We start from the raw sequence: 144,179 nt of genomic DNA, 5'->3' as shown, positions 1-144,179 counted from the left end.
AGCCTGGTGGGTTACAGTACATGGAGGTCACAAAGAGTCAGGCACGCATGAACATGTATAACACCGGGATATCTTTTCAATATTCTAAAATGATCAGTATTGGAAAAACCTAAAAAAGAGTGAATATATGTATATGTATAACTGATTCACTTTGCTGTACAGGAGAAACTAACACAACACTGAAAATCAACTAATTCCAATAAAAATTTAATAAATTATACTTTTCATTGATAGTGTGTGGAAATACAGTTGATTTTTGTATATTGATCTCGCATCCTGAAACCTTGCTAAACTGCGTTATTAATTCCACTAGCAACTTTGGCTGCAAATTCCTTGAGATTTTCTTCATAGAAAATCGTTTCATTTCCTTTTGCTTTAATGTATTGTCTAGGCCTTCCATTATGATGTTAAATGGAGTGGTAAGAATAGATATCTTTACCTTGTTTACAGTTTTAGGGAGAAGTCTACCACAGCAATACATAATTCTGGCTTTATGTTTTTTGTAGAAGTCCTTTATACTTTCCTGATAGGTCAGATGGTAAAGCATCTGCCTGCAATGCGGGAAACCTGGGTTCAGTCTCTGGTTCAGGATGACCCCCTGGAGAAGGAAATGGCAACCCATTCCAGTACTCTTGCATGGAAAATTCCATGGATGGAGGAGCCTGGTAGTCTACAGTCCACGAGGGTGCAAAGAGTTGGACACGACTGAATGACTTCACTTTTATCAGAATAGGAAAGTTTCCTTAAACTGCTTTCTTGAAAGAGGTATTTTAAAATTATGAATGGATGAATTTTGTCAAATGCTTCTTATGCATCTTTGATAATATCATAAGTACAGCGTTTTTAATCTATTGGCATAGAGAATTACATTGATTTTCAAATGTTGAATAAGTCTCACATTCCCAAGATGATAAGCCCTGCTAGGCCATGATATATGATATATTATTATAGTTTTTATATATTGCTAAATTCACTTTGCTAAAGTTTGGTTACAACTTTCTGTGACTATGTTCATGAAAGATACTGGTCTATGGTTTTCTTTCTTGTAATATCTATGTTTAGTTTCCCTATTAGAGTAATTCTAAACTCATGAACCCACTCCAGTGTTCTTGCTTGGAAAATCCCATGGACGGAGGAGCCTGGTGGGCTGTCGTCTATGGGGTCGCACAGAGTCGGACACAACTGAAGCGACTTAGCAGCAGCAGCAGCAGCAGCAGCAAACTCATGAAATCAGTTGGAAAGAGTCCTTTCCTCTCTTAAATTTCCTGGAAGTTTTGTGTAGAATTGGTATTATTTCTTCCTTAAATGTTCAGTATAATTCACAAGTGAAACCATCTGGGCTTGGAATTTTCTTTGAAGTTTTGATTTGTATTTCTCTAATAATTAGTGAGGTTGAGCATCTTTTCATGTGCTTCTTGGCTATATGTATGTCTTCTTTGGATAAATATGCATTTAGATCTTCTGTCCAGTTTTTGATTGTGTTGTTTGTTTTCTTGATATTGAACTGTATGAACTGTTTATGCATACTGGAGATTAATCCATTGTCATTTGCAAATATTTTCTCCCATTCTGAGGGTTATCTTTTTTTATGGTTTCATTTGCTGTGCAAAAGCTTTTAAGTGTAATTATATCTCATTTGTTTATTTTTATTATTATTTCCATTATTCAAGGAGGTGGATCAAAAAAGGTCTTGAGATTTATGTCAAAGAGTGTTCAGCCTATGTTTTCCTCTAAGAGTTCTCTAGTGTCTGGCCTTGTATTTAGGTCTTTAATCTATTTTGACTTTGAGTGTTCTAATTTCATTATTTTGCACGTAGCTGTCCAGTTTTTCCAGCTCCACTTATTGAAGAGACTATATTTTCTCCATTTTATATGCTTGCCTCCTTTGTCATAAATTAGTTGTTCATAGGTCTGTCAGTTTATCTCTGGACATTCAATCTGTTCCATTGAATTCTATTTCTCTTTTGCACCAGTACCATACTGTTTTTCTAACTGTAGCTTTCTAGTATAGTCTGAAGCCAGAGCACCTAATACATCCAACTCCAGTGTTTTTCCTCAAGATTGCTTTGGATATTTGGTATCTTTTGTGTTTTCACATGAATTGTAAAGTTTTTTGCTTCTATTGTGTGAAAAATGCTACTGGTAATCATATAGGGATGACACTGAATCTGTAAATTGCTTTGGATAGTATGATCATTTTGACAATATTGATTCTTCCAATTCATGAATACGATATATCATTCCATCTATTTGTGTCTACTTCAGTTTCTTTCACCAGCATCTTATAGTTTTTGGAGCACAGATCTTTTGTCTCCCTAGGGAGGTTCATTCCTAGGTATTTTGCTTTTTTGATGCAATGGTAAATGGGATTATTTTCTTAATCTCTCTGCTCTTTCATTGCTAGTGTATAGGAATGCAAGAGATTTCCGTGTATTAATTTAGGATCCTGCAACTTTACCAAGTTTTTTTGACATGATCTAGTATTCTGGTAGCATCTTTGGGATATTCTATGTATAGTATCATGTCATCTGCAAACTGTGAGAGTCATACTTCTTTTCCAATTTGGATGCCTTTTATTTCTTTTCTTCTCTAATTGCATGATTAGGACTTCCAAAACTATGTTGAATAATAGTGATGAGAATGCAAATCCTTGTCTTGTTCTTGATATTAAAGAAATGCTTTCAGGTTTTCACCACTGAGAATAATCTTTACTGTGGGTTTATTGCATATGGCCTTTATTAAGTTGAAGTTCCCTTTATGGCCACTTTCAAGAAAGTTTTTATCATAAGTGGGTGTTGAATTTTGTCAAAACCTTTTCCTACATCTATTGAGATGATCCTATGGGTTTTACTCATCAATTTCTTAATATAATGTAACATATTGATCGATTTCCATATACTGAAGAATCTTTCATCACTGGGATAAATCCCACTAGATCACAGTGTATGATCCTTTTAATGTATTGTTGGATTCTATTTGCTAGCATTTTGTTGAGGATTTTTGCATCTATGTTTATCAGAGATATTAGCTTATAAATTTTTGTGATATCATCATCTGGTTTTGGTATCAGGGTGATGGTGGCCTCATAGAATGAACTTGTGATGCTTATTCATCTGAAATTTAAATTTCAGAAATATATAGGTTTTAACTCTTCTCTAAATGTTTCATAGAATTTGCCTGTGAAACCATCAAGTCCTGGACTTTTGTTTGTTGGAAGTTTATTAATCACAGGTTCAATTTCAGCATTGGCTATTTGTCTATTCATGTTTAAATTGAAGAAAGTGAGGAAAACCACTAGACCATTCAGGTATGACCTAAATCAAATCCCTTATGACTATAAAGTGGAAGTGAGAAATAGATTTAAGGGACTAGATAAGATACACAGAGTGCCTGATGAACGATGGACAGAGGTTCGTGACATTGTATAGAAGACAGGAATCAAGACGATCCTGAAGAAAAAGAAATGCAAAAAAGCAAAATGGCTGTCTGAGGAGGCCTTACAGATAGCTGTGAAAAGAAGAGAAGCAAAAAGCAAAGGAGAAAAGGAAAGATATTCCCATCTGAATGCAGAGTTCCAAAGAATAGCAAGGAGAGATAATAAAGCCTTCCTCAGCAATCAATGCAAAGATATAGAGGAAAACAATAGAATGGGAAAGACTAGAGATCTCTTCAAGAAAATTAGAGATACTAAGGGAACATTTCATGCAAAGATGGGCTCAATAAAGGACAGAAATTGTATGAACTTAACAGAAGCAGAAGATATTAAGAAGAGGTGACAAGAATACACAGAAGAACTGAACAAAAAAGATCTTCATGATCCAGATAATCATGATAGGGTGATCACTCAAACTCACCTAGAGCCAGACATCCTGGAATGCGAAGTCAAGTGGGCTTTAGGAAGCATCACTATGAACAAAGCTAGTGGAGGTGATGGAATTCCAGTTGAGCTATTTCAAATCCTGAAAGATGATGCTGTGAAAGTGCTGCACTCGATATGCCAGCAAATTTGGAAAACTCAGCAGTGGCCACAGGACTGGAAAAGGTCAATTTTCATTCCAATTCCAAAGAAAGGCAATGCCAAAGAATGCTCAACTACTGCACAATTGCACTCATCTCACACGCTAGTAAACTAAAGCTCAAAATTCTCCAAGCCAGGCTTCAGCGATACGTGAACCATGAACTTCCAGATATTCAAGATGGTTTTAGAAAAGGCAGAGGAACCAGAGATCAAATTGCCAACATCTGCTGGATCATTGAAAAAGCAAGAGAGTTCCAGAAAAACATCTATTTCTGCTTTATTGACTATGCCAAAGACTTTGACTGTGTGGATCATAATAAACTGTGGAAAATTCTTCAAGAGATGGGAATACCAGACAACCTGACCTGACTCTTGAGAAACCTGTATGTAGGTCAGGAAGCAACAGTTAGAACTGGACATGGAACAACAGACTGGTTACAAATAGGAAAAGGAGTATGTCAAGGCTGTATATTGTCACCCTGCTTCTTTAACTTATATGCAGAGTACATCATGAGAAACGCTGGGCTGGAAGAAACACAAGCTGGAATCAAGATTGCCGGGAGAAATATCAGTAACCTCAGATATGCGGATGATGCCATCTTTATGGCAGAAAGTGAAGAAGAACTAAAGAGCCTCTTGATGAAAGTGAAAGAGGAGAGTAAAAATGTTGGCTTAAAGCTCAATATTCAGAAAACGAAGATCATGGCATCTGGTCCCATCACTTCATGGGAAATAGATGGGGAAACAGTGGAAACAGTGGCTGACTTTATTTTTCTGCACTCCACAATCACTGCAGATGGTGATTGCAGCCATGAAATCAAAAGAGGCTTATTCCTTGGAAGGAAAGTTATGACCCACGTAGACAGCATATTAAAAAGCAGAGACATTACTTTGCCAACAAAGGTCCGTCTAGTCAAGGCTATGATTTTTCCAGTAGTCATGTATGGATGTGAGAGTTGGACTATAAAGAGAACTGAGCTCAGAAGAATTGATGCTTTTGAACTGTGGTGTTGGAGAGGACTCTTGAGATTCCCTTGGACTGCAAGGAGATCCAACCAGTCCATCCTGAAGGAGGTCAGTCCTGAGTGTTCATTGGATAGACCGATGTTGAAGCTGAAACTCCAATACTTTGACCACCTGATGCTAAGAGCTGACTCATTTGAAAAGACACTGATGCTGGGAAAGATTGAAGGCAGGAGGAGAAGAGGACGGCAGAGGATGAGATGGTTGGATAGCATCACTGACTCAATGGACATGGGTTTGGGTAGACCCCGGCAGTTGGTGATGGACAGGAAGGCCAGGTGTGCTGTAGTTCATGGGATCACAAAGAGTCAGACACGGCTGGGCAAATGAACTGAACTGAACTGAGTTGTTCATGTTTTCTCTTTATTCCTGTTTCAGTCTTATAATGTCTTGTCTTTCTAAGAATTTGTCCATTTCTTCCATGTTGTCCATTTTTTCGGCATATATTGCTTCTAGTAGTCTTTTATGATTCTTTGTATTCCTATGGTTTCCATTGTAACTTCTCCTTTTTCATTTCTGATTTTATTGATTTCAGTCCTCTCCATTTTTTTCTTGATGAGTCTGACTAAAGGTTTATCAATTTTATTTATCTTCTCAAAGGACCAGCTTTTAGTTTCATTGATCTTTGCTATTGTTTTTCTTATCTCTATTTCACTTGCTTCTGTTCTGATCTTTATTATTACTTTCCTTCTGCTAACTTTGAGTTTTATTCATGCTTCTTTGTCTAGTTGCTTTAGGTATAAGATTATCTTGTTTATTTGAGTTTTTTCTTATTTCCTGATGTAAGATTATATTGCCATAAGCTTCCCTCTTAGAACTGTATTTACTTCATTTTAAAGGTTTTGGATCATTGTGTTTTCATTGTTGTTTGCCTCCAGGTGTTTTTTGATTCTTGTTTGATTTCTTCAATGATCCATTGGATATTTTGTTACATATAGTTTAGCCTTTATGTATGTGCACTTAATTTTTTTTTTAATTGGAAGATAATCGCTTTACACTGTTGTGTTTGTTTCTGCCATAGAACTGTATGAATTAAGTATAAGTATATATGTATGCTCTCCTTTTTGAACCTCCCTCCCACCCCCACCCCCCACCCACCTCTCTAGGTCAACACAGAGCACTGGGATGAGCTCCCTGTGTAATACAGCCACTTACCACTAGCTATCTATTTCACACATGGTAGTGTGTATATGTCAATACTATTCTCTCAATTTGTCCAACCCTCTCCTTCTTCCACTGTGTCCACAAGTCAGTTTTCTACACCTGTGCCTCTATTTATCCTCTGCAAATAGGTTCTTCAGTAACATTTTTGTAGATTCCATACATACGTGTTAATATATAATATTTGATTTTCTCTTTCTGGCTTACTTCACTCTGTATGACATGCTTTAGGTTCATCCACCTCACTAAACTTGATTCAAATTCATTCCTTTCCATGGCTGAGTTATATCCATTCTATGCATGTATCATAACTTCTTTATCCATTCATGTGTTGGTGGACATCTAGATTGCTTTCATGTCCTGGCTATTGTAAATTGTGCAGCAATGAACATTGGGGTACATGTCTCTTTTTGAATTATGATTTTCTCAGGGCATATGCCCAGTCGTGGGATTGCTGGGTCATATGGTAGTTTTATCCTTAGATTTTAAAGGAATCTTTATACTGTTTTCCATAATGGGTTTATCAATTTACATCCCCAACAGTGAAAGAGGGTTCCCTTTTCTTCATATTGTCTCTAGAATTTATTGTTTGTAGGTTTTTTGATGATGGCCATTTGACTTATATGAGGTGATACCTCATTATAGTTTTAATTTGCATTTCTCTAACAAAGAACAATGTTGAGCATCTTTTCAAGTGTTTATTTGCCATCTGTATGTCTTCTTTGGAGAAATGTCTGTTTAGATCCTCTCCCAATTGTTTGATTGGGTTGTTTTTCTGCTATTGTGCTGCATGAGCTGCTTGTATATTTTGGAGATTAATCCTTTGTCAATTGCTCCATTTGTAATTATTTTCTTCCATCCTGAGGAATGTCTTTTCATCTTGTTCATAGTTTTCTTTCCTGTTAAAAGCTTTTAAGTTTAGTTTTGTCCCATTTTAAATTTTGTTTTTATTACTATTACTCTATGAAGTGGGTCAAAGAGGATCTTGCTACAAGGATCCCCTTCACAGTTCACTGCCTTGTCAGAGAGAAGGGGCTTATGTAACTCAATGAAGCTATGAGCCATGTCATGTTGGGTCACCCAATATGGATGGGTCATAGCAGAGAGTTCTGACAAAATGTGATCTACTGCAGGAGGGAATGGCAAACCACCCTAGTATACTTGCCATGAAATCCTCATGAACTACATAAAAGGAGAAAAATATATGGCACTGAAAAATGAATCCCCCAGGTCTGAAGCTGTCCAGTATGCTACTGGGGAAGAGCAGAGGACAGCTACTAATATCCCCAGAAGGAGTGAAGCAGCTGGGCTAAAGCAGAAATGACACTCAGTTGTGGATGTGTCTGGTAATGAAAGTAAAATCCAGTGCTTCAACAAACAGTATTACATAGGAACCTGGAATGTTAGGTCCATGAATGAAGGTAAATTGGAACTGGTCAAGCAGAAAATGGTAGAATAAACACCAGCATCTAAGGAATCAGTGAACTAAAATGATGGGAATGGGTGAATTTAATTCAGATGACCATTATATCTACTCTTGTGGGCAAGAATTCCATGGAAGAAATGTAGTAGCCCTCATAATCAACAAAAGAGTCTGAAATGCAGCACTTGAATGCAACCTCAAAAAGGACAGAATCATTTTAGTTCATTTCCAAGGCAAGTCATTCAACATCACAGTAATTCAAGTCTATGCCCCTACCACAGATGCTGAGGAAGCTGAAGTTGATCAGTTTTATGAAGGCCTAGAAAACCTTCTAGAACTAACATCAAAAAAAAAAAAAAGATGTTATATTCATCATTGGGGATTGGAATGCAAAAGTAGGAAGTCAAGAGATACCTGGAGTAATCGACAAGTTTGGCCTTGGAGAACAAAATGAAGCATGGCAAAGGCTAATTGACATCTGCCAAGAGAATGCACTGGTATTAGCAAATATCCTTTTTCAATAACACAAGAGATGACTTTACACATGTACTTCACCAAATGATCAATACCAAGATCAAATTGATTACATTCTTTGTAGCCAAAGATGGAGAAGCTGTATACAGTCAGCCAGAACAAGACCTGGAGCTGATTGTGGCTCAGATCATCAGCGTCTCATAGCAAAATTCAGGCTTAAACTGAAGACGGTTGGGAAAACCACTAAGCCAGCCAGGTACAACTTAGATCAAATCCCATATGAACATGCAGTGGAGATAATGAGTAGATTCAAGGGATTAGACCTAGTTAACTGTGTGCCTGAAAAACTATGGATGGAGGTCCATAATATTGTACAGGATGCAGCAAACAAAACCATCTCAATGTAAAAGAAAAGCAAGAAGGCAAAGTGGTTATCTGAGGAGGCTTTATAAATAGCTGAAGAAAGAAGAGACATGAAAAGCAAGGGAGAAAGGGAAAGATAGATCCAACTAAAAGCAGAGTTCCAAAAAAGAGCACAGAGAGAGAAGAAGGCCTTCTTCAATGAATAGAGCATAAAACTGGAAGAAAACAATAGAAGGGGAAAGACTAGAGATCTCTTCAGAAAAATTGGAGATGTCAAGGGAACATTTCACACAAAAATGGGCATGATAAAGTACAGCAACAGTAGAGACCTAGTAGATGCTAAAGAGATCAAGAAGAGATGGAAAGAATATACAGAAGAACAGTACAAAAAAGATCTTAATGAACCAGATTACTATGATGGTGTGGTCAGTCATCCAGAGCCAGACATTCTGGAGAGCCAAGTCAAGTGGGCCTTAGGAAGCACTGCTGTTAATAAAGTTAGTGGATGCAATGAAATTCCAGTAGAACTATTCAAAACCCTAAAGGATGATGCCATGAAGGTGCTACATTCAATATGTCAACAAATCTGGAGACCCAGCAGTGACCACAGGACTGGAAAAGGTCAATCTTCATCCCAATTCCCAAGAAGGGTAGTGTTAAAGAATGTGCTAACCATCAGACAATTGCACTCATCTCCCATGCTAGTAATGACATGCTTAAAATCTTGCATGCTAGGCTTCAGCATTATGCAAACCAAGCATGTCCAGATGTCCAAGCTGGGTTTAGAAAAGGAAGAGAAACTAGAGATTAAATTGCCAACATTTGCTGGATCATAGAGAAAGCTAGGGAATTCCAGGAAAACACCTACTTCTGTTTCATAGACTACACTAAAGCCTTTGACTGTGTGGATCATAACAAACTGTGGAAAACTCTTAAAGAGATGGGAATACCAGGCCATCTTACCTGTCTCCTGAGAAACCTGTATGTGGGTCAAGAAGCAAGAGTTAGAACCCTGTAAGAAACAACTGATTGGTTCATGATTGAGAAAGGAGTGCGACAGGGATTTCTGCTGTTACCCTGTTTGTTTTAACTATATGCTGAGTACTTCATGAGAAATGCTGGCTGGCTGAAGCACAAGCTGGAATCAAGATAGGCAGGAGGAACATCAACAACCTCAGATATGCAGATGATACCACTCTAATGGCAGAAAGTGAAGAGGAACTAAAGAGCCTCTTGATGAGGGTGAAGGAGGAGAGTGAAAGAGCCAGCTTAAAACTAAATATTAAAAAAAAAAAACTAAGATAATGGCATCCAGTCCCATTACTCATGCACATAGAAGAGGAAAAGGTGAAAGTAGTGACAGATTTCCTCCTCTTGGGCTCTAAAATCACTGTGGATGGTGACTGCAGCCATGAAATCAGAAGATGTTTGCTTCTTGGCAGGAAATCTATGACAAACCTAAACAGTGTGTTGAAAATCAGAAACATTACTCTGCTGACAAAGGTCCGTATAGTCAAAGTTATGGTCTTCCCAGTGGTCACGTATGGTTGTGTGAACTAGACCATAAAGAAGGCACAACACTGAAGAATTGATTCCTACAAACTTTGGTGCTGGAGAAGACTCCTGAGAGTCCCTTGGACAGCAAGGAGATCAAACCAGTCAAATCTCAAGGAAGATCAACCCTGAATATTCACTGGAAGGACTGTTGCTGATGCTGAAGCTGAAGCTCCAGTATTTTGGTCAGCTGATGTGAACAGACGACTCATTGGAAAAGTCCCTGATGCTGGGAAAGATTGAGGGAAGAAGGAGAAGAGGGTGTTAGAGAATGAGGTGGCTGGATGGCGTCACTAATGTAATGGGCGTGAACTTGGGCAAACTTTGGGAGATAGTGAGGGATAGGGAGGCCTGGCATGCTGCAGTCCATGGGGTGGCAAAGAGTCGGACATGACTGGGCAACTGAACAACACAATAATGAGTGATGTTGAGCATCTTTTCATTGTTTATTTGCCATCTGTATGTCTTTGGAGAAATGTCTGTTTAGATCCTCTGCCAATTTTTTGATTGGGTTGTTTGTTTTCCCGATGTTGCACTGTGTGAGATTAATCCTTTGTCAATCACTCCATTTGCAATTATTTTCTTCCATTCTGAGGATTGTCATTTCATCCTGTTCATAGTTTTCTTTCCTGTTCAAAGTTTTTAAGTTTATTTAGGTCCCATTTTTAAAATTTTTGTTTTATTACTCTTACTCTATAAGGTGGATCAAAGAGAATCTTGTTACAATTCATGTCAGAGTGTTCTGCCTATGTCTTCCTCTATGAGTTTTATGATTTCTTGTCTTACATTTAAGTCTTTGATCCATTTTGAGCTTATTTTTGTTTGTTTTGTTCAGAAGTGTTCTAATTTCATTCCTTTACCTGTAGTTGTCCAGTTTTCCTACACCACTTATTGAGGCTCTCTTTTCTCCATTGTATATTCTTGCCTCTGTCAAAGATAAGGTACCCAGAGGTGTGTGGGTATACTTCTGGGCTTTCTGTCTCATTCCATTGATCTATACTTCTGCTTTTGTGCTAGTACCATACTATATTGATGACTGTAGCTTTTAGTACAGTCTGCCATCAAGAAGGTTGATTCTATTTTTTCTCTCATGATTGCTTTGGCTATCTGGGGTCTTTCATGTTTCCATAAAAATTGTAAAATATTTTATTTCAGTTCTGTGAAAACACGATGACCTAAAACCTATGGGATATAGCAAAAGCAGTTCTAAAATGGAAGTTTATAGCAATATAATCCTACCTCACGAAATAAGGAAAACATCAAATAAACTACCTAACTTTACAACTAAAGCAACTAGGAAAAGAAGAACTAAGCCCTCCCCATACACTTAGTAGAAGGAAAGAAATCATAAACATCAGAGCATAAATAAATGAAAAAAAATAAATAAAGTAGTAGGAAAGATAAATAAAATGAAAAGCTGGTTCTTTGAGAAGGTAATTAAAAGCCATTAGCTAGACTCATGAAGGAAATAAGGGAGAAGACTTAAATTAATAAAATTAGAAATGAAAAGGGAAAATTTACTATAGAACAATGGAAAAATACATAGGACCATAAGAGACTACTATAAGAATCCATATGCCTCTAAAATGGACAACTTGGAAGAAATGGATAAATTCTTAGATAAGTACAACATTCCAATAATGAGTGATGTAGAAATAGGAATCTGGAGCAGACCAATCACAAACACAGAAAATGAAACTGAGATTAAAAAATATTCCAACAAACAGAAGCCCAGGGCCATATGGTTTCACAGGTGAATTCTATCAAACATTTAAAGAAGAGCTAACACCTATCTTTCTCAAACTCTTCCAATAAATTTCAAACTCATTGTACCAGGCCACCGTCACCCTGATACCAAAATCAGATGACAATATCACAGAAAAAGAAAATTATATGCCAATATCACTGATGAATATAGATACAAAAATTTTAAACAAAATACTAGCAAACATAATCAAACACAACATTAAAAGACTCATACACTCTGATCAAGTGGGATTTATCCCAGGAAATCATGGATTTTTCAATATATGCAAATCAATAACTGTGATACACCATATTAACAAAGTGAAAGATAAAAACCATGTTATCATCTCAAAAGATGCAGAAAAAACTTTTGACAAAATTCAACACCTATTTATGATAAAAAGTGTAGAAAATGGGCATAGACGGAACCCATCTCACACAATAAAGTTCATATACAACAAACCCATAGCAAACATTATTCTTCTTGGTGAAAAATGGAAAGTATTTTCTCTAAAATCAGAAACAAGACAAAAGTGCCCACTCTTGCCACTATTATTCAACATAGTTTTGGAATTCTTTGCCATGACAGTCAGAGAAGGAAAAGAACGAAAGGAATTCAGATTGGACAAGAAGTAAAGATTCTCACTGTTTGTAGGTAACATGTTGAAAACCTTAAAAATGCCACCAGAAAATTACTAGGGCTAATCAATGAATTTAGTAAAGTCACGGGATACAAAATTAATACACAAAAATCCCTTGCATTCCCTGAAACTAACAACAAAAAAATCTTTTAGAGAAATTAAGGAAGCAATCCCATTCACAATTGAAACAAAAAGAATAAAATTTCTAGGAATAAACCTACCTAAAAGGACTCAAGACCTGTAAGCAGAAAACTGTTAAGGTCTTTGTGAAACAAAACAAAGGCAACACCAACGCATGGAGAGATATATCGTTTTTGAATGAGAATCAATACTGTGAAAATGACTATACTACCCAAAACAATCTACAGATTCAAAGCAGTCCCTATCAAATTACCAATGGGATTTTTCACAGAACTGAAACAAATAATTTCCCAATTTGTATGCTTGTGCTTTTAAACTTTTCCCCCTGTAATTGATTTACAATGTTATACCATTGTCATCAGAAAAACTGCTTGATATGGTTTCAATTTTCCTACATTTACTGAGTCTTTCTTTGTGGACTAAGATGTGATCTATCCTGATAAATGGAGAATATTCCATGTGCACTTGAGAATAAAGTGTATTCTGTTTCTTTTTTTAATTTGAGATAATATAAATTTATTACTTGTTTACTTAGACTGTTATTTATTTATTTTAAAAAATTGATTTATTTATTTTAATTGGAGGCTAATTACTTTACAATATTGTGGTTTGATGGAATGTCCAATTGGTGTTATTATTAGTCACTATGCCAGTCTGACTCTTTGTGACCCCATGAACAGTAGCATGCCAGGCTTTTCTGTCCTTCACTATCTCCTGTAGTTTGCTCCTTTTGCCTTCAATTTTTCCAGCATCAGAGCTTTTCCAATGAATCAGCTCTTCTCATCAGGTGGCCAAAGTAATGGAGCTTCAGCTTCGGTATCAATCCATTCAATAAACTGTCAGAGTTGATTTCCCTCAGGATTGACCATTTTGATTTCCTTGCAGTCCAAGGGACTCTCACCAGAATCAGAAGCATCAATTCTTCAGCACTCAGACTTCTTTATGGACCAACTGTCACATCTGTACATGACAAATGGAAAAATCATAGCTTTGACTACACTGACCTTTGTCATCAAAGTGATGTCTCTATTTTTTTTTTTATTACAGTGACAAAGCTTTCCTTCCAAGGAACAAGTGTGTTCTAACTTCATGGCTGCAATCACTGTCTGCAGTGATTTTGGAGCCAAAGAAAATAAAACTTGTCACTATTTCCACATTTTGACCTTCTAGTTTCCATGAACTGATGGAACCAGATGCCAAGATCTTACTTTTTTGAGTGTTGAGTTTCAAGCCAGTCTTTTCACTCTCCTCTTTCACCCTCATCAGTAGGTCCTTTAGTTTCTCTTCACTTTCTGCCATTAGAGTGGTATCATCTGCTTATCAGCTTGTTGATATTTCTCCCAGCAATCTTGATTCCAGCTTGTGCTTCATCCAGCCTGGCATTTTGCATGATGTGCTCTGCATATAAGTTAAATAAGCAGGGTGATAATATACAGCCTGGTTGTACTCCTTTCCCAATTTGGAACCAGTTAGTTGTTCCATATACGGTTCTAACTGTTGCTTCCTGACCTGCAAACAAATTTCTCAGGAGGCAAGTAAGATGGTCTGGCATTCCCATCACTTTAAGAGTTTTCCAGTTTGTTGTGACACAAAATGTCAAAATCTTTAGCATAGTCAATGAAGCAGAGTAGATTGCTTTGCCTATGATCCAGTGGATGTTGACAATTTGATTTCTGGTTCCTCTGCCTTTTCGAAATCCAGCCCGAATATCTGGAAGTTCTCGGTTCATGTATTGTTGAAGCCTGGCTTGGAGAATTTTGAGCATTACTTTGCTAGCATGTGAGATGAGTGCAATTGTGTGGTAGTTTGAACATTCCTTAGCATTGCCTTTCTTTGGGATTGGCATGAAAAGTGACCTTTCCCAGTGGTGTGGTCATTGCTGAGTTTCCCATATTTGCTGGCATATTGAGTGCAGCACTTTAATAGCATTATCTTTCAGAATTTGAAATAACTCAGCTGCAATTCCATCACCTCCAATAGCTTTGTTCTTAGTAATGCTTCCTAAGTCCCACTTGACTTCACACTCCAGGATGTCTGGCTCTAGGTGAGTGACCACACTACCATGGTTATCTGGGTCATTAAGATCGTTTTTTCTTTCTTTCTTTTTTTTTTTTTGTAGTTCTTCTATGTATTCTTGCCACTTCTTCTTAACGTCTTCTGTTATGTCCTCACCATTTCTATTTTTTATCACGCCCATCCTTACGTGAAATATTCCCTTGATATCTCTAATTCTTTTGAAGACATCTATAGTCTTTCCCATTCTATTTTCCCCTCTATTTCTTTGCATTGTTCATTTAAGATGGCTTTCTTATCTCTTCTTGCTATTCTCTGAAACTCTGCATTCAGTTGGGTATATCTTTTCTTTTCTTCCTTGCCTTTTGCTTCTCTTCTTTCCTCAGCTATTTGTGAAGCCTCCTTAGACAACTACTTTGCTTTCTTTTTTTAAAAATAAATTTATTTATTTTAGTTGGGGGTTAATTACTTTACAATATTGTAGTGGTTTTTGCCATACATTGACATGAATCAGCCATGGGTTTGCATGTGTTCCCCATCCTGAACCCCCCTCCCACCTCCCTCCCCATCCCATCCCTCTGGGTCATCCCATTGTCCCAGCCCTGAGCATTTGTCTCATGCATTGAACCTGGAATGGTGTTCTTGCATTTCTTTTTCTTTGGAATGGTTTTGATCACTGCCTCTTGTACAATGTTATGTCCCTCTGTCCATATTTCTTCTGGCCGTCGGTCAACCAGATCTAATCCTTCGGATCTATTCATCACCTCTACTGTATAATGAATTTGATATGGGTCATACCTGAACAGCCTAGTGGTTTTTCTTACTTTCTTCAATTTAAGCCTGAATTTTGTGATAAGTCACACATAATCTGGGCCACAGTCAGTTCCAGTTCTTGTTTTTACTGACTGTATAGATTTTCTGCATCTTTGCCTGCAAGGAACATAATCAATCTGATTTTGGTATTGACTGTGTAGTGATGTCCATGTGTAACGTCATCTCTTGGGTTGTTGGAAAGGGATGTTTTCTGTGACCAGTGTGTTCCTTTATTTTGTCCTGCTTCATTTTGTACTCCAAGGCCGAAATTGCCTGTTTCTCTGGGTATCTCTTGACTTCTTACTTTTTCATCCCTATCCCCAATGATAAAAAGCACATCTTTTTTTGGTGTTAGTCATAGAAGATATTGTAAGTCTTTATTGAACCAGTCAAGTTCAGCTTCTTCAGCCTCAGTGGTTGGAGCATAGACTTGGATTAATGTGATGTTGAATGGTTTGTGTTGGAAACTAACTGAGATCATTCTGTTGTTTCTGAGATTGCACCCAAGTACTGCCTTTCAGGCTCTTTTGTTGACAGTGAGGGCTACTCCAGTTCTTCTAAGGAATTCTTGCCTATAGTACTAGATATGATGGTCATCTAAATTAAATTCTCCCATTTTTGTCCATTTCAGTTCACTGATCCCTAAGATGTCGATGTTCACTCTTGCCATCTCCTGCTTGACCACATCCAATTTCCTTTGATTCATGGACTTAACATTCCAGATTGCTATGCAATACTGTTCTTTACAGCATCAGACTTTCACCACCAGACACATCCACAGCTGAGCATTATTTCTACTTTGTCCCATCCACTTCATTATTTCGCGAGCTACTTGTGACTGCCTTCTGCTTGTCTCCAGTAGCATATTCGACACCTTCCAAACTAGGGGTCTCATCTTCTGGCATCATATGTTTTTGGGTTTTCTTACTGTCCATGTGGGTTCTCCAGGCAAAAATACTGTAGCAGGTTACCATTTCCTTCTTTAGGGGATCACATTTTGTCAGAACTCTTCACTATGACCTGTTCATCTTGGGCGGCCCTGAATGGCATGTCTCATAGCTTCAATGAGTTATGCAAGCCCCTTCACCACAACAAGGTTGTGATCCATGGAGGTGGAATGTCAATAAATATTAAGTAATTATATCTGATTAATGTGTCATTTAAGGCTCGTGTTTCTTTATTGATTTTTCTGTCTGGATGATCTGTCTATTGGTTTCTGTGGGGTGTTAAAGTCACCATTATTATTGTTGATTTCCCCTTTTATGGCTGTTGGCTTTTTTCTTATATATTGAGGTTTATATACATTTACAATTTTTATATCTTATTGTATTGGTCCCTTGATCATTATGTAGCGTCCTTCCTTATCTCTTGTAACAGTCTTTATTTTAAAGTAACTTTTGTCTCATATGAGTATTGCTACTCCAGCTTTCTCCTTATTTTCTTTTTTTTTAATTTTTTAATTTTTTTATTTTATTTTATTTTTTTTCTCCTTATTTTCATTTGCATGGAATACCTTTTTCCATCCCCTTTCTTTCAGTCTATATGTGTCCCTAGATCTGAATTGGGTCTATTGTAGACAGCATATATACAGCTCTTGTTTCTGTGTCTTTTTGCCTGTCTATGTCTTTTGGTTGAAGCATTTAATCTATTTAAATTTTAGGTAATTTTCAGTGTATGTTGATTATATATTATTATTTAATATATATTGATAATTATCTTAAATGTAAATGGATTTAATGCTTCAACCAAAAATATATGCTCTTATTGCCACTTTGTTACTTGTTTTGAATTTGTGTTTGTAGGTCTTTTATCTCCCATTCTTCTTTGTTATCTTCTCATGTGATTTGATCAGTATCTTTGGTTTTGTGTTTAGATTGCTTTTTCTTTTTCTTTTGTGTATCTGTTGTGGTTTTTTTTTTTTTTTTTGGTTTGCTGGTCCCATGAATTTTTTATATAGCAGTCTATATGTGTACAAGGTTGTTTTACATTGCTGATCACTTTCTTGCCTAGAAAAGTTCCTTTAGCTTTTGTTTTAGAGCTTGTTTGATTGTCCTGAATTCTCTTAGCTATTGTTTGTCTGTAAAGGTTTTAATTTCTCCCTCAAATCTGAGTGAGAGCCTTGCTGGGTAGAATATCCTTGGTTGTAGATTCTTCCCTTTCATCACTTTAAACATATCATGCTACTGACTTCTGGCCCAAAGACTTCCTTCTGAAAAATCAGCTGACAATCTTATAGAGAGTATTTTGTATGTTATTTATTGTTTTTCTCTTGTTTTAATTTTTTCTTTGTCTTTACTTTTGTCAGTTTTTTTACTATGTGTTTCTGCATGTTCTTCCTTGAGTTTATTCTGTATGGGGTTCTTTGTGCTTCCTGGATTTAAGTGTTTCCTTTCTCATATTAAGGTACTTTTCAACTATAATATCTTCACATACTTTCTCAGGCCCTTTCTCTTTCTCGTCTCCTTCTGGGACTTCTATAATGTGAATGTTTGTGCATTTAGTATTGTCCCAGATGTCTCTGAAGTTGTCCTCAATTTTTTTCATTCTTTTTTGTTTATTCTGTCCTGTGGCAGTGATTTTCACTACTCTGTCTTACAGCTCACTTATTTGTTCCTCTGCCCAAGTTTTTCTGCTATCAATTTCTTCCAGTGTATTTTTCACTTCAGTCATTATATTGTTCATCTGTATTTGTTTGTTCTTTAAATCTTCTAGCTCCTTATTAAACATTTCTTGTATCTTCTAAATCTATTCCTCTGTACTTTTTAGGAATGTTTCTAATTATGAATTAAATTTCTTGAAGAGATACATGGCTATTTATATTATCTATTTCTTTTTGTATTGGCAATGATAGCTTGTGTCGTGCAAGGGATTAATGTGTTTCACCTAAGTTTTCAAATTTTTGAGTGCAAAGGTTTAATAATATTCCATTATCATATTTTTAATTTCTCTTGAGTCTACATTGTTGTCTCCTATTTCATTCCTGATGTTGTAATTATTGTAAACCTTTTACTTTTTCTCTTTGACTATTTTTTTTTGCTGTGTTTTATTTTTATTTATTTTTTTTTGTGTTACATTTTCCTGATGGCTTTTATTTATTTATTTATTTATTTTTAATTTATTTATTTTAGTTGGGGGCTAATTACTTTACAATATTGCCATATGACCCAGCAATCCCACTGCTGGGCATATACACCGAGGAAACCAGAATTGAAAGAGACGCGTGTACCCCAATGTTCATCGCATCACTGTTTACAATAGCCAGGACATGGAAGCAACCTAGATGTCCATCAGCAGACGAATGGATAAGGAAGCTGTGGTACATATACACGATGGAATATTACTCAGCCATTAAAAAAAATACACTTGAATCGGTTCTACTGAGATGGATGAAACTGGAGCCCATTATACAGAGTGAAGTAAGCCAGAAAGAAAAACAACAATACAGTATACTAATGCATATATATGGAATTTGAAAGATGGTAACGATAACCCTATATGCGAGACAGAATAAGAGACACAGATGCATAGAACAATTTTATGGACTCTGAGGGAGAAGGTGAGGGTGGGACGTTCTGGGAGAATAGCATTGAAACATGTATATTATCATATGTGAAACAGAACACCATTCCATGTTCGATGCATGAGACAAGGGCTCAGGGCCGGGGCAATGGGATGACCCAGAGGGATGGGATGGGGAGGGAGGTGGGTGGGGGGTCCAGGAAGGGGAACACATGTAAACCCATGGCTGATTCATGTCAATGTATGGCAAAAGCTGTGTTTTATTTTTAACCGCTTTATTGAGGTATAATTGATATACAAAGACCTGCATATATTTACTGTATGCAATTTGATACGTTTGGACATATGCAAACACTTGTGATGTCATCACTACAATCAAGGTAATAGACATATCCAAGACTTCTGAAGTGTTCTTGTGTTCTTTTTTCTCTTTTTGCTTTTTGAAGTAGGAAGACTTAACCTGAGATCTATCTTTTTAACAAATTTTGAAGTGCACACTACCATACTGTTAACTATAGGTACTATGTTATACAGCAGATCTCTAAAATTTATCCATCCTGCATAACCAATTTTTTTATACCCTTTGAAAAATTATCACCCATTTTCCCTAACCCTTAGCCCCTGGCAATCCATATCATAATCTCTGCCTCTATGAACTTTACTGTTTTAGAAACCTCATGTAAGTGAGGTTTGTCACTTATATGTCCTTCAGTGTTTGTCCTTCTATGACTGGCTTATTTCACTTAGCATAATGTCCTCAGAGTTCATCCATATTGTTTCAAATGGCAGAATTTCCTCTTTTTTAAGTGGAATAATGTTCCATTGTATGTATGTATCACATTTTGTTTATCCATTCACCTGTGATGCTTGGGTTGTCTTTCTATCCTGACTATTGTAAATAACATTGCAATGAATATGGGAATACAGATATCACTTTGAGGTTCTGATTTCAATTCTTTTGGATACATTCCCAGATGTGGCATTGGATCATATGGTTGTCCCAGCTTTAATTTTCTGAGGACATCCATACTCATGATACAGATATCTTTTTGTAATAGATTTTTAGCTTGATTCCATTTTGGTTAGACAACATTTGTCATATGACTTCAATACTCTTAAATTTGTTAAACTTGGTTTCATGACAGAGAACATGGTTCATTTGGGGTAAATATGTCATGTACACTTGAAAATAATTTGTATTTTTCTCTCGTTGGGTAGCATGCTCTATAAACGTCAGATTAAGTTGGTGAATAGTGATTTTATAAAAAATTTATTTATTTATTTTAAAAATTTTTATTGGAAGATGTTTGCTTTACAGTGTTGTGCTGGTTTCTGCCATACATCAACATGAGTCAGTCACAGGTATACATATGTCTCTTCCTTTTCAAAACTCCCTCCCATCTCTCACTCCATTCCCCCTCCCCCAGGTTGTCACAGAGCACTGGATTGAGCTCCCTTTGTCACACAGCAAATACCGACTGGCTATCTATTTTACATATGGTAAAGCATGTTTCAGTGCTACTCTCTCAATTTGTCTCACCCTCTCCCTCCCACACTATATGCACAAGTCTGTTTTCTATGTCTGGGTTTCCACTGCTGCCCTGCAAATAGTTTCATCAATACCATTTTTCTAGATTCCACACACATGTGTTAATATACAATATTTGTCTTTCTCTTTCTGACTTACTTCACTCTGTACTATAGGATCTAGGATCATCCACCTCATTAGGACTGACTCAAGTGCCCTCCTTTTTAAAGCTGAGTAACATTCTACTGTATATAGGTACCACAATTTCTGTATCCATTCATCTGTCAATGGACATCTAGGTTGTTTCCATGTCCTAACTATTGTAAAAAGTTCTGTAATGAACATTGGGGGTACATGTGTCTGTTTCAATTATGGTATTCTCAGGGTATATGACCAGTAGTGGGACTGCTGGATCTCCAAAATATAAAAGCAGCTCATGTAGCTCAATACCAGAATAACAAACAACCCAATCAAAAAGCGGGTAGAAGATCTAAACAGACATTTCCCCAAAGAAGACATACAGATGGCAAGCAAACACATAAAAAGATATTCAACATCACTTATTATTAGAGACATGCAAATCAGAACTATAATCAGTGTCATCTCACACCAGTCAGAATGGACATCATCAAAAAGTATACAAACAATAAATGCTGGAGAGGATATTGAGAAAAGGGAGCCATTTTGCACTGTTGGTGGGAATTGATACAACTACTATGGAGAACATTATAGAGATTCCTTTAAAAATTAGAAATGGAACTACCACATTTATTTATTTTTAATTAGAGGATAATTATTTTACAACTATTGTGATGGTCTCTGCCATATATCAACATGATTCAGCCATAGGTATACATATGTCCCTTCCCTCTAGAACCACCTCCCAACTCACTTCTCATACCACCCCTTTAGGTTGTCACAGAGAATTGGCTTTGGTTTTCCTATGTCATACAGCACACTCCCACTGGTTATCTATTTTATATATGGTAATGTATATGTTTCAATGATATTCTCTCAAGTCATCCTAACCTCTCTTTCCCCACTGTGTCCAAAAGTCTGTTCTTTATGTCTGTGTCTCATTTTTTGGCCTGCAAGTAGCATCATCAGTACTATCTTCCTAGATTCAATATAACTGCATTAATGTACAATATTTGTCTTTCTCTTTCCGACTTACTTGACTCTGTATAGTAAGGTCTAAGTTCATCCACCTCATTAGAACTGGCTCAAATGCATTATTCTTTATAGCTGAGTAATATTCCATTGTGTATATCTACCAAAACTTCCTTACCCATTCATCTGTCAGTGGGCGTCTAGGTTGTTTCCATGTTCTAGCTATTGTAAGTAGCGCTGCAGTTAACACTGGGCTACATATGTCTTTTTTGATTATGGTTTTCTCAGGGTATATACTCAGTAGCAGGATTGCAGGGTCATATGGTAGTTTTATTCCTAGTTTTTAAAGGAATTTCCATACTATTCTCCATAGTGGCTGTATCAATTTGCATTTCTTCCAACAGTACAAGAGGGATTCCTTTTCTCCACAACCTCTCCAGCATTCACTATTTGTAGACATTTTGATGATGGTCATTCTGACCTGTGAGATCGTACCTAATTGTAGTTTAGATTTGCATTTCTCTAATAATGAGTGAAGTTGATAGTATCTTTTCATGTGCTTATTAGCCATCTGTGTGTCTTCTTTGGAGAAATGTCTGTTTAGGTCTTCTGCCCACATTTTGATTGGGTTGTTTGTTTTTCTGGTATTGAGCTGCATGAGCAGCTTGTATATTTTGGAGGTTAATTCTTTGTCAGTTATTTCATTTGCTATTATTTTTTCCCATTCTGAGGGTAGTCTTTTCATCTTGCTTAGTTTCCTTTGTTGTGCAAAAGTTTTAAGTTTAATTAGGTCCCATGCTTCCCAGGTGGCACTAGTGGTAAAGAACCTGCCTGCCAATGCAGGAGATGCAAGAGTCGCTGGTTCGATCACTGGGTCAAGAAGATACCCTGGAGGAGGGCATGAAAACCCACGAGAGTATTCTTGCCTGGAGAATCCCATGGACTGAGGAGCCTGATGGTCTACAGTCCATAAGGTCACAAAGAGTCAGACATGACTGAAGCGACTTAGCACAGCAAGTTCCATTTGTTTATTTTTGTTTTTATTTCCATTACTCTAGGTGGTGGGTCATAGAGGATCTTGCTGTGATTTATGTCATTCAGTGTTCTGTCTGTGTTTTCCTGTCAGAGTTTTATAGTTTCTGATCTCTTAGGTCTTTAATCCATATTGAATTTATTTTTGTGTATGGTGTTAGGAAGCATTCTAATTTCACTCTTTTACATATGGCAGGTGGTTTCCCCAGCATCACTTGTTGAAGAGACTGTCTTTTCTCCATTGTATATTTTTGCCATTGTCAAAAATAAGGTGTCCATAGGTGTGTGGACTTATCTCTGAGTTTTCTATCTCATTCCATTGGTCTATATGTCTGTTTTTGTGGTGGTATCATACTGTATTGATGATGTAGCTTTTAGTATAGTGTGACATCAGGAAGGATGATTCCTCCAGCTCCATTCTTCTTTCTCAAGATTGTTTTGGCTACTCAGAGGCGTTTGTGTTTCCATACAAATTGTGAGATTTTCTTGTTCCAGGTCTATGGAAAATACCTTTGGTTGTTTCCTAAGGATTGCACTGAATCTATAAACTGCTCTGGGTTCAGTACAGTCCAGTTGCTCAGTCAGGTCCAACTCTTTGTGACCCCATAGACTGCAGCACACCAGGCTTCCCTGTCCATCACCGACTCCCAGAGCCTGCTCAAACTCATGCCCATCTAGTCGGTGATGCCATCCAACCATCTCATCCACTGTCATCCCCTTTTCCTCATGCCTTCAATCTTTCCCAGCATCAGGGTATTTTCCAGTGACCCAGCTCTTCACATCAGATGGCCAAAGTATTGGAGTTTCAGTTTCAGTATCAGTTCTTGCAATGAATATTCAGGACTGATTTCCTTTAGGATGGACTGGTTGGATCTCCTTGCAGTCCAAGGGACTCTCAAGAGTCTTCTCCAACACCACAGTTCAAAAGCATAAATTCTTTGGTGCTCAGCTTTCTTTATAGTCCAATTCACACATCCATACATGACTACTGGAAAAACCATAACTTTGACTAGACAGACCTTTGTCGGCAAAATAATGTCTCTGCTTTTTAATATGCTGTCTAGATTTGTCATAACTTTTCTTCCAAGGAACAAGCATCTTTTAATTTTGTGGCTGCAGTCACCATCTGCAGTGATTTTGGAGCCCAAGAAAATAAAGTCTCTTACTGTTTCCATCATTTCCTCATGTATTTGCCATGAAGTGATGGGAACGGATGCCATGATCTTCGTTTTTTGAATGTTGAGTTTTAAGCCAACTTTTTCACCTCCTCTTCACTTTCATCAAGATTTTTAGTGCTTATTTGCTTTCTGCCATAAGGGTGGTGTCATCTGAATATCTGAGGTTATTGATATTTCCCTCAACAATCTCGATTCTAGCTTGTGTTTCATCCAGCTGGGCATTTCTCATGATGTACTCTGAATATAAGTTAAATAAGCACGGTGACAATATACAGACTTGATGTGCTCCTTTCCCAATTTGAAGCCAGTCCATTGTTCCATGTCCAGTTCTAACTGTTGCTTCCTGACCTGCATACAGGTTTTTCAAGGGACAGGTCAGATGGTCTGGTATTCCCATCTCTTTATGAATTTTCCAGTTTGTTGTGATCCACACAGTCAAAGGCTTTGGTGTAGTCAATAAAGCATAATTAGATATTTTTCTGGAACTCTCTTGCTTTCTCGATGATCCAGCAGATGTTGGCAGTTTGATCTCTGTTTCCTTTTTCTTTTCTATATCCAGCTTGAGAAGTTCAAGTTTCACGTACTGTTGAAACCTGGCTTGGAGAATTTTGAGCATTACGTTGCTAGCATGTGAGATGAGTGCAATTGTGCAGTAGTTTGAACAATCTTTGGCATTGCCTTTCCTTGGGATTGGAATGAAAACTGATCTTTTCTAGTCCTGAGGCCACTGCTGAGTTTTCCAAATTTGCTGACATATTGAGTGCAGCCCTTTCAATGCATCATCTTTTAGGATTTCAAGTAGCTCAGATGGAATTCCATCACCTCCACTAGATTTGTTCATAGTGATGCTTCCTAAGGCATCATTTTGGTAACATGGTCATTTTCACAGTATTGATTTTTTCAATCCAAGGACATGGCATATCTCTCCATCTGTTTGCATCATTTTGGTTTCTTTCATCAGTGTCTGATAGTTTTCTGCACACAGGTCTTTTGTCTCCTAAGGTAAATTTATTCCTAATTATTTTATTCTTTTGGTTGCAATGGTGATTTCCTTAATGTCTCTTTTTGATTTTTCATTGTTAGTGTATAGGGATACAAGATATTTCTATGTATTACTTTTATATACTGTAACTTTACTATATTCATTGGTTAGCTCTAGTGATCTTCTGGAGGCATATTTAGGGTGTTCTATGTAGAGGACTTTTTGTTTTCAAATCTGGATTTCTTTTATTTCTTTATCTCCTCTAATTGCTATGTCTTTTTGTTGTTTTTCAATTGTTGAGTTGTGTCCCACTTCCCAATCCCATGAACTGAAGCACGTAGGGCTTCACTGTCCTTCACTGCCTCCTGGAGTTTGCTCAAACTTATATCCATTGAGTTAGTGATGCTATCTAACGATCTCATCTTCTGCTACCCTCTTATCCTATTGCTTTCAGTCTTCCCCAGCATCAGGGTCTTTTCCATTGATTGGTTCTTCATGTCAGGTGGCCAAAGTATTGGAGGTTCAGCTTCAGCAACAGTACTTCTAATGAATATCCAGGGTTGATTTCTTTTAAGATTGACTGGTTTGATCTCCTTTCAGTCCTAAGAACTCTCAAGAGTCTTCTCCAGCATCAAATTCGAAGACATCAATTCTTTGGCACTCAGCTTTCTTTTTGGTCCAATTCACATCCACACATGACTACTGGAAAACCCATAGCTTTGACTAGACAGACCTTTGTCAGCAAAGTGATGCCTTTGCTTTTTAATGCACTGTCTAGATTTGTCATAGCTTTCCCTCCAAGGAGCAAGTGTCTTTTTATTTCATGGCTACAGTCACTGACAATCTGCAGTGATTTGGGATCCCAAGAAATAAAATCTGTCACTGTTTCCATTTTTTCCCTATCTATTTGCCACGAAGTGATGGGGCCAGGTGCCCTGATCTTAGTTTTTTTGAGTGATGATTTTCAAGCCAGCTTTTCCACTCTCCTCTTTCACCTTCATTAGGAGGCTCTTTAATTCCTCTTCACCTTCTCTCATTCAAGTGGTATCATCTGCACATCTAAAATTGTTGGTATTTCTCCCAGCAATCTTAAATCCAGCTTGTGATTCATTTATCCTGGCATTTCACATGATGTAGTCTGCATATACATTAAATAAATAGGATGGCTGTGGCTAGGACCTCCTAGAGTAGGTTGAATAATAGTGGTGAGAGTGGGCATCCTCGTGTTATTCCTGACTTTAGAGGAAATGCTTTCAGATTTTGACCATTCACGATAATGTTATGCATTTGTTTCATACGGCCATTTCCTTTTTGGTTGTTTGATTGTTTTTTTTTTATTTCATTTTTTATTGAAGGATAATTGCTTTACAGAATTTTGCTGTTTTCAACATGAATCAAACATAGGTATACATATATCCCCTCCCTTTTGAAACTACCTTCCATCTCCCTCCCCATCCCACCCCTCTAGGTTGATACAGAGTCTCTGTTTGAGTTTCCTGAGACATACGTCAAATTCCCATTGGCTATCTGTTTTATATATGGTAATGTAAGTTTCCATGTTACTTTTTTCATGCACCTCACCCTCTCCTCCCCTCTATCCATGTCCATAAATTTATGTCTCTTTCTCCATTGTTGCCCTGTAAATAAATTCTTCAGTACCATTTTTCTGGATTCTGTATGTGTTAGAATACGGTATTTAGCTTTCTCTTTCTGATATACTTCACTCTGTTTAATAGCTTCTAGGTTCATCCACCTCATTAGAACTGACTCAAATGCATTCCTTTTAACGACTGAGTAATATTCCATTGTGTATACATACCACAAATTCTTAATCCATTCGTCTCGCAATGGACATCTAGGTTGCTTCCATGTTCTAGCTATTGTAAATAGTGCTGCAATGAACAATGAGATACATGTGTCTCTTTCAATTTTGGTTTCCTCAGGGTATATGCCTAGGAGTGGGTCATAAGGTGGTTTTATTCTTAGTTTTTAAAGGAATCTCCATACCATCTTCCCTAGTGGGCTGTATCAATTTACATTCCCACTAACAGTGCAAGAGCGTTGTGTTTTCTCCACACCGTTTCCAGCATTTATTGTTTGTAGAATTTTTGATGAGGGCCATTCTGACTGGTGTGAGGTGATATCTCATTGTAGTTTTGATTTGAATTTCTCTAATAATGAGTGATGTTGAGCATCTTTTCATGTGTTTGTTAGCCATCTGTATATCTTCTTTGGAAAAATATCTGTTTAGGTCTTTTTCCCACTTTTTGATTGGGTTCTTTGTTTTTCTGGTATTGAGTTGTATGAGCTGCTTGAATATTTTGCAGATTAATCTTTTGTCAGTTGTTTCATTTGCTATTATTTTCTCTCATTCTGAGGGTTGTCTTTTCATCTTGCTTGTAGTTTTCTTTGCTGTGCAAAAGCTTTTAAGCTTAATCATGTCCCACTTGTTTACTTTTGTTTTTATTTCCATTACTCTAGGAGGTGGGTCATAGAGGATCTTGCTTTGATTTGTGTCATTGAGTGTTCTGCCTATGTTTTCCTCTAAGAGTTTTATAGTTTCTGGTCTTACATTTAGGTCTTTACTCCATTTTGAGTTTACCTTTGTGCATGGTGTGAGGAAGTGTTCTATTTTAATTCTTTTACGTGTAGCTTTCCAGTTTTCCCAGCACCATTTATTGAAGAGGCTCTCTTTGCCCTATTGTATATTCTTGCCTCCTTTGTCAAAAATAAAATACCCATAGGAGCATGGGTTTATTTCTGGGCTTTCTATCCTGTTCCGTTGGTCTATATTTCTGTTTTGTGCCAGTACCATACTGTCTTGATAACTGTAGTTTTGTAGTATGATCTGAAGTCATGAAGGTTGATTCCTCCAGCTCCATTCTTCTTTCTCAAGATTGCTTTGTCTATTCAAGGTCTTTTGTGTTTACATGTGAATTGTGAAATTTTTTTTTCTAGTTTTGTGAAAAATGCCATTGGTAATTTGATAAGGATCACACTAAATCTGTAGACTGCATTTGGTAGTATAATCGTTTTCACAATATTGATTCTTCCTACCCAGGAACATGGAATATCTTTCCACCCATTTATGTCATCTTTGCTTTCTTTCATTAGTGTCTTTTAATTTTCTGTGTACAGTTCTTTTGTCTCCTTAGGTAAGTTTATTCCTAGATATTTAATTCTTTTTGTGGCGATGGTGAACGGGATTGATTCCTTATTTTCTCTTTCTGAATTTTCATTGATAGTGTATAGAAGTGCAAGTGATTCCTGTGTATTGCTTTTGTATCCTGCAACTTTGCTAAGTTCACTGATTAGCTCTAGTAATTTTCTGATACTATCTTTAGGGTTTTCTATATACAGTATCATGTCATCTGCAAACAGTGAGAGCTTTACTTCTTTTCTGATCTCGATTCCTTTTATTTCTTTTTCTTTTCTGATTGTTGTAGCTAAGACTTCCAGAACTATGAATAATAGGGGTGAATGTGGACACTCTTGTCTTGTTCCTGATCTTAGGGGGAATGTTTTCAGCTTTTCACCATTGAGAATCATGTTTGCTGTAGGCTTATCATATATGGCCTTTACTATGTTGAGGTATGCTCCTTCTATGCCCATTTTTTGAAGAGTTTTAATCACTGATTGACATAGACACAAAAATCCTCAACAAAATTTTAGCAAACAGAATCCAGCAACATCATGAACAAATGGGCTTTATCCCACGGATTCAAGGATTCTTCAATATTGCAAGTCAATCAATTTGATACACTGCATTAACAAATAGAAAGATAAAAACCATATGATTATCTCAATAGATGCAGAGAAAGCATTTGACAAAAGTCAAAATCCATTTATGATAAAAACCATCCAGAAAGCAGACATAGAAGGAAAATACCTCAACATAATAAAAGTCATATATGATAAACCCACAGCAAACATTATCCTCAATGGTGAAAAATAGAAATCATTTCCCCTAAAGTCAGGAGCAAGACAAGGGTGCCCACTCTCACCACGACTATTCATCATAGTTTTGGAAATTTTAGCCACAGCAATCAGAAGAAAAAGAAATCAAAGGAATCCAGATTGGAAAAGAAGAAGTAAAGCTCTCACTGTTTGCAGATGACCTGATCCTCTACATAGAAAACCCTAAAGACACCATCAGAAAATTGCTAATCAATGACTATAGTAAAGTTGCAGGGTATAAAAGTAACACACAGAAAACCCTTACATTTCTATACACTATCAATGAGAAAACAGAAAGAGAAATTAAGGAAACAATTCCATTCACCATTGCAACGAAAAGAATAAAATACTTAGGAATAAATCTACCTAAAGAAACAAAAGACCTATATATAGAAAACTATAAAACACTGATGAAAGAAATCAAAGATGATACAAATAGATGGAGAAATATACCATGATCATGGATCGGAAGAATCAATATAGTGAAAATGAGTATACTACCCAAGATGGTCTATAGATTCAATGCAATCTCTATCAAGCTACCAATGGTATTTTTCACAGAAATGGAACAAATATGGAAAACTCAGTAGTGTCTACAGGACTAGAAAAGGTCAGTTTTCATTACAATCCCAAAGAAAGGCAATGCCAAAGAATGCTCAAACTACCGCACAATTGCACTCATCTCACGCTAGTAAAGTAATGCTCAAAATTCTCCAAGCCAGGCTTCAGCAATATGTGAACCGTGAACTTCCAGATGTTCAAGCTGGTTTTAAAAAGGGCAGAGAAACCAGACATCAAATTGCCAACATCCATTGGATCATCAAAAAAAGGCAAGAGAGTACCAGAAAAACATCTATTTCTGCTTTATTGACTATGCCAAAGCCTTTGACTATGTGGATCACAATAAACTGTGGAAAATTCTGAAGAGACGGGTATTCCAGACCACCTGACCTGCCTCTTGAGAAACCTGTATGCAGGTCAGGAAGCAAGAGTTAGGACTGGACATGGAACAACAGACTGGTTCCAAATAGGAAAAGGAGTATGTCAAGACTGTATATTGTCACCCTGCTTATCTAACCTCTATGCAGAGTACATCATGAGAAACGTTGGGCTGGAAGAAACACAAGCTGGAATCAAGATTGCCGGGAGAAATATCAATAACCTCAGATATGCAGATGACACCACCCTTATGACAGAAAGTGAAGAGGAACTAAAGAGCCTCTTGATGAAAGTGAAAGAGGAGAGTGAAAAAGTTGGCTTAAAGCTCAGCATTCAGAAAACTAAGATCATGGCATCTGGTCCCATCACTTCATGGCAGATAGATAGGGAAAGAGTGGAAACAATGGCTGACTTTAGTTTTCTGGGCTCCAAACTCACTGCAGATGGTAATTGCAGCCATGAAATTAAAAGACACTTACTCCTTGGAAGGAAAATTTATGACCAACATAGACAGCATATTGAAAAGCAGAGACATTACTTTGTCAACAAAGGTCCGTCTAGTCAAGGCTATGATTTTTCCAGTGGTCATGTATGGATGTGAGAGTTGGACTATAAAGAAAGCTGAGTGCTGAAGAATTGAGGCTTTTGAACTGTGATGTTGGAGAAGACTCTTGAGAGTCCCTTGGACTGCAAAGAGATCCAACCAGTCCGTCCTAAAGGAGATCAGTCCTGGGTGTTCGTTGGAAGGACTGATGTTGAAGCTGAAACTCCAATACTTTGGCCACCTGATGCGAAGAGCTGACTCATTTGAAAAGACCCTGATGCTGGGAAGGATTGAGGGCAGGAGGAGAAGGGGACGACAGAGGATGAGATGGCTGGATGGCATCACTGACTCGATGGACATGGGTTTGGGTGGACTCAGGGCGTTGGTGATGGACAGGGAGGCCTGGCGTGCTGTGGTTCATAGTGTCGGAAAGAGTCGGACACGACTGAGTCATTGAACTGAAGTGAACTGAACTGATGTGTTTGGTACGTCTTTGGGCAACCTGTTATATTGTGAAATGTTGTGTTCCTGTTTTGTTGGAAGATTGGAGTGGAATGTCCTGCACTGGAACTTTCTGGTTCTTGAGTGGATCTCAGTCTCAGTGTAGGTATGGAGGCTTTTGGATGGGCTCTCCTCTATTAATGTTACCTGGTGTCATGAGTTCTCTGATCATCCAATGTCCTGAAGTTGAGTCTCCTTCCTCTGGGTTTCAGTCACAATTTCTTACAGTAGCATCAAAAGTCAGGCCATACAACACAGAAGACAAATCCCCTAGGTTTATGGTGAAGCAATAATGGTATTCTCCACAGCCAGGAATACCCAAAGAGATTCACAGTGTTATATAGAAAACAGAAGAGAGATAAAGGAGAAAGAGGAGACAAGGAGAAAAGGGAGAGTAAAAAGAGAAGAGAGCAATCAAGTTAATAATCAAATCCCTAAGTGAAAATGGATATTTAAAACCAAAAATTAAAAAACTAAAATAAAAATTAAACTCCCAAAAGTACAATAAAAAAACAAAATATTGAACATAGAAAGTAAAAAATATGCAATTTATTTAGAAAATAAGGTGTTCTTTTCAAAGGAGAGGAAAAAGTAGGCTATAAAAATAGAGACAGTTCTATGAAGACCTACAAGACCTTTGAGAACTAACACCCAAAAAATATGTCCTTTTCATCATAGGGGACTGGAATGAAAAAGCTGGAAGTCAGAGGATGAGATAGTTGGATAGCATCACCGACTCGATGGACTTAAGTTTGAGCAAGCTCTGGGAGTTGGTGATGGACTGGGAAGCCTGGCATGCTGCAGTCCCTGGAGTCACAAAGAGTTGGACACAACTGAGTGACTGAACTGAACTGAACTAAATAATAGAAAAGTAATAAAAACCTTATTAGAACAGTATGAGGGGAAAAAAATAAAAAAAGTTGGGAGAAGAAAGGAAAAAAAGATTAAAAATCAGAATAAAAGTTTTTGCAACTCTAAAAAATAATAAAATGAAAATTAAAACTAATAATAAAATTTTAAAATATTATAGGAGGTGGGAAGTATATACACAGTGGTATTGAGTGGAATATTCATGTGATTCCTCCATTTTCCTGCTCCTGTCAAGTTGCCCACTGAGAAAGTCCTCCAATATATCTAGGAAGGTCTTTGGAACTGTTGTGATCAGAGTGGGTGGTTTCAGTTCAGTCTCAGATCTTCTGTTGTTCTGGCTTGTACTTGCTCTCAAATTCTACAGTTTTCCCTAAAGTGCACAGTCTCAGTTTAACTGCAGAATTTCAATCTCCTGCACCTGCCACTTCTAAGGCGGTTCATCCTTCTTTGCTTTCATCACACTTCTGCTTTGGTTTTTTTTGGGGGGGGGGCTGCCTCTGCTTGCAAATCTTTCTTCAGTATCTGATCTCTGCCCTGACATGAGGGGGCAAAAGTGGGCACTTATTCAGGCTCACTTGCTCAACTGTGCTGTGGAGAGGGAAGGACACTGCAAACATCACTGGTGTGTGTGTCAGGATTACTCGCTGCAGCTAGACCACACAGGGATCACCACAGCCCAAGGTGGGCATGCACCTCCCATAAGAGCTCGTCCCAGTTTCTGGGACTCTTGACAGAGCCAAGCCACTCGGGCTCCCAGCTGAGCTGTAAGGGCACAGTCCCAGGAGGGTCACATGCTTCCCCAGGGGAGCTGGTATCAGGCTGTGACACTCCTGGCAGATCCAAATGTCCAGGATCTCAGGAAGACATAAGTAGTAACTGGAAGCCTCACAGCTTGATGGCAGATATGGGGGGTCAAGTTTGTAGAGGCCCCTTGCCTTCCACCTTTGGCAGTTGTGCACCTGCTTCTCTGCCTCTGGAGCCATAGACAGCAACAGGCTCACCCGGCTTTGGTATTTGCTAGGGTGCGGTCCTTTGTTCTGTGAGCACACCAGGAGTTAATGTGCAGTGTTAGAGATTTCCTGAGGAAGTGATCTTTTTTTTCTCGTGGTCCCAGGGTTTCCCCTTTCCTGCCTGTGATGTGTCACACTAGCCCCCTCAGATAGTCTTCAAGGCTTTCAACCCCAGCCCTTTCCCTGAGGACTGACCCATGCAGCCAGCACCTCCATAGCCATCCCTATATGTTCCACTTATATGTGGTATCTAGAAACATGGAACTCATTTTAAAAGAGTACATTGATGGTTACCAGGAGATAGAGGTGGAAGAAATAGGGAAATATTTTTCAAAGAGTACAAACTTTCAGGTATAAGATGAATGAATTTCAAGTTACTAATGTACATGTTGACTATAGTTGACAATATTGTACTGTACACTTGAAAGTTACTATGAGAATAGATCTTAAATGTACTTAGCATAACAAAAACATGGTAATTATACTCATGATGGATGAGTTAACTATATTGTAGTTAACATTTTATAATATATACATGTATCAAATCATTACATTGTACACCTTAAACTTACACAATATTACATATCAGTTATATTTCAATAAACCTGGAAAAAATTGATGATATTAATATCAACAAATTACAGACTTCATCTTGTTTCCCCATAGAAGGAATAAAAAGTAATAAAAAAATTGGCTAACACCACCTTATAAGAACTCTGAAAACAGCAAAATGTTTACAGCAATCAAGCAGATGGCCAATCAAGAAAAAGCCACAATTAAAATCATAGGAAATTTTGTAGCACTTTTGTTTGCCCTTGCCTACTCCCTCATCTTCACAGCAAAGTTTTCATCTGGAGGAGGTGGTAGCCCAGTTCCCAGTTTTTCACCTCAACATAGGGGGAGCATAGCAGATCCAATTTGAAATATTTTACCCTGGCTAAGTGATGTGTAAGTGACAGTTTTGTTTGCCTACCTGAAATGTCAGGCAAGGGAAAGAGTAGTATTATTCAAATCTCAGGCAGCCAGAGCAGCACAGACTTCTTGCAAGCAATCAGCCTTCCATGTCCACAGATTCTACATCCACAAATTAACCAGTCATAAATTGAAAATATTAACAAAAATTCCAAAAACCAAAGCTTGAAGTTGTCACATTAGGCAAATATTTGCATAACCTTTACATTATATCTATAACTATTTACAGAGTATTTACATTGTATTAGCTATTACAGTAATCTAGAGATGATTTAAAGTATGGAAAACAATTGCATACATTATATGCAAATAATATGCTATTTTATGTAAGGAATTTGAGCATCCACAGGTTTTGCTATCTATCGGTGTCCTGAAACCAAATCCTCACAGAGATTGAAGGTGGAATTTACTGCATAAAGCCTAAGATACTTAGATACTTGGGGCAAGAGTTGATGAGTTGTACTATTATGTTATATACAAAAAGGAATCCACCCAATTCCTCCATGAAATCGTAGAGAGCTGGCTTGAGCTTACATATAATATTTTAACCTATTGGAGGTTGTTTGAAGAATTGTTTTCTCTTCTGCCTTAGATTTTAGGCAAGGTGAACTAGTGGTTATTGCTGAGGAAAGCTGCAGAGATCACCTCAGACATTACGGGTGTAGACATAAAATAGATCATCAAAGGCCCCAACGTAAATTTGGTGTAAGTCTTCAGCAAATTATAGGAATATAAAAGTGCCTGTGTATAATGGAAAATGGCAAAAACCACAAACAAAGAGGACAAAGCAGAATGCATGTTCCAAGAAGACTTTAGAGGACTTTAGCTTTTCCCTCAGGCTGATTACAAAACTCAGAACCAAGGATGAGTCAATTAATGAAGAACTTCCTTAACCCCCTGCCAGTATACAAACACTAGGGGAGATGGCTATGGCTTTAAAAGTCCAATTTTCAGCAGTGATGACAACAAAACCTACAAAAAATCTTTTTATAAAATTAACAGTAAAACACACTCATTTAAAGGAAGAAACTAAAGTGAAGCAACCACAACTAAAGAAACACAGGATTATGACTTATTAGACAAACTTAAATTTTATACTAAAAACTACCTTGATAGCTCAAATAGATAAAACACAAAGAGCTAAAGGAAATTTAAAAAACTCTATACAAACAAAAAAAGAATATCAATGAAGAGATAGATAAAAATGAGGCAAAAAAATAAATGTTGGAGCTAAGACTGTAATAACTAAATTTAGAATTTTGCTAGAGAGGTTAAATAGAATTGAACACGCAAAATAAAGAATCAATAAACTCATTAATAATACAAACATTTGTAGTTATTTGATTTAGAGGACAGAAAAGAAAAAGTGACCAGAGTCTGAGATATTTGTGCAAACAATTAGGGAGACTAATATGTGTATTATAGGACTCTGAGAAAAAGGTGAAGAGAAAGAGGAAGGCCAATTATTTGAGGAAATAATAACAAAAATTCTCAAATTTGAGAAAAGGCATGAATCTAGAACCCCAAGAAACTTAACAAACTCTAAGTAAAATAAACACAAAGTAACACAGACAAGAGATTATCATCAACCTTTCAAAAACAAGAGGGAGAGGAGGACTTTCAAGATGGCAGAGGAGTAAGATGAGGAAATCACTCTCCTCTCCACAAATCATCTGTATTTGAAACAGTTTCTACAGAACACTTTCTGAATGCTGGCAGGAGAACCCAGACTGCCAAAAAGGCAAATCAATCTCCTCCAAATGAGGTAGGACAAAAGATATAAGAAAATAAAGAGACAAAGGATTTCAGGACAGGGATTTGTGCCTCGAGATATAAGAAAATAAAGAGACAAAGGATTTCAGGACAGGGATTTGTGCCTCGGGGAGGGAGCCGTGAAGGAGGAAAAGTTTCTTCACACTCGGAAACCCCCTCTCAGGTGTGGACTGGAGGAGCTTCGGAACCTCCGAGGGGAATGCAGCAACACGTGCTCAGGAGGTGAAATGGAGGGATCATTGCCAATCAACACTTCCCAGCCGAGATACTGTTTCCTTGCAGCCTGCAGCAGTGAGTAGGGGCTGGGTGCTGATGCTCAGGCTTTGGAGATGAGACCTCAGGGAGAGGACCAGGGTTAGCTGACATGAAAATACTCTGTGAGCAACACTGCTGAGGGAGTTCAGAGAAAAGCATGGGCCCACCAGAGAGGCAAGAGACCACTGCCACTCGGACCTTCAAACTCTGTGCTCCTCTAGGACCCTGCATTTGCCAGTGCCATAAGTGGAATGAGCTGCAGCTGTGGACTGTAACTCCCAAGGTAGATACACCCAAGCCAGCACTAGTGCCAGAGATGGGACTACCGGTGACTGCAATTAGTGATCCCAGAAAGGGGGAACGTGGGCCACTTGGTTGCCGCCATGGCGGGCATCAGTACCAGAGCTGGGGGACAGGAGGACACTGCAGTCCCAAGCTCTGGAGTCACAGCTGTCACCAAGTTATGAGTGGGCACATGTCACTACCCACATCTTCTTGGGAGCTTGTGCAGTTTAGCTCTGCCCAGGGACCCATGACCTGGGGAAGCACACCACCCAACTCAGACTGTAGCAACTTCCTGCAGGACTTAGCTAGTGTGGGCACTCCTCACACACCCCAAATGTGTCTGCCATACCCCTTCATCTCCATAGCCTAACTAAGCAAGTGAGCCCTAATAAGCTACTACTTTCACCTCCTCTTGTCTAGACTGGAGGGCACCCTACAGACAGAGGTGGGATAAAACCAAAGTTGAGCACCAGGGGCTGTGTGACCAAAGAAGTGGAAAGGAATTGACTCCTGCAGCAGTGGATACAGTGGATTAAATCCTGGAAATTAGCCTGAGACCGTGCACTATGGGGCAACTGTGGACTTTGAAAGAAAGTGCAAGCTGGAATAAGGCCAGATATGAGTTTCACCTTCCCCATAGTGTCCACTGCAGCTCCAGAGACCTTCCTAGAAATATTGGAGGACTTCACGAGTAATCAGAGTGGCTGATGCTGTGTGGCAAGGACAATGGAGGACACGGGAGGACATTTCTTCTTACTACCAAATTTTTATACATATATAGTCATTTTTCTTTTATGTATTGTTGTATTGTTATTTTTTATTATTCCTTTGCTTTTTATTTTTTACTTACTTTTTCATTTTTTTAAAGATTTTATTTTTCAATAAACATTTTATTCTACTTTTTCTTGTTTTTACAGTACTCTTTAGTTAAATTTCATTTTTCCATATTTTTGATTGTGTATTTTTGCTAGAAGAAGGGCTATGACCAACCTAGACAGCGTATTAGAAACAGAGGTGTTACTTTGCAACAAAGGTACATCTAGTCAAAGCTATGGGTTTTCCAGTAGTCATCTATGGATGAGAGAGTTGGACTACAAAGAAAGCTGAGTGCCAAAGAATTGATGCTTTTGAACTGTGGTGTTGGAGAAGACTCTTGAGAATCCCTTGGACTGCAAGGAGATCAAACCAGTCAATCCTAAAGGAAATCAGCCCTGAATATTCATTGCAAGGACTGATGTTGAAACTGCAGTACTTTGGTCACTTGATGCAAAGAGCTGACTCATTGGAAAAGACCCTGATGCTGGGAAAGATTGAAAGCAGGAGGAGAAGGGGACGACAGAGGATAAGGTGATTGGATGGCATCACTGACTCAATGGACATGAGTTTGAGCAAGCTCTGGGAGTTGGTGAAGGACAGGGAAGCCTGGCGTACTGCAGTCAATGGGGTCGCAAAGAGTCAGACACGACTGAGCAACTGAACTCTCTAGTCTAGTTTTTAGTATTCATTTTCTCATATGGGTTTATTTATCGGCTTGATTCCTCTCTTCGTTTATGCTTCCTATTTTTATTCATTTTTTTTCCTCTTTTTTCTCTTTTCTCTTTGTGAGCGTGTGAGTTTCTTTGGATGTTCTTATCTGTGGAATGTTTGTTTCCAACATTTGTCTTGAGGTCTGTCCATTCTTTCATTGTTTGTGTGTTTATTTGACTTCCTTTTTTATTCTTTCCTCTATCTCTTTTTTTCTTTTTCTCTTCTGTGCTGTGTAGCTTGAGGAGTCTTGGTGCTACAGTTCAGCACTAAGTGCTACAAGTGCTGAACTTCTGAGGTGGGAGACACAAGATCAGAACATTGGACCACCAGAGAACTGTAGACCCAATGGAACATTAATTGGCAAGAACTCTCCCAAAGGCCACCATCTCAACATTGACTAGAGTCCACCCAAAGGGCAGCAATCTCCAGTGCCAGACATGTCACATCAAATCGTCAGCAAAACAAGAACACAAACCTGACAATTAGCAGACAGCAAAGCCATACCAAGCCCACAGATGCCCCAAAACATACTACTGGATTTGACACTGACCTTCAGAAAGACAAGACTCAACTCCACCAACCAGAACACAGGCACCAGTTCCCCCAACCAGGAAACCTTCACAAGGCACTGGTCCATCCCCACACACTAGGGGGCTGAATTAACAAATAAGAGGAACTATGACCTTGCAACCTACAGGAAGGAGACCATCAATTATAGCAAATGAAACTAAATGAAAACACAGAAACATGTAGCAGATTAAGGAGTATGATAAAAATGCACAAGACCAAAGAAATGAAGTGGAAGTAGACAATTTATCTGAAAAAGAATTCAGAATAATGACAGTAAATTTTATTCAAAATCTTGAAAATAAAATGCAGGCACAGAAAAGTAGAATGGAGGTATGGATTGATAAGATACAAGAAATGTTTAACAAGGAACTAGAAGAAAGAAAAAATAGACAATCAGCAATGAACAGCACAATAACAGATTAAAAAATACACTAGAGGGAACCAATAGCAGAATAACTGAGGCAGAAGAACAGATAAGTGAGCTGGAAGATAACTGAAGCAGATAGCAACAAAGAAAAAAGAATGAAAAAACTGATGACAGTCTCAGAGACCTCTGAGAGAATATTGAGCACACCAACATTCAAATTATAGAGGTCCCAGAAGAGGAAGAAAAAAAGAAAAGGTATGAGAAAATATTTGAGGTGATTATAGTCAAAAAAGTCCTTAACATGGGAAAGGAAATAGCCTCCCAAGACTAGGAAGCCCAGAGATTCTTATACACAAAAAACCCAGATAGAAGCACAACAAGACACCTAATAATCAAACTAATGAAAATTAAACAAAAAATATTAAAAACAGCAAGGGAAAATGAACAAATAAGGTATAAGGGGATCCTCATAAGGCCACAGCTGGCCTTTCAACAGCAACTTTACAGGCCAGAATGGAGTGGCAGGATATACTTAAAGTATATTAAAGGAAAAAACCTACAACCAAGATTACTCAGCAAGGATATCATTCAGATTTGATGGAGTAATCAGAAGCTTTACAAATAAACAAAAGGTAAGAGAATTCAACACCACCAAACGAGATTTACAACAAATGCTAAAGGTATTTCTCTAGATAAGAAGCACAAGAGGAAACGAAAAGACCTAAGGAAACAAAGCGAAAACAATAAAGTAAATGTTAATAGGATCATGCATGCATGCTAAGTCACATCAGTGTCCACCAGGCATAGGATCATACATATCAATAATTACCTTAAATGTAAATAGACTAAATACTCCAACCAAAAGACACAGCCTGGCTGAATAGATACAAAAACAAGATCACTCTTTATGCTGTCTACAAGAGAATCAATTCACACCTAGGGACACATACAGACTGAAAGTGAAGGGATGCAAAAAAGTATTCTAAGCAAAAGGAATTCAAAAGAAAGTGGGAGTAGTAATACTCATGTCAGATAAAATAGATTTTAAAGCAAAGGCCATTACAAGATACAAGGAAGGACATTACATAATGATCAAAGGATCAATTCAAGAAGAAGATGTAACAATTATAAATACATACACAGCAAATCCAGAAAAATAAACGACTCAATCAAAAAGTGGGCCAAAGAACTAAACAGACATTTCTTCAAAGAAGACATACAGGTGGCTAACAAACACATGGAAAGATGCTCAACATCACTCATTATCAGAGAAATGCAAATCAAAACCACAATGAGGTAACATTTCAGGCCTGTCAGAATGGCTGCTATCCAAAAAACTACAAGCAATAAATGCTGGAGAGGGTGTGGAGAAAAGGGAACACTCTTACACTGTCGGTGGGAATACAAACTAGTACAGCCTCTATGGAGAATAGTGTAGAGATTCCTCATAAAACTGGAAATAGAGCTGCCATATGACCCAGCAATCCCACTGCTGGGGATACTCACTGAGGAAACCAGAATTGAAAGAGACACATGTATCCCAATGTTCATTGCAGCACTGTTTATAATAGCCAGGACATGGAAGCAACCTAGATGTCCATCAGCAGATGAATGGATAAGGAAGCTGTGGTACATATACACAATGGAATATTACTCAGCCATTAAAAAGAATACATTTGAATCAGTTCTAATGACGTGGATGGAACTGGAGCCTATTATACAGAGTGAAGTAAGTCAGAAAGAAAAACACCAATACAGTATACTAACACATATATATGGAATTTAGAAAGTTGGTAAAGATAACCCTGTATGCGAGACAGCAAAAGAGACACAGATGTAGAGAACAGTCTCTTGGACTCTATGGGAGAGGGCGAGGGCGGGATGATATGGGAGAATGGCACTGAAGCATGTAAATTATCATATGTGAAACAGATCGCCAGTCCAGGTTCGATGCATGATACAGGGTGCTCAGGGCTGGTGCACCAGGATGACCCAGAGGGATGGGATAGGGAGGGAGGTGGGAGGGGGGTTCTGAAAGGGGAACACATGTACATCCATGGTGGACTCATGTCAATGTATGGCAAAACGAATATAATATTGTAAAGTAAAAAAATAAATAAAATTTAAAAATTAAATTAAAATAAATAAAAAAATACATACATACATACGCAGCAAATAGGAGTGCCTCCGTATATAAGGTGGTCTTCCCAGGTGACACTAGTGAAGTGAAGTGAAGTCGCTCAGTCGTGTCCGACTCTTTGCGACCCCATGGACTGTAGCCCACCAGGCTCCTTCTTCCATGGGATTCTCCAGGCAAGAATACTGGAGTGGGTTGCCATTTCCTTCTCCAGGAGATCTTCCCGACCCAGGGATTGAACCTGGGTCTCCCGCATTGGAGGCAGACGCTTTAACCTCTGAGCCACCAGGGAAGCCCCAGGTGGCGTTAGTGGTAAAAAAAAAAAAAAAAAAAATCCTGCTGCCAATGCAGGAGACGTAGAGACATGGGTTGGATCCCTGGGTTGGGAAGATAACATGGAAGAGGGCATGGCAACCTACTCCAGTATTCTTGCCTGGAGAATCCCCATGGACAGAGGAGCCTGGTGGGCTACAGTCCATAGGGTCACAAAGAGTCAGACATGACTGTACCGATTGAGCATGCACACACGCACAATATATAAGATAAATGCTAACAGCTTTAAAAAGGGGAAGTCAACAGTAACACAACACCCCATTCACACCATTGCACAGATTCTTTGCATTATTCACTTAGGAAGGCTTTCTTATCTCTCCTTCCTATAATTTGGAACTCTGCTTTCAGATGGGTATATCTTTTCTTTTCTCCTTTGCCGTTAGTGTCTCTTGTTTTCTCAACTATTTGTAAAGCCTCCTCAGACCACCATTTTGCCTTTTTGCATTTCTTCTTCTTGGGGATGATTTTGATCACCGCCTCTTGTACAACGTTATAAACCTCCATCCATAGTTCTTCAGGCACTCTATCTATCAGATCTAATCCCTTGAATCTATTTGTCACTTCCACTGTATAATTGTCAGGGATTTGATTTAGGTCATACCTGAATGGTCTAGTGGTTTTCCCTACTTTCTTCAACTTAAGTCTGAATTTTGCAATAAGCAGTTCGTGATCTGAGCCACAGTCAGGTCCTCGTCTTGTTTTTGCTGACTATATAGAGCTTCTCCATCTTTAGCTGCAAAGAATATAATCAATATGATTTCAGTATTGACCATATGGTGATGTCCGTGTGTAGAGTCATCTCTTGTGTTGTTAGAAGAGGGTATTTGCTATGACCAGTGCATTCTCTTGGCAAAACTCTGTTAGCTTTGCCCTGCTTCATTTTGTATTCCAAGGTCAAACTTGCCTATTACTCCAGGTATCTCTTGACTTCCTACTTTTGCATTCCAGTCCTCTATGATGAAAAGGGCATCTTTCTTGGTGTTAGTTCTAGAAGGTTTGTAGTTCATCATAGAACTGTTCAATGTTGGCTTCTTTGACATTAGTGGTTGAAGCATAGACTTGGGTTGCTGTGATATTGCATGGTTTGCCTTGGAAATAAACGGAGATAATTCTGTAATTTTTGAGACTGCATTCAAGTACTGCATTTTGGACTCTTTTGTTGACTATGAGGGCTACTCCATTTCTTGTAAGGGATTCTTGCCCACAGTAGTAGATATAATGGCCATCTGAATTAAAATCACCCATTCTGGTCCATTTTAGTTCACTGATTCCTAAAATGTCGATGTTCAATCTTGCCATCTCCTGTTTGACCACTTACAATTTGCCTTGATTCATGGACCTGACATTCCAGGTTCCTATGCAATATTATTCTTTACAGCACTGGACTTTACTTCCATCACCAGTCATATCCAACACTCGGTTTTGTTTTCGCTTTGGCTCAGCCTCTTCATTCCATCTGGAGCTATTTCTCCACTGTTCTCCAGTACCTTATTGGGAACCTATCAACCTGAGGAGCTCATCTTTCACTGTCATATCCTTTTGCCTTTTCATACTGTTCATGGGTTCTCTAAGCAAGAATATGGAAGTGGTTTGCCATTCCCTTTTCCAGTGGACCACTTTTTATCAGAACTCTCCACCATGATCTGTCCATCTTGGGTGGCTCTACATGCCATAGCCCTTAGTTTCATTGAGTTAGACAAGGCTGTGATCCAAGCGATCAATTTGGCTAGTTTTCTGTAATTGTGGTTTTCAATCTGTCTACCCTCTGATGGATAAGTATAAGAGGCTTCTTGAAGCTTCCTGATGGGAGGGACTGGCTGTGGGGGAATCTAGGTCTTGCTCTGGTGGGCTGGGCTGTGTTCTCCCTCCCTGTTGTTAGCCTGAGTCAAACTATGGTAGGGGTAATGACTGTAATGGAAACCTGCTTCAAGGGGACTTATGCTAGGACTGTTGTATTCAGTGCCACTGATCCCTCTCCAGGCCATTGTCTACTCATACCTCTGCTGGAGACTCCTGGACACTGACAGGCAAGTCTGGCTCAGTATCTGGTGGGGTCACTGCTCCTTTCTCCTGGGTTCTGGTGCACACAAGGTTTTGTTTGTGCCCTTCAAGAGTCTGTTTCCCTAGTCCTGTGCAAGTTCTGTTATCCAGTTCCACTGGCCCTCAAATTCCCTTGGGGTTCTCAGTCCCTTTGCTGGATCCCCAGGTTGGGAAATCTTTTGTGGGCCTTAGAACTTTTGCAACAGTACGTGAACTTCTTTGATATAATTGTTCTCCAGTTTGTGGGTTGTCTGCTTGGTGTCTCTATGGTGGGGCTCACATACCATGTCTCCCAGGTCTGCTACAGCCAGAGCCCCTGTCCCTGCAGCAGGCCACAGCTGACCCATGCCTCTGCAGGAGACAGTCAAACACCCAAAAGCAGGTCTGGCTCAGTCTCTTGCAGGGTCTCTGCATCCTGATGCACACAGGGTTTTTTTCAGCCCTCCAAGTGTCTCCTCTGGTGGGTATGGGGTTATATTCTAAATGCGATTTCCCCCCTTCTGTCTTGTTGGGGCTTCTCCTTTGCCCTTGGACATGGGATATCGTTTTTTGGTGGGGTCCAGCATTCTCCTGTCAATGGTTGCTCAGCAGTTAGTTGCAATTTTGGAGTTTTCACAGGAGAAGATGAGCGCACGGCTTCTACTCCACCATTTAAATCTATGCAACCTTGAATTAATTAAAGTGGTATCACCTGCATATCTGAGGTTGTTATTTCTCCCAACAATCTTGATTGCAGCTTGTGAGTCACCCAGCCCAATATTTTGTATGATGTACTCTGCATATAAGTTAAATAAGCAGGGTGACATCATACAAACTTGACATACTCCTTTCCCAGTTTTGAATCAGTCTGTTGTTCCACGTACAGTTCTAACTATTGCTTCTTGTCCTGCATATAGGTTTCTCAAGAGACAGGTAAGGTGGTCTGATATTCCCATCTCTTTGAGAATTTTCCACAGTTTGTTGTGATCCACACAATCAAAGGCTTTAGTGTAGTCAATGAAGCAGAAGTCGATGTTTTGGGGGAATTCCTTTGCTTTTTCTATGATCCAGCAGATGCTGGCTATTGAGTGAAGCACTTTCACAGGATCATCTTTTAGGATTTGAAATAGCTCAGCTGGAATTCCATCACTTCCACCAGCTTTGTTTGTGGTAACGCTTCCTAAGGCCCACTTGACTTCACACTCTAGGATGTCTGGCTCTAACTGAGTAACCCCAACATCGTGGTTATCTGGGTCATTAAGATCTTTTTTGTACAGTTCTTCTGTGTATTCTTGCCACCTCTTCTTAATATCTTCTGCTTCTGTTAGGTCCTTGCCATTTTTGCCCCCTATTTTCTCCATCTTTGCATGAAATATTCCCTTGGTATCTCTAATTTTCTTAAAGAGATTGTTTGTCTTTTCCATTCTATCATTTTCCTCTATTTCTTTGCATCATTCATTTAAGAAGGTTTTCTTATCTCTCCTTGTTACTCTCTGGAACTCTGCATTCATTTGGGTATATCTTTCCCTTTCTCCTTTTCCGTTCACTTCTCCTCTTTTCTCATCTATTTGTAAGGCCTCCTCAGATACTCACTATGCTTTCTTATATCTCTTTTTCTTGGGGATGGTTTGGTCACTGTCTCCTGTACAATGTTATGAACCTACATCCCTAGTTCTTCAGGAATTCTGTCTATCAGATCTAATCCCTTGAATCTATTTGTCATTTCCACTGTATAACCATACAGGCTTTGATTTAGGTCATACCTGAATGGCCTAGTGGTTTCCCTACTTTCTTCAATTTGAACCTGAATTTTGCAATACGGAGCTGATGATCTGAGCCACAGTCATTTCCAGGTCTTGTTTTTTGTTCACTGTATAGAGCTTCTCCATATTCAGCTGCAAAGAATATAATCAATCTGATTTTGTTGTTGACTATCTGGTGATGTTCCAGTGTAGAGTCATCTTTTGTGTTGCTGGAAAAAGTTATTTGCTACGACTACTGTTCAGTTCTGTCGCTCAGTTGTGTCCGACTCTGCAACTCCATGGACTGCAGCATGTCAGGCTTCCCGGCCCATCACCAACTCTCAGCTTGCTCAAACTCATGTGCATTGAGTCGATGATGCCATCCAACCACCTTATCCTCTCTTATCCCCTTCTCCTCCTGCCTTCAATCTTTCCCAGCATCAGGGTCTTTTCCAATGAGTCAACTCTTGGCATCAGGTGGCCAAACTACTGGAGTTTCAGCTTCAAAATCAGTCCTTGCAATGAATAATCAGGACTGGTTTCATTTAGGATTGACTGGATTGATCTCCTTGCAGTCCAAGGGATTCTCAGGAGTCTTTTCCAACCCATGGTGGATTCATGTCAAAGTATGGCAAAACAAATACAATATTGCAAAGTTAAAAAATAGATAAATAAACTAATTTTAAAAAAGCATCAATTATTTGGTGCTCAGGTATCTTTATAGTCCAACTCTCAAATCCATACATGACTACTGGAAAAATCATAGCTCTGACTAGATGGACTTTTGTCATCAAAGTAACGTCTCTGCTTTTTAATATGCTGTCTAGGTTTGTTATAGCTTTTCTTACAAGGAGCAAGCGTCTTTTAATCATGGCTGTAGTCACCACCTGCAGTGGTTTTGGAGCCCAAGAAAATTCAATCTGTCAGTGTTTCCACTGTTTGCCCATATATTTGCCATGAAGTGATGGGACTGGAACCCATGATCTTAGTTTTTTGAATGTTGAGTTTTAAGCCATCTTTTTCACTCTCCTCTTTCACAATCATCAAGAGGCTCTTTACTTCCTCTTTGCTTTCTGCCATAAGGGTGGTGTCATTTGCGTATCTGAGGTTATTGATATTTCTTCTGGCAATCCTGATTCCAGCTTGTGCTTCATCCAACCTGGCATTTGGTATGATGTACTCTTCATGTAAGTTAAATAAGCAGGGTGACAATATACAGCCTTGACGTAATCCCTTTCCTATTTGGAACCAGTTTGTTGTTCCATGTACAGTTACTGTTGCTTCTTGACATGCATACAGATTTCTCAAGAGGCAGATAAGGTGGTCTGGTATTCCCATCTCTTGAAGAATTTTCCACAGTTTGTTGTGATCCATAGAGTCAAAGGCTTTGATGTAGTCAATACAGCAGAAGCAGATGTTTTTCTGGAACTCTCTTGCTTTTTCGATGATCCAATGGATGTTGGCAATTTGATCTCTGGTTTCTCTGCCTTTTCTAAATCCAGCTTGAACATTTGGAAGTTCTCAGTTCACGCACTGTTAAAGCTTCATTTGGAGAATTTTGAGCATTACTTTGCTAGCATGTGAGATGAGGGCAAATGTGTGGTAGTTGTTTTTTTTTTTTTTTTTTTAGTTTATTTATCTATTTTTTAACTTTATAATATTGTATTTGTTTTGCCATACATTGACATGAATCCACCATGGGTGTACATGTGTTCCCCTTCCAGAACCCCTCTCCCACCTTCCTCCCCATCCCATCCCTCCGGGTCATCCCGGTGCACTAGCCCCAAGCACCCTGTATCATGCGTCGAACCTGGATTGGCAGTTTTAACATTCTTTGGCACTGCCTTTCTTTGGGATTGAAATGAAAACTGACCTTTTCCAGTCCTGTGGCCACTGCTGAGTTTTCCAAATTTGCTGGCCTATTGAGACCAGCATTTTAATATCATCATTTTTTAGGATTATCTAAAAAATAAAAGATAATCATTAGTGTGTTCTCTGGCAAAGGTCTGTTAGCCTTTGCCTTTCTTCCTTTTGTACTCCAAGGCCAAACTTGCCTGTTACTCCAAGTATCTCTTGACTTCCTACTTTTGCATTCCAGCTCCTATGATGAAAAAGACTTTTTGTGTGTGTGTGTGTGTTAGTTCTTGCAGGTCTTTATCTTCTTCGACATTAGTGGTTGGGGAATAGATTCGGATTACTGTGATACTCAGTGTTTGCCATGAAAACGAACTGAGATCATCCTGTCATTTTTGAGACTGCAACCAAATATTGCATTCTGGACTCTTTTGTTGACTATGAGGGCTACTCCAATCCTTCTAAGGGATTCTAGCCCACAGTAGTGGATATAATGGTCATATGAATTATATTCGCCCCTTCCCATTCACTGGTGTTCATGTTCAGTGTTTACTCTTGTGATCTGTTTGATTACAACCAATTTACCTTGATTCATGAACCTAAAACTCCAGGTTCCTATGCAATATATTTTTTTAAAGCATTGGATTTTACTTTTACCACCAGACACATCCACAGCTAGCTGTCATTTCCACTTTGGCTCAGCCTCTTCATTCTTTCTGTAGCTATTTCTTTGCTCTTCCCCAGTAGAATATTGGACACCTAGCAGCCTGTAGGGCGAGGGAAGGCTCATCTTTTAGCGTCATATCTTTTTACCTTTTCATACTGCTCATGGGGTTCTCAAGGCAAGAATACTGAAGTGGTTTGCCATTCCCTTTTCTAGTGGACCACCTTTTGTCAAGCCCTAACTAGCAGAGACATGCCCTTCAGCTGCTCTGCATAGCTGCTGGATGTCATGCCCTGGTTTTCCCACTGTTGGCCCTTGTTGATCATGTAAACCTTCACTAGCCATCTTGTATAGGTCAACATGCGGCCCAGTCAGGCAAAGGCACTGCTGGAGTGACTGAGAACGGGGTCCAGGAGAGGCTGGAACTGATTTTCAAAGACGCCCATGAGTGGAGGGCACCCCGGCCTCTCTGCTGCCACTGGCTGCCCTTGGGCTGATTCCACCACTGCTAAACTCTGGCCCTAGCCTATCCTCTCCTCCAGCTCTGGCTCCACACTAGGAACTTGGGGAGCTGGTCACTATTCTGCTCCTGCCTCCATCTTTGCTGTGATCTCTGCAAAGCTGCTTCCCAGCCATTAAAGCCTCTTCAGGCTCCAGCAACCACGTTATCTTTCTGTAGCACACTGTCTAGGTGTTGTATCTAATTTGCTTACAAATTTTTAAAATTCCAGTCCCATTGCTGTTGCTCCTTTTATAGCCCCCCAGAACAAGGCCAGCCCTATTAGTAAACAGAGCAAGCACCAGATAAGGAATATGATCAGAGTCTCCAAAAACTTCTCTTACTTTTATAACTCAAGCAACTTCACAAGTTCCCTAAATATCACAGTGCCTGACATTCCATTTGGTGGTGTTTCCAAAGCATTTCATAGCTCTGGTGACAACTCTTGTGATTTGATTAAAAAGTAGCTCAAAATGTTTTCCTTTACTAAAACATCTCTCTCTCTCTGTTCAGTCTAAAACAGTGCACAAAATTCTATCAGTATCTAATTTGAGTGAAAGCAGTAAAGATCTATGTTATAGCACAAGTTTTACTTTGAAAAAAAAATCCTTTAACTGACTTTTTAAATTCCGTTGGTACTGAGGATGGGAAAGAGGATTTCAGTGCAATATAAATCAGCAAACATGTACAATGTGCCCTTTATGTGCAAAGTAATATTAATATGTTAGGTAGTGGGCACAGACAGATGAAAAAACATGGACTCTAAAGAAGAAAGTGAAAGTGTTAGTTACTCAGTTATGTCTGACTCTTGTGACCCCATGGACTGCAGCCTGCCAGGCTCCCCTGTCCATGGAATTATCCAGGCAAGAATACTGGAGTGGGTAGCCATTCTCTTCCTCCAGGGGATCTTCCCAACTGAAGGATCAAACCCAAACCTGGGTCTCCTGCATTGCAGGCAGATTTTTTTACCATCTATGCCATCAGGGAAGACCATACAAGTGAAATAAAGATGAGGGCACTGTGTACAATATGAAATATTGGAAGGTTAAAAAATAAAGATTAAAATGAAGACAAATAAGTACCCAAAAAATAAAAAAAAAATCCCTTACTTCTCGTTTTGTTCAAAAGAAGTTGGATCACAAAAGGCAATTCTGACCCAGTCATATCTGATATACTTTTCATTGACCATATTTATATTTCTTTTTTCCCATTCCTTCCCTTGTTTACTTTTGAGGCAAGGTTAGATTCCTTTTCCTTATGACAAACAAACAAACAAACAAAAACCCCAGAAGTTTAACCTTAATATAAAAATTTGAGATAATATTAGTCATGTCATAACATCTTATGCCTTTGCACACAGAAAGAGGATTCCTCAGTTAATAATACTCGGAGAGAATGGGTTAAAACAGGAAATTGAATCAGACAACTGCTTTTAAGTATCCTGCAAACAGTAATCTTCCTTAATCTGGGCCAGGGATACCACATTAAAGACCTCTGCATGAGGGAATACATGCAACAGTTGAGTCACAAGTCACCTCAGAAAAATGTAGAACCAAGTGACTGGCAACCACACCAAAGCAAAAATATGCCAAGTTTAACTTTTATCAAAAGCAATTTGAAATCTGATTGGCTAAGTTAAATATGGTGCATCAGTGCTGCTAAGAACTGGACATGGAACAACAGACTGGTTCCAAATAGGAAAAGGAGTATGTCAAGGCTGTATATTGTCACCCTGCTTATTTAACTTATATGCAGAGTACATCATGAGAAATGCTGGGCTGGATGAAGCACAAGCTGGAATCAAGAGTTCAGGATAAATATTAATAACCTCAAATATGCAGATGACACCACCCTTATGGCAGAAAGTGAAGAAGAACTAAAGAGCCTCTTGATGAAAGTGAAAGAGGAAAGTGAAAAAGTTGGCTTAAAGCTCAACATTCAGAAAACTAAGATCATGGCATCTGGTCCCATCACTTCATGGCAGATAGATGGGGAAACAGTGGAAACAGTGGCTGACTTTATTTTGCGGGGCTCCAAAATCACTGCAGATGGTGACCGCAGCTGTGAAATTGAAAAACACTTACTCCTTGGAAGGAAAGTTATGACCAACCTTGATAGCATATTAAAAAGCAAAGACATTACTTTGTCAACAAAGGTCCTTCTATTCAAGGCTATGGTTTTTCCAGTAGGCATGTATGGATGTGAGAGTAGGAGTATATAAAGAAAGCTGAGCATCTAAGAATTGATGCTTTTGAACTGTGGTGTTGTAGAAGACTCTTGAGAGTCCCTTGGACTGCAAGGAGATCCAACGAGTCCATGCTAAAGATTAGTCCTGAGTGTTCATTGGAAGGACTGATGTTGAAGCTGAAACTCCAATAATTTGGCCACCTGATTGGAAGAACTGACTCATTTGAAAATACTCTGATGCTGGCAAAGATTGAAGGCGGGAGGAGAAGGGGATGACATTGGATGAGATGGTTGGATGTTATCACCTACTCAATGGACAGGAGTTTGAGTAAACTCTGGGCATTGGTGATGGACAGAGGGAGGCCTGGCGTGCTGCAGTCCATGGAGTCTCAAAGAGTCAGGCACAACTGAGTGATTGAACTGAACTGAGCTGATGCTGCTAAGTTGTCAAGTTGAATCATGGGTAGCCTGATACAAAAATAGGAAATGTTTATTGTTATTTTTTGCTAAGGTCAAGTTAGTGTTTTTTAAAAGTCAAACTATCCAAGCAAAACAGAAACTTTACCACATGTCTCTAAATCATGACCTTGGCCAGAGATAGTAGGGTTGGCTCTAAGTTTAGAGTTTCCAAATAGTAAAATGTAGTTTTTAATCAGCAGTAATTATAGCACAAATGATAGGGATAATCAAGATAAAGACATGATACCCTGTGCTCAATCAGTTTAGAGTCCAGTTGGGAAGAACTCAAACATACACAGACACTGAAGAGGAAAAGTTAAAATTTTATATAACCTCCTGCTCGTTCTGCCTCTGTAACTCAGCTTGCTCCTTGCAAACTCTGTATTACATAGGTCACATAGTCTCAGAAAGTGGGGACTTACAATACTAGGAACTGGAGCTTATCTCACTCACCCTTGTCCTGCTCTTTGCAACTGCCCAGCTGCTGCAAACCTGCTTAATCATGTCTGTCTGTGTAAAGGTCAGGCATCCCCCTCCCCATCTTGAATGCTGTTCCCATGCACGTGAAACTCCTTAGTTTAAACCAGCCTATTAACAGCTGGTGTTGCCCATTATAGTCTGTCTATAAAAACTCCGTAACTCCTTTGGGGTTCAGAGCTTAAAGCGTTAACTCCTCTGGGCCGCCAACATAATAAACCTGAGTTCTCCAACTCTCCAAATGTGGTGCCTGGTTTCTCAATTACTGGTTTCTGCAACATTTCTGGAAGTCCCGGCAAGATTCCAACAATTCTGGCCCCTTGAGCCACTGTACTGGTGGCTCAGCCGGGCTGGAGCAAAGGAATCCCAAGACAAATGAGGAGGTGCACCACCTGACGGTATTCTGGGTTCTCTTTCGGACTGGTGTTTCAACTCTCCAGACTGCCGAGACCCAACTGGACTCACTGGAGGGACGGACCAACTCACCAGGAATGGCCACAGGATCAGGTAAGGCCCCGGGGCCAGTCCCTAGTCATGTCCTGCCCCAACGGGTAGAAGAGGAGACTGATCACCTCCTTGGAACTCCCAATATAGGAGCACCTCAATACATAAGGCAAATGTTAACAACTATTAAAGGGGAAATCAACAGTAATACAATAATAATGGGAGCCTTTAATACCCCACTCAAACAAATGAACAGATCATATAGAGAGAAAATTAATAAGGAAACACAAGCTTTAATGATACATTGGGCCAGTTTGACCTAATTGATATCTGCAGAGAATTTCATCCAAAAACAAAGGGTTTCACCTTTTCTCATGAGCACACAGAACATTCTCCAGAATATATAATGTTTTATATTACAAATCAAGCCTGGGTAAATTTTAAAAAATTGAAATAATTTCAAGCAACTTTTCTGATCACAATGCTGTAAGATTACAGATCAACTACAGGAAAAAAATCCTATAAAAAACACAAATACACGAAGGGTTAAACGACATGCTTCTGAATAACAAACAGATCACTGAAGAAGTCAAAAAGGAAATCAAAGTATGCCTGGAAACAAATTACAATGAAAACACAGCAACCCAAAGCCTATGGTATGCAGTAAAAGCAATCCTAAAGAGGCTAGTTCATACCAATACAAGCCTACCTTAAGAAACTAAAAGAAATCAAATAAACAACCTAATCTTACATCTAAAGCAACAAGAAGAACAGAAAAATCCCCAAAGATGGTAGAAGGACAGAAATTATAAAGATCAGAGCAGAAATAAATGAAATAGAAATGAAGGAGACTGTAGCAAAGATCAGGAAAACTAAAAGCTAGTTCTTTAGAAGATAAACAAAATTGAGAAACTGTTAGCCAGATTCAAGAAAAGAAAAAGAGAAGAATCTTATCAATAAAGTTAGAAATAAAAAGGAGAAGTAACAACAGACAACACAGAAATACAAAATATCATAAGAGACTACTATGAGAAGCTATATGCCAATAAAATGGACAACTTGGAATAAATGGACAAATTCTTAGAAAAACGTAACCTTACAAAATGGAACCAGGAAGAAATAGAAGATATGAACCAACCAATCACAAGCATGGAAATTGAAACTGTAATAAGAAATCTTCCAACAGACAAAAGGCCAGGACCAGAAGGCTACCAAAAATTTACAGAAGAACTAAAACCTATCCTGCTCAAGCTCTTCAAGAAAATTGCAGAGGAAGGACAGCTCCCAAACTCATCCTACGAGGCCACCATCACCCTGATACCAAAATCAGACACAGATGCCACAAAAAAATAAAATTACAAGCCAAATATCACTGACAAACATAGATGCAAAAATGTTCAACAAAATTCTAGCAAACAAAATGCAACAACACATTAGAAGGGTAATATATCATGATCAAGTGGGCTTTATCCGAGGGATTCAAGGATGCTTCAACATATGCAAATTAATCAATGTGATACAGCACATCAAAAAATTGAAAGATAAAAACCATGTGATGATTTCAATAGATTCAGAGAAAATCTTTGGCAAAATTCAACATACATTTATGATAAAAACTTTCCAGAAAGCAGACATTGAAGGAACATACTTCAACATAATAAAGGCCATATATAACAAATGCACAGCAAATATTATCTTCAATGGTGAAAACCTGAAAGCATTCCCTCTAAGATCAGAAACAAGGCAAGGGTGCCCAATATCACCACTATTATTCAAAATAGTTTTGGAAGTCTTACCACAGCAATCAGAGAAGAAAAAAATTGAAGGAATCCAGATTGTTAAAGAAGTAAAACTCTCACTGTTTGCAGATGACATGATTCTCTACATAGAAAACCCTAAAGATACCACCAGAAAATTAATAGAGCTAATCAATGAATATAGTAAAGTCACAGGATATAAAATTAACACATACAAATCCTTTGCATTCCTATACACTAACAATGAAAGATCATAAAGAGAAATTAAGGAAACAATCCCATTCATGACTGCAACAAAAAGAATAAAATACTTAGGAATAAACCTACCTAAAGAGACAAAAGAGTTGTATGCAGAAAGCTATGACACTGATGAAAGAAATCAGACAACACAGATGGAGCAATATACCATGTTCAGGATTGGAAGAATCAATATTGTGAAAATGACTATACTACCCAAAGCAATTTATAGATTCAATGCAATCCTTACCATACTGCCAATGGTATTTTTCACAGAACTAGAATAAATAATTTCACAATTTGTATGGAAACACAAAAGACCCTGAATAGCCAAAGCAATCTTGAGAAAGAAGAATGAAACAGGACGAATCAGCTTTCCTGACTTCAGTTTATACAGCCTATACTATACTATAACCATCAAGACAGTATGGTACTGGCACAAAAATAGAAATATAGATCAATGAAACAATATATAAAGCCTGGAGATAAATCCATGCACCTATAGACAGCTTATCTTTAACAAATGAGGTAAAATATATATAATAGAGAAAAGACAGTCTCTTCAACAAGTGGTGCTGAGAAAACTGGTCAACCATGTGTAAAGGAATGAAACTAGAACACGCAATTGCCTTTGAATGAAAGCTTTCTTTCCAGTACTTTGAGGTCTACAAGGCATATCATTAAAAATTATGATTGTGGAAAATAAAGACAGTTTAAATATAACTGAGGGGGAGAGGCTGTAGTTTTTCTTTTTGATTAGTTGCTGTAACACTATCCTTCAGATGGCTGAGGAATCATTATATTTTCTTTAGACATCATTAAAGTCTTGAAAGTGAAAGAGTTAGTCTCTCAATCGTGTCCAACTCTTTGCAACCCCGTGAACTGTAGCCCACCAGGCTCCTCTGTCCATGGAATTCTCCAGGCAAGAATACTGGACTGTGTTGCCATTCCCTTCTCCAGGGGATCTTCCCAACCCAGAGATCAAACTTGGGTATCCTGCATTGCAGGCAAATTCTTTACCATCTGAGCTACCAGGGAAGCCCCATTGAACTCTTTGACATCAATAAAGCTCTTGCAAAACCACTTTGATGTGAAAGGAATTCTGCCATTTTGCTAGCACCAACATGGTTCTTTGACTCACCACTCCATTAGAACTATTAATTGTGTTCATACTATTTTTGTTAGAAATCTTACAAAGGAGTGCGATTCTGGGTATTTAGGTCCACATTCTGTTTTAAGGCTATATATCCATTTTTCATAAACAGTTACTATCCGTTTCCATCTTCTGTCATATGTCCATCATTTTCTAGACCACAGCTAACTGTGAAGTCTCCTCCTTCTTTCTGGCCTTCTTCAGGTTCTTCTAACAGTCAGAAATTACAAGGGACTTTGGCACAGGGAGGAAGGGAGGGCACTAGCAGAGTCAACTTAACCAGGCCATTATATCTAGCCTTTAATCCTCTCAACTTCTCAACTCCTAGATATATCCCCTTAACAGAGATTATTCAAAATCCTGAATCTTGAAGCTAATGTGTGGAGGAGAGAAGATTAAAACAGAAGCTTCTTATCTGCAATGCTCACAAATGTCTGCTATTTGCAGAGATTCCTCAATTCCTGGAGGGATTCCCTGATAGCTCAGATGGTAAAGAGTCTTTCTGAAGTACTGGAGACCCAGGTTTGATCCCTGGGTCGGGAAGATCCCCTGGAGATGGAAATGGCAACCCACTCCAGTATTCTTGCCTGGGAAATTCCATGGATGGAGAAATTTGACAGACTACAATCCATGGGGTTATGAAGAGTTGGACACGACTGAGCGACTTCGCTTCACTCAGTTCTTGGAGGAATTTCTTAGAAGCAAAGTGTACAAAGTGAATTGCTGTACATTGAGTCTTTCAGCATTGTCTCCCCATTTTTTTCTTGCTACTTTATAAGGATACTCTTAAGTAGAAAAAGCTTTTGGTTTTCCTTAAATGCATAGCAATGAAGAATATAATGACTAAGAGCATAATTTGGGACCATTGCCATGATTCATGCTAAAGTGTCCATAGTTTTACTCACTATTTGCATCAGTACAAATTCAACACATTGAAAAAGGCAAATGACATCTTAGTATCATTATGAAATTAGCTGGACTCCCTGAATATGTCTTTATCACCAGGGGTCCACGAACCACACTTTGAGAACCACTGACTGAGCAGCGACCTAAAGACATGCATGAATTTCAACTACATTCCACAAGATGGTGCTATTATAATGCATATCAGTAATTAAATGTTGCATTAAGATTGATTTAAAAAATTTGGTTGGTTTCAGAAACCAATGTATAATGTATATACTGAGAAAGTTTCCTTAGTGGGCTCTTGATAGCACCAGTCTACCTTTTTATCTGAACCCTCACTTCCAGTGCATAATCTTGTTCCCTGAATACTGCTTTGTCCATGGTTCCTTTCATATAAACCCTTTCCTCAGGGACATACAACACCTCATGTTAATTTGGATGGTGATAAGTTGGCAATCATGAACTCTCAAAGCCGTATCAAATGTAATGCTATTATTCAGGATGGGGAACACATGTAAACCCATGGCTGATTCATATCAATGTATGGCAAAAACCACTACAATATTGTAAAGTAATTAGTGTCCAACTAAAATAAATAAATTAATAAAAAAAGAACATTGTATGCTTTAAAATAGTATTTTCATCCTTTATAATTCTCATGCCTCTAGACGATAAACATATAAATTTCATGTCCCCACCAGAATTTTGATATGGCTTTTTGATAAGGGAAATGTTGCTCTCTGGGCTTCCTTAGCAGCTCAGTGGTAAAGAATCTTCCTGCCAATGTAGGAGATGCAGGTTTGACCCCTGAGTCAGGAAGATCCCCTGGAGAAGGAAATGGCAGCCCACTCCAGTATTCTTGCCTGGGAAATTCCATGGACAGAGGAGCCTGGTGGTCTACAGTCCATGGGGTTGCAAAAGAGTCAGACATGACTTAGCTACAACAATGTTGCTCTCTTTAATAATTATGTCCTATCATTTTCATATACCCCACTAGCTGGGAAGCTTTTGCCAGGCTTTATTTTGTATTCTATACTATAAAACAATAAGATCCATTTCATTTTTTAGATATAAAATTATAATATTTAGTATGATATTTATTTTCAAATCATCTGCCACCCACACTACCCGCAGTGCTTTGACATTTTTAAAGAGGTTCTACTGTCTGCAATTTCTCTGTGAAACATTTATTCATTCAATTCTTGAAGACCTTTCTTTGGAGTTCTTTATTAAATGGTGAATTACTATTGCTCCTTGGAAGAAAAGCTATGACAAACCTAGACAGCATATTAAAAGGCAGAGACATTACTTTGGCAACAAAAGTCTTTATAGTCAAAGCTATGGTTTTTCCAGTAATCATGTACCAGTGTGAGAGTTGGACCATAAAGAAGACTGAGTGCCAAAGAATTGATGCTTTTGAACTGTGGTGCTACAGAAGACTCTCTAGAGTCCCTTGGATTGCAACCCTGAATTTTCATTGGAAAGACTGATGCTGAAACTGAAGCTCCAATACTTTAGCCACCTGATGAGAAGAGCCAGGTCACTGGAAAAGACCCTGATGTTGGGAAAGATTAAAGGTAGGAGGAGAAGGGGACGACAGAGGACGAGATGGTTGGATGGCATAACCAACTCAATGGACATTAATTTGAGCAAACTCCGGGTGATGGTGAAGGACAGGGGAGACTGGCATGCTGCGGTCCATGGGGTTGCATAGAGTTGGACTTGACTGAGCGACTGAATAACAACAACAACCCAAGGAAAAGACATGTGTTAAGCTGGTGGTTTACGGTATGTCCTGTGGATTCTTGGGTCTCATAACAATGATCTAGAAAGCCCAAAAATGTTTTGTTTGCAGTTTTAAAATTGTGTAAATTTTGGTTGAACAAAAACCTCAAATACAGGTGTTATTTAACTTTTGATAATTTTGATTAATTTTGTAATAAGAATTAAGTAAAAATTGCATTTTATAGATTAATGTTAATAAAATGCACTTTCCTTTTTTAATTCTTTATTGGAAGAGGCTCAGCATACAATTTGTTTGGTAATGAGATTCTTCTGAGAATCATTGCCATCAGCTCTTAGTTACATTACTCCCATATATTTCTCTCTACACCTAATTGTGTTCTTCATATTTTCCCATCTGAAACCATTATCCTATCATTCCTCTCTTCAAACTCCTTTCATACTTTCTTAGATATGTTTTACCAGGCATTCATTTACTCCCTTATATCCTGTCTGATAGGGACTCCAAGAGCTCCTACTTTACTCAGTCCTCTCAGTAACCTGATTTCCTCAAGACCCCAACCTCTTGGCCTTCTGTCCACAGTGCTGCTTTCTCAGGATCTTTCCATGTACCACCTGTTCTGATAGCTGGGGACTAAGTTTAACTAAGGAGAATATAGTGTTGCTAGAAGAGGCTGAGGACACACAATTCTGACTACAACTTGATAAACAGGGCTGGATATAATTGGATGCTACCAACCCAAAACCCTGCTGCCTAAAGTTTGCTCAGAGGTAACAGCTTGAGGACATGGCAGTGTAACCCAGAGGAAGGAACATTGTGATGATCTTAATCCCTTAAGTCTGTTTTCCTCCAGCTTCCTTTTATACCCAAACTCTACATGCAGCTTTGGGCAAGTCACTTTCCTCTCTGAGTTTCCTCATCATGGTGTACAGAATTAAAAAAAAAAGAAAAAACTAGAGTCAAATAGCCTAGAGTCAAGTTAGATTGGTTGTGTTATCTTGAGCTCTAACACCCTATGATTATGTGCTGAAAACAGAAAGCAAGGACCAGGAGTACTGGGACTGAAGATAGGCCCTGAGGTTGAGAATAGATCAATTCCAGGAGAGGGAGAGAAAACTTGAATAGAATTCACTAGATGCTATATAGTGAGATGACAATACATATAGAGGAGTAGAGGCCTGGGAATGGTGATGGACTAGGGCACATTCAAACCTTTCTTGTTTGCAGTGTTGTCCTGCCCTAAATTATTATCATCCAGGCCCTTGCAATGTCTCATTGTTATCTGCCCTGTCTTCTATCACTCAGCTGTATAATTCCTTTGGTACATGACCTTAAGACAGAATTCCCTAAGGTGAAATCTCATTCATGTCAGTCCCTTTCTTTAAAAATATCAGCCAGTAATTTCCCATTACTCATAGAATAAAATAGAAACTATTCTTGCCTTCAAGGTCCTTCTTGATCTGTCCTCAACTAATTTCCAAGTCTTACTTACTTCTCCCCTGCAGGTACTCAAGGTACAGGTCACTCTGGATTCCTGTTTCTTCCAACATGTAATGCTTATACTCACCTTAGTGGAAAATCCTATCCATACTCCATGGTCCATCTCAAATGAACCTGTGTCTCTCAACTCTCCTCTACATGTTTGGAGTGCTCTGATGGTACCTTTCATAGGTACTTCCCACATTTTGCCTTGTGTGTGATTTTTGGTGTTACATTTCCCTTTCTTAGATGTAAATTCCCAGAGGGTAGAGACCCCATGTCATTTCATCTGTATCTGTTTCTTTCATCTAATCCCTACAATTGTGCCTAGTATGTTTCTGTGTATATTGAGCCTCAATAAACATTGATTGAAACAAATTTAATATTTTAAAAATTGTTCTCCAAACTCAATTCTTATTGCTCTGTTTAAGTAATAAAAAAGGTTTTTAGCTACAAGACTTTCAGGGAACCATTCTGGCAGAGCATTTTGGTGGTTATACTGGTACTATTTTCCAGATTTAACTTGACTTTGATCCCTATTGAAGCCAACAAATCTCTTCATATATTGTGCACAGCTAAGAGAAAGTATATGACTGACTATTGAATTACAATAATGAATACTGAGATTAGAATGAGGACAGTACATATTATGACATAGTTTCAACTGCTTTATAACTGCAACCTTGTTTTTTAACTGCAACCTTTTTTCTTTCTACTCTAGGAGTCTAGAACATCCACAAAGCAAACCTGACTATCTGAAACTGCCATTGTTCTAGGAGTTCATGTTACACTGTCCCTTTCACCAATATCCCAAGGAAAAGGCGGTACATATTATCTCTAACCTTCCACTTCAAAGCAGATTAAACAACCTTCACTTGGGACTAGTTGATGGTATTTCCTAAAATGCAAAGGTGTAAACTGCATCTGTAGTCCTTGTGGGGCACCATTATTTTTTAAAAATTATTTATTTTAATTAGAGGCTAATTACTTTACAATGTTGTGATGGTTTTTGCCATATATTGACATGAATCAGCCATGGGTGTACATGTGTCCCCCCGTCCTGAATCCCTCTCCTACCTCCCTCCCCAACCCATCCCTCTGGGTGTCCCAGTGCACTGGCTTTGAGTGCCCTGTTTCATGCATTGAACTTGGACTGGTCATCTGTTTCACATATGGTAATACACATGTTTCAATGCTATTCTCTCAAATCATCTCACCCTTGCCTTCTACCACAGAGTCCAAAAGTCTGTTCTTTATATCTTTGTCTCTTCTGCTGTCTCTGCCTATAGGATCATAATTATCATCTTTCTAAATTCCATATATATGCATTAATATACTGTATTGGTGTTTTCCTTTCTGACTTACTTCACTCTCTATAATAGGCTCCAGTTTCATCCATCTCATTAGAACTGATTCAAATGTTCTTTTAAATAGCTGAGCAATATTCCATTGTGTATATGTATCACAACTTTCTTATCCATTCATCTGCTAATGGACATCTAGGTTGCTTCCATGTCCCAGCTATTGTAAACAGTGCTGCAATGAACATTGGGGTACATGTGTCGCTTTCAGTTCTGGTTTGTGGGGCACCATTGTTTACTTAATGCAGAATCCTGCTGTATATTCTGGTGCCCAAGACATTGTGGAGTAAGAAAAATTAAATGAAAGCACTTAGAATTGAATATCTAGAATAGGAACTTAATTTTTAGTCCTGTTAGAGGCAGGGATTTTTGTAGATGGGACAACTGAAATAAAATTGGAGAAGCACTAATTTAATACTCTGAAATAAAGTGGAATAAGTTTGTGAAAAGTATTTTATTATTAATGGAAAATACATGGATAAAACAAACAACACACTTGCCAAAGTTTAAAATAGAAGAGGTTAAATTTTATTCTTGTGCCCGAAATTCATCTTAGATATAGATTTAGATAGTATACAAAATGCAAGGCTATAAAAAATCAAAAGTATTCATTTACTTTTTGAGAATTGCTACTTAATGAGAAGGAAATGACTACCCACTCCAGTATTCTTGCCTGGAGAATCCCATGGACAGAGGAGCCTGGTGGGCTGCATTCCATGGGGTTGCAAAGAGTGAGTGACTAACAGACACTTAATTTGTATCATTTTATAGTATAAAATAGTATAGTATAATTTTATCAAAATATATCTTTCAACAAGAATTATTCATGCATTTACTGCTTTTATAATTCCAGATCAAATTTAGCACACTTTGTTGTTCAGTTGCTAAGTCGTGTTCACTTCTTTGTGAACCCATGGACTTCAGCACACAAGGCTTCCCTGTCCTTCACTGTCTCCCAGAGTTTGCTCAAATTCATGTACATTGAGTCAGTGATGCTTTCTAACCATCTCATCCTGTGCTATCTGTTCTCTTTCTGCCTTTAAACTTTTCCAGCATAAGGATCTTATCCAATGAGTTGGCTCTTTGCATCAAGTGGCCAAAGTATTCAAGCTTTAGCTTCAGCATTAGTCCTTACAGTGAATATTCAGGGTTGATTCCCTTTAGGATTTACTGGTTTGATTTCCTTGTACTCCAAGGGACTCTCAAGAGTGAAGACTCCAGCACAATGACTCGAAAGCATCAATTCTGCAGAGCTCAGTCTTCTTTACGGTCCAACTCTCACATCTGTACAAGACTACTGGAAAAACCATAGCTTTGACTATATGGACTTTTGTGAGGAAAGTGATGTATTTGCTTTTTAATATTCTGTCTAAGTTTGTTTAGGCTTCCCTTCCAAGGAGCATATGTCTCTTAATTTCACAGCTGCAGTCATGATCTGCAGTGATTTTGTAGTCCAAGAAAATAAAATCTGTCACTGCTTCCACTTTTCCCCCTTCTCTTTGCCATGAAGTGATAGGACCAGATGCCATGATCTTAGTTTTTTGAATGTTAATTTTTAAGCCAGCTTTTTCACTCTCCTCTTTCACCTTCATCAAGAGACTATTTATTTCCTCTTCACTTTCTGCCGTTAGAGTGGTATCATCTGCATATGTGAAGTTGTTGATATTTCTCCTGGAAACCTTGATTCTGGCTTGTGATTCATCCAGCCCGGCACTTCCCATGATGTATTCTGCATAGAAGTTAGATAAACAGGCTGACAATATATACAGATTTATACTCCTTTTCCAGTTTTAACCAGTCAGTTGTTCCATGTAAGATTCTAAAGGTTACTTCTCGACCCCCAGACAGGTTTCTCAGGAGATAGATAAGGTGGTCTGGTATACCCATCTCTTTAAGAATGTTCCATAGTTTGTTGTGATCCACAGAGTCAAAGGGACTTCCCTGGTAGCTCAGATGGTAAAGCATCTGCCTACAATGCAGGAAACCCAGGTTTGATCCCTAGGTCAGGAAGATCCTCCGGAGAAGGAAATGGCAACCCACTCTAGTACTCTTGCCTGGAGAATCCCGTGGACAGAGGAGCCTCATGGGCTACAGTCTGTGGGGTCGCAAAGAGTCCAACACGACTGAACGACTTCACTTCCTTCCACTTTCACAGAGTCGAAGGCTTTAGGGTAGTCAATGAAAGAGAAGTAGATGTTTTACTAGAACTCCCTTTATTTACCTGTGATCCAACGAAGATTGGCAATTTGATCTCTGGTTCCTCTGCCTTTTGTAAACTCTGCGTGTACATCTAGAAGTTCTCAGTTCACATACTGCTGGAGCCCAGTTTGAAGGATTTTGAGCTTGACCTTACTAGATTGCAAAATGAGCACAATTGTCCAGTAGTCTGAACATTCTTTGGCATTGTCCTTCTTTGAGATTGGAATGAAAACTGACTTTTTCCAGTCTTGTGGCCACTGCTGAGTTTTCCAAATTTGGTGACATATTGAGCGCAGCACATAGACAGCATCATCTTTTAGGATTTTAAATAGTTCAGCTGGAATTCTGTCACATCTACTAGCTTTCTTTGTAATAATACTTGCTAAGGCCCACTTGACTTCACACTCCAGGATGTCTGGCTCTAGATGCGTGATCATTATTATGTTTATACCAGTGATTAAGACCTTTTTTGTGTGTGTAGTTTTTGGTGGATTCTTGCCACCTCTTCTTAATATCTTCTGCTTCTGTTAGGTCCATACATTTCTGTCCTTTATTATGCCCATCTTTGCATGAAATGTTTCCTTGGTATTTCTAATTTCCTTGAAGAGATCTCTAGTCTTAATCATTCTGTTGTTTTCCTTTATTTCTTCGTATTGATCACTGAGGAAGGCTTTCTTTTCTCTCCTTGTTATTCTTTGGAACTCAGTATTCAGATGGGTATATCTTTTCTCCTTTGTCTTTAGCTTCTCTTCTTTTCTCAGCTATTTGCAAGGCCTTCTCAAACAACCATTTTGCCTTTATTTTTCTTGGAGATGGTCTTGATCACTGGCTCCTGTACAATGTCACGAACTTCCATCCACAGTTCTTCAGGCACTCTGTCTATCATATCTAATCCCTTGAATCTTTTTGTTGCCTCCACTGTATAATCATAAGGGACTTGATTTAGGTCATACCTGGATAGTGTAGTGGTTTTTCCTACTTTCTTTAATTCAAGTCTGAATTTGTCAATAAGGAGCTCATGATCTGAGCCACATTCAGCTCCTGGTCTTGTTTTTGCTGACTGTATAGAGCTTCTCCATCTTTGGCTGCAAATAATATAATCAATCTGATTTTGGTATTGACCATCTGGTGATGTCCATGTGTAGAGTCTTCTCTTGTGTTGTTGGAAGAGGGTGTTTGCTATGACCAATGTGTTCTCTTGACAAAATTCTGTTAGCCTTTGCCCTGCTTCATTTTGTACTCCAAGGCCAAACTTGCCTGTTTCTCCAGGTATCTTTTGACTTCCTCCTTTTGTATTCCAATCCCTGATAATGAAAAGGACATTTTTTTGGTGTTAGTTCTAGAAGGTCTTGTAAGTCTTCATAGAACTTGTCAACTTCAGATTCTTTGGCATCAGTGGTTGGGACATAGACTTGGGTTACTGTAATGTTGAAGGGTTAGTCTTGGAAACGAACCAAGATCATTCTGTAATTTTTGAGACTGCATCCAAGCACTTCATTTCAGACTCTTCTGTTGACTATGAAGTGAAGTGAAGTCGCTCAGTCGTGTCCGACTCTTTGCGACCCCATGGACTGTAGCCTACCAGTCTTCTCTATCCATGGGATTTTCCAGGCAAGAATACTGGAGTGGGTTGCCATTTCCTTCTCCAGGGCTACTCCTGGAGAAGGAGATTTTGCCCACAGTAGTAGTTAAAATGGTCATCTGAATTAAATTCACCCATTCCCATCCATTTTAATTCACCTGTTCCTAAGACGTTGATGTTCACGCTTACCATCTCCTGCTTGACCATGTCAAATTTACCTTGATTCATGGACCTAACATTCCACATTCCTATGTAATATTGTTCTTTAGAGCATTATACTTTATTTTCACCACCAGACATATCCACAACTGAACATCTTTACTGCTTTGTCCCAGCCACCACATTCTTTCTGGAGCTGGTAGTAATTGCCCTCTGCTCCTCTCCAGTATAAGTTAAATAAGCAGGGTGACAATATACAGCCTTGAGGTACTCCTTTTCGTATTTGGAACCAGTCTGTTGTTCCATGTCCAGTTCTAACTGTTGTTTCCTGACCTGCATACAGGTTTCTCAAGAGACAAGTCAGGTAGTCTGGTATTCCCATCTCTTTCAGAATTTTCCACAGTTTATCGTGGTCCACACAGTCAAAGGCTTTGGCATAGTCAATAAAGCAGACATAGATGTTTTTCTGGAACTCTCTTGCTTTTTCGATGATCCAGTGGATGTTGGCAATTTGATCTCTGGGTCCTTATTTAACTTATATACAGAGTACATCATGAGAAACGCTGGGCTGGAAGAAACACAAGCTGGAATCAAGATTGCTGGAAGAAATACCAATAACCTCAGATATGCAGATGACACCACCCTTATGGCAGAAAGTGAAGAGGAACCAAAAAGTCTCTTGATGAAAGTGAGAGAGGAGAGTGAAAAAGTTGGCTTAAAGCTCAACATTCAGAAAACTAAGATCATGGCATCTGGTCCCATCACTTCATGGGAAATAGATGAGGAAACAATGGAAACAGTGTCAGACTTTATTTTTGGGGCTCCCAATCACTGCAGATGGTGAATGCAGCCATGAAATTAAAAGATACTTACTCCTTGGAAGGAAAGTTATGACCAACCTAGCAGAGGCATTACTTTGCCAACAAAGGTCCGTCTAGTCAATGCTATGGTTTTTCCAGTAGTCATGTATGGATGTGAGAGTTGGACCATGAAGAAAGCTGAGCACCAAAGAATTGATGCTTTTGAACTGTGGTGTTGGGGAAGACTCTTGAGAGTCCCCTGCACTGCAAGGAGATCCAACCAGTCCATCCTAAAGGAGATCAGTCCTGGGTGTTCATTGGAAGGACTGATGTTGAAGCTGAAACTCCAATACTTTGACCACCTGATGCGAAGAGTTGACTCATTGGAAAAGACCCTGATGCTGGGAAGGATTGGGGGCAGGACGAGTAGGGGACGACAGAGGATGACATGGCTGGATGGCATCACCGACTCGATGGCGATGAGTTTGGGTAAACTCCAGGATTTGTTGATGGACAGGAAGGCCTGGCGTGCTGCGATTCATGTGGTCGCAAAGAGTCGGACACGACTGAGTGACTGAACTGAACTGACCTTCTCCAGTAACATATTGGACACCTTCCAACCTGGGGTTTCATCTTCTGGTGTCATATCTTTTTGCCTTTTTGTACCTTTCATGAGGTTCTCAAGGCAAGAATACTGGAGTGGTTTGCCATCCCCTTCTCCAGTGGCCATATCTTGTGTGGCCCTGTGTGGCATGGCTCATAGTTTCATTGAGTTATGCAAGCCTCTTGACCATGACAAGGCTGTGATCCACAAAGGGGTTAGCACAGTTAACTATGTTTAAAATGTAAGCAAGGTACTTTTGCTTAAAATGGCTGATTAAGGTCCTCTGAAAATTCTCTAATCCTTAAAATCAATGGAGAACACTGATTTAAGCTGAATGGATAAGGAAGCCTTGGTACATATACACAATGGACTATTACTCAGCCATTGAAAAGAATACATTTGAATCAGTTCTATTGAGATGGATGAAACTGGAGCCCATTATACAGAGTAAAGTAAGCCAGAAAGAAAAACACCAATACAATATACTAATGCATATATATGTAATTTGAAAGATGGTAATGCTAACCCTATATGTGAGACAGAATAAGAGACACAGATGCATAGAATAGTCTTATGGACTCTGAGGGAGAAGGTGAGGGTGGGACGTTCTGAGAAAATAGCATTGAAGCATGTGTGAAACAGAACACCATTCCAGGTTCGATGCATGAGACAAATGCTCAGGGCTGGGGCAATGGGATGACCCAGAGGGATGGGATGGGGAGGGAGGTGGTAGGGGGGTTCAGGATGGGGAACACATGTAAACCCATGCCTGATTCATGTCAATGTATGGCAAAAACCACTACAATATTGTAAAGTACTTAGCCCCTAACTAAAATAAATAAATTTATTAAAAAAAAATAAGAATAAGCTTTTTCAGAACTCTTGAAATTAATAAAAAATTTGAAGCAATTAGGCAAGTCAAGAGACTCAAGGGAAAAAACAGCTGAATCACAGTGAGAATAGTGTTTATTGTCATTAGTTGCCCTATTTCCGCCCTCTACTTCCATCTCTATAGTATTCTTGAACTCCAAGACATCCAACTTACGGTAAAAACTATCAGCCTGGTGGCCACTAGGGGTGGAAGAATGGGAAGCAAATTTTTTCAAAGCTTTCTCCCCAGATACTTTTCACTATTTGCCTTCTCTGGTGATTTGCTGGTAGCCTTTCCTTGCTAAGTTGTCTTTATTTGACTTGACTCAAAGTTTGTCCAGTGGGAAAGCCTTTTCCCTCAGGGACATTTGTCAGGAACAATCAAAGGCAATAATTTAACTTCACAGGTGCCTGAGATGATGCATAGCAAATTGGACAAATATTAGGCTAACTAAAAATCTTAAAATGAAAAGCTGTAGAATGAGATGTCCACAGGGGTTTTGAAAAGCTTTGAAGTATCCCTGAGGATTTGGAAACCGTAAGTATGCTGGGCTGTGTGCATTCACAGAATGGTGTGCATGCTCAGAAAAGACTTGAAAAGGCACTGACTTGATACTTATGACTTCTGTAGAGGCTCTGAGAAAGCAGACATTGAAATAGGCCATAACACATATACACAAAAAACCCCTGGCAAAGACTGAGAGACTTATCGGATCCAGGTGTTTGAAAATCTTTGTCCAATCATTAGTTGGCATATATATTAACTGAGCAGAGGCTTCAGTGACCACATAAGACATAGAATACAGACTTTACAAAATTAATTTCAAAACATAAGTAAACAAACAACAAAAAATGAAAAAACAATAAACTCTGGAAGAGAGAATGGCACAAATGGGGGAAATAATACAGTTTTATAGAAGCAAGCTTTTTGCATACAATTGAATTAAGCTGGTATTAATTTGAACTAGATTTTTATAATATATAAAATATAATTTCTAGGCTTATTGCTGAGATCACAAAGAGAAAAAATAGAGGGGGCTAAGATGGCGGAGGAATAGGATGGGGAGACCACTCTCTCCTCCACAAATTTATCGAAAGAACATCTGAACGCTGAGCAAACTTCACAAAACTACTTCTGAACGCTGACAGAGGACGTCAGGCATCCAGAAAGACAGCGCATTATCTTCGAAAGCAGGTAGGAGAAATTATAAAAGATAAAAAGAGAGACTAAAGAGTTAGGGACAAGACCCGTCCTGGGGAGGGAGTCGTAAAAGAGGAGAAATTTCCAAGCACCAGGAAACCCTCTCACCGGCGGGTTTGGGGGAAGATTTCGAATCTCGGAGGGCAACATAACTGGGAGAAAAAATAAATAAAACCCACAGATTACGTGCCTAAAAGCAACTCCCAGCAAAGAACCCCAGACGCTCGCATCTGCTACCAGCAAGTGGGGGTTGAACGGAGAGGAGCAGGCGGCACTGCTTAGGGTAAGGACTGGGCCCGAACGCCCTGAGGGCAATCTGAGGGAGCTAACGTGAGATAGTAACCTAAACTGTGGGAAAGCCAGAGAGAGAAAACTATCCCGCGAAAAGCTCAAATCTAAGGCACTTCCGGCCCGCTCACAGAACAAAGGACTGAGCGACAGCAGAGGAAAGCTAGCCGGCTGCGGACCGCCCCATCCCCCGCCGGACACAGCAGGCAGGCGGGGCCAGCCAGAGCCGGAAAGGGGCAAACTCGGCCCCAGAGAGGGCACCCCCTAGAAAGCTGCAAACAGGCTCCCAGTTTCTAAGCAAAGACTGCCTGAGATCCCGGAGGGTCGCCAGCCGCCAGGAGGATCGCAGCCAGAGATCAGCTCCCCAGAACCGACACAAAGCACACCGGAGCCGGGCGCGCCCGTAAACCGAGGCGGGGACCAGGGAGGTGATAAGCCGCACCACCCCAACAGGGGAGAGTGCGTTTGCCAAACTCCTGGCTGCCTGAGCTGCTCCGACTGGGAACGGGACAAACCGCGGGCGCAATCGAGTCTGCGCCTTTGTGGAGTAACCGAGAACCTGAACCTGAGCAGCTTAGACCTGGAAAGTGCATGCATCTCAGGGCCCACTCCCCGGCCGAGTAACCTGCAGCCTGAGCAGGGTAGACAGGGAAAGCACACACGCCGTGAGCGGGGGCGAACCCAGTGCGGCCGAGACACTGCAAACTCTCCACACACACGCCAGTGATACAGGTTTGCAGTGTTCCTCCCTCCCCACAGCACGACTGAACAAGCGAACCTAATGAGACCACCTCCGTCCCTTTGTGGCAGGGCGGAAGCTAGATACTGAATAGACCGCCAAACAGAAGCCAAATAAACAGAGGGAAGCGCATTGGAAGTGACAGGCCAACAGATTAAAATCCTTGTAGTTAACACCGACTGCATTGAAAAGGGCCTATAGAACGTGAAAAGTATAAGCAGGAACAAGGATCTATCTGAAACGGAACAGACCCCACACTGCTCACAACAGCCCCAGAGAAAATCCGGGATATATATTTTTACTATTATCATTTTTTTTTAATTTTTTTAAATTTTTTTCTTTCTTTTTTCTTCAAGTCCTCTGTTACACCTTTAATTTTCATTTTCATAACCCACTATTACCTTGCAAAAAAAAAACAAACCTATTTTTAAAGCAAACTGCATACATATATCTTATACCTTTTATGTTTTCTTTTTTTACTGTTTTACTGTTTTTTTCTTTTTACACTGTTTTCTTTTTTCTTTTTTTTTATATTGTATGTTTTATAAGAGTCTAATCTCTAGATTTTTAATCTTTGTTTTACATATTTGATATCAATTTTGTACATTTAAGAATCCAATCTTTAGTACCCATTTTTACTCAAGAGTGTGATTACTGGCTTGATTACTCTCTCCCCCTATTGACGCTCTTTCTTCTCCCCCAGGGAACCTCTATCTCCCCCCCTCCTCCTTCTCTTCTCAACCCAATTCTGTGAATCTCTGAGGGTGTTCTGGGTACCGGAGAACACTTTGGGAACAGAATACTGCCCAGATCTCTCTGTCCCCTCTTGATTCCTCCCTTTCTACTCATGCTCACCTCTATTACCTTCCTCCCCGCTCTCTTTGTATCTCTGTGAACCGCTCTGAGGGTTCCAGACTGTGGAGAGCACAGAGGGAAGTGCTTACTGGCTAGACTGCTCTCTCCACGTTTGAGTCCCCCTCTTCTCCTCCTGGTCACCTCCAACTCCCACCCCCCCCACTTCACCTCTCCATGTAACTCAGTGAACTTTTCTGCGTATCCCTCACTGTGGAGAATCTTTTCACCATTAACCTAAAAGTTTTATTATCAATGCTGTATGGATGGAGAAGTCTTGAGGCTACTGCAAGAATAAGGCTGAAAGCCAGGGGAAACATTAATTAATAAGAGATCATCCAATAGCCTCCACATATACACTGAAACCAAGCTCCACCCAAGAGCCAATAAGTTCCAGAGCAAGACATACCACACAAATTCTCCAGCAACGCAGGAAAATAGCCCTGAGCATCAATATACAGGCTTCCCAGAGGCACACCAAATCCATAGACATCTCAAAACTCAATACTGGACACTCCATTGCACTCTAGAGAGAAGAAATCCAGCTCCAACCACCAGAACACCGACACAAGCTCCCTCATCCAGAAAACCTTGACAAGCCACCCGTCCAACCCCACCCACAGTGAGGAACCTCCACAATAAAGAGGAACTTCAAACTACCAGAATATAAAAAGGCCACGCCAAACACAGCAATCTAAACAAGATGAAAAGGCAGAGAAATACTCAGCAAGCAAAGGAAAATGAGAAATGCCCACCAAACCAAACAAAAGAGGAGGAGATAGGGAATCTATCTGAAAAAGAATTTAGAATAATGATAATAAAAATGATCCAAAATCTTGAAAGCAAAATGGAGTTACAGATAAATAGCCTGGAGACAAGGATTGAGAAGATGCAAGAAATATTTATCAAGGACCTAGAAGAAATAAAAAGAAGTCAATATATAATGAATAATGAAATAAAGGAGATAAAAGACACTCTGGAGGGAACCAACAGTAGAATAATGGAGGCAGAAGATAGGGTAAGTGAGGTAGAAGATAGAATGGTGGAAATAAACGAAGCAGAGAGGAAAAAAGAAAAAAGAATCAAAAGAAATGAGGAAAACCTCAGGGACCTCTGGGACAATATGAAACGCCCCAACATTCGAATCGTAGGAGTCCCAGAAGAAGAAGATAAAAGGAAAGGCCATGAAAAAATACTCGAGGAGATAATAGTTGAAAATTTCCCTAAAATGGGGAAGGAAATAGTCACAGAAGTCCAAGAAACCCAGAGAGTCCCAAACAGGATAAACCCAAGGTGAAACACCCCAAGACACATATTAATCAAATTAACAAAGATCAAACACGAAGAACAAATATTAAAACCAGCAAGGGAAAAACAACAAATAACACACAAGGGGATCCCCATAAGGATAATAGCTGATCTTTCAATAGAAACTCTTCAGGCTAGAAGGGAATGGCAGGACATACTTAATGTAATGAAAGAGAATAATCTACAGCCCAGATTACTGTAACCAGCAAGGATCTCATTCAGATATGAAGGAGAATTCAAAAGCTTTACAGACAAGCAAGAGCTGAGGGAATTCAGCACCACCAAACCAGCTCTCCAATAAATGCTAAAGGATCTTCTCTAAACAGGAAACACAGAAAGGATGTTTCAACACGAACTCAAAACAACAAAGTAAATGGCAACGGGATCATACTTATCAATAATTACCTTAAATGTAAATGGGTTGAATGCCCCAACCAAAAGACAAAGGCTTGCTGAATGGATACAAAAACAAGACCCCTATATATGCTGTCTACAAGAGACCCACCTCAAAACTAGGGACACATACAGACTGAAAGTGAAGGGATGGAAAAACATATTTCATGCAAACGGAGACGAAAAGAAAGCAGGAGTTGCAATACTCATTTCGGATAAAATAGACTTTAAAATAAAGGATGTGAAAAGGGACAAAGAAGGACACTACATAATGATCAAAGGGTCAATCCAAGAAGAAGATGTAACAATTATGAATATATATGCACCCAACATAGGAGCACCACAATATATAAGGCAAATACTAACAAGTATGAAAGGGGAAATTAATAATAACACAATAATAGTGGGAGACTTTAATACTCCACTCACACACATGGATAGATCAACTAAACAGAAAATTAACAAGGAAACACAAACTTTAAATGATACAATAGACAAATTAGATTTAATTGATATTTACAGGACTTTCCACCCCAAAACAACAAATTTCACCTTTTTCTCAAGTGCACATTGAACCTTCTCCAGGATAGATCACATCCTGGGCCATAAATCTAGCCTTGATAAATTCCAAAAAATTGAAATCATCCCAGCCATCTTCTCTGACCACAATGCAGTAAGGTTAGACCTCAATTACAGGAGAAAAACTATTAAAAATTCCAACATATGGAGGCTAAACAACACGCTTCTGAATAACCAACAAATCACAGAAGAAATCAAAAAAGAAATCAAATTATGCATAGAAACGTATGAAAATGAAAACACAACAACCCAAAACCTATGGGACACTGTAAAAGCAATGCTAAGGGGATACAGCAATACAGGCTTACCTCAAGAAACAAGAAAAAAATCAAATAAATAAACTAACTCTACACCTAAAGCAACTAGAGAAGGAAGAAATGAAGAATCCCAGGGTCAGTAGAAGGAAAGAAATCTTAAAAATTAGGGCAGAAATAAATGCAAAAGAAACAAAAGAGACCATAGCAAAAATCAACAAAACTAAAAGCTGGTTTTTCAAGAAGATAAACAAAATCGACAAGCCATTAGCCAGACTCATCAAGAAACAATGGGAGAAGAATCAGATCAACAAAATTAGAAATGAAAATGGAGCGATCACAACAGAATACGCAGAAATACAAAGGATCATAAGAGACTACTACCAACAGCTGTATGCCAATAAAATGGACAACTTGGAAGAAATGGACAAATTCTTAGAAAAGTATAACTTTCCAAAACGGAACCAGGAAGAAATAGAAGATCTTAACAGACCCATCACAAGCACGGAAATCGAAACTGTAATCAGAAATCTTCCAGCAAACAAAAGCCCAGGACCAGATGGCTTCACAGCAGAATTCTACCAAAAATTTAGAGAAGAGCTAACACCTATCCTACTCAAATTCTTCCAGAAAATTGAAGAAGACGGTAAACTTCCAAACTCATTCTATGAGGCCACCATCACCCTAATTCCAAAACCAGACAAAGATGCCACAAAAAAAGAAAACTACAGGCCAATATCACTGATGAACATAGATGCAAAAATCCTTAATAAAATTCTAGCAAACAGAATCCAACATCATATTAAAAAGATCATACATCATGACCAAGTGGGCTTTATCCCAGGAATGCAAGGTTTCTTTAACATCCGCAAATCAATCAATGTAATACACCACATTAACAAATTGAAAGATAAAAACCATATGATTATCTCAATAGATGCGGAAAAAGCCTTTGACAAAATTCAACATCCATTTATGATAAAAACCCTCCAGAAAGCAGGAATAGAAGGAACATACCTCAACATAATAAAAGCTATATATGACAAACCCAGAGCAAACATTATCCTCAATGGTGAAAAATTGAAAGCATTTCCCCTAAAGTCAGGAACAAGGCAAGGATGCCCACTTTCACCACTACTATTCAACATAGTTTTGGAAGTTTTGGCCACAGCAATCAGAGCGGAAAAAGAAATAAAAGGAATACAGATAGGAAAAGAAGTAAAACTCTCACTGTTTGCAGATGACATGATCCTCTACAAAGAAAACCCTAAAGATTCTACCAGAAAATTACTAGAGCTAATCAATGAATATAGTAAAGTTGCAGGATATAAAATTAACACACAGAAATCCCTTGCATTCCTATACACCAATAATGAGAAAATAGAAAGAGAAATGAAGGAAACAATACCATTCACCATTGCAACAAAAAGAATAAAATATTTAGGAATATATCTACCTAAAGAAACAAAATACTTGTATATATAAAACTATAAAACACTGATGAAAGAAATCAAAGAGGACACAAACAGATGGAGAAATATACCGTGTTCATGGATTGGAAGAATTAATATAGTGAAAATGAGTATACAACCCAAAGCAATCTATAGATTCAATGCAATCCCTATCAAGCTACCAATGGTATTTTTCACAGAACTAGAACAGATCATTTCACAATTTGCATGGAAATATAAGAAACCTCGAATAGCCAAAGCAATCTTGAGAAAGAAGAATGGAACTGGAGAAATCAATCTGCCTGACTTCAGGCTCTACTACAAAGCCACAGTCATCAAGAAAGTATGGTACTGGCACAAAGATAGAAATATAGATCAATGGAACAAAATAGAAAGCTCAGAGATAAACCCACGCACCTATGGACACCTTATCTTCGACAAAGGAGGCAAGAATATAAAATGGAGAAAAAAGACAATCTCTTTAACAAGTGGTGCTGGGAAAACTGGTCAACCACTTGTAGGAGAATGAAACTAGAACACTTCCTAACACCATACCTAAAAATAAACTCAAAATGGATTAAAGATCTAAATGTAAGACCAGAAACTATAAAACTCCTAGAGGAAAACATAGGCAAAATGCTCTCTGACATAAATCACAGCAGGATCCTCCATGACCCACCTCCCAGAATATTGGAAATAAAAGCAAAAAATAAACAAATGGGACCTAATTAAAATTAAAAGCTTTTGCACGACAAAGGAAACTATAAGCAAGGTGAAAAGACAGCCTTCAGAATGGGAGAAAATTATAGCAAATGAAGCAACAGACAAACAATTAATCTCAAAAATATGCAAGCAACTCCTGCAGCTGAATGCCAGAAAAATAAACGACCCAATCAAAAAATGGGCCAAAGAACTAAACAGACATTTCTCCAAAGAAGACATACAGATGGCTAACAAACACATGAAAAGATGCTCAACATCACTCATTATTAGAGAAATTCAAATCAAAACCACAATGAGGTACCACTTCACACCAGTCAGAATGGCTGCTATCCAAAAGTCTACAAGTAATAAATGCTGGAGAGGGTGTGGAGAAAAGGGAACCCTCTTACACTGTTGGTGGGAATGCAAACTAGTACAGCCACTATGGAGAACAGTATGGAGATTCCTTAAAAAACTGGGAATAGAACTGCCATAAGACTCAGCTATGCCACTGCTGGGCATACACACCGAGGAAACCAGAATTGAAAGAGATGCGTGTACCCCAATGTTCATCGCAGCACTGTTTACAATAGCCAGGACATGGAAGCAACCTAGATGTCGATCAGCAGACGAATGGATAAGGAAGCTGTGGTACATATACACAATGGAATATTACTCAGCCATTAAAAAAAATACATTTGAATCGGTTCCATTGAGATGGATGAAACTGGAGCCCATAATACAGAGTGAAGTAAGTCAGAAAGAATAACACCAATACAGTATACTAATGCATATATATGGAATTTGAAAAATGGTAACAATAACCCTATATGTGAGACAGAATAAGAGACACAGATGCATAGAACAGTCTTATGGACTCTGAGGGAGAAGGTGAGGGTGGGGTGTTCTGGGAGAATAGCATTGAAACATGTATATTATCATATGTGAAACAGAACACCATTCCATGTTCGATGCATGAGACAAGTGCTCAGGGCTGGGACAATGGGATGGCCCAGAGGGATGGGATGAGGAGGGAGGTGGGAGGGGTGTCCAGGACGGGGAACACATGTAAACCCATGGCTGATTCATGTCAATGTATGGCAAAAACTACTACAATATTGTAAAGTAATTAGCCCCCTACTAAAATCAATAAATTTATTAAAAACAAAAAAGAAAAAAACAAAGAGAAAAAATATAGTAAAAGAAACGATAAGGTAATTAAAATGATACTGTAGAAAATTTCTATTTAACACAAAAGAAAGATGGAATGGAGGAGCTGAGGAAAAAAAAAGCATACAAAGCTCAAAATGGCAGACATAAATCCTAGCTTATTAATAACAAAAGTAAATGTTAACACATTAAAATTGCAATTAAAAAGCTGAGATAGGCATAATGGATTAAAAATATGACCCAACTGTACGCTGTTAAAAGAAACAAATTTTAGATTCAAATACATAAATATATTGAGAATAAAATGATGAAAAATATACTAAATTGTATATATTAAAGTAGTAACCAAATGTGAGCTGGAGTGACTATACTGTTATCAGACAAAATAGATTTCAAGACAAGAATTGTTATAAGAGACTAAAAAGGTACATTTCAGAATGATAAAAAGTGAATCCATCAACAAGAAATAACAATTATAAGCATATATGAACCTAACAAAAAATCCTAAAAGAAAAATAAAGCAAATACTGACAAGCTGAAAGGAGAAATAGACAATTCAATAATAATATTTGAAGACTTCAATACCTCACTTTGAAGAATATATCAAAGATGCCTTAGTGGTAAAGAATCCACATGCAATGCAGGAGATGCAGAAGGTCCAAGTTTGATCCCTGGATCAGGAAGATCCCATGGAGGAGGGCATGGTGACCCACTTCAGTATTCTTGCCTGGAAAATTCCATGGATAGGGGAGGCTGGAGGGTTACAATCCATAGGGTCAGTAAGAGTTGGACACTAATGAAGTGAATGAGTATACATGCAGGATAACTAGGCATAAAATCAACAAAAAATATAAGACTTGAATAACATCATAAATCAGCTAGTCTTAACAGATATATATCCAATAACAGCAAAATACAAATTCTTCTCAGGTGACATGGAACAGTCTCCAGAACAGATCATATGTTAAGCCACGAAATGTCTCAATATATTTAAGAACATTCAACGCACATAAAGTATATTTTCCAACCACATAGAATTAAGTTAGAAAAAAAAGAAATCAATCACAGAAGGAAATTTGGGAAATTCACAGATAAGTGAAAATTAAACAACAGACTCAAATAACCAATGGGTCAAATAATAAATCACATGAAATTACAAACTACTTTGAGAAGAATAAAAATGAATAAACAACATAACAGAAATTATAGGATGCAGCAATAGCAGCTCCTCAGAGGGACAATTTTAACTGTAAATGTCTACATTTAAAGAGAAGAAAGATTACAAATTAATAACCTAAATTTCTACCTGAAGAAACTAGAAAAATAAGAGCAGACTAAGCCCCAAACAAATATTAATTAACAAAATTAATGAAGACTACAATGGGGAAAATTAAATGGAGAACAGAAAAACAATAGAGAAAGTCAACAAAATCAAATATTGGTTCTCTGGAAAGATGAAATTTACAAACTATTGCCTATACTGACATAGCAAAAAAAGAATGTAGACTGAAATTACTAAAATCATGTGAAAGAGAGACCATTACTATTGACCTTACAGAAATAAAAAGAGTGTAAGGGAATACTATGAATAGTTATTGGAGAAGGAAATGGCAACTCACTCCAGTGTTCTTGCCTGGAGAATCCAAGGGACGGAGGAGCCTGGTCGGTTGCCGTCCATGGGGTCGCACAGGGTCGGACACGTCTGAAGCGACTTAGCAGCAGCAGCAGCAGCAGCATGAACAGTTATACACCAGTAAATTATATTACAGAAAAAATGGAAAAATTCCTAGAAAGACACAAAAACTACTGACTCTTAATCAAGAAGAAATACAAAATCTGCATAGACATATCACAAGTAAACAGATTCAGTTAGTCAGAAGTAGACTTCCTACAAAGAAAAGCCCAAGACAAATTGACTTGTGAATTCTACCAAATTTTATTTTATTTTATTTTTATTTTATATTTTTTTTAACTTTTTTTATTTTTATTTTTTTTAAATAAATTTATTTATTTTAGTTAGGGGCTAAGTACTTTACAATATTGTAGTGGTTTTTGCCATACATTGACATGAGTCAGCCATGGGTTTACATGTGTTCCCCATCCTGAAACCCCCTCCCACCTCCCTCCCCATCCCATCCCTCTGGGTCATCCCATTGCCCCAGCCCTGAGCATTTGTCTCATGCATTGAACTTGGAATGGTGTTCTGCCAAATTTTAAAGAGTAATTAACTCCAATTCTTCAGAAATGCTTCAAAAATATAAGAGTAAGGAACACTTTCAAACTCAGTCCGTGAAACCAGTTAATGTATCCTTGTATCTACATCTTGCAATGACATCACAAGAAACTATAATCCAATGTCCTTTGTGAATATAGATGTAAAAATCCCGAACACAACACTAACAGATGGAATTCAACAACACATAAATAAGATCACACACTATAACCAAGTGAGATTAATTCTAGGACTGCAAAGTTGGTTCACCATCTGAATATCAATAAATGTAATACATCATATTCATAGAATAGACATCAAAAACATCTTGATCATCTCACTAAATGTCAAAAAAATCACCTGAAAATAATCCAACACTCTTCTGTGATAAAAATTTTCAAGAATTTAAGAAGATAAGGCAACTCTCTCAACATGATAAGGGACATCTATGTAAAATTCACAGCTAACATCATATTTAATGATGAAAGACTGAATGCTTTTTTCCTAAGATCAGGAACAGGACAAAAATGTCTTTTGTCACCATTTCTATTTAACATTGCACTGGAAGTTCTTGCCAAGGCAATTAAGCAAGCAAAAAAAAATTATGTCATCCAGACTGGAGAGAAAAAAATACAACTGTCTCTAGCTGCACATAACATGATCTTTTATATAGAAAATCCTAAAGAATGGACTTAAAAAACCATTAAAGCTAATGAATGAGTTGATAAAGGTTGCAGGATATAAGATTGATATACAAAAATCAATTGAATTTATATAATTTCTCATTTATAGCAATGAACACTCCAAAAATAAAATTAAGGGAATAATTTCATCTATGATAGTATTTAAAAGAATAAAATACTTATGAATAAATTTAACAAAATAAGTGTAAGGCATGTACACCAAAACTACAAAATTGCTAAACAAAATTAAAGAAGGCCTGAATAAATGGAAGCTATCTATGTTCACAGATTTGGAAGACAATATTGTTTAGATGATAATATTCCCAAAATTGATGTATAGATTCATTGCAATCCTTATTAAATTTCTAGCTGGCATCTTTGCAGAAATTAAAAAGCTGATTTTAAAACTTATATGGAAATGCAATGGACCAAGAATAGCCAAAACCATCTTAAACAAGAAGAACAAAGATAAAAGAGTCACACTTCCTATTTCAAAAATTATAAAGAAAGCTGCTGCAAAGAAGACTGTGTAGTATGGGCATAAGAGTAAACAAGATTAATGAAAACAAATTGAGAGTCAAGATAAATTCATGCATTTATTGTCAATTAATATTTAATAAGCGAGCTCTGACAATTGAAAGAAGGAAAGAATAGTCTTTTAAATTAATGGTACAGGGTTAATTGGCTATCCAAAAGCAAAGGACTCCTACTTCATCCTGTATACAAAATTTAACTCAAAATGCATCAAAGATTTATATGTAAGAGCCAAACTTATAAAGCTCTGAGAAAAAATCCTAGAGGCTCATCTTTGTGACTTTGTATTTAACAATGAATTCTTTGTGATGACACCAAAAGCACAAACAACAGAAGGAATAATAGATAAATTTAAGATTAAAATTAAAAAAAAGAACTTTTGTGATTCAAAAAGATCTCTATCAAGAAAGTGAGAAGCAACTCAAGAATGGGAAGAAACAACTGCAAATAATGTCTTTCATAAAGATCTAGTGTCCAGAATGTATAGATAATTGCTACATCTTAACAATAAAAAAGGAAATAACCCAATTTAAAAATGATAGAAACATTTGACTATGCGTTTTTTCAAAGAAGATATACAAATGGTCAGTAAGAACGTAATTGGATGCTTGAAGTCATTTGTTGATAGAGAATTGCAAAGCAAAACCACAATATTTGCAACAACATAGCTGAACCTGGAGGACATTGTTAAGTGAAATAAGCCAGTCAAAAAAGGATTACATGATTTCACTTATGTGAGGTATTGAAAATAGTCAAATTCATAGAAACAGAGTATAGAATGATGGTTGCCAGAGGCTGTGAAGAGGGAAATAGGGAGTTGTTGTTCAATGGATATAAAGCTTCAATTATGTAAAAGGAGTAAGTTCTAGAGATCTGCTGTGCAACAGTGTCTGTAGTTAACAATACTGTATTGTACACTTAACAATTTGTTAAGAGTAGAGTGCATATTAAGTGTTTTTAATACACACACACATAGATAATATACCCTCCTTTACAAAAAGCAAAGCGGCACAAGGAAACTTTTGGAAGTAATGAATGTATCAATTACCTCGATTTTCTTGATGATTTCATAGGTATATGCTTATGTCCAAGATCATCAAATAGTAAAGATTAAATATGTACAGTTTTTTTATATCAGTTATACCTCAATAAATCTATTTGAAAGAGAAAAAATAACACAATGTTACACTCACTAGGATGGGTACAATAAAATGATAGCCAATTACAAGTGTTGATGGGGATATCTCCTTTCTCCTCCTGCCCCCAATCCTTCCCAGCATTAGGGTCTTTTCCAATGAGCCAACTCTTCGCATGAGGTGGCCAAAGTATTGAAGTTTCAGCTTCAGCATCAGTTCTTCCAATGAACACCCAGGACTGATCTCCTTTAGGATGGACTGGTTGGATCTCCTTACAGTCCAAGGGACTCTCAAGAGTCTTCTCTAACACCACAGTTCAAAAGCATCAATTCTTCAGCGCTCAGCTTTCTTCACCGTCCAACTCTCACACCCATACATGACTACCGGAAAAACCATAGCCTTGACTAGACGGACCTTTGTTGGCAAAGTAGTGTCTCTGCTTTTAAATATGTTATCTAGGTTGGTCATAACCTTCCTTCCAAGGAGTAAGGGTCTTTTAATTTCATGGCTGCAATCACCATCAGCAGTGATTTTGGAGCCCAAAAAAATAAAGTCTGCCACTGTTTCCACTGTTTCCCCATCTATTTCCCATGAAGTGATGGGACCGGATGCCATGATCTTAGTTTTCTGAATGTTGAGCTTTAAGCCAACTTTTTCACCCTCCTCTTTCACTTTCATCAAGAGGCTCTTTAGTTCTTCTTCGCTTTCTGCCATAAGGGTGATGTCATCTGCATATCTAAGGTTATTGATATTTCTCCCGGCAATCTTGATTCCAGCTTGTGTTTCTTCCAGCCCAGTGTTTCTCATGATGTACTCTGCATATAAGTTAAATAAGCAGGGTGACAATATACAGCCTTGACATACTCCTTTTCCTATTTGGAACCAGTCTGTTGTTCCATGTCCAGTTCTAACTGTTGCTTCCTGACCTGCATACCAGTTTCTCAAGAGACAGGTCAGACGGTCTGGTATTCCCATCTCTTTCAGAATTTCCCACAGTTTATTGTGATCCACACAGTCAAAGGCTTTGGCATAGTCAATAAAGCAGAAATAGATGTTTCTCTGGAACTCTTGCTTTTTCGATGATCCAGTGGATGTTGGCATTTGATCTCTGGTTCCGCTGCCTTTTCTAAAACCAGCTTGAACATCTGGAAGTTCATGTTTCACGTATTGCTGAAGCCTGGCTTGAAGAATTTTGAGCATTGCTTTTCTAGCGTGTGAGATGAGTGCAATTGTGTGGTAGTTTGAGCATTCTTTGGCATTGCCTTTCTTTGGGATTGGAATGAAAACTGATCTTTTCCAGTCCTGTGGCCACTGCTGAGTTTTCCAGATTTGCTGGCATATTGAGTACAGCACTTTCACATATCATCTTTCAGGATTTGAAATAGCTCAATTGAAATTCCGTCACCTCCACTAGCTTTGTTCGTAGTGATGCTTTCTAAGGCCCACTTGACTTCACATTCCAGGATGTCTGGCTCTAGGTGAGTGATCACACCATCGTGATTATCTGGTTGTGGAGCTCTTTTTTGTACAGTTTTCTGTGTATTCTTGCCACCTCTTCTTAATATCTTCTGCTTCTCTTAGGTCCATACCATTTCTGTCCTTTATCGAGCCCATCTTTACATGAAATGTTCCCTTGGTATCTCTATTTTTCTTGAAGTGATCTCTAGTCTTTCCCATTCTGTTGTTTTCCTCTATTTCTTTGCATTGATCACTGAGGAAGGCTTTCTTATATCTCCTTGGTATTCTTTGGAACTCTGCATTCAGATGGGAATATCTTTCCTTTTCTCCTTTGCTTTTCGCTTCTCTTCTTTTCCCAGCTATTTGTAAGGCCTCCTCAGTCAGCCTTTTTGCTTTTTTGCGTTTCTTTTCCATTACAATATATCTTTCTACAAAATCCACTCACGTTATAAGATTTTAGTGCTTACTTCTTTTTTCATGACTTTCAATATGCAATTTAAATATTTGTATATATGTCAGTGCTACTATCTCAATTCACCTCACCCTCTCCTTCCTCCATGTCCATTCTCTACCTCTGTGTCTCTATTCCTGCCCTGTAAATAAGTTCATCAGTACCATATTTTTCTAGATTCCATGTATATGTGTTAATATATGATATTTATTTTTCTCTTCTGACTTCCTTAACTCTGTATGACAGGCTCTAGTTTCATCCACATCATTACAAATGGGTAAAGCTATTTTATTCCAAGAAAAAATAACTGTAAAAATATTTGTTATTAACATAATTTCTCTAATGTAAGTTCAGTATGTGTACTTCAAGGAAAGGCATTCCAATGTTTACTGGTATTGGAATTCCTATTCATTATAACATAATTATCGAAGTTTAAGATGCGAACAAAAATATATTCAATTGTTATACTAGTTCTCTAAAAGTTGTCACTACCTAGGTAAATTTTATTATTCCTTATTTCATTTATATCATTTCATTATGCAGTTTCATTAAGATTTCATTTTCTATACAAGCTCAACAAATATTTTCTTGACTTTAGCATTCCTATTCATTTTAGTATATTTCTGAAAAATAAAGCTTTGTGCCACCAATTCTACTGCTAAGCGTTTATCATAAAGATAAGTTCACCCACATGTATAAACATAACAAGGATACACAAAGATAGGTATTGAGTGTTCATTGCAATACCGTTTCTAAGAGCCAAAAAAAAAAAAATCAGAAAACAACAGAAGATAAAACAAAATTAAATGAACACATAATTCCAAGAAAGGTAAATTGTTTAAATGAAAGTTTTTATGTAGGCATATTAAAAATGCATTATTTATACATATGTGTATAACATCGAATAAAATATGGCCAATTTAAGTGATAAAAGCAACATAAACTGGTGTACCTTATTTGCCTTAAACAATATTATGTATACATTTTTTGTATTAAAACTGCATGATACAAAGTAAATATTCATGAGTCCATACTGATTTAAGTAAATAACTGATTTAACTCTGTACTGATTTTAGTAAACATTTGTATAAATACATACATATATACATACATAAATACAACATGAGAAAGAGGGGACAGATTTTTCTTATGGAAAAATTCCAATTAAGAAGTGTAGAAGGAAAGAGAAAAAATAATTTCCATTAGGAAATCACCATAATAATTCACAATTACTGCAGACAGTATCCTCCAGTTGATGCCAAAGTTAGTGGGTAAAATTTGGAGATTCCCCCCTAAATATCTGTGAATCACAAGGGATGAATTAGTAACTTTACTGTGCAGAAACCCAGAAGACAATACCTTAACCATATGATGAGGTTTAACACGTGCAATAATAAGGCATAGTGACATATTTCCTGATGTGATGAACAAAGAAGGGCACAGTATTACTTTTGTGATATTCTTGCCATAAAATGCATAAGCTCAGTCTGCTCAAGACAAAACATCAGAAAAAAATACAATTGAAAGGTATTTTATGAATAACTGAGTAATACTCTTCCACGTATCAAAGTCGAGAAAGAGGAGGAAAGATTGAGGAAGTCTTACAGACTTAAGCAGACTATGGAGATATTAAAAGTAAATGGAACCCGAGATCTTGAATTGTATCTTGTAACAGAAAAACTATGTTACTGGTAAAACTTGTAAAAATTGAAAGAGGTCTTTAGTTAATAGATCACTATAAACTGTGGAAAATTCTTAAAGAGATGGGAATACCAGACCACCTGATCTGTCTCTTGAGAAACCTGTATGCAGGTCAGGAAGCAACAGTTAGAACTGGACATGGAACAGCAGACTGGTTCCAAACAGGAAAAGGAGTACGTCAGGCTGTATATTGTAACCTTCCTTATTTAACTTATATGGAGAGTACATCATGAGAAATGCTGGGCTGGAAGAAGCACAAGCTGGAATCAAGATTGCTGGGAGAAATACCAATAACCTCAGATATGCAGATGACACCACCCTTATGGCAGAAAGTGAAGAGAAACTAAAAAACCTCTTGATGAAAGTGAAAGAAGAGAGTGAAATAATTGGCTTAAAGCTCAACATTCAGAAAACTAAGATCATGGCATCTGGTCCCATCACTTCATGGCAAATAGATGAGGAAACAGTGGAAACAGTGTCAGACTTTATTTTCTTGGGCTCCAAAATCACTGCAGATGGTGATTGCAGCCATGAAATTAAAAGACGCTTACCCCTTGGAAGGAAAGTTATGACCAACCTAGACAGTATATTAAAAAGCAGAGACATTACTTTGCCAACAAAAGTCCGTCTAGTCAAGGTTATGGTTTTTCCAGTAGTCACGTATGGATGTGACAGTTGGATGGTGAAGAAAGCTGAGCACTGAAGAATTGATGCTTTTGAACTGTGGTGTTGGAGAAGACTCTTGAGAGTCCCTTGGACTGAAGGAGATCCAACCAGTCCATCCTAAAGGAGATAAGTCCTGAATATTCATTGGAAGGACTGATGCTGAAGCTGAAACTCTTATATTTTTGCCACCTGATGCAAAGAACTGACTCATTGGAAAAGATCCTGATGCTGGGAAAGATTGAAGACAGGAGGGGACGACAGAGGATGAGATGGTTGGATGGCATCATTGACTCAATGGACATGAGTTTGAGTAAACTGGAAGTTGGCAATGGACAAGGAGGCTCGGTGTGCTACAGTCCATGTAGTCACAAGGAGTCAGACACGACTGAGTGACTGAAGTGAACTGAACTGAGGATTTGATTGCAGAACTTCCATGGGATTGGGGGAAACAGAGACTTCACTGTTGGGAGGAAACACAGAAAATCTTGTGTGCTCCAAGACCCGGGGAAAAGAAACAAAGACCCCATGGGAGACTGACTGAATCAAGCCTATCTGCAGTATTATTGATGAGTCTCCTGCAGAGGTAAGGGATGTCTGTGGCTCACCACAGGGATTAGGGAACTATTAGCAGCAGTTCTGGGAAGTATCCACTGGTGTGAGCCCCCTTGGAAGTAACCATTAGCCCTATCATAGAGCCTGTAGACTTCAAGCCTTGGTTGCCTTAGGCCAAACAACTAACAGGAAGAGGTGAAAGACACATCCATCAGCAGACAAACAGATTAAAGTTTTACTCAGCATGATCCTGCCCACCAGAGAAAGACCCAGTTCTACCCATCACCAGTACCTCCCATCAGGAAGCTTACACAACCTCTTAGACAACATCATCCACCAGAAAGCAAGCAAGAAGAACTACATTACTGGAGATTCCAGAATGAAAATCACAATCACAGAAAATTAATCAAAATAAAAAGGCATAAAATTATGTCTCAGATGAAAGAACAAGATAAAACCCCAGAAAAACAGCCAAATGACTTGGGGATAGGCAACTTTCCAGGAAAATAACTCAGAATAAAAATATCGATGATGATCCAGTATCTCATGAAAAGAATTAAAGCAAAGGTTGAGAAGAGGCAAGAAATGTTTAACAAAGACCTAGAGGATTTAAAGAACAGAGAGAGATGAACAGTATAATAACTGAAGTGAAAAATACACTAGAAGGAATCAATAGTGGAAAAACTGGACAGAAGAATGGATACGTGATCTGGAAAATAAAGCAGTGGGCATCACTGCCATGGAAGAAAATAAAGAAAAAAGATTGGAAAGAAATGAAGACAGCTTAGGAGACCTCTGGTACAGCATTAAGTGCACCAACATTCACATTATAGGATGGTCTCAGAAGGAGAAAGAATCCTAAAATATTTGAAGAGATAATAGCTGAAAACTTCTCTAATATGGGAAAGGAAGCAGTCAGCCACGTCTAGGAGGTTCAGAGAGCCCCAGGAAAGATAAACCCAGGCAGGAACACTCTAAGATGCATAGAAATCAAATTAACAAAAATTAAAGACAAAGGTAAAATATTGAAAGTTACAAGAGAAAAATGACAAATACAATGCAGGGAACTTTCATAAGTTTATCAGCTGATTTCTCAGCAGAAACTGTACAAGCCAGAAGGGAGTGGCACGATATATTTATAGTGATGAAAGGGAAGAACCTACAGCCAAGAATATTTTACCCAGTGAGGCTCTCATTCAGATTTGATGGAGAAATAAAAACACTTTACTGAATAGCTAAAGCTAAGAGGATTCAGTGCCACCAATCACCTTTGCAACAAATGCCAAAAGAACTCCTCTAGGCGGTAAATAGATTAGCAACGTAAAAAAAAAACCAAAAAACCTTGTACAGATATAGATAGTTATATCAAATCTCGTGGGAGCAGCAAACCCAACTACAATAGATACACACATACAAAAGAAAAAGCAACTCAAACATGAGTCTAAAGATGTAATCAAAGCAGTAGAGGAGAGAACAAAAGAGTAAGAGAAGAAAAAAGACCTACAAAGGATGGGATGGGATGAGGAGGGAGGTGGAAGGGGGGTTCTGGAATGGGAAAACATGTACACCCATGGTGGATTCATGTCAATGTATGGCAAAACAAATACAATATTGTAAAGTTAAAAAATAGAAAATAAACTAATTTAAAAAAATTAAATCCAAAGCAATGAAGCAAATGGCAATAGGAATACACATACTGAAAATTACCTTAAAGGTAAATTGATTAAATGGTATCAACCAAAAGCTGGGTGGTTACAAAAACAAAATTCATATATATGCTGTCTACAAGATACCCACCTCAGACCTATGGACACATACAGACTGAAAGTGATGAGATGGAAAAAGATGCTATATGTGAATGGAAATCAAAAGACAGCTGCAGTTGCAATACTCATATCAGATAAGATAGACATATAATAAAGACCATTAAAAGAGAAGAAGAACAGTACATAATGATCATGGGATCAATCCAAGAAGAAGATATAATAATTGTAAATATTGATGCACTCAACATAGGATCACCTCAATATACAAGGAAAATACATTGATCAGTTCTATGAAGACCTACAAGACCTTCTAGAACTAACACCATAAAAAGATGTCCTTTTCATCATAGGGAACTGGAATGCAAGAGTAGGAAATCAAGAGATACCTGGAGGAACAGGCAAGTTTGGCCTTGGAGTACAAAATGAAGCAGGGCAAAGGTTAACATGGTTCTGTCAAGAGCACACATTGGTCATAGCAGTCACCATTTTCCAACAACACTAGGGAGGACTCTACACATAGACAACACAAGATGGTCAATACCAAAATCAGATTGATTATATTCTTTGCAGCCAAAGATGGAGAAGCTCTATACAGTCAGCAAAAACAAGACTGGGAGCTGACTGTGGCTCAGATCATGAGCTCCTTATTGCAAAATTCAGGTGTACATTGAAGAAAATAGGGAAAACCACTACATTGTCCAGGTATGACCTTAATCAAATCCTTGATGATTATATAGTAGAAGTGACAAATAGATTCAAGAGATTAAATCTGATAGACAAAGTGCCTGAAAAACCATTTTGGACGGAGATCTATGATGTTATTCCGGATGCAGTGGCCAAAATCATGCTAAAGATAAAAAAATACCAACAGGCAAAGTGGTTGTGTGGGGAGGCTTTACAAATAGCTGAGGGAAGAAGAGAAGCAAAAGGAATGGAGAAAGGGAAAGAGACTCGACTGAATGCAGAGTTCCAGAGAATAACATTGAGAGATAAGAAGGCGTTCTTTAATGACAATGAAACAAAATAGAGAAATAGAATGGGAAAGACTAGAGATCTCTTCAAGAAAACTGGAGCTATCAAGGGAATATTTAATGAAAGAATGGGCACAATAAAGGACCTAAAAGAAGCAGAAGAGATTAAGAAGAGGTGGCAAGCATACACAGAAGATCTGTACAAAAAAGATCTTAATGACCTGGATAACCACGATGGTATGATCATTCACCTAGAGTCAGACATCCTGGAGTATGAAGCCAAGTGGGCCTTAGGAAGCATTACTACAAAAAAAAGCTAGTGGAGATGATTGAATTTCAGCTGAGCAATTTAAAATCTAAAAGATGGTGCTGCTAAAGTGCCGCATCAATATGTCAGAAAATATGGAAAATTCAGCAGTGGCCACAGGCCTGGAAAAAGTCAGTTTTAATTCCAATCTCAAAGAAGAGCATTGCCAAAGAATATACAAACTACCATACAATTGTTCTCATTTCACATGCCAGAAAAATTATGGTCAAAATCCTTCAAGCTAGGCTTCAGCAGTAAGTGAACCAAGAACTTTGAGATGTACAAGCAAAGGAATGCCCCCAAAACATCGACTTCTGCTTCATTGATTATGCTAAAGCCTTTGATTGTGTGGATCACAACAATCTGTGGAACATTCTTAAAGAGATTGAAATACCATACCACCTTACCTGTTTCCTAAGAAACTTATATGCAGGTCAAAAAACGACAGTTAGAATCAAACATGGAACAATGGATTAGTTTAAAATTGGGAAAGGAGTATGAAAAGCTCTACATTTTCACTCTGCTTTGTTCTCCAGTCCTCAAGTCATGTCTGCCTGTTTGCTACTCATGAACTGCAGCATGTCAGACTTCCCTGTCCTTCACTATCTCCCTGAGTTTGCTCAAACACATGTCCATTGAGTCAGTGATGTTATTTAACCATCTCATCCTCTGCTACCCCCTTCTCCTCTTACTCGCAATCTTTCCCAGTATCAGGGTCTTTTCCAAAGGGTGGGCTCTTTGTATCAGGTGGTCAAAGTATTGGAATTTCAGCTTCAGCATCAGTCCTTCCAATGAATATTCAGGGTTGATTTCCTTTAGGATTGACTGTTTTGATCTTCTTGCTGTCTAAGGGAATCTCTAGAGTCTTCTCCAGCATCACAGTTTGAAAGCATCAATTCTTTGGTGCTCAGCCTTCTCTATGATCCAACTCTCACATCCGTACAGGACTAATGGAAAAACCATAGCTTTGACAATATGGACCTTTGTTGGCAATGGCAAAGGAGAAAAGGAAAGATATAACCAACTGAATACACAGTTGCAGAGAAGACAAGAGAGAGAAGAAAGACTTCTTAAGTGAACAATGCAAAGAAATAGAGGAAAACTGCATAATGATTAAGACTAGAGATCTCTTCAAGAAAATTAAAGATACCAAGGGAATATTTCCTGCAAAGATGGACACAAGAAAGGACAGAAATGGCAAGGATGTAACAGAATCGGAAGAGATTAAGAAGAGGTGGCAGGACGACACAGAAGAACCGTACAAAATAGGTCTTAAAGGCCTGGATAACCATGATTGTGTGGTCACTCACCTAGAGCCAGACATCCTGGAGTGTGAAGTCATATGAGACTTTGGAAGCTTTACTATGGAAAAAGCTACTGGGGGTGATGGAATTCCAGCTGAGCTATTTGCCATCACTTCCTGGCCAACAGATGGGAAAAAAGTGTAAACAGTGACAGATTTTATTTTCGGGGGCTCCAAAATCATTGTGGATGGTGACTGCAGTCATGAAATTAAACAACTCCTTCCCCTTGGAAGGAAAGCTACGACAAAGCTAGACAGTGTATTAAAATGCAGAGACATCACGTTACTGACAAAGGTCTGTATAGTCAAAGCTATGGTTTTTCCAGTAGTCATGTATGAATGTGAGAGTTGGACCATAAAGAAGGCTGAGCACCGAAGAATTGATGTTTTTGAATTGTGGTGCTGGAGAAGACTCTTGAGAGTCCCTTGGACTGAAAGGAGATCAAACTAGCCAATCCTAAAGGAAATCAGTCCTGAATATTCATTGGAAGGACTGATGCTGAACCTCCAATAATTTGGTCACCTGATGCGAAAAGTGGGCTCATTGGAAATGATCCTGATTCTGGGCAAGACTGAAGGCTAAAGGAGAAGGGGCAGCAGAGGATGAGATAGTTAGATAGCATCACTGATTCAATGAATATGAATTTGAGTAAACTTCTGGAGATAGTGTAGAATAGTGGAACCTGACATGCTGCAATCTCTTGGGTTGCAAAGAATCAACCACAACTTAGTGACTGAACAACATCAACAACAGTCATAAAGGAAGATACCAACAGTATATGCTATGAGATTAGTAATAAACTGCAAGTAAAAACTATAGAAAACACGAACATGTGGAGGCTAAGTAACATGCTACTATGGATCACTGGAAAAAATAAAGGAGGAAATAAAAAAAATACTTAAAGACAAATGAAAATAAAGCACTGTGAACTAAAACTTATGGGACAGCAAAAGTAGTTCTAAAAGTGAAGTTTATAGCAATACAATCTTATCTTAGAAAACAAGAAAGATCTCAAGAGGACTTTTGCATCTATGTTCATCCATTTTTGCATCTATAGGATATTGGCCTATGATTTTCTTTTGTGGTATCTTTGTACAGTTTTGTTATGAAGGTGATGGAGACCTCATGAAATGAGTTTGAGAGTTTTCTTTCCATTCCAAATTTTTGGAAAAGTTTCAGAAGCATAAGTGTTATCTCTTCTCTAAAATTTTGATAAAATCACCCCGTGAAGCCATCAGGTCCTGGACTTTTGTTTGTTGGGAAGTTTTTAATCATGGTTTCAATTTCAGTGCTTGTGATTGGTCTGTTCATAGTTTCTACTGAACCTTTTCTAAGAATGTATCAAATTTTTTCCAAGTTGTCCATTTTATTGGCATGTATTTACTTGGAGCGACTTCACTTTCACTTTTCACTTTCATGCATTGGAGATAGAAATGGCAACCCACTCCAGTGTTCTTGCCTGGAGAAACCCAGGGATGGCGGAGCCTGGCCGGCTGCCGTTTATGGGGTCGCACAGAGTCGGACATTACTGAAGCGACTTAGCAGCAGCAGCAGCAGTAGTCTCTTATGATTCTTTTTATTTTGGTGGTATCAGTTGTAGGTTCTCCTTCTTCATTTCTGATTTTGCTGATTTGAGCCTTCTCCTTTTTTTCTGTGATGAGTGTAGCTAAAAGTTCATCAATTTTGTTCATTTTTTTCAAAGAACCAGCTTTCAGTTTCGTTGATCTTTTCTATTGTTTTCATTTCATTTATTTCTGCTCTGATCTTTGTGATTTCTTTCCTTTTACTATCTTTAGGTTTTGTTTCTTCTTTCTCCAGTTGTTTTAAATTTAAGGTTAGGTTGTTTATTTGGTGAGGGGTGGGCTTCCCTGGTGGTTCAGATGGTTAAGAATCTGCCTGCAATGCAGGAGACCAGGGTTCAATCCCTGGGTCGGGAGGATTCCCTGGAGAAGGCAATGGCAATCCACTCCAGTATTCTTGCCTGGAGAATCCATCTGAATCCAATAATATATTAAAAAGATCATACACCACTCTCAAGTGAGATTTATCCTAGGGATACAAGGATTTTTCAATATTCACAAGTCAATCAGTGTGATATACCACATCAACAAATTGAACAACCAAACTCAAATAGTCATTCTAATAGATGGAGGAAAACTTTTGACAAAATCAGCACCCATTTATGATTAAAACTTTCCAGAAAGTGTGCATATAGGGGACAACTTTAACATAATAAGGCCATATATAACAAACCTATAGCAAACATCATACACAATGGTGGAAAGCTGAAAGCATTTTCTCTAAGATCAGGCACAAGACAAGGATGTCCACTCTTGCACTTTTATTTAACATATTTTTGGAAGTCCTAGCTATGGCAATCAGAGAATAAAAAAAGTAAATGTAATTCAAATTGGAAAAGAGGAAATTAAACTGTCACTGTTTGCACATGACATAATACTATACATAAAAAATCTAAAGACTGGAAAACTACTAGAGCTCATCAATGAATCTGTTAAACTCAAGATTACAAAATTAATACACAGAACTCTGTTACATTTCTATATAGTAACAAAGAAAGTTCAGAAGCAGAAATTAAGGAAAATATCCCATTTCTATTTGCAACAAAAATAATTAAATACCTAGGAAAAAACCTACCTAAGGAGATAAAAGACTTGTACTCTGAAAATATAAGAAACCTGTGAAAGAAATTAAAGAGTTCACAAACAGATGGAAAGATATACCATGTTCATGGATTGAAAAAGTCAATATTGTCAAAGTGGCTATGATACACAAAGCAATATATCAATTCAATGTGATATCTATCAAATTACCAATGACAATTTTCGCAGAACTAGAAGAAAAAATATCTCAAAATTTGTATGAAGACACAATAGACACCAAATAGTCAAAGCAATTCTGTGAAAAAAAGAGTTGTAGGAAAAAGAATCACTGACTTCAGGCTATACTACAAAGCTATAGTCATGAAAACAGTATAATACTTCCACAAAAACAGGAATATAGATCAATGGGACAGGATAAATAGCACAGAAGTAAACCCATGTGCTTTTGGTCAATTGTTATTGTGTTGTTCAGTCGCCAAGTCCTGTCTGACTCTTTGTGACCCCATGGGCTGCAGCACACCAGGCCTCCCTGTTGTTTCACCATCTCCAGTAGTTTGCTCAAGTTCATGTCCATTGAATTGGTGATGCCATCCAACCATGTCGTCCCCTTCTCCTACTGCATTCAGTTTTTCCCAGAATCAGGGTCTTTTCCAATGAGTTGACTGTTCACATCAGGTGGCCAAAGTATTGGAGCTTCAACTTCAGCATCTGTCCTTCCAATGGATATTCAGGATTGAATTCCTTTAGTATTTACTGGTACGATCTCCTTGCAGTCCAAGGGACTCTCAAGAGTATTTCCCAGCATCACAGTTCAAAAGCATCAGTTCTTCAGTGCTCTGCCTTCTTTATGGTCCAACTTTCACATCCATAGATTGGCTACTGGATAAACCACAGCCTTGCCTATAAGGACCACTGTCGCCAAAGTTATGTCTTTGTTTTTTAATACACTGTCAGGTTTGTCACAGCTTTCCTTCCAAGAAGCATTTGTCTTCTAATTTGATGGCTGCAGTCGCCATCTGCAGTGATTTTAGAGCCCAAGGAGAAGAAATCTGTCACTGCCTCCAAATTTTCCCCTTCTATTTGCCATGAAGTGATGGGACTGGATGCCATCATCTTAGTTTTTTTAATATTGAGTTTTAAGCTGGCTTGTTCACTCTCCTCTTTCACTCTGATCAAGAGGTTCTTCAGTTCCTGTTAGCTTTATTCCATTTACAATGGTGTCATCTACATATCTGAGGCTCTTGATATCTTTCCTGGCAATTTTGATTCAAATTTGTAACTCATCCAGCCTGGCATTTCACATGATGTGCTCTGTGTATAAGTTAAATAAACAGGGTGACAGTATATAGCCTTGTTGTACTCCTTTCCCAATTTTGAACCAGTCAATTGTTCCATATAATGTCTAACTGTTGCTTCTGGACCTGCATACAGGTTTCTGAGGAGACAAGCATGTCTCTTTAGGAGTTTTCTACAGTTTGTTATGATCCACATAGTGAAAGGCTTTAGCATAGTTAGTGAAACAGAAGTAGATGTTTTTCTGGAATTCCCTTGCTTTCTCTATGATCTAACGAATATTGGCAATTTGATCTCTGGTTTATTTATTGTTTATTATTATGGCTTTATTGACTACGCCAAAGTCTTTGACTGTGTGGATCACAACAAACTGTAGAAAATTCTTAAAGAGATGGGAATACCAGACCACCTGATTGCCTCTTGAGAAATCTGTATGTAGGTCAAGAAGCAACAGTTAGAACTGGACATGGAACAACAGACTGGTTCCAAATAGGAAAAGGAGTACGTCAAGGCTTTATATTGTCACGCTGCTTATTTAACTTCTATTCAGAGTACATCATGTGAAATGCCAGGTTGGATGAAGTGCAAGCTGGAATCAAGATTGCTAGGAGAAATATCAATAACCTCAGATATGCAGATGACACCACTCTTATGGCAGAATGTGAAGAAGAACTAAAGAGCCTTTTGATGAAAGTGCAAGAGGAGAGTGAAAAAGTTGGCTTAAAATTCAACATTCAGAAAACTAAGATCATGGCATCTGGTCCCATCACTTCATGGCAAATAGATGAGGAAACAATGGAAGTGGTGAGAGACTTTATTTTTCTGGGCTCCAAAATCACTGCAGATTGTGACTTCAGCCATGAAATTAAAAGACGCTTACTCCTTGGAAGGAAAGTTATGACCAACCTAGGCAGCATATTAAAAAGCAGAGACATTACTTTACCAACAAAGCTCTATCTAATCACAGATATGGTTTTTTCCAGTAGTCACGTATGGATGTGACAGTTGGACTATAAAGAAAGCTGAGCACTGAAGAATTGATGCTTTTGAACTGTGGTGTTGGAGAAGACTCTTGAGAGTCCCTTGGACTGAAGGAGATCCAATCAGTCCATCCTAAAGGAAATAAGTCCTGAATATTCATTGGCAGGACTAATGCTGAAGTTGAAACTCCAATACTTTGGCCACCTGATATGAAGAAGTGACTCATTTGAAAAGACGCTGATGCTGGGAAAGATTGAAGGCAGGAAGATAAGGGAACAACAGAGGGTGAGATGGTTGGGTGGCATCATTGACTGAATTGGCATGAGTTTGAGTAGGCTCCAGGAATTGATGATGGACAGGGAAGCTTGACGTGTTGCAGTACATGGGGTTGGAAATAGTAGGACACTAGTGAGCAACTGAACTGAACTGAACTGATGTCTGGTTCTTCTGCCTTTTCTACATCTGGAAGTTCTTGGTTCATGTTTTGCTGAAGCCTAGCTTGAAGGATTTTGAGCATAACCTTACTACCATGGGAAGTGAGTGCAATTGTGCAGTAGTTTGAACTCTCTTTACTACTGCTTTTCTTGGGAATTGGGATGAATATTGTGCTTTTCCAGTCCTGTGGCCCATGATCAATTAACCTATGACAAATGATGGAAGACTACACAATGTTAGAAAGACAGTCTCTTCAACAAATGGTGTTGGGAAAATTGGGCAGCTACATGTGAAAAAATGAAAGTAGATTATTCTTTAGCATTATGCACAAAAGTAAATCCAAAATGGATTAAAGACCTAAACGTGAGACCAGACACAGTAGAACTCCTGGAGGGAAACATAGGACAAATATCTCTGACATAAGTTGCAGCATTATCTTCTTCAATTCCTCTTCCAGAATAAGGGAAATATAAACAAAAAGAAACATGTGGAGCCTAATTAAACACAAAAGTCTTTCACAGCAAAGACAATAAACAAAATGAAAAGACAACTCACATGTTGGGATAAAACATTTGCAAACAAAGTAACCAACAATGGATTAGTCTCCCAAATTTAGAAACAGCTCATGAAGCTTAATACCATTAAAACAAAGAATCCAGTCAAAAATTGTGCAGAAGACCTAAATAGACATTTCTCCAAAGAAGATATACAGATAGCCAAGAGGCATATGAAAAGATGCTCAACATCACTAATTACCGGAGAAATTTAAATCAAAACTGCAATGAGACATCACCTCACACCTGTCAAAATAGCTTTCATCAAAATATTTACAAACAATAAATCCTGGAGAGGATGTGGACAGAAAGGAACACTTCTAAACTGTTGGTGGGGATGTAAATTGGTATAGCCATTATGGAGAAGGGTATGGAGGTTCCTTAAAAAACTAAAAATAGAACTAAAATATGACCCAGCAATACCATTCTTGGGCATGTATCTGGAGAAAAACATGGATCAAAAGGATACATGTACCTCAATGTTCACTGAAGCACTGTTTAAAATAGTCAATACATGAAAGTGGCCTAAATGTTAAACAACAGAGGAATGGATCAAGAGGAAGTGGTACATATATACAATGGAATAATCCTCAGCCATTAAAAAGAATGAAATAATGCTATTTGCACCATCATGGATGGACCTAGAGATTGTTATACTGAGTGAAGTAAATCAGACAGAGGAGGAATATTGTATATCTCTTACATGCAGAATCTAAAAAGAAGTGATACAATTGAACTTATTTACAAAACTGTTATAGACTCACAGTCTTAGAGAATGAACTTATGGTTGCCAGTTGGGAAGGGTAGGGGGAAGAGATAGTGAGTTTGGAATGGACATGTATGCACTGCTATATTTAACATAGATTATCTACAAGGACTTAGCCAATTCACAGGGAACTCTGCTCAATTTTATGTGGCAGCCTTTTTGGGAGGGGAGTATGGAGGAGGATGGAGATGTATATATGTATGCCTGAATTCCATTGCTGTCCACTTGAATCCATCACTACATTGTTAATCAGCTATACTCCAATTAAAAAACATTAAAAAATAAAATGAAAACAAAATTGTTGTATAAGGATAAGTAGTAAAAGTTTAACATATAAGATATTAAATTTAATTCCACTTTTAGGGATTTATCCTTTATAAGAATTAACCAATGTAAGAGGCTCTTGATGAGGGTGAAAGAGGAGAGTGAAAAAGCTGGCTTAAAATTCATCATTCAAAAAATGAAGATCATGGCAACCACTCCCATGACTTCATGGGGAACTGATGGGGAAAAAGCAGAAACAGTGACAGATTTTATTTTGGGGGGCTCCAAAATCACTGCAGATGATAACTACATTCAAGAAATTAAAAGATGTTTGCTCCTTGGAAGAAAAGCTATGACAAACCTAGACAGCATATTAAAAAGCAGAGACGTCACTTTGCCAACAAAGACCCATGTAGTCAAAGCTATAGTTTTTTTCCAGTAGTCACATACCAATGTGAGAGTTGGACCGCAAAGAAGGCTGAGCACCAAATAATTGATGCTTTTGAATTGTGGTGCTGGAGAAGACTCTTGAGAATCCCTTGGACAGCAAGGAGATAAAACCAATAAATCCTAAAAGAAATCAACCCTGAATATTCATTGGAAGGACTGATGCTGAAGCTGAAGCTCAGATACTTTGGCCACCTGATGCAAAGAGTGGACTCATTGGAAAAGACCCAGATTCTGGGAAAGATTGAAGGCGGGAGGAGAAGGGGATGACAGAGGATGAGATGGTAGGATGGCATTATCGACTCAGTGGACATGAGTTTGAACAAACTCTGGGAGATAGTGAAGGACAGGGAAGCCTTGTGCGCTGCAGCTCACGGGGTCAGAAAAAATTGTATACTACTTAACAACTGAACAACAACAATAGAAATATATGATGCCATACAAAAATATGACTGCTTACTTAATGTTAAGATCTTTTTTATATGCATTTTATATTTATAATTTTAAAGTATAAAAGAGCTTACATATATGTTTATATATTCATTGAACATGTCCAAAAAGCTATAGCAAGAACTGCTAGCATTGATTACTTCTTGGGAGTTGGAAAAGAGGTAGGAGTAAAGAGAGAAAATGTATTTTACATCTCTCTGTTATGCTTTTCTCTTTTTTTGTCATACAATTATTTATTTTTATTTCCTTTCATTTTGGAGGGTGCCCTAGGACTCACTTTGGCTTATAGGGGAAAGTCATCCTTTCTGGTTTGTGTAACTACCTTATTTTGCAGATTAGGAAATGTCAGTAAAATGAAATAACTTATTCAGGCACAGGCTGCAGCAGAAGCTATTTGTAAAAGTAAATCCTCTAGATGCACCCAGTACTTTTTCTCTCCCCTACACCTGTTCAGTTACATTGCTCATTCTTATGAAATATAATCACAAAATCATCAGTCATTCCAAATGTTCCAAGGATGTTTCCGAGTACAAGATTCAGAACAGAGATGAAAAGATTCTCATAGTACAATATTTGTCTGCTGCTATAATCCTTAAAAAATGCAATCACATTTTCAAGAATAAAATCAGTTGCAAATGTGTAAGCAGTTGGAACTGAAACATAAGCATGTATTCAGAGACCATGAATAGCTTCTTTCCCCCTCTAGACATAGTTTCACGATGCAACCTTTTCAGTTCTCAGAGGAGGAGCGGCTGAGATTCCTGCTTAATCATTAGGTAGCAACTTCCATTAAGGTCAATTTGGTCCCTGCCCAGAGTTTTATGCAGGGAATTCTGTGTTATACAGTGGCTGTAGGGGAGCAAGGGTGATGAAACAATAGCCTATAGACCTAGGAACTGTCTGAATGGGACCGCTGCTTGGGATTTGTGTTGTGAAACTCTTCAATCCCTATGATGCCAATGGTTTTCATTGGATTTTAACATTTTGGGGTCATAAGGAACATTAGGGATTACCTAATCCAAATACTTTAATTTATATACAGAAAAATTGAGGTTCAGAAACGGAAAGGAGTTTCCTAAAGCCATGGGTTTAGTTGTTTTTGTTTGTTTCATGTTTTATAAAGCGCATATTTGTATTTTCCAGCTTTAGGGTAGCAACTAAATAGGAGGTTCACCTGGTTTTCATGTATTAATTTACTTGTAGGGTCTCAAAGTGTGGTTTCTTAACATCAGTGTCAGCATTATCTAGGAGTTTATTAGGAATGCAAATACTCAATCAGAAATGCTGAGGTTGGGGCCCAGCAACTTGTATTTTTCCAAGCCTTTCCAGTGATTCTGATACATGCCCTAAAGAGAATTTTCATTATTTATAGATTACCATTTGTTATAGATCTACTGTGGGCCAAACTCTATCCTAGCTATATTCAATGTATATTATCTCATTTAATTCCACCATGGAGGTAAGATAATCTCTAAACTCTGAAGTTACCCCATATTTTCTTCTGCAATCTTCTTCTCATCTGCTCTCTGCCATTGCTGCCCTAATATGACTTCTGGGCTCCTAATATTTGCATGTGACTGAGTCTTAGACACTTGGATTCTAGTTTCATTTTTTATTGTGTGATTTGGAGTAATTCTCTTATCCTCTCTGGACTTCAAAGTATTTGCATGTAAAATGAGAGTGCTGCACCCATCTTTGACACCATTACCAGATTTTTACTTCCACACTTGGAAAGGCCCTAATAGCTTTCATTTGCCCTTAATTAAATTGAAGTTACTCTTTTCCATGACTGGGGAGTCTTTGTTCTAAGTTTAATCTCCCATGTGTTATTAAGGACATTTAAAGCTGAGAAAGTCATGGAAGGCCTTCACCTGAAGCTAGGAATAATATTTTTATTGGGTAAAGGCCTATCATGGCTGAATGTCAGTTCAGACTATGGTGGGAAGCATTGGGATGAGTTTGACAGAAGAAATAATGTGGCTTTTAATCAATTTTACTTGGTCAGATTTTTAGTGGCAAGGGGGAAAGTGTTGGAAAATTATGATATCCTTTTATTCCCTAACCCACCGGCAGTGTGTCAGGGGCTCTTTGAGGAGGTGAATCCACCTAGCTTTCTCAAGGAAGTGAATTGAGACTTGAATTTGATATATAAGTCATTGTGATGTCCAAATGATCAAAACAGTATGTACTATATGTAGAAGCAAGTATGTTTGTCTTGAAGTAGGGTAGTTTTGATTTAAATTCTCAGCTCTGTCATTTGCTAGCTGTGTACTTCTGAGAAAGGACTTAACCTCTCTTTGTTTCAGTGTTCTCTTTTGTAAAATAGGGCTAATAACATGTGCTTTGGCTATTTCCAGGAAAGACATGAGACAGTATGTGCTAAAGTGTCTAGAATATGATAAAAGCTTGATAAATATTTGTTGTTGAAGCCCACCTAGAATGTAGCCAGCAGTTACTCAAGTTAGCTGGCATTGATTTTAGTGTTGGAAACAGCACTTCAGAGAAAGAGCTGGAAGCTTTCTATTCCATCATTAGGGCCATTCCTTTGGATATCCCAGAATTCCATGGAAAAAAATGTAGTTATCTCTGGAAAAGCTCTGACCAAGCAAAACCTGAGAGAAGAGGTTGGAATACATTACAACAGAATACATAATTTTCTGGGCAAGGGACACAAGGGAGATACCTGCTTAAAAGGTATAGATAGGGGAGGTTGTAGTAGACCAACACCAACATTGTTGCCTTGGTGACAGTGGCAGTCTGCCATCTAAAACTTCATTCTAGTACCTTTAGGTTAACCTAAGTACCTTTAGGTTAGGTCTAGTACATTTAGGTTAAGTTATGGTTGAATGCAAAGAGAAACATCACTAATGAGGTCATCAGAGGAGTCCAGAAACCCGGTTAGGGTTACCCTAATCTCAGCAAAATTAAAGTACCCCACCTAGGCCTTACTTTCCTACTTCTGAAGGTCTCTTTTCTCCTCTTTATCCAACTCCTATTTGTAGGACTTTGCTGGGTTAGGTATTAGAAAAGCAGTTTCAGACTACATGTGTATTACTAATAGCCCTCTGGATACATGTTTCCTTCTCCTTTCCCAAAGTGATTCCTTACTTGAGTGCTCAATCCTAAAACCGCTTTTGGTAAGCTGGACTTTGGAGACAACAGGAGGAAGTAGAAACAGAGTAGTGATTTGCTTCCTTCTTCTATTGCCCTTTTTGTCTAAAGTCAGAGTACTAAACTTCTTTGGTTTCTCTGGTTCATCTTCAGGTATCAATTCCCATTGCCAAAACGTGATATTATTATACCTTACATCCAAACACCTCCTGGATTCCATTGTCTGCCTTAGTCCAGGTGCCAACATTGTGAACTGACCTGTCAACAGAGCAACCTTGGGAGAAAGGTAAAGTTGTCTTTCTTGTTTGCTGTTACTGTCTAATTGCCTTACAGCAAAATAGCATGGGTGAAAACTATTACCTGTTCATCAGATTGACTTCCTACTGAGTGTTCTTTAATTACAACTCTGAGCTCTATCTATCCAGGTTCATTAATAGCTTTTTTTTTTAAATCATATGGCATAGATGTGTGCTGTGTGCTAAGTGGCCTCAGTTGTGTCTGACTCTTTGTGACACTTTGGACTGTAGCCTGCCAGGCAAGAATACTGGAGTGGGTTGCTGTGCCCTCCTCCAGGGGATCTGCCTGACCCAGGGATTGAACTCGTATCTCTTTTGTCTCCTGCATTGAAAGACAGGTTCTTTACCACTAGTGCCACTTTGGAAGCCCATGGCATTGATATCTGTTCACAATTTGGGAAAAAAAATAGGAGGAATCATTGACTAAAGATATTCACCAAATGTTTGACATGGTAAGGATACACATCATGTCATGTAATCGTTTCTTCTGATGACAGGAAAGTGAAAGGGAAGATAGGTCTTGCCCAAAGTCATATACAAAGCACCCAGATGCCCAACTTTTAATCCAATAGGTTCTCTACTGTTACAATGGTACTTAATATACATTTACTGATTATTTTAGAATTGGCTGATGGATGAGTTAGGTAGGTCTTTCTGTTATCCCAAAAGCAAATCATGTAGGAAATAGTATAGTATTGAGCAAAATTTAAAAGCACACAAGTCCATAAGTAGGTCTGATGTTTAGCTGGTTATACCAATATGATTATACCAATTATGTTACATTGTCCATGCTCATTGGTTAGTGTCTATGACATATTGATTGTAAAATATTTTGAATGTCAATTCTGCCTATAAGTGCTAAGCAGGTAATGTAAATGAGGAAGGTAGATCATGTGAGTATTTTCAAATTGAAATGGATTAAGGCAAATGACCTTTAAGTGTACCATGATCACAGTGAATTTTAGCTAATATCAAAGATTTGAGATTGTATTTATTTCCATTTAAGCAGCTATCAACTATTTAGAAAATTAAAAAAGAATGTTCTAGAGCAATGCTAACAAGTAGAAATGTAATGTGAGCATGTGAGTACTTTTTTTTTTTAAGTTTTAAAATTAGTTTATTTATCTATTTTTTAACTTTACAATATTGTATTTGTTTTGCCATACATTGACATGAATCCACCATGGGTGTACAAGTGTTCCCCTTCCAGAATCCCCCTCCCACCTCCCTCCCCATCCTGTCCCTCCAGGTCTTCCCAGTGCACCAACCCCAAGCACCCTGTATCATGCATCGAACCTGGACTGGTGATTCGTTTCACATATGATAATTTACATGCTTCAGTGGCATTCTACCATATCATCCCGCCCTCGCCCTCTTCCATAGAGTCCATAATACTGTTCTATATAGCTGTGTCTCTTTTGCTGTCTCGCATAAAGGGTTATCTTTACTGATTTACTAAATTCCATATATATGTGTTAGTATACTGTATTGGTGTTTTTCTTTCTGGCTTACTTCACTCTGTATAATAGGCTCCAGTTTCATCCATCTCAACAGAACTGATTCAAATGTATTCTTTTTAATGGCTGAGTAATAGTCCATTGTTTATATGTACCATAGCTTCCTTTTTAATTGAAATTTTTACTGAGATAGTTATGGAGCTTACGTACAAATAGAGATGTGGCATAGTATTTACCTAGTTACCCTCTAACCTTTTAGAAAACTAGTATAATACCATGATCAGCATATTGACATTGATTCAATTCACCAGTAGTTTTCAGAGATTTGTGATTTAATGTGTGTGTGTGTGTGTGTGTATGAGCGTATTTAGTTCTATACAAATTTATTACATGTGTAGGTTTGTGTATCTACCACTACAATCAAGGTACTGAACAGTTCTATCTCTGTAAGGATTCCTTCTGTTGCCCTTTTATAGCCACACCTTCTTACCTCCCAACCACCACTCCCAACCCTTGGAAACCACTAATTACTTCTTCATCTCTATAATTTTGTTATCTTAAAAATGTTACATAAATGATACAACCTGTGACCTTTGGAGATATCATTTTTTAAAACTTAGCCTAATCCCTATAGATTCATCCAAATTATTGCCTTTTTCAATAGCTCATTTCTTTTTATTGCTGACTGGTACACCATAGTATGGGTGTACCACAGTGTGTTTAACCATTCACATGATGAAGAGCATGTAGTCTGTTTTCATCCTTTGGTTATTACAAATAAGGCTGTTGTGAATATAAGTTTCCATTTTTCTGGAATTGACCAAGAATGTAATTGCTGGATTGTATGATAAGTATTTGCTTGTTTAATTTTCTGGAAAACTGTTTTCCAGGATAGCTGCATAATTTTGCCTTTCCAATATCAATGTAAATGATCTAGTTTCTCTGTATCTTTGCAACATTTGATGTTGTCATTTCCTCTTTGCCATTCTGATGGATGTGGTTTTAATTTAATTTTGCTTGTGACTGAACAAATTTCAGTGTGTTTACTTGTCATCTGTATATCTGAATATCCTCTTTATCTTTTATGTCTTTTGCCTATATTCTGGCAACCCACTCCAGTATTCTTGCCTGGAGAATCCCAGGGACGGTGGAGCCTGGTGGGCTGCCATCTATGGGGTTGCACAGAGTCAGACACGACTGAAGCAACGTAGCAGCATTTGCCTATATTCTAATTGTGTGGGTTTTTTTTTTTTTTGCTGTTGAGTTTTGAGAGTTTTTTATATATTGTAATTAGTTTGCCAGATATGCCTTTTGCAAATATTGGAGCGGCCAAAAAGTTTATTCGGATTTTTCCATAAGATCTTACAAACTTTTTGTCAACTCAATACTTTCTCCAAGTCTATACTGGCCTTTCCATCCCCTTACCATGAGCTTTCACGGAGGAAAAGTTTTAAATTTTGATGAGATCCAATTTGTCGAGTTTTCCTTTTATATACTGTGCTTTTGCTTTCAACTCTAAGAATTATTTGCCTGGCCCCATACCCTGGGAATTTTCTCTTACAGATTTTTCTAAAAGTTTTATAGTTGTATGTGGTATATTTAAATCTATGATTGGTTTTGAAATCTTTTTTCTAAAAGGTTTGCTTTTCTACCTTCGTATATGTCCAACTGCTTCAACACCAATTCAATCTGTCCAAAATTTCCAATTCTGTCAAAAATTAATTGGGCATATTTGTATAGGTCTCTTTCTGAGTCCTCTATTCTGTTCCATTGATCTTTGTATCTATCCCTCCTTCAATACAATACTATCTTGATTATGGTAGACACATGGTAAGACAATATCAGATAGAGTGATTTCTTGTTATGTAGTTTTTCATCACAATTGTTTCAGCTATTCTAGGTCTTGTGAATTTTCTTTTTTAAAATATTTTATTTATTTATTTATTTTAACTGGAGGATAATTACTTTACAATATTGTGATTGTTTTTTGCCATACAACAGCATGAATCGGCCATAAATATATATGTATCACCCCCATCCTGAATCCCCCTCCCACATTCCTCCCCACCCTATCTCTCTAGGTTGACCCAGAGCAATGGCTTTGGGTGCCCTTCTTCATGCATTGAACTTGCACTGGTCATCTATTTTATGTATGGTAATGTGTATGTTTCAATGCTATTCTCTCAAATCATGTAAATTTTAGAATAGGCTTTCTTATGCCTCCAAAAATCCTTGCTGGAGTTTTTACAGAATTGTGTTAAACCTGTAGATCAGTTTGGAGAGGACTGATGTCTTTACTATGTTGAGTTTTATAATTCATGAACATGGTATACAGCTTTATTTGTTTAGGCATTCTTTGATTTATTTAAACAACATTTTGTAATTTTACAGCATACAGCCTCCTGCACAGATTTTGTTAAGGATGTATCTAAATATTCAATGTTATTTGGAGTGATTTTAAATGGCATTGTGTATTAAATTGCAGTTTCTACCTGGTCATTGTTAAGTATATAAAAATATTACCAATTTTTGTATGTTGATCTTATATCTTGTGACCTTGCTGAACTCATTTGTTAGTGCTGGAAATGTTCCATAGGTTCTCGGGGACTTTCTACATAGACAATCATGTCTGCAACTAGAGACAGTTTTATTTTTTCTCTTCCAAGTTGTATACTTTTAATTCATTTCCCTTGCCTTATTGCAGTGGCTAGAACTTCCAGTATTATGTCAAATAAGAGTGATGAAAGTGGATGTCCTCTCCTTCTTTTTGATCTTAGAAGAAAAGCATTCAGCCTTTTACCATTAAGTATGATGTCACCTGGTAAAGAATCCACCTGCAATGCAGGAGACCCTGGTCCAATTCCTGGGTTGGGAAGATCCTCTGGAGAAGGGATAGGCTTCCCACTCCAGTATTCTTGGGCTTCCCTGGTGGCTCAGATGGTAAAGAATCCACCTGCAATGTGAGAGACCTGAGTTGATCCCTGGGTTGGGAAGATCCCTTGGAGAAGGGCATGGCAACCCACTCCGGTGTTCTTGCCTGGAGAATCTCCATGGACAGAAGAGCCTAGCTAGCTACAGTCTATGTGGTCCCAAAAGGTTGGACACAACCGAGCAACTAAGTATTCACAGCGCATTATGTCACCTGTAAGGTTTCTTTTTTATTTTTTACTTTTCAGTAGAGTGAGTGGAATAAAGATATTCTTTATTAAGTTGAGGAAGTTTTTTTCTGAAAATTTTTATCATGAATAGGTGTCACATATGTGAATTAAAATTTTCTAAAAGTCCCATAAAATTTTTAAAGTAATATTAAGTTTAATATAGTATATCCAAAGTACTATTGTTTTGGTATATGCTGTTCCTGCTGCTGTTTAGTCACTAAGTCATGTCTGACTCTTTGTGATCCCACAAACTATAGCCTGCCAGGCTCCTCTGTCTATGGGATTTCTGAAGCAAGAATACTGGAGTTGGTTGCTATTTCCTTCTCCATTTTTGGTATATAAGCAATATAAAATTATTAATGAGATATTTTACCTCCTTTGTGTACTCAACCTTAGAAATCTGGTTTATATTTTACACTCACAGAACATTTTAATTCAGACTAGCCAGTTGTAGCTAGTTGCTACTATATTGGACAATGTGGGTCTAAAATGGTGAAATCTCAAGATGGAAGCAGTTCAACATATTTTAACCACAGAATTTGAGTTGATCTATTTTGTTTTTCTCTCTTCAATCTTTATTAAGATCCCATGGTGAGCAGGATGGCATAGTCCATCTGAACACTGTAAATTCTCAACCCAAGCCCGTAGTGCAGTATAACAACTTTTATGCTTTTTTAAAAAAGTATAAATGAACATGTAGATTGTTTTAGTCTGATATAAGGGAATCAATAAATATAGAAATTGTAGCCATATTTTATCCAGTTTAGTCACTAGTATAGCTAGGGCTCCTAGATTAAGTGTATGAACATGAACTAAAATTGTAGGATATCAGTGGAGTGAGTGGGATGACAAAATCTAAAATTATAGACCTCTCAGCAAACAGCTGTATAATTTTGTATAAATCCTTTGATATTCTCAGTCCTCAGTTAACCTATATGGAAAATAAAGGCTCTAAGGACTTTTCTAATTCTAAGACTATAACAAAGTTCTTTGATCAAACTTCTTTGATCATATATTCTATCAATAAATAAATTTGAGGACTCTAATATATGCCAGGCACCTGCATATAGACAAACATCATTATTTACTGTTTCTTTATCAGAGCTTATACTCTAATGCTGCTGCTGCTGCTAAGTCGCTTCAGTCATATCCGACTCTGTGCGACCTCGTAGACAGCAGCCCACTAGGCTCCCCTGTCCCTGGGATTCTCCAGGCAAGAACACTGTAGTGGGTTGCCATTTCCTTCTCCAATGCATGAAAGTGAAAAGTGAAAGTGAAGTCACTCAGTTGTGTCCAACTCTTCGCGACCCCATGGACAGTAGCCTACCAGGCTCCTCCATCCATGGGATTTTTCCAGGCAAGAGTACTGGAGTGGGGTGCCATTGCCTTCTCCGATACTCTAGTGAGAGAGATAGAATTAAACAAATAATTACAAAACTAAGTTCAGTGATGAAACTGCTACAGGGTGAAAAATTCAAAGTCATTTAACCTACTTGGCAGAGGGAGGAGATCAGGAAATGATTTCCTGACATTTAAGCAGAACATATTAGCTTTTTATCCCATTGTTAAATTAATTTATGCTGAAAGCTAAAATGTCAGCATAAATTAAAGCATATTAGTGATGATATTCTCACTGCCTGTAAAGTAAACATGGTACTCAAAGACAGAAGACTTTTCTCTTTGTGGACAGAAAGTATATAATGTTAATAACGGTAAAATTATTCCGAGGAAAGCAACCAGAATATTTGTTGTCAGGTTTTGAAATATGACATATAACAGTCAAAGGGACTGGGATTTTTTTTTTAAAATCTGGAGATGGGTTGGGTTTCGGTGGAATGATGGAAAGGTAAGCTTATTAAGATAGATGAAATGTTGTCACAGGGCAATGGCAATAATTTTGTTCTGTGTGGTCCCAAGGAGGAAGCTATAGAAAGAAAGATATCAGCAAAATCTAAGAATAGTCAAAGGGGTCCATAGTTAGGGTACAGAGATTGGGGGAATTGAGGGAGATTAAAATTTGAACAAGTGTGCTAAATTTGATGGTCTTCATAGTTCCTTTGAACTTTGAAATTCTAGTAAATTCAATATCATTTAGAGAGATGAAAAACCAGTGAAATCCATTAGGTTGTTTTCTTTAATTTGAAAATGGAACATTGACAAAATTTGGACATTGAGTAGGAAAAAACCTGGGAGGTAGAATTTTAGAAGTCAATAACTCAGAGAAAGCCTGGAAACTATCTAAAAACTCAGGATACATAAGGCTAGAGATCAAAAATACCAAGAACTTGGAAAATGCAAGCAACCACAGCATAACTACCTGGTCAAATCAAAGAGGCTATTGCAGGGAGAGAGGGCATCTCTTAAAGACTGGAGAGAAAGTCCTAATTTGGAGAACAGGGAAGCACACAACTTGTAGGGCTTGAGGGGGTTGGAATTTCCAGGAATCCAGAATGGGATAGGAGTGTGACCAGGGAGACTTCTAGACGAGGCAGAGAATTTAGAGGTTTGGGGATCTGTTTCAGAGTGGGAGAGATGGATGCATGTCTCTGTCCTTCATTTTATAATTCTAATTTTTACTGTTTATCACTCCCCAGTCCTGGCATCTCCCCAATCAAGTATGTCTCTTTCATTTTCAAAGTGTATTATTATTTTAAGAAAACTTAGTTTCACTTTCTAAACTTAAGTAACAGAGGAATTGATTAAACCTTTGTCTACTACTCTTCAAAAATCTTGAATTATTAAACGTAGCTTTGACTTGTGTGTTGATTCTTGATTGAATTTTCCCCCTTTTAAGTCAATAGCACTTGATAGAAAAAAGGTTCTGTTTTTAGTGCTACTGCCAGGCTGTGCTTATAGTTGATGGGTTTAAGAATGGGAAAGGCAGATAATGAAAGATCTCTGTTTCTCTGGTCTATTTACAGTTGTGGTGTCCATTGCTTTCATAGTTCCTAAAATGAGAATGTTGTCTAAGAAATCAGAATATCTGCTTTGGCATGATAGTAGGGATAAAATGGTTTTTGAAGAAGAACACAAAGAAACCCTTTGCTTGACTGAAATGAAAAGAGTGGCTTGTCAAGTGAATACTTTAAGGACCTGTAATAGTCCTATTGAAGATTTATTCCAAACCTAAGAGGAATCATTCTTGACTCCTTCCCCCAACTCAGCTCTCTCCTTAGTGGCACCTTGGATCTGACTTGCTTCTTTGTTTGAGACTTCATATGAACCATCCACTTTTATAAGTAAGAGTTAATGAAAAAAATTAAAGAAGCTAGTATCAACAAATATTATCAACAAATCTATTAGAGGAATATCTTACATACTCTTCTCATAAAATGGCAAGATGATGGATATTAATAATTAAATTATGAGTAGACATCAACATTCAAAAAACTAAGATCATGGCATCAGGACCCATCACTTCATGGCAAATAGATGGGGGAACAAAGGAAACACTGACATACTTTCTTTTCTTGGGCTCCAAAATCACTGCAAATGGTGACTGCAGCCATGAAGTTAAAAGACTTTTGCTCCTTGGAAGAAAAGCTATGACCAACCTAGACAGCATATTAAAAAGCAGAGACATTACTTTGGCAACAAATGTCCTTATAGTCAAAGCTATGGTTTTTCTAATAGTCATGTATGGATGTGAGAGTTGGACCTTAAAGAAGGCTGAGTGCTAAAGAATTGATATTTTCAACTGTGGTGTTGGAGGAGACTTTTGAGAGTCCCTTGGACTATAAGGAGATGAAACCAGTCTATCCTAAAGGAAATCAATCCTGAATATTCATTGGAAGGACTGATGCTGACACTGAAGCTCCAATAGTTTGGCTACCTGATGCAAAGAGCCGACTCATTGGAAAAGACCCTGATACTGGGAAAGATTGAAGGCAGGAGGAGAAGGGGATGACAGAAGATGAGATGGACATGAGTTTGAGCAAGCTTCGGGAGATGGTGGACACGGAAGCCTGGTGTGCTGCAGTCCATGGGGTCACAAAGAGTCATTTATCAAATCTCTTCCTGGTATGCCTGGTATTTCACTGATAAATGGCTCACCCAGATGTTGGCAGCTTGTAGTATATTAGAGAGTAAGTCCCATCATTTGAGATTTCCCTACTTGATTTGTTTTGCTAGCAATTCATTCTTAAAGGAAAATAATGAGTAACTAGTATTGGGCTTGTTACTGCCAGTCTTGGACACTTGTAGGTCCTTCAGGTCAAATGGAGGCCATTGTATACCATCTAGCTGATGACAAGAAGGGATGAGAGCTATTCTGTGCTTTCTAGCTGTTTCAGGAGGCAGAAATTTGTAATTTTTTTTGAAGCCTTAGAATATTAGCCCTGGTGAAGTGAGGAAATATACTTCTCAGTAAGTATAAAATGACCTAATTCAAATTTGGCATCATTGTACTTGAGTTAAGATGCATTAAAACAATTTCTTTATTGCCATCTCTCAATTAAGAAATGGTATTTTCCCCTGACTTCCAATTAAAAATAAATAATTTCATATAAAACAAATAAATAAAATAATCCAAATATCATATTTGGATGATAATTTATAGACTCCAAGATATTCTCACTTTTTTTGGCCTTATTTGGTTATTTTCAACAGCCCCATGAAAGAGGTCTAAATCATCATTTTGTAAATGGGGAAATAGATTTGGAGAGATTAAGAAAATTGATTGAGATTTCACAGTTGTAAAAAGACAAACCTGAAGTTTATTAAAACCCAAGTATATCAGCTACAAACCTCGTGTTCTTTTGAGGTATTGATATTCTTCTCTGTCAAGGACAAAGAAACTCTGAAACTGAAACAGTCGAGTCACACAATAAGTAAATGGCAAAGCTTAGCATACTCAAAATTTCAAATTTAACCCAAGATAAGGACTTGAGCATTGGCAGTTTATCAGGGAGATGAGAAGCAGGAGTAAGGGAGCAGGGAGTACAAGACAGTATATCTAAAGAATCTTTCTAAAAAAATCAACTTTTGAATTCACTGATTTTTTTCTATTATTTTTATGTGCTTTGTTTCATTAGGTTCTGCTCTAAATGTCATTATTTCCTTCCTTTTGCCTTATTTGAGTTTAGTTTGTGGAGTTTTTTTGTTTGTTTCTTAATGTAGAAGGTTGAGTTACTGATTTGAGATCTTTCTTCTTTTTCTTCCATTAAAGATTATTACTAGATATTGAATATAGTTCCCTGTGCTATATGATAGGTCCTTGTTAGCTTTCTTCTTTATTAAAAATCTGTCTTCTTGACAATAAATTTCCCTCCACTGGTTTTTCTGCATCCCATAAGTTTTATTATGTTTTCCTTTTCATTCATCTCAAAGGGTTTTCTCATTTCTTTTGTGATTTCTTCTTCTAACCATTGGTTATTTAGAAATGTGTTTGATTTTCATGTACTTGTGAATTTCTCTAATATTATTCTGTTATTGATTTCTAATTTTATTCCATTAAGAGAACAAACTTTGTAAGATTTCGATCCTTTTAAATTTGTTAATGGCTATTTTATGGCCTAGCATATGGCCTATTCTGAAGAATATTCCATGTTCACTTGAAATATACATATTCTACCATTGTTGGTTTTTCCAGATGTCATATATGGATGTGAGAGTTGGACAGTGAAGAAAGCTGAGCGCTGAAGAATCGATGCTTTTGAACTGTGATGCTGGAGAAGACTCTTGAGAGTCCCTTGGACTGCAAGGAGATCCAACCAGTCCATCCTAAAGGAGATCAGTCCTGGGTGTTCATTGGAAGGATTGATGTTGAAGCTGAAACTCCAATACTTTGGCCACCTCATGCGAGGAGTTGACTCATTGGAAAAGACCCTAATGCTGGGAAGGATTGGGGGCAGGAGGAGAAGGGGACGACAGAGGATGAGATGGTTGGATGGCATCACCGATGCTATGGACATGGGTTTGGGTAAACTCCAGGAGTTGGTGATGGACAGGGAGGCCAGCGTGCTGCGATTCATGGGGTCGCAAAGAGTCAGACACGACTGAGTGACTGAACTGAACTGTTGCTTGAATCAGTGTTCTAGAAGTCTGTGATGTCTAGTGGTTTATAGTGTTGTGTAGTATGTTTTTTTTATTTTTTATTTTATTTTTTTTACATTTTCTTTTTTTAAAAAATTAGTTTATTTTCTATTTTTTAACTTTACAATATTGTATTTGTTTTGCCATACATTGACATGAATCCACCATGAATGTACATGTTTTCCCCTTCCAGAGCCCCCCTCCCAATCCCATCCCTCCGGGTCATCCCGGTGCACCAGCCCCGAGCACCCTGCATCATGCGTTGAACCTGGACTGGCGATTCATTTCACATATGATAATTTACATGCTTCCATGCCATTCTCCCATATCATCCCGCCCTCGCCCTCTCCCATAGAGTCCATAACACTCTTCTATTTATCTGTGTCTCTTTTGATATCTCACATAAAGGGTTATCTTTACCATTTGACTAAATACCATATATGTGTGTTAGTATAATGTGTTGGTGTTTTTCTTTCTGGCTTACTTCACTCTGTATAATAGGCTCCAGTTTCATCCACCTCATTAGAACTGATTCGAATGTATTCTTTTTAATGGCTGAATAATATTCCATTGTGTATATGTACCATTCCTTATCCATTCATCTGCTGATGGGCATCTAGGCTGCTTCCATGTCCTGGCTATTATAAACAGTGCTGCGATGAACATTGGGGTACACATGTCACTTTCAAGTCTGGTTTCCTCAGTGTGTATGCCCAGCAGTGGGACTGCTGGGTCATATGGCAGTTCTATTTCCAGTTTTTTGAGGAATCTCCACACTGTTCTCCATAGTGGCTGTACTAGTTTGCATTCCCAACAGTGTAAGAGTGTTCCCTTTTCTTCACACCCTGTCCAGCATTTATTACTTGTAGTCTTTTGGATAGCAGCCATTCTGACGGGCGTGAAATGTACCTCATTGTGGTTTTGATTTGCATTTCTCTGATAATGAGTGATGTTGAGCATCTTTTCATGTGTTTGTTAGCCATCTGTATGTCTTCTTTGGGGAAATGTCTGTTTAGTTCTTTGGCCCACTTTTTGATTGGGTCGTTTATGTTTCTGGAATTCAGCTGCAGCAGTTGCTTGTATATTTTTGAGATTAATTGTCCGTTGCTTCGTTTGCTATTATTTTCTCCCATTCCGAAGGCTGTCTTTTCACCTTGCTTATAGTTTCTTTTGTTGTGCAAAAGCTTTTAATTTTAATTAGGTCCCATTTGTTTATTTTTGCTTTTATTTCCAATATTCTGGGAGGTGGGTCATAGAGGATCCTGCTGTGTAGTATGTTTTTTAGTTGCAGTTTTAAACAGTGTTTTCTCTTTTACTTGAAAAACCAACAAACAGGAACAGGTTGATAAAACTTTAAAAAATGCAGGAAACTACTAGCCAAATCAACATGTAAAATGAAAATGAAAAAATATTTCCAACTTCCGTTCATATATTAAAATTCTTTTTCTTTTTAAATTTAGTTCTTGAAAAATAGTGTTTAATAAATTATAAGCATTCAGAATAATTCTGCTTAACTTCTTATTCAATTAATTAATTATATTTGTTGAATATAGTTAAATTGACACCATATATATTAGCAAAATTTAATGGAAAAATACATTAAAGTGGAAAACGGAAGTTATGCATTTTAGATCTGGCTCTGTCACTAACTTGCTCTATGGCCTCCATGGAGAATCCAGCTTCTCTGGACAGCAGTGTCTGTATCAGTAAATATGGACTATTCCAGCCCTAGTATTCTTTCTATGGCTCTGAAAAAATGTGAGATTTGAGACTGAAAATTGAGTTTGTTTTAGAACTTCACCAGTCTCTCCAAGTGACTTTTTCCTCTCTAGAACTTGGTTATTGGACCTACAAAATGGATATAATAATATACACCTTGCTAGGTATTCGTTAAGTTTAAATGAGATTTCATAGGTAAAGTAGCTAGCACAGAGTGTGGTGAACAATAGATGCTTGCTTTTTAAATGTTTACTTTTCTTTATGAGTAATAAAAAAACTTAATAGTAGTGATAATAATGATAGTTGCTGTGCATGTCTGTACTCTTTTAAACGATAATCAGAGTTTTCACATCTCATAGAGAGGAAAAATATTAATTCTTGTGTAATTTTGCTAATTTTTATAGGTTAGAAGTGCGAGGTAATAATGGAAACTTTCTATAATACAAAATACAAAAGAAAGTGTCAAGCTGATGTACCTTTTAATTTTTAATTTATTCTTTGTGCAAAACTATATTCCTTTGGTGTTAGGCAGCTTTTAGAGCAATGATAACACTCTAACTTATATCTGGGCTTGCAATCTTGATATTTATTATCTCATTTCATTGTAATTCAGTACTTGATACATAGTAGAATTTAATCATAGAGTTTATTGAATAACTAAATTCCTCTTGCAATATTTTACTAAGTAAGGCAGCAAAGATAACATCATCACAATTTTTCCTATGAAGCAACTGAGCCTCAAAAGAGAGGCTAATTAACTTACCCAGTGCCACAGGGCAAGTTATAAATTATATCTGATATTTAGATATCTTGATATCTTGACTGCTCCTCACTTAACCTCATCATATGTGTAAATTAAAGCTTCTTAGCCCTTGCCTGTCTATGAATTCTCCGTATATAAAACAATATATTTATTGTTTTAAAAAGGCTTTCACAAAGTTATTAAATTAGTGTGAAGGATATTTCTGATCTGCCTTTCTTCTCCATATGGAAAAGCAGTGAGGAAAAAGGCCTATTATTGCAAGCTATTAATGATTAATTATGTGTGAGTATTTGGTTATTTAGGTTTCTGACACTTTAGCAGAAAGAAAAAAGTCCAGAAAGAGAGCAGACCTGGAGAGAAGACAGAGAGTAATAGAAGATGGCTGTGACCACCAATTTCTGGTGATTTCCATGTCAGGCTTCTTGCTTTCTACATTTTGTTTTAGCTTAATTATTTCAAAACTTTTGGAGCATAATGACATTTCCCAATGAATATTGTTAATTCTTAAGTGTTATTTTATTTTGCCTTGTCCCTGATTGATCTCTCCCTCATTGCTTTAAATACATGTTCAATTTTACAACGGAAGGCAGTGTTGTAAAATTAGAAGTTGAAATTGGAAATTCCCTTCAGTATTCACCTTTTTAGTCCCTTTAATGATATTGGCTTTCAACCTTATTTTCTTCCAATAATCAGAAGAGTTTCACTAGTAATGCAGCTGGTTCACTTGTTGTCTATTATGTGGTATCTGTGGTATAACTGACAGGAAAAAAGCAATGTGAAAAGGCTAAGAAAAACAGTGAGCTCAGCAGTAGAGTTTCAGACATTCTCTTCTGTGTGGCTGTAAAATTTCATACTTTCTTTTTCTCATGTGATTTCTATGTTACCAGATATCCTGTACACATATGACTATCCTGTGTTTCTGTCCCATATCCCATTTTTATCTGTATCAGAAGATATAATGGTCCTCCCATTTGAGCCAAGTAAGACACTTCGTACTTGACTACTGTTGGCATGTGTTACTTCTCCCCTCTCTGACTAACCTAGTTAGAACACATCCCACATTCTCCAAGCTAAAAACACTTCATCAAACTTTCTCACGTATTAAAATCACTGTGAGGCAGATAATAAGTGAAATGAGAGTCTTGTTAGTCATATTAAATGATGATGGCAATTGTTTCCTACAGACATTATGGCTTACTCAGAGGCTGCTACAGTTTGACCTTTTAACTTTCCGTTATTTTTTACTTAGAAATCATATAAACTGGAAATGGAAGTGATAGCAGTCACATGAGTTTTAATTTAATTTTCTTTTGGTGTGGGCATAAATATTAACCTTGTTCTGACTTGTTTTCTCTAGATTGAGCTAAGTAGATGAAGAAAAAACTCAGACCAATTATATTATAATTTAGTTGAGATGCCCTAGGAAGGAAGTGGCATTTCAAATAATATAATATTCTGGTAAATAGAGTGGTGGTACATATGGCAAGAATTATTATTTATATTTCAAATACTTTAATTATAATAATACTAAAAATTACTTAATGCAATATTTATATTAAACATAACCGAATCTTGCTTTGATTGACAATATAGAGTGCCCAGCATGTAGAAAATACTTACTAGAGGTGTGTAAAATTGAAATTAAATTAGACATGTGTTTTCATACAATGAAGGTCTTTGGGGTCATTATTAAAAACATAAGTTACTATAATACCATTTATTTATACAGCATTTTCAACTTTCTAATGCTCTTTAATTTTTTTAATTTAAGTTTTAATTGAAATATAGTTGATTTACAATGTTGTGTTTCTGGGTTACAGCAAAGTGATTCATATATATGTGTATATATATTTTCATATTCTTTTCCATTATGGTTCATTATAGAATATTGAATATAGCTCTTTGTGATATACAGTTAGACCTTGTTGTTTATCTCATAATGCTTTTTAAACATGAAATATTTCACTTGATGCTTTCTCTAACTTTGTTGGGTAGGTAAAAGAAGTATTATATTCCTCATTTCATAAACAATATGGGTTGTATAGCCAGTAAGTGATAAAATTAAAAATTTATTCTTAATCTCCTGGCCCCTAGCGTTCTGACTCATATATTGCTCTTGTAATTTAATATTTGATATCTAGTAATATGCTGAATATTGTATTAATAAAGTTTAAAGTCGTTTATCCTTAAAAAATCTTTTAAAAACATAGCTTTTGAAATATACAGGTACTTTAAGAACTGGAGCAATATATTTGATTTGCATAATAAAATCTGCCTTGCAGAGAGTTGGAAATACCTAAATCACCTGGTTCAAAAGTCTGGTACAACCCAAGTGCTCATTAAATGGTAGATATTATTGTTACTTTTATCAGCTTGTACAATGTTTCAGTTTGGTGTATTTGGTGTATTTGTTACTACATATTAGATTTTATGCTAGCTGTCTGTGTCCTGTGTGCTCAGTTGCTTCAATCATGTCTGCCTCTTTGCAACCTATGGACTGTAGCCTGCCAGGCTCCTCTGTCCATGGGATTCTCCAGGCAAAAATACTGGAGTTGGTTGCCATGCCCTTCTCCAGGGGATCTTTCCAACTCAGTAATCGAACCCATATCTCTGTCAACTCCTGCATTGCAGGTAGGTTCTTTACCCACTGAGCCACCTGGGAAACCATGTCTAATGCTTGCTAATTTTTCTTCTCCTTCATCACATTGTAAACCTCTCATGTTATACTTTATAAACAATGTCCACAGTATCTACCTAGCTCAGTCCTGGCCACATATTTGAGTTTTAACTTCTGGGTTATTTCTGTGGCTTCTGGTGAAAAGAACACCGGATATGGAGTCAGGAGACCCAGATAACAGTAAGTTATCTTGATCAAGTATCTTTCCTTTCTCTGAGCCTCCTCAATGCTTTCATTTGTAAAATTTAGGAAACAGACTTCTTGAGTCTTTTAAAACTCACAAATTCTGTGATTCTATGATTAGATAATGGATCTTTTTCCTGAAACAAAGAATTGTAGTACTGTAGTCAAATAAGCCTCTAAAGCCAGATAGAAAAATGTAGAGCCCAAGTCAGTTGACAAACCATCTCAGTTTTCCTGAAACTGTTCCTAGTTTTAACGTGGCAAGTCCTGTGTCCTATGTATCCTCTCTGTCCTGATAGCCTCAGGTATTTTGGCAAATGGTGTTTTTCCTTTATAGTGGCTTTAAGCATTTTTGTCTTGAATTCTACATTGATAGATAGTGCTTGATTTTGGTGGTAGAGATAAGCAATTGAGTGAGGAAAAGAAAATAAGAAGAGCCCATGATATATAAATGAGCACCCCTCTCTGGTTAGTGGTAATTCAATGTCATTGAATAAGTCACTTTGGAGAACTTCTCTGTACAGGGCACTGTATTAGGCTATGCTGTCAAGTGTAGGCATGTAGAAGATATCATCTCTGTGACCCATGCTATCTGTGTGTGTGTGTTGGGGGGGTAGGTTGGGGGTTATAGGAGATACACCTAAAAAATGTCCCCATATACCTCAACATGGTGTATGATGATTAAATGTGTTAAACTATTGAGGGAAGGGAGGGGAGGCCAGTGAGAACTAGAAGAGGTAGAATTTAAGGTTTCAGAGGATTTGGATTGGTTATGGAAATGACTATTCAGACAATCTAAGGGGTGGTACACACACTGCTACATAGTGCACAGGTCCTACAGGTAAATAACTGTTCATGTGGGGCCAATGTCCATGAAAAAATACAATTAGTTCAAAAAAGGAAGTTCTCCAAGAGATACAAAAGGGAAGTTTGTGATGATGAGGAGTTTGGGGTGAGATCAAGGGAACTGGGGAAACAGAACTACTATGAAATGGTCTCTGCAATTTTTCTTCTGAGTTTTCCTCTATTTTTTAGGATTATTTAACTTAGATCTCTGATGCCACAATCTGTTTGTTTCTCACCACTGCATTATGGATATTCACATGTGATAGAGGAAAGGGCACAGGTTTCAAAAGCCAAAGAGGCCTCTACCAACTTACTAGCTTTGTGAATTTGGACGAGTGAACTAGCTTTGCTGGAGCTGTGTTTGTTCATTGATGAAACAGGAGCAAACATACCTACTTCACTGGGTTGTTCTAGAAATAAGGAAATAATTAATGTGTATAACATGCCAGACATTGTAGCTGGAAGATACTAGGGGCTCAGTGAATGGTACATTCTTCACCTATCTCCTTTTAGGATTATGATCGTATATTTGTTTACTTGTCTAAGTAAGAGGCAAAATCTCCTTCAAATGGCCTCAGAAAGACTCACAAAGGCGTGTTCGAAATACAGAGGAAATATACTCTTCATATTTCTGGAAATCCCTGGAGACCTGAAGATTCAGCCCCCTCTACCCATACTCCCAACCCTGTAGTTCATCTGTTTTTGTGATTTAAGTTGGGACATTAGCCCCTCTCAGGTCCATAAGAACACAAGTTCCTTTCTTTGACTTGGCTCTGCCTGTGTGTCATGCAAGCAGCCTGTCTAGCAGAGCAGATACAGTTGGCTATTAATGATCTGCAAGTGTTGAAAGCTGATTCTTTTTACTCTGCTCCTGTGCACCAACAAAAACACATTAATAGACGTAAACCCTAGGGCAAAATTCCCTGCTGCAAGGAATAATTCTTGTCACTTTACCAGGAAAGCTTGGTTACTGAGGGATCTCATTATCTTTTCCAGGGCCTTTCTTTGTTTGGTTAATTTATGAAGTCCAAAAAGTGTGCTTTCAAAGCTGCTCAATGTCTCTGTCAGCACGCCCTTAATTTTGTAGGAATTTACCCTTCCTCTCACCCCTGCTCTCAGCAGCTCCTAACTCTCCTCTGAATCCTTTTCAACCTCCTTCTAATTTTCCCCAAACCCTCTTCTAAACTTTCCCTCTATCCTCTCTCTAATTCTTCCATTCCTCATCCAGTCTACCTCCACTCCAACCGGTCCCCTGCTCTCTCCATCTTCCTGTACCCCATCACTCACTGACGTGTCACTACTGGAATATTCAAGCTTTGAGACTTTTCAATTCCCTCCCTCCCTTCCTCCTTCCCTCTCTCCCTCCTAATTTACTTGTGTCTTATTCATTCACTCAGCTAAACCAAGAAATAATTAAAACACTGGTAGAATTTGTACATGTTTATTGGTTTTTTTTTAAATCACTTGCAAATTTATTTTCTTTATTGAAAAGATGCTGCAATTGTTGTGATAAAGAAAATCTTGATAAGGAAAAAAATCAAGTCAATATAACAACTACATTTTTAGATGTTAGTTTCTATTATCTATTCTCAGGCATATTGTTAGAATAAATTGTAATTAAAACAGCCCCACATTAATGCAGGGTTCAAAGAAGGAGGATGCAGGGTTGGTGAAAAAAAAATGCAACTCAAAGTTATCAGGTTCAGTTCACAATCCAAGAGTCAGGGTTGTTGTACAGGTAGCCTTAGTTCATTGCCAGAGATTCAGTGGAAGATTCTGGGAGCAGCAAATGCTGATGACAGCTGAGGTTACAGAAGATAGGTTGCTTGGAGCAGTCACTAGGACAAAGAATCTATCCAGCAATTATTTCATCATGATGTCTTCTATTCCACCTGTGCCTGAAGCAATTGTAGTGACAATAACGGGATGGAAAAGATACAGTGTGGGTACTCCACTCGATGTTAGGATCATGTGTTTCAAGCCAGTGAATTCCAAGAATCAGAGCGTACCCTGGCGCATGAATAATATCAAACTGGAGCTCTTCAACATTGTTTCCAATTTTAACTTCAACAGGTGGTGTTTCCTTGGTTATGGGTCCATTAATCAATGTACAGCCATCTACAGTTTCCAGCATCAGAGGAAAGATGTTACTGCAAATGGGCAGCTTCTCTCGAAGAACCACAGAGTGGTCAGTGTCGTTTCTGTAGGAGCCTGAATCCACCATAGCTTGCTCAAAGAACTGTCATCTTCCCAGTCGGATTTCAACAGTAAGCCATAGTGTACAAAATATGGATACTGGAAGTGAGGGGGATGCATATTTGTAGATTGGCCCACCGGGGTTCCCCCTTACCGCTGGGCCTCGATGTTTCCCACCTGCTGGGCACGATGAGGCTTGACAGGGCAATCTCTGGTGAAATGACCAGGATGTCCACAGTAGAGGCACAAGTGGCCTTCACGGCAGTGGGCTATTTCAGCTTCATTGAGGTGTTGGTGACAGCTTGAAGCCTGCACTCGCTGGTTTTCAGCTGATAAACTCTTGAGTCAAGCTTGAGTCCCTCCTCAGAGGTGCTTGCATATTATGGACTTGGATCAGGTTTACCACTTAGCTTCTCTTCTAGGGAGATGTATTGGGTGATCAGATCAGATAGATTGGTGCCTGGGCTTGTGTGAGACAGTTCACTTCAGATAGAACTGGCAAGCCCTTCCTGAAATTGGATGCGGAGAGTGCTTTCCCCCAAATTTTGTTCTTGAATAATGAGGTGGAAGTGGGTTGCATACTGGTGGACATGGTCCTCTCATTGGCAGAGCTTATGGATGCGGTGGTTGGCATCTTCCATGTTTTCTGGATTGTCAAAAGTATCCTTAAGCACTTGTATGAAACTTCCAAATTGCTCCAGCCAGGGGCTTTGGATATCTACTAATGGCTGGAACCACTTTTCTTCTTTACCTAAGAAGTAGTTGCCAACAAAGCTTACAGAGCTGCTTTGGTGGGATACAGGCACCCTCTGACTCTCATGGAACTCTTCAATTGAACCAGAAACTCAGGAATCTTCTGGGTATTCCTACTGAAGGCTAAAGAATATTCTAGGGGGAAAGCTTCAGCCTCTAACCCATTGGAAGACTGTGGAAACTCTGAAGCTGTTGTTGTTTCAGAAGCTGTTAGATTGTCCAGGGACTCCTTGGGTGTTAAGAGTCCTAGGAATTCCTGGGCATCTTCAGGATCCTGGAGCTCCTGGGGAGCAGGAAACTCAAAGAATTCCAGGTGTCTAGAGGTATCTTGGCATCTTGGTGCCTCCTGTAGATCCTGGGCATTTGGAGGGTGCCGGGGCTCTAATTTCTGGGGCTTCTGGCCTGCTGGGGCATTCTGGGTATCTGGGGACTTCTGAGCCTCCTTAAATTCTTGGGGTTTATGGTCCTCCTGGGCCATTAGGAGCTTCTGAGGCTCCTTGGCCTCTGAGGGCTTTAGGGGTCCCTAGGCTCCTGAAAGTTTGTAGATTATTGGAGATGCTTAAGAAATGTTGGGTTGCTGGGGGCTCCAGGGACCCTGGAGCTGCTAGGGGCTCCAAGGACTTTTGGGGCTCCTGGACTGCTGAGGTCTCCCAGGCTTGGAGGTCCTGAGACTCTCTGGGCTTCTGGGACTCCTCGACATCTGGGAGCTCTTGGGGTTCCAAGACTACTAGAAAATACAGGGGCTCTGGGGGTCTCTGGGTCTCCTGAAGTGGTTCATCCTCCTTGGCTGCTTGGGGCTTCTGGAGTTCTGGGATGAGGGACTGCAAGGCAGCATTTTCCTCCATCAGCCACTGCACTTGAGCCTGCAGAATTTCATTCTCTGATTTCAGAGCAAAATAGGAGGCTGCTAAGTCCTCCATCATCTTTTAAGGAAATGAACTTGGTTTGGCAGTTTGCTGCTGAGAGAGTAGGTGAGTGCTTGTGAGGTCTTTCTAAAAGCTCCTCACAGGCAGGTATCAGGCTCCGTGAGCTTTCCAGAAAATGGGGATCTGTGTCCCACAAGACTAATTAACAAGAGGTCACTGTGAGCCTCCGGAGCTCAGCAAAGGGAGATATTTGATACACTGTGAAGAGAGTGGGATCTGAGGATCAGAAACTGTGGAAAGCACTCATTTGAAATAAATAATAACAAAAGATGCCCGAGAGTGCTGTATTTCTTTTACTATAGGCTCATATTCATGAGCTGGGTCATATATGCTAGCTCTGACCTCATGACATCTTAAGACAGTATCTGACCAAGACTGTGGATTTATTTTGCATTCTTCTTTTGAAACTGAGCATTATAATAGAAGCAATTTCCCCGTATTCTTTCTTGTTTTATATAGTCTTTAATTTCTAAGGTCTGCTTTAATATCCCAGTGTAACACTTGGATTTTAACAGCTGCTTTCAATGACTAAATCAAATGTTTGAACAATGTGGGGATTTTAAGTTCTGTGTGGGCCAACTCAAGAGATATTTTTGGGTGGCTGGGGTAAGAGGTAGAGGGGAGCTTTCTGACACCTCAGAGATTATACCACATAAGTGAACACACAAGATCAGTCTCAGGAGAAAACAAGCAAAATTTTACTAAATATATATATGCTCAGCAGACACATGCACATTATTTATAAAATACCTCAAAATAGTTAGGAAAATAATCTTTGTAAATGTACATTACCATTCAGAGACTTAGTCCAAGAGCTCCACTGTCTGCATACCTGTTGCTGAGAAGGGAAGCATGTGAATGAATGGCTGTGGAGGCTTGTCTTTTCTGCATACCCTGAACTCAAACAAACACACCCACTCCAAGAACACATTCCAGCTCTCCTCTGTAACATAGCTATTTTGAGGGTGGAAGATTTTTTTTTTGACAGTACCTCTCAGTTTAGAGCTGCAAGGAAAGTAGGATGCTGCGCTGATGTGAGGCAGCCTCATGTGCTCAGTCCTTGGTTGCTTTAATAAATATTTGGCCAGGAAATTGGGAGTAATGCCACTGCCCTTGTGAAAAGTTGCAAACATTTCTGAATGACCACAGTGGTTTGAGAGTTTATTTTTTATGTCTGTCTCATATAACCTCCCATCACTCTATCCACACTGGGCTGTTTGTTGAATTCTTATTCAGAGAGCAGCCTGCAACACCTTAGTCCCTTCCCCCACCCTCTTACTCAGTCCCTAGGGTCCCTCCCTGCAATGTTTTCTTGGGAATTTTACCATGGACTGACCTGGACAAGGTATAATAGGGTAAGATTTTGGGGGAGGCCAACTTCGTGGAAGGGTACTTGTAACAGTCTTGCAAGGTCCTTGGCTTGCTCTGAATGTCTTAGCCCAGGGTTCTCATCTTTCTCTGAACCATTCAGCTGCTCTAGGCAGTACCCAGGTATCCCACTAATGGCTGGCCTCTTAAGAAATGACCTTGTTCAAGATCTCACTTTCTCTTCTTGTGACAAATCATAGTCATGCCCTGGGCATGGGCCTGGGACCATTTAAGGTAAGTCTCATTTTTTGTCCTAGTGAGGAGTGGTTTTGGGGACTGTCTTTGGCCAAATCAAATCATACATCAAGTTAGTCATTGTCCCAAGTCTCCTTTAAAAATGGTAAGTTTTACATTAATCAACATAATGGGATAAACACTGGTGATGGAATATTCCCAAGTCATAGCAAATTGACGGACTGAACTAGCTGAGCCTGAATGGAGAGGCTTTGAAAAGAAAAGTAAAACCTTTTGCAAATCAAGTGATTGTCTTTCCTTTTGATATTTTAGTCTTTGTAAACAAAACACATAAAAACACCACAATCATCAGGAAATAATGTGTTCTGGTTATGTGAATTTTTCAGATAACTGAGATCTTCCCTTTGAAAATCCAAAACACTCAGTTGATACTTACCTTGTGTGTGTGCTCAGTCATGTCCAACTCTTTGAGGCCCCATGGACTCCAGGCTCCTCTGTCCATGGGATTTCCCAGGCAAGAATACTGGAGCAGGTTGCTGTTCCCTACTCCAGGGGATCTTCCTGACCCAGAGATTGAACCCACGTCTTTCATGTCTCCTGCATTAGCAAGTGGGTTCTTTACCACTAGCTCTACTTGAGAAGCCCTGTTTACCTTATTAATTAAAAAAGCTGAGAAATATTTATAGCATGCATTACACTTTTTTCTTCATTCTTAAGTAGATTATTTTGAGTGTAATTTCTTTTTAATGGTTTGGGCTCATACTTACATGAACCAGCTCCTTTACTGTGTTTAACACCATGTTGCCTCCTGACAGTTATCGAGAAATATAAAGCTGTCAGTCTTCAAATTAAATATCTCAAAATTGCTATACTTTTCAATTTCTTGTAATTTTTTCACTTTGTATTTTTTTCTACTCTTTTGCTATCAGACTGTCACATAGCCCTTTCACACTGCTACCTAAATGCCTGTCCATACTTGTTCAGTCTCCCAGTCATGTCTGACTCTTTGCGACCCCGTGGACTGCAGCACACCAGGCCTTTCTGTCCCTCACCATCTCCCAAAGACTTCCCAAGTTCATGTCAATTGCATCGGTGGTGCCATCCAGCCATATCATCCTCTGATGCCTCTTTTTCTGCCCTCAATCTTTCCTGGCATCAGGGACTTTTCCAATGAGTCAGATGTTTGAATCGGATGACCAAAATGCTGGAGCTTCAGCTTCAGCATCAGTCATTCCAATGAGTGCTCAGGGCTGATTTCCCTTAAGATTGACTGGTTTGATCTCCTAGCTGTCCAAGGGACTCTCAGGAGTCTTCTCCAGCACCACAGTTCAAAGGCATCAATTCTTTGGTGCTCTGCCTTCTTTATGATCCAGCTCTGACAACAGTTCATGACCACTGGTAAGACCACAGCCTTGACTATATGGACCTTTGTCAACAGAGTAATGTCTCTGCTTTTCAACACACTGCCTAGGTGTGTCATAGCCTTTCTGTTAAGAAGCAATTGTCTTCTCATTTCATGCTTGCAGTCACCATCCACAGTGATTTGAGAGCCCAAGAAAAGGAAATCTGTCACTACTTCCACCTTTTCCCCTTCTATTTGCCATGAAGTAATGGGGACAGATGCCATGATCTTAGTTTTTTTTTTTTTTTATATTTAGTTTTAAGCTGGCTCTTTCACTCTCCTCCTTCACCCTCATCTAGTGGCTCTTTACCTGTCTTTACTAAGTATGGGTAAATTTGGCAAATTATTTAGTCCTTCTAACTGTAAAATGGAGCTATTACTTGTACTTAACTTTATAAAGCTTCTTGGACATGACTGAAGTGATTGAGCACAGGCTTCCCAGATGGTGCTAGCAGTAAAGAACCCACCTGCAAATGCAGGAGATGTAAGAGGTGCAGTCTTTGATCCCTGGGTCGGGAAGATACCCTGGAGGAGGAAATGGCAACCCACCCCAGTATTCTTGCCTGGAGAACCCCATGGACAGAGAAGCCTGGCAGGCTATAGTCCATGGGGTTGCACAGAGTTAGCCATGACTGAAGTGACTGATCATGACACTATACAGTTGTTGCAAAGATTTAATGAAATAATTCATTTAAAAGACTTAGCACAGTGTCTAGCAGCTAGTAACACCCAATGAAGGTTAACTATAATGATGATGATGAGGATTAGAAAATGTAGCTAGAGAGTTAAAGTTGCTAGAATTGTGTAAGGGATGAATAGAGTCTCTCATATGAAGAAATTTACAGTGCATGTGTTTTACAGCATTGACTTTATACTACTCAGGAGCTTTTCTCTTCTTTTCTTCTTGACTGGGTTATGGATGATGTAGTTTACCAAATAACACTCTAGAAAAAGAACTGGAGGCACCTAAGAATGAAGATGAGATGATTAACAAAGGGACTGTGGAACAGTCCAGATAGATGTTTAAAAAGTCGCACAGAACAGTGCCTTGCTTACAGGCATATTTATTCAGTGGGTAAATGCAAGGACCTCTCCCCCACTCCTGCTAAAGAACAAAGACCAAATTCAAAGTCCTTAAGTACAAGTTTCAAACTGTCTAAACATAGAGGATTATTCTGAGTGGGAAAAAGAGCTATGCTGAGTTTTGTCAAAATGCCTAAAGTAATTTTAATATTCTAAATTAGTCAAGTAAGAATAAGAAAGCAAAAACATCCAAACTCTCATCCTGCTTCCCCTACACTTTAATCCTTCTTCTTACACTCACAACAAGATGGAATTTATTGAGATTTAGAATAGTTATGAAGACATTTAAAGTAAATTAGTTTTTTTTTTTTCTAAACTGGGCAAATGAACTTCTAGGGGAAAAGGAAGAAAAATATGTTCATTTAACAGATATAAAGACTGCACAGTTCTAGTTAATGCATATATATGGGATTTAGAAAGATGGTAACAATGATCCTATGTGCAAGGCAGAAAAAGAAACACAGGTGTAAAGAACAGACTTTTGGATTATGTGGGAAAAGGCAAGGGTGGGATGATTTGAGAGAATAGCACTGAAACATGTATATTACCATATGTAAAATAGAGGGCCAGTGCAAGTTCAATGCATGAAGCAGGGCACTCAAAGCTGGTGCTCTGGGACAACACAGAGATGGGGTGGGGAGGGAGGTGGGAGGAAGGCTCAGGATGGAGGGACACGTGCACCCATGGTTGATTCATGTCAGTGTATGGCAAAAACCACCACAATATTGTACTTATCCTCCAATTAAAATAAATAAATTAATTTTGAAAAAAGACTGCACAGTTAAGCTCAGTTATGTTAATAAGTTACATATACTAATTGTTAACTTAGGGAGAAAGAGAAAGGAAAGACTGAATGAGATGAAATTCTACTTTGTACATCACACTATGAATTGTAGTTTTATTTTATTGGCAATATACAATATGAAACATTTTAGATTTCTGTCAGGGTCTTCCTTCTCAAAGCTGGCTAGGCTACATCTTCAAGTAACTCATGCTCCTGCCCTTTCTGTCCCTCCTTGTTCCTGCCTGGAAAAGAGTCAACAGGATAGATTACCCCACAGGCCTCTGGCACAATGCCAAGCTACCCCTTGGGGAAGTCTCACCCTGGTGTCTGTTTTGTTCAATATATTATTCCTATGGTTGCGTTAGAGGCTTGCAGCACTTTAAGCTTAACTCACAATGTGCTTTGTACAAGTCAAAACTTTTCTTGTTACCAACACTATATGGCATCAGGGCAACAGAAATTCTCAATTACTTTAGAAGTTGGAAAGCTTTCCAAGAATTTTCCCTACTCATGTAACTGAGATACAAAGCATGTAGTAATGAAATAGGAACAAGGTCTAATATAGTACAACTCTGAAGGTGTCAAGTTTGTCACCCTCTTGTGTCCTTTTATGATATTTGCCATCTTCTCATTTTATTTCTGGTCCTATGCATACTTAGGTGGCCTTTCCCTTTGATCAGCTATCATTTTGGGAAAATGAATCCCTACAGAGTTCTAAAAGAAACTTTCTTGGAGCATTTTCATTTTCATAGGGTATTCTGAAAGGCCACAATCCATTCAAGATCCTTCTGTTAGGAGAGACATTCTGAGACAGAGATATCATTTTGACATCCTTTAGATCACACTACTCTGGTGGCCCTATATATTTTCTTCCTTGTAAGTTTGGCCCAGTATGGTTTCTAGCATTAGAAAATTTGCTTAATGATCTCAGGGCCCTGACTTTATTTAACCCTGGTGATGTGTTGATCAGGCTGCCCTAGCTAAGGGTTGAAGCAACTACCATCACAGCCTAACAGTGGGATAGGGAACTTTTGCTATAACCTTACTCCTAGGGATATTCTTCTTGCAGGGGTCTGGCCCTCTCCTTTACTTCCTGGAGCCCTACTCTCTGGGATTTGTCAATGTTGGTTCACCCAGAAAGGAGACTAAATCCAAGCTTATGTCATCAGCATGGCAGAAAAGACAGAGCAGAGGGAGAGTGAGAGGGAGAAAGGAAGAGGAGGGAAGTGAAGAAGGAAAGATCATAGAAAATCTAGAAAGATTCTTTAAAAAAAAGTATATGCACATTTTGGTCAAATAAAGAGAAAATTTAATTTTATGGTTTAAGAATTTAAAAATCACATGTTAGGAGACTATCTTTTAATGATTAGGCTAACCTAAATACCTCTAAAAGTCTTATTCAAACAATGGTGGTGGTATGGTCTTTATAGGGTGGCAGATAATGGGGTAGAGGTAGACTCTCAGTAGGACTAGAGAGGAATTGCTGAGTGTACTAATGGGAGATGCAGCTGTGAATGGGGTGTGGAGAAGAGAGAATATCAACCCTGAAAACCCAATATTTTGTTGTGAAGTACAATTGAAATAATAGTTGTGAAAGTGCTTTGAAAAAATGTGCTAATGGAAAGGGTGCAAGCTTTGAAGTAAGGCAAGTTAAGGTTCAGTTCCCAGCTCTGCCCTTTACCAGCTGTGTGATCTTGGTCAAGTTACTTAAATTCTCTGAGACTCATTTTTCTCATCTGGAAAGTAGGGGATAATAAAAGGTCATTACTGAGTTGCTGTGAGGATTAGAAATGATGCTAATACTTAACAATAGGCATAAGTTGAGTTGTTGGTGATGATAAAAATCATACTCACACTAAAAGCAATTGCCACTGATTTTCTGTATCAGCTTATCTAGTGCAAACAAAATTCCTCTCAAATTTCTGTATGTAAACCCATGATAATTAATACAACTGTGCCACAAATATTTATTGACCATTCAGGCAGTTAAAGGCACAGTGCTGTAGGGGTGTGTGTGTGTGTGTGTGTGTGTGTGTGTGTGTTTGAAATATGTATTTTGGGTGAGGAACAAAAAGACAAATCCACTTGAAGCTTTTTCTTTTTTAAAAAAAATTAATTATTTTAATTGGCAGATGATTACTTTACAATATTGTGATGCGTTTTACCATACATTAACATTAATCAGCTATAGGTATACATTTGTCCCCCCATCCTGAATCCTCTCCCACCTCCCTCCCCACCCTATCTATATAGGTTGTCCTAGAGCACTGGCTTTGGGTGCCTGCTAAAAGCCAGCATACAAGCAAAATATATATTTTAGTATTAAGAATTTAGAAATCTCCTAGAATTAAATATCCTATAAGAGACACAGGTACCATGTAATGAAGGTGGAAAGGTGAAATTGTGATTGGGTGGAGTGGGTGGAGAGGATTGAGGGGTAGAGTCTGGGGAGGCTTAGTAGAAGAGATGACTTTTTAGCTGAGCTTTTTAAAAAAATATTTATTTTTAATTGAAAGTTAATTGCTTTATAGTATTACATTGATTTCTACCAAACATCAACATGAATCAGTTTTACCCATGTCCTCTCCCACTTGAACATCCCTCCCACCTCCCTCCCCACCCCCCTACTCTAGATTGGATTTTGTAAAAGAGGTAAGATTTGATCATCCCATTATGAGGGTGAAATTAGAATGGATGAAGAAATGGAATTCTTCATCCATGGAGATGAAGAAATTGGATCCATTGGATCCAATTTCTTCATCCAATGGATGAAGAAATTTCCACTGGAGGAAGTAGTGAAAATAAAGGCACAAAGATTATCGGTTTTAGTCTATGAATTGACAAGAGAAAGTTCAGTTAGGATGAAGCTTGGAGAATATGAAAGACGTGTGTAAATTCACAGACATATAATGTGATACATAGCTACCTAAAGAGAAAGTTGAAACATAGCAGAGATGACAGTAAAAAACAATTGATGTATGTGTACATGATCAAGAAATGTGTGGTCCTGAATTTTTAACTGCCCTATATATTTTCTTAATTTACTAAAATATTGATGCGCGTTAGCTATACCTCAACTCCATGCAAGAATATCTAATAGAGCTTGACTGTGATTTTATTTCAACATTTCCAAGAACCTTTTCCAATAACCTTTTCTTGTGTGTTTTCTTAATAATCCATAATTCTGCCTGTGACGTTCTCCATGCTCAGAATGGTTAAATTCCCCACCCCCCAAACCAGGTTTTAAGCAAGCAAGACTGTCTCATGTTAACCCCAGCATGGACCTCTTGATTTCCCTATTTCATTTCAATTCTTTCTTCTTGGAGCATATTTACATAACCAGATTCTATTACCCCATTTCCTTCTATCTCATTTATTACATGATTTTGTTCTTGTCACTGCCATATTTGATTTCACCAGCACAGCTGGATTATCTAAAACTGAGTTCTTTGTATATATCCCTGACAGAAAAATAGCTCCTCTCATATTCTCTGATCATTTATTGGCTAAAAGACTGAAGCAGAAAATATCATTAGCCAGGAATCAGATCAGATTCCTAGGACATTTGTGTTTTCTTCATGCATACCATAAGAGCAATGTCCAACAGCATGTGCAAATGGGAAAGATTACACTGATGAATTATTTGTCAAGAGCTGAAAAAGCATTTTAGTTTTCTTAATTTTTAGAGAGAGCTTTGTGATTTCTTAGGTGCCTTTAAGCAAGCTGGGTTGTACTTATGGGGCACTTTTTGTTTTCAATATTTGTGTAAGCCAGATATGGTTCAATCGAGGCACTGTGCTACATCACAGTAAGTGTAGTAGATAACAGTTTGAAAAATAAAGTTATTTTAAAATAACTCCACGGGGAACATTTCTGGCAGGTTTCATAAGAAACTGTTAATCGTAAACAACTCTGTGTTGGAGGGTTGGAGAGTGTAGCATTTGAGTTAGCTTTGAAATATGAACATGCATTTCTTTTTTCTTCCTTTTCTTTTCTTTGAAAAACTCACTTAATTGAGATATTATTAGTATCTAAAAATGTACATATGTTTTGTGTACTATTTGGTAAGTTTGAACATATGCAAACACCTGTAATACTATTGCCACAATCAAGGTAATAAACACATACAACATCTTCCAGAGTTGCTTTGTGCCTTGTGTGTGTGTGTGTGTGTGTGTGTGTGTGTGTGTGTGTGTGGTAAAAACACTTAACATGAAGGCACAGATTTTTTAAATGAAGACATAAAAAGGAAGTTTACCACCTGGCTGTGGCTTTATGTCTGAATTTCTTGGTTTGACATTCAAAGCCCTCTAAGATATAATTCCATCTCACCTCTCTAGCAGTGTTTCCCTTTTCCCTTACTCATGCCATACTAACCTTGTTAGTCTCTATGTTGTGCCACTCACACAGCACACTCAGCTAGACTTTGTTTACATGTCTATGCCCTCTGATTTTCAAAATTTAAAAATCTGACCCTTATTTCTAGGCTCAGTTCAGAAGCTGCCTCTTCCGAATAGCCTTGCCTGATTTCCCTACTCCACACTTTCTATTGCAAATGCAGTCAACACTGATTGCAGTTCTTGGTTGAGATCAAATTATATATTGTCTTATATTTTGTCTCCTTTTGTTAAAGGGTCCTATTCTTGTTCTGTCAAAAGATCTTGTGTAGACAGCAATCTCTCTGGGTGTGTTTCCTCACATAGAAAATAAGAGGTGTTGGATGATTTCCTAAATGCTTTTTAGTTCTAACAATTTAGGTCTCTAATATTTGTGAAAAAAAGGCTTTTGAAAACTCCAAAGCACTGTGAAATAGGAACTGGTACTAGGATTACACTTTTTAAATCCCCCAAAAGTTTTATATTACCAGGTAAAATAGATGTATTTCTGATGAACTGCTTGTATGACTCATCTTAAAGTTTGATGAAAACTCTACTTCTTTGGTTAACAAAGTTCAACTTTAAAAAATCAATTGGAAAGACAATTTTTCATGCATTGTTAGTCCCTCAGTCATGACCAACTCTTTGAGGCCCCATGGACTGTAGCCCACCAGGTTCCTCTGTCCATGGAATTCTCCAGGCAAGGATACTGGAGTGGGTTGCCATTCCATTCTTCAATTGATCTTCCCAACCGAGGGACTGAACCTTGGTCTCCTGTATTGCAGGGAAATGCTTTTACCATCTGAGCCATTACGGAAGCCATTTCACACATTAGACACACAAGAATGAAAGACATAGCTACCTATAGAAGAAAACTGATGTTAAAATCTCACACATGAAGGACACCAATTTTTTTTTATTTTAAATTAGTTTATTTATCTATTTTTTAACTTTACAATATTGTATTTGTTTTGCCATACATTGACATGAGTCCACCATGGGTGTACATGTTTTCCCATTCCAGAATCGCCCTCCCACCTCCCTCCTCATCCCATCCCTCTGGGTCATCCCAGTGCACAAGCCCCGAGCACCCTGTATCATGCATTGAAACTGGACTGGCGATTCATTTCACATATGATAATTTACATGCTTCCATGCCATTCTCCCATATCATCCCACCCTCGCCCTCTCCCATAGAGTCCAAAAGACTGTTCTATACATCTGTGTCTCTTTTGATGTCTCGCATACAGGGTTATCTTTACCGATTGACTAAATACCATATATATGTGATAGTATACTGTATTGGCGTTTTTCTTTCTAGCTTACTTCACTCTGTATAATAGGCTCCAGTTTCATCCACCTCATTAAAACTGATTCGAATGTATTCTTTTTAATGGCTGAATAATATTCCATTGTGTATATGTACCACTGCTTCCTTATCCATTCATCTGTTGATGGGCATCTAGGCTGCTTCCATGTCCTGGCTATTATAAACAGTGCTGCAATGAACATTGGGGTACACGTGTCTCTTTCAATTCTGGTTTCCTCAGTGTGTATTCCCAGCAGTGGGACTGCTGGGTCATATGGCAGTTCTATTTCCAGTTTTTTGAGGAATCTCCACACTGTTCTCCATAGTGGCTGTACTAGTTTGCATTCCCACCAACAGTGTAAGAGTGTTCCCTTTTCTCCACACCTTCTCCAGCATTTATTGCTTGTAGTCTTTTGGATAGCAGCCATTCTGACGGGCATGAAATGGTACCTCAGTGTGGTTTTGATTTGCATACACAGCAATCCCACTGCTGGGCATACACACCGAGGAAGCCAGAATTGAAAGAGACACGTGTACCCCAATGTTCATTGCAGCACTGTTTATAATAGCCAGGACATGGAAGCAGTCTAGATGCCCATCAGCAGACAAATGGATAAGGAAGCTGTGGCACATATACACACTGGAATATTACTCAGCCATTAAAAAGAATACATTCGAATCAGTTCTAATGAGGTGGATGAAACTGGAGCCTATTATACAGAGTGAAGTAAGCCAGAAAGAAAAATACCAATACAGTATACTAACACATATATATGGTATTTAGTCAATCGGTAAAGATAACTCTGTATGCGAGACATCAAAAGAGACACAGATAAATAGAACAGTATTATGGACTCTATGGGAGAAGGCGAGGGTGGGATGATATGGGAGAATGGCATGGAAAAAAAAATTGCAGAGGAAGGAACACGTCCAAACTCATTCTATGAGGCCACCATCACTCTGATACCAAAACCAGACAAAGACAACACAAAAAAAGAAAACTACAGGCCAATATCACTGATGAACATAGATGCAAAAATCCTCAACACAATTTTAGCAAACAGAATTCAGAAACAGATCAGGTTTATTCCAGGGATGCAAGGATTCTTCAATATACACAAATCAATCAATGTGATACACCATATTAACAAATTGCCAGATAAGAACCATATGATAATCTCAATAGAGGAAGAAAAAGCCTTTGACAAAATTCAGCACTCATTTATGATTAAAACTCTTCAAAAAATGGGCATAGAAGGAAACTACCTCAACATGGTAAAGGCCATATATGATAATCCTACAGCAAACCTTATTCTCAATGGTGAAAAACTGAAAGCATTCCCCCTAAGATCAGGAACAAGACAAGGGTTTCCACTTTCACCACTATTATTCAACATAATTCTGGAAGTCCTAGCTACAGCAATCAGAGAAGAAAAAGAAATAAAAGGAATCCAGATCAGAAAAGAAGAAGTAAAGCTCTCACTGTTTGCAGATGACATGATACTGTACATAGAAAACCCTAAAGATAGTATCAGAAAATTACTAGAGCTAATCAGTAAATTTAGCAGTTACAGAATATAAAATCAATATACAGAAATGACTTGCATTTCTATATACTAACAATGAATAATCAGAAAGAGAAATTAAGGAAACAATCCCATTCACCATTTCAACAAAAAAAATCAAATATCTAGGAATAAACCTACCTAAGGAGACAGAAGAACTGTACACAGAAAATTATAAGATGCTAATGAAAGAAATCAAAGGTCACATAAACAGATGGAGAGATATTCCATGTTCCTGGGTAGAAAGAATAAATATTATAAAAATGACTATACTACCAATGCAATCCCTATCAAATTACCAATGGCATTTTTCAGAACCAGAAGAAAAAATTTCACAATTCATATGGAAATTCAAATTCATATGGAAACATAAAAGACCCCGAATAGCCAAAGCAGTCTTGAGAAAGAAAGATGGAGCTGGACGAATCAGCCTTCCTGACTTCAGGCTATACTACAAAGCTACAGTCATCAAAACAGTATGGTACTGGCACAAAGGCAGAAATATAGATCAGTGGAACAACCCAGTGATAAATCCATGCACTGATGGACAACTTATCTTTGAAAAAGGAGACAAAAATATACAATAGAGAAAAGACAATCTCTTTAACGAGAGGTGCTGGGAAAACTGGTCAACCACTTGTACAACAATGAAACTAGAACACTTTGTAACACCATACACAAAGATAAACTCAAAATGGATTAAAGATCTAAATGTAAGACCAGAAACTATAAAACTCTTGGAAGAAAACATAGGCAGAACACTCTCTAACATAAATCACAGCAAAATAATCTATGACCCATCTCCCAGAGTAATGGAAATAAAAACAAAAATAAACAAATGGGACCTAATTAAACTTAAAAGCTTTTGCACAATGAAGGAAACTATAAGCAAGGTGAAAAGACTGTCTTCAGAATGTAAGAAAATAATAGCAAACAAAGCAACTGATAAAAAATTAATCTCCAAAATATACAAACAGCTCATGTAGCTCTATATCAGAAAAATAAATGATCCAATCAAAAAATAGGCCAAAGAACTAAACAGACATCTCTCCAAAGAAGACATTTAGATGGCTAATAAACACATGAAAAGATACTCAACATCGCTCATTATCAGAGAAATGCAAATCAAAACCACAATGAGGTACCATCTCATGCCGGTCAGAATGCCTGCCATCAAAATGTCTATAAACAATAAATGCTGGAGAGGGTGTGGAGAGGGTGTACACTATTGGTGGGAATGCCAACTAGAACAGCCACTACTTAGAACAGTGTGAAGATTCCTTAAAAAAACTGGAAATAGAACTGCCCTATCACCCAGCAATCCCACTGCTGGGCATACACACCGAGGAAACCAGAATTGAAAGAGACACGTGTATCCCAGTGTTCATTGCAGCAGTGTTTACAATAAATAGGACATGGAAGCAACTTAGATGTCCATTGGTAGACGAATGGATAAGGAAGCAGTGGTACATATACACAATGGAATATTACTCAGCTATAAAAAGGAACATGTTTTAGTCAGTTTTAATGAGGTGGATGAAACTGGAGTCTGTTATACAAAATGAGGTAAGCCAGAAAGATAAACACCAATTCAGTATATTAACACATATATATGGGATTTATAACAATGGTAACAATGACCCTACATGCAAGACAGCAAAATAGACACAGTTGTAAAGAACAGACTTTTGGACTATGTGGGAGAAGGCGATGGTGGGAAGATATGAGAGGATAGCATTGCAACATGTACATTACCGTAAGTAAAATAGATGACCAGTGCAAGTTTGATGCATGAAGCAAGGCATTCAAAGCTGGTGCTCTGGGACAACCTAGAGTGATGGGGTGGAGAGGGAGGTTGGAGGGGGTCTCAGGATGTTGGGACACATGTGCACCCATCGCTGATTCATGTCAGTGTATGGCAAAACCACCACAATATTGTAAAGTAATTAGTCTCCAATTAAAATAAATAAATTTAAAAATACTACAATGACATATCACCTCGCACCATTCATAATAGCCATCATTAAAAAATCTACAAACATGTGTATTATCATATGTGAAACAGAATGCCAGTCCAGGTTCGATGCATGAGACAACTGCTCAGGGCTGGTGCAATGGGATGACCCAGAGGGATGGGATGGGGAGGGAGGTGGGAGGGGTGTTCAGGATGGGGAACACATGTAAACCCATGGCTGATTCATATTAATGTATGGCAAAAGCCACTATAATATTGTAAAGCAGTTAGCCTCAAACTAAAATAAATAAATTAATAAAAATATCTACAAACAATAAATGCTGGAGACGGTGTGGAGAAAAGGGAACACAGTTCCTACACAGTTGGTGGAAATGCAGACTAGTTCAGCCACCGTGAAGAATAGTATGGAGGTTTCTTAGAAAACTGAAAATAGAGCTACCACTCCTGGGTATATATCTGGAGAAAAACAAAACTGGAAAACATACATGCACCCTGCTGCTCATTGCAGCTCTGTTCGCAATAACTAAGACATGGAGCCAACCTAAATATCCACTGACAGAAGAGTAGATAAATAAAATGGGGTACACAATGGAATATCACTCAGCCATTAAAATGAGTGAACTGATGCCATTTGCAACAACGTGGATGGACCTAGAGATTGTCATACTGAGTGAAGTAAGTCAGAGAAAGACAAATATCATATGATATTACTTATATGAAGACTCTAAAAAGAGGCTATAAATGGACTTATCTACAAAGCCAAAACAGTTATAGATGTAGAAAATAAACTTACGGTTGCCAGGGAGTGAGCACAGTGGGGAGGGATAGATTGGAAGATTGGAATTGACACATGCACACTACTATACATAAAATAGACACTTAATAAGGACCTACTACATAGCCCAGGGAGCTCTATACTCAATGGCCTAATTTGCAAAAGAATCTAAAAAAGAGTAGATATATGTATAACAAATTCACTCTCCTGTACACCTGAAATTAAAACACTGTAAATCAATTATATCCCAATAAAAACTTTGAAAATTAAAAAAAACTGTATTCATAATGAAAAATGAAGTAACGTAATTTACAGCAACATGGTTGGACCTTGAGCTTGTCATACTGAGTGAAGTAAGTCAAAAAAGTCAGACAGAGAAAGACAAATATCGTATGATATCACTTATATGTGGAATCTAAAATAAATGGTGAAAATGAAACTTTTCCCCAAACATAATATAATAACAAATGTAGAAAACAAATTTATGATTATCAAGGGGGAAGGAGGGGAAGGGATAAGTTAGGAGATTGGGACTGACATATACACACAACTATGTATAAAATAGGCAACTAATAAGAACCTACCATATAGCACATGGAACTGTATTCAATATTCTGCAATGAGCTATATGGGTATAGGGTACAGAAACTAAAACAAGAATGGATATATATATATATATATATATATATATATATATATATGATAGATATAAGTATAACTGATCCACTTTTCTATATACCCCAAACTAACAACATTGTAAATAAACTATAATATAATTTAAAAAAAATCAACCATTCTTACTCCCTTGCTGGGAAAAACTAATCAGTTAATGCTCGGTGGCCTGGAGACAATGCATAGAAAGAAAGTCAAGTAAGTTTTTGACTTAATGTCAGGGTAAATCTTCTATCATGTTTTGTGCACTTAACTACCTCGACAGCTGGTGTGTTCTTTGTCACCTGAACTGTGCAAGCAAAGATGTGGACACTGGAATGGATGTTAGCATTCATAAAAAAGTGGAAGTGATGGAAAATCCTACAGACTGAGGGCTAGGTAAAAATAATTGCTAACACTATTTTTTAAAATAAAAATATTGAATCACTAAGAACTAAATCTCTCTTGACTTGGGACTAAAGATAGCAGAGGTGAGTATGAAGAGTGATCCTAAATTTCTTCTGTGCACCTGTGCTACAGATAGGTTAATATTGAACAGAGAGTCTTTTGCACCATGCTTTAATTTGTGCCTTTCCTATATACTTTAGTTTTTTTAAGCAACAAGAAAATCACCATTCATTATTGAATCACAAGAGAATAGGCCTTTTATTCCCAGAATTTTTTTTTCCTCTTCAATGGAGAGAAAATATAATTTGTTTTTTGAGAAGTCTGTCTCAATTCAATTTGGTCCAGAGAAAGCCCCAAGTACTCCTTAAGCAAAACCTCTTTTGTGTATTGGAGCTGGATATCATCTGGAGTCTAGACTTAAGTGCTGGAAATCCATGATTTGTTTTACCAGCCATAGCTTGGGTTCCTTTAATAATGGCTTCTGTTTTCCCTGTCTTCTGGTGAAGACTTACCTCAACAGTATCTCCACTTCCCCAATAAGCAGAATTTATTATATTTTCCTTTGCACTGGTTTGTTAGGATTGATAGTTACACAACTCTTTCATCTTCTTTGTGTAAGAAAAATGGTGACATGTTATCAACACTTGGTATAATTATGATAAATAAGCAATAATATTTTTGGGTAGCAAACATAAGTACTCTTTGCTCAGATTTATTATGTCTGAGGCCCTATATATGCATTGCCTCATTTTTTTTTTCTCACACTAGCCCTATGAGGTACTAGTTTTGTTCCCCTTTTATAGATAAGAAAATTGAGACTATAAGAAGGTAAGTAACTTATCCAAGGACACATAGCTTATTAGTGGTGAAAGTGAAGTCGTTCAGTCGTGTCCGACTCTCTGCGACCCCATGGACTCCTCTGTCCATGGGATTTTCCAGGCAAGAGTACTGGAGTGGGTTACCATTTCCTTCTCCAGGGGATCTTTCCCACCCAGGGATCGAACCCAGGTCTCCCACATTGCGGGCAGACGCTTTATCGTCTAAGCCACCAGGGAAGCCCATTAGTGGTGAAGCTGGTATTCAAACCGAGGTGTGTCTGATTCCAGCATTTGAGCTGTTAAGTTCAATCATAATGTCTCCAAATTTGAAAAACTGACAAAATTTGGTGTGCTGTATACAGAAACTGCATTTGAGTGGAGGGTTGGAACACAGAAATAAGAGCCTCATGAGTCTGTGAGGAGACATAGTGGATGTAGTAGAATGAGCACAGTCTTAAGAATCTAACAGACCTTTGTTTGAATCCCAGCTCTGCCAGTTACTGGTTGTATGACCTTAAGTAAGTCACTTAAGCTCTCTGGGCCTTAGCTCCTTTATCTGTAAATTGGAAATAAAAATGCTTACCTCATAGGGTTGTGATAAGTATTAAACAAGATCACGAATGTTAAGTGCTTGGAAAATAAGAGACGAAACTTGCGGTAACTGCTAGAGTTGTATTTTTGATATCATTATTGTTGTTATTTAAATTTTTTTTTTTAACAGATTGGGAGTAGGAAGAGTGTCAGATGAGGAGTCTACTTCAGATTTTATCGTTTTGGGCTTCTTACTCCTGTGTAATGTTAACTCTACATGGAAATGGCCTTCCTAGAAGTTTTACAGAATATCAAATACACTTTTCTGCTCTGAGCAAGTGTTCATTTGTATACAGAAATTTAGAGACTTTTCAACAGTTTCAAGAAATATTAAATTTCCACTTTGTGTTTGGCATTGTGAGTGATACAAAGAGGCATATACTCTGGGAAAAAAGATAACAGTCATTGAGCAATTTATATGATATCCCACTTTATCCTGTTCATTCACTCAACACACACTTAATGAACAATAGTATTCAAACACTATCCTATACTATATAGCATACTATATGAATACTATAGTATTCAAGACACTATGCTAGCACAGGCTGTGGCTGAAGTAGAAAATAAATAAATTATATATATATTTATATATATATATATATATATAAGATCTTGGTCCCTGTTTCCATGGAGCCTTGTATTCTAGGTTGAAAGTGAAAAGTGCATTGAGAAAGGTTAATACATGGGATAATAAGAAATCAGAAAGGAAATTATGGCTTCTTGTAGAGACTGAGTGAATGTAGGAGCTACTATTTCGGTTGAATCCTCCAGTTGATTTGGTGATAAGAGAGGAAAGGTGGTGTATGATTTTTACCCTGTTCTTTTAAGCTCTGGTATAATTTATTTTTCTATTTTGAAGCACAGTCTATTGTAACAATTTCAAGTGCAGGCTCTGGAACCCAATAGTCTATGTTCAAATCCTGGTTCATCCACTTACTTATCTGTTCTGTGGCTTGGTTTCTTCATCTGACAAATAGGATAACAAAAGAACCATCCCAATAGAATTTTTGTAGGTTTACATGAGATGAATGTACATAAAACATTGATTACAGTGCCTGAAACATGTTGAATGCCCAATAATTGTGAGTTACCTCTGTATTATTATTAGGTATTTTAAAAATTATTTAATAATTTTTATTTTTAAATATATTTATTTTTAATTGAAGGATAAATACTTTACAGTATTGCATTGGTTTCTACCAAACATCAACATGAAACAGACATAGATTTGCCCATGTGAAGGATAATTACTTAACAATATTGCATTGGTTTCCACTATATACCAACATGAATCACATAGGTATGCATATGTCTCCTAGCTTTTGAACCTCCCTCCCAATTCCACCCCTTCCCACTCCTCTAGGTTGTTACAGAGCCCTGGTTTGAGTACTCAGAGTTATACAGCAAATTCCCACTGGTTATTTATTTTATATATGGTTGTTGTTGTTCAATCACTCAATTGTGTCCGACCGTTTGTGTCCCCATGGAATGCAGCATACCAGGCTTCTCTGCCCTTCACTATTTCCTGGAGTTTGCTCAAATTCATATCCATTGTTCAATGATGCCATCCAACCATCTCATCTTCTGTTGCCCTTGTCTCCTCCTGCCCTCGATCTGTCCCCATTAGGGTTGTTTCCAATTAATCAGCTGTTTGCATCAGGTGGCCAAAGTATTGGAGCTTCAGTTTCAGCATCACTGCTTCCAATGAATATTCAGAGTTGATTTCCTTTAAGATGGATTGGTTTCATCTCCTTGCTTTCCAGGGGACTCTCAAGAGTCCTCTCCAGCATCACAGTTCAAAAGCATAAATTCTTTGATGCTTGGCCTTCTTTGCTGTCCAACTCTCACATTCATACATGACTACTGGAAAACCATAGCTTTGACTATACATACCTTTGCTGGCAAAGTGACTTCTCTGCTTTTTAACACACTGCCTAGGTTTGTCATAACTTTTCTTCCAAGGAGCAAGTATCTTTTAATTTATTGGCTGCAGTCACTGTCCACAGTGATTTGGAGACCAAGAAAATAAAGTGTGTCACTGTACCTACCCATTTCCCCCCCAACTATTTGCCATGAAGCAATAGGACTGGATGCCATGATCCTAGTTTTTTAAATGCTGAGATTTAAGTCTTTTCATACTGTTCATGGGGTTCTCAAAGCAAGAATACTGAAGTGGTTTGTCATTCCTTTCTCCAGTGGACCACATTCTGTCAGATCTCTCCACCATGACCCGTCCATCTTGGGTGGCCCTGCACGGCATGGCTTAGTTTCATTGAGTTAGACAAGGGTGTGGTCTATGTGATCAGATTGGCTAGTTGTCTGTGATTGTGGTTTCAGTCTGTCTGCCCTCTGATGCCCTCTCTCAGTGCCTACCATCTTACTTGGGTTTCTCTTATCGATGCTTTTGAACTGCTGTGTTGGAGAAGACTCTTGAGAGTCCCTTGGACTGCAGGGAGATCCAACCAGTCCATCCTAAAGGAAACCAGTCCTGAATATTCATTTGAAGGACTGATGCTGAAGCTGAAACTCCAATACTTTGGCCACCTGATGCGAAGAGCTGACTCATTTGAAAAGACCCTGATGCTGGGAAAGATTGAGGGCGGGAGGAGAAGGGGACAACAGAGGATGAGATGGTTGGATGGCATCACCGACTCAATGGACATGGGTTTGTGTGGACTCAGGGAGTTGGTGATGGACAGGGAGGCATGGTGTGCTGAGATTCATGGGGTCGCAAAGAGTTGGACATGACTGAGTGACTGAAATGAACTGAACTGAGCTTTAAGTCAGCTTTTGCACTCTCCTCTTTCACCTTCGTCAAGAGAATTTTTAGTTCCTCTTCGCTTTCTGCCATAAGGGTGGTGTCATCTGGGTATCTGAGGTTATTGACATTTCTCCTGGCAATCTTGATTCCATCTTGTGCTTCATCCAGCCCAGAATTTCACATGATGAACTCTGCATATAGGTTGAATAAGCAGGGTGACAATATACTGACTTGGCATACCCCTTTCCCAATCTCAAATCAGTCCATTGCTCCATGTCTTGTTCTAACTGTTGCTTCTTGACCTGAATACAGGTTTCTCAGGTGGAGGTCAGGTGGTCTGGTATTCCCATCTCCTTAAGAATTTTCCAGTTTGTTATGATTTAAATCAAATGGATTTAGCATAGTCAATGAAGCAGAAGTACATGTTTTTCTGGAATTTCCTTGGATATTCTGTGATCCAGTGGATGTTGGCAATTTGATCTCTGGTTCCTCTGCCATTTTTAAATCCAGCTTGTACATCTGGAATTCTCAATTGACATATTGTTGAAGCCTAACTTGAAGGATTTTCAACATTTCCTTACTAGCATGTGAAATAAGTGCAATTGTCTGGTAGTTTGAACATTTTTTGGCTTTGCCCTTCTTTGGGAAAGGAATGAAAACTCATCTTTTCCAGTCCTGTGACCACTGGTGTGTTTTCCAAATTTGCTGGCATATTGAGTGCAGCACTTTAATAGCATCTTGTTTTAGATCTGAATTAACTCAGCAGGAATTCCATCACCTACACTAGCTTTGTTCATAGTAATACTTCCTAAGGCTCACTTGACTTCACACTCCAGGATGTCTGGCTTTATGTGGGTGACCACACCATCATGGTTATCTGTGTCATTAAGATCTTTTTCGTACAGTTCTTCTGTATATTCTTGCCACCTCTCCTTAGTGTATATGTTTCCATGCTACAGTCTCCATTTGTCCTACCCTCTTCTTCCTCCCCATCTCCCATGTCCATAAGTCTGTTCTCTATGTAAGCATCTCCATTATTGCCCTGCAAATGGGTTCATTGGTACCATCTTTCTAGATTCCAAATACATGCATTAATACACATATTTCTTTTTCTCTTTCTGACTTACTTCACTCTGTAAAATAGGCTGTAGGTTCACCCATCTCATTAAAACTGAATGAAATGCATTCCTTTTCATAGCTGAGTATTATTCCATTGTATATATTTACCACATTGTATATATTTACCACAGCTTCTTTATCTGTTTATCTGTCAATGGACATCTAGGTTGCTTCCTTGTCCTAGCTATTGTAAATAGTGCTGCAATGAACATTAGAGTACGTGTCTTTTTCAGTTTGGGTTTCCTCAAGATATATGCCTAGTAATGGATTGCTGGGTCATATGGTAGATTTATTCTCGTTTTTAAAGGAATTGCCATACTGGATTCCATAGTGACTTTACATTTCCACCAACAATGTTATAGAGTTTTCTTTTCTCCACACCCTCTCCAGCACTTGATGCTTGTGGATTTTTTGATGATGGGCATTTTGACGAGAGTGAGGTGATATCTCATTGCAGCATTGATTTGTGTTTTTCTAACAATGAGTGATGTTGAGCATCTTTTAATGTGTTTATTAAACATCTATATGTCTTCTTTGGAGAAATGCCTGTGTAAGTCTTTTGCCCACTTTTTTATTTGTTTGTTTTTCTGGTACTGAGTTGTATGAGCTGCTTATATATCTCAGAAATTAATCTTTGTCAATTGCTTTATTTCCTATTATTTTTTCCCATTCTTAGGACAGTCTTTCCTCAATGCTGTGCAAAAGCTTTTAAGTTTAATTAGGTCCCATTTGTTTATTTTTGTTTTTATTTTCATTATTCTAAGAGGTGGGTCAAAGAGTAAGAGTTTTACTTCTTTTCCAATATGGATTCTTTTTATATTTCTTCTCTGATAGCCATAGCTAAGACTTCCAAAAATATTTCGAATAATAGTGGTGAGAGTGGGCACTCTCGTCTTATCCCTGACCTTGGAAGGAATGCTTTCAGTTTTTCATCACTAAGAACAAAGTTTGCTGTGGGTTTCTTGTATATGGCCTTTATCATGTTGAGGTAGGTTCTTTCTATGCCCATTTTTTGAAGAGTTTTTTTTTTTTTATCATAAATGCGTGCTGAATTTTGTTGAAAGCTTTTTCTGTATCTATTGAGATTATCATATGGTTTTTATCTATCAATTTATTAATATGGTATATCACATCGATTGATTTGTGTATATTGAAGAATCCTTGTATTCCTGGGATAAACCCGAATTGATCATGCTATATGATCTTTTTAATGTGTTGTTGAATCTGTTTGCTAGAATTTTCTGGAGGAGTTTTGCATCTATGTTTATCAATGATATTTGTCTGTAATTATTTTTTAATGATGTTTTTGTCTGGCTTTGGAATTAAGGTGATGGTGGCTTTGTAGAATGTGTTAGGAAGTGTTCCATCCTCTGAAATTTTTTCGAAAGAGTTTCAGAAGAATAGGCACTATCTCTTCTCTAAACTTTTGGGGCAATTCACCTGTGAAGCCCTCTGTCCCTGAGCTTTTGTTTTTTGGGAGATTTTTGACCACAGTTTTTGTTTCGGTGTTTGCAATTTACTTGCTCATAGTTTCTATTTCTTCCCGTTCAGTCTCGGAAGGTTGAACTTTTTAAAGAATCTGTCCACTTCTTCCAGGTTGTCCATCTTATTGGCATATAGTTTTCTTGTAATAGTCTCTTATAATCCTTTGTGTTGCATTGTTAAATTAGGATTATAATCCTTATAATCCTAATTCTGTGTTGTCTGTTGTAACCTCTCCTTTTCATTTATAATTTTGTTAATTTGATTCTTCTCTATCTTTTTCCTGATGAGTCTGGCTAATTGTTTGTCAATTTTGTGATTTGTCAAAATGGTTTGTCAATCTTATCTTCTCATAGAACAAACTTTTTGTTTTATTAATCTTTATTATTGTCTCCTTCATTTCTTTTTCATTTATTTCTGCCCTGATCTTTGTAATTTATTTCCTTCTACTATCTTTGGGCTTTTTTCCCCTTCTTTTCCAGTTGTTTTAGGTGTAAAGTTAGGTTGTCTATCCGATGTTTTTTTTCAGGTAGGATTGTATTACTATTAACTTCCCTTTTAGAACTGCATTAGCTGCATCCCATAGATTTTGGATCATTGGGTTTTAATTGTCTTCTTTTTTCTAGGAATTTTTTGATTTGCCTTTTTTTTCTTCAGTAACCTGTTCATTATTTAGAAATGTATTGTTTAATCTCCACGTGTTTTTGTTTTTTGCATTTTCCCCTCCTGTAGTTGATATCTAGTCTCATAACGTTGTGGTCAGAAAAGATGCTTGATATGATTTCGGTTTTCTTAAATTTACTGAGGCTTTATTTGTGACCCAAGATGTGATCTATCCTGGAGAATGTTGCATGTGGACTTGAGAAGAAAGTGTATTCTGCATTTAGATGGAGTGTCCTGAAGATATAAATTAGGTCCATTTGGTCTAATGTTTCATTTAAGGCTTGTATTT

The 144,179-nt window shown here is 38.1% G+C and overlaps 1 protein-coding gene, 1 non-coding gene and 1 pseudogene across 2 annotated transcripts; all 3 read right to left on the bottom strand.

Annotated features, from left to right (window-relative positions):
• Positions 1–40,646: 40,646 nt before the first annotated feature.
• Positions 40,647–40,718, bottom strand: TRNAW-CCA (transfer RNA tryptophan (anticodon CCA)). Its single transcript has one exon. It is a non-coding gene; the product is annotated as a tRNA-Trp (tRNA).
• Positions 40,719–53,869: 13,151 nt separating this feature from the next.
• LOC145535674 (ubiquitin-conjugating enzyme E2 variant 1 pseudogene) lies at positions 53,870–118,911 on the bottom strand (annotated as a pseudogene).
• A 122-nt stretch (positions 118,912–119,033) lies between these two features.
• RTL3 (retrotransposon Gag like 3) lies at positions 119,034–120,559 on the bottom strand. The gene is given in 4 exon segments (XM_081564056.1): positions 119,034–119,227; positions 119,230–119,664; positions 119,667–120,159; positions 120,275–120,559. Coding segments are annotated over 4 exon segments (1,407 nt in total).
• Between the last annotated feature and the right edge of the window lie 23,620 nt (positions 120,560–144,179).

The sequence above is a fragment of the Giraffa tippelskirchi genome, chromosome X (assembly GCF_054371585.1).
Source record: "Giraffa tippelskirchi isolate mGirTip1 chromosome X, T2T-mGirTip1v1.2.pri, whole genome shotgun sequence".
Taxonomy (NCBI): Eukaryota; Metazoa; Chordata; class Mammalia; order Artiodactyla; family Giraffidae; genus Giraffa; species Giraffa tippelskirchi.
Note: the sequence above shows the minus strand (reverse complement) of the source record. Positions and strands in the feature narration are given on the sequence as shown.